Genomic DNA, 144,179 nt, shown 5'->3' on the forward strand with positions numbered 1-144,179 from the left:
CCTACAGTGTCATCGTTTTTGCAAATTGTAATTATGGGATTATTCTTTTCTAAACTCGTTACAGGAGAACCTTCCATCCTAATATTCAAATTATTAATAAGATATTGTTCCATTTCCCTCTTAATAAAAATACCTGCAAAATCTTGTGTAATGTCTAAGTCTAAAAGGAAGTAATACTCTGTTTGTAATTGTTCTAAAATTTGTGGTAAGCGACTCAACAATTTTTGTACTGGTACATCGGCTAATTCTACTTTATATGGGATAACAATTGGGTCTTTATACTTTTTGGTTATGTCTCCCATATATTTTTCCACAATTTGTTTTACACCTTTAGATCGTTCAGTAGAAGAATTTAAAAGGAAAGGTAATTTAGCCTTAACAACATGTAAAGCTAAAGAGAATTCAGAAAAGTTAGATCGTATAAATGTGTTAAAGGAACTACAGGCATCTTTTTTAATTAGAAACTTATTGTTAATCCTTTTACCCTCACAACATAATTCCCAACTAGAAATTTTAACAAGCATAATATTATCGCAAAATGGTGGTGTAATTGGTTGTAAAGTATCTAATCTTGGTTCTCCTTCTGCATAAATAATATTTCCAATGTTGGTTAATAAATTATTGTTGTGTAAATTTTCTAATAGAAGCCATTGGTTAAGTCTCTCTGCTGTGGTTTTATCTTTACCTAATAATTCTCTAACAGAATAAATTGTATTTTCAGCGGCCATTTATTAAATAAAAAACGAAAAAATATTATACACTTTAGAACACGACTATTGTAAATTGAGCGGATAATATTAAAGTTTGTAAGATGTAAATTATTGGTGTTCTGTATCGAAGTCGTATGTAAGTTGTATGCTTGCTTGTAAGATGTAAATGTGTAATGTGTAAGTTATTCTGTATGTGTAAATCTATAGTTGTCCTGTAATGGTAGATCTATAGTTTGTTCTGTAATGGTAGATTATATAATTACCGCCGAAACTGAGTCAGCGGAAACTGAGTCAGCGGAAACTTTTTTCGTACCTATTTGAGTGTTACGAGTTACAAAGCTTTAAAGCTAACACAAGAACATTTAATAATTTGAATGAAGCTAACAAAGATATTGAGTTTGATTTCGATGTGGGGGATGGCTTTATACATCCGCACAAAGCAGATTGTCATATGACTTTTGAAGTTGTTGGTGCATCAGTCGGAGGAACATTTGGTGCAAATGATACTATAAAACTTGTAGATAACTTCTTACCATTCTTCTTTTATCAAATTGAGGTTAGAAAGCATGGTGTTGTTATAGACAAGATTGAGCTACCAGGAATAACATCTACAGCTATCGGAACATTAAAGATTTATAAACCAGAAGTTGAATATCTAAAACAAGAAGGATTTGAAACAGATGATAAACTTGGTCTAAGAAAGGACTTTAGTGTTTTATATCCATTAAGATTAATTCCTGGATTTTTAAGTGATTATAAAGAGGTTATGTGGAAAGGTGGATTGAGAATAACATTTACAAAAGCTAACAACAATAACGATGTCTTGTATAAATGGACTGGATCTGGAGCAGGTGCAGCAGCTCCTCATGATGGAAAAATGACAATAAAAAGTATGGAGATAAGAATGCCTATTGTTGAATATGTGACAGCTTGGACTCATCGTCACAATATTTTCTGTCAATTTCAATTTTTGTATCTGAACTTTTGAGGTACCCTGTTGTTTGGACTCTAAAACCAACGGGCATTATTGGATTTAAGAAATACGTTCTGCTATGGGTGTGATATGGACTATTTTTATGCGAACATAATACAAAAATAAAGAACTTTCTGTCTTTCTTTTTTTAAAAAAAAAAGAAAAAGAAATAAAAGAATAAAGAAGAGACATTAATTGTGAAGAAAAACTGAAAAGAAATCACTTTGAAGAGTAATAGAGATGTTTTGTATAGAGTTTTATGTATTTATACGTCAATAGTCAACTTTGTACCATTGCGCTCTTCCTCGTGGCTGGTGCCTTGCTTTCCTCGCGCCAGAAGCTAGGAAGAATTGAACGTTGCCTGAGGTGCTATCTCGCAGCACCGAAGGAATCCCAACCGTGCTTTCTGTACTGCCACGTCAACGAGTTGCTGTATGCATGTTTGAGTGGGTGTGTTTGAAATCTAAGAGGGACTTATTCTAATTGAATTCATTGCTGTTTTTGTGGTTTTTGCTTTTACATCGCTTGTTACTGTTATCGAAATCTTTGGACTTTTTGAATCATTTTGATTATTCATCGTTTGGATTTATTTCCGATTGAGAAAGATTGTTTGCTGTAATTTCTATTGAGAAGAAAGGTAAAGAAAGCCCAGCAGTTAACGTAATTGCGGTAAGTGAAGAAATATTATTTTTGTATTTCTTTCTCTCTGTTTTTCTTTTGGGTTGTTAAGTTCTCTGCTTTTAAGGAGTGGATTTTTCATAGTTTGTGTTCAATATTCTGTTTGAGGTACTATTGACTTTGGTTTAGTTAGTTGAGTTAATTTAGCGTCTTCATTTAGTAGCTTCAATTACTGTTATTTTTGGTTAATTGGTTTAAAGATTGAGTTAATTTAGCGTCTTCATTTAGTTGCTTCAATTACTGTTATTTTTGGTTATTTGGTTTAAGATTGATTTAAGTTAGCGTCCCCATTGAGCAGTTACAATTACTGTTATTTTTGGTTAATTGGTTTAAGATTGATTTAAGTTAGCGTCCCCATTGAGCAGTTACAATTACTGTTATTTTTGGTTAATTGGTTTAAGATTGATTTAATTTAGCGTCACCATTGAGTTGCTATTTTTTGCTTAATTGGTCTGAAAGTTAATTTAATTTAGCGTTCCCATTGAATTGCTTCAATTTCTAGTATTCATGGTTAATTGGTCTCAAGGTTGATTTAATTTAGCATCCCCATTTAGTTGCTTCAATTTTGACTATTTTTGTATAATTAATTGGGAGGTTAGTAGTTCTAGTTTCTCGTCTCATTTGTTTCAGTTTCAGGGTCTCTGTAATTAATTAGGTTTGAAGTTCGGTTAGTTTACTTTAGTGTCACAAATAATTCTTTTCGATTTTGAGTAATCTTCCGTTAATAGTCAATTCTGTAAAAGTCTTTTTTTATATTTAGCGTCCTTTTTAGTTCTTTCCGTTTTGAGTAATTTTGTCGTAGTAATTTAGTTTGTGGATAGTTTCTTTATTTAGTGTCCCATTCGAATTTTAGTTGCTAGTACTTTTGCGACGTCAGCCTTATTGTTTGAAGGTTTCTTTCATAGTTGGTACATTGGATTATTATTAAAGTTTGGTACTCTTGGTTTAATTGATCTAGTTGAATGAAGTTAGCTTTCAAATTAAAATTACGAAGGAGTAAATTCGATTCAGTGCTTTAACGACATTTCTTGTTGTTAGGGTTTATTTCGTATTCAATTTGGTTTTATTTAATTGTTAAATCAACCGTCTGAATTGGTTCATTAAAAATTGTTTGTTACAATTTTTGGTCCTAATTTATATTCTTTGAACTTATAATTTATCGTTTGTTTGCAATTAATTTTCCGATTGGCGTTAGAGTAGCAAATTTTATTCCCAGTTCACGTGAGTTGTTTGATTCGAAGTTTAGCTTAGTTCAGTGAAATCTTCGGCCAGATCTAATAGTTTTCTTGGATTATCATTGCTCTCTGAAACTATTTATTGGTACTTAGCTCAGTTCTGATATTGTCGGATTCTTTTTTCCTGGAGTTTTTTTTAAACTTAAATATATTGCTTTAGGTTCTGTTTAAGGTCTTTCGCATATTATTGTTTGATTAATCTGTTATTGATAACGTTTCTTCTGAAAGTTCTCGATTTAGAAATAGCGTCCCAAACTAAATATTTAGGTTTGAACACCACTCACTAAAAAAAAAAAAAAAAAAAAAATCGTTGATTAACTGTAACAATCTAGTCTCCGAATTATAGCAATTAATTATTTGATTCAAATCTGTTCGGTTCATTTAATTAACTTTTGTTGAGCTTTAAAAAAAAAAAAATTATATTTATAATCTAATTTGGTCGGTTGACTATTGGCTTACCTATAAACCATTCTATAAATTTATAATTTGATTAGTTGTAGAAGTCTGTGATTGACGGTGTGACCAAATTAAATCATTCTATTTAATATAAGAATTTATAATAGAGTTGTGAACTTTCAATATTTATTAATTTTTGGAACTGTTGTTATACTACGGATTGTATGAGATCTGAATCATATATAGGGTGATTAAAAAGTAATATTTGCTGTAATATTTTCTTCTGGTTTTAATGCAAACTGTTAAAGAAAATAAATTGTTAAATTGAATTACGTTGATTTTTGAATTAATATATTTGCTAGTGTAATTACTTAAGATCTTAATTCTTTAATTGTTAATTCTTGACTTTAGGTAATTTACTTAAGGGATATATATTTATATATATACAGAGACTGACAATTTTTTCAGGAGCACGGCTGCGATTCTTAAAGCACCCCACTGTATTGTGATTTGCCGAATCGTCCTTTCTTGTAATTCTTATTACCGAAATTTTTTTGTGGGATCGTTGGACGAACTAGATGGTCTTTCACTTTTAAGCGCGGGAGCGTTACAAAGATTCTTCCTAGCTTCTCACCATATTATTTTGTCTAGCATCTCATTATTTGTCTTGCTTCTCACCATATTATTTTTGATTAGCATCTCACTATTTTTGTCTTGCATCTCACCATATTATATTTGTCTTGCACCTCGCCATATTTGGTATTGGAATTGAGGTTGGATTGGTTCAGTTAGTTTCTCATTCTATTGTTAGGTAATTGTTTATGTATATGAATATTGAGAATTGTTTCTATTTTGCTGACCACATCCATTTAAGATAGTCTGTTAAAAAAAAATAATAATAAATAAATAAATAAATTATATTTGGATGAAATGAAGTTTGAATGCATATAAAGTAGTATATTTCTGAAAGCAGCTTATAGTTGAGGGTAGATCTATTTCTTCTTTAGTATTATTAGTAGTAAGTGTAGTGAGTAGTAGCCTGTGTATTAAATACTGATGTCATTTATGTGTTATTTGATTTTTGATTATTGAATTGATTTTTTGTCAATAATTATTAACTTTTTATAACATTTGATCAAATTTTGTCTTGAATTAAAATTGAAAATGTTTTCGCGAGAAGAGTTAGCTCGTATTGATAATTCAGAAGATGATCTACGATTGGTTACTATAGATCAGACTGGGCACTTGACAAATATGTCAAATGATAGTTTAGGTAGGGCTACAATGAGTCTGACACCCCCTCGAAGTCAATTTTTCCAGTTATATGATCGTGACAGAGATAATTCAAGAATTTATAGTTTAGAGGAACCTTTTCCTCGGAACTTTAGTTGTCTTGCTCAACCTCCTACACCAATGCCTGCGGAGACTAATCAAGTTACAAGAGAGAACTTAGGTTTTCCTACAGGTGTTAGTCAAAATTCATCATTTAGTCCTGTTATGCCTAGGCAAGTGGGGTTTCAATTTTCTGAGAACAGTACAGAGTTGCCAAATCGTGATAGACCAACTAACAATTATCAGCGTCTTTCTGATTACTATAAGAGGGTGTCCTTAATTAAAAATTCGACTCCTATAGGCATGTTTCGGACGGGTAGGACAATGCCTCATGATCATAGATGTTCTGATAGATTGCCGAATAATTTTTCTAATTATGATAATCATGTTCAGAGTAATAATGCAGTTGTTAGTACCACTACGCATTACATAAATAAATATTCCTTTCAGAAATCTATTGAATGTTTTGAATCGAAAATAAAAGGGTTTAAAGTTATTGATGGTAGAAATAGTTTTATAGTTTTTGATATATTACTGGTAGTTGAAAAAATATTGGAGCAATTTTCTTGCCCAATGACAGTGATCTATAGTGCTTTGTTAACACGTAGTGAAGGAGATTTTCAAGTGGAAGTACAACATGCCATAAATAATAACTCTTCATGGGAGTTATTTAAATGTAAAATACTTGATAGATTTGTGTCAAATACTGTAAAACATTCTTTAGTATCTGAAAGATTATTCAGAAAACAAAAGTTAAATGAAGCGGTAGATCAGTTTGTGGAAGATGTTTATTACGCATCTCTTGTTTTGAGATTTAATTGTAGTGAATCCCAATTGATTAGTATATTGTTAGATGGAATGAACCCATCAGTTCGATATAGAATGCTTCAGAGGCATGTGCCAAAATCACTGTCTGAATTAAGAGAAATTTGTAGTGATTATTCTAAGCAATTTAGAGAACAACTTGAATATATGAAAAAGATGGGTGCTAAATCGGGGGCATCAGTAGCAGCTGTTAATAAAGGTCAGCTTTCTTTTAGAAATAATTCGGAAAGAAACATTAGTAAATCTAAATTTAATCAAAAGAATTTGGTCGGAAATAATGTCTTGGCTTCTAAACGAATTTCGTCTACGGGTCCTGAACATCGTTTTGAGTATCGGGCTATTCCCTCGCAGTCTGATGAATTGATTGCTTCTTTTGTTGATGCAATTATTAATAATGTTAAAACTCGGGTTTGTGTGGACAGTGGCTCTTCGTATAATTTAACAACGGAAAATTTTGTTAAGAAGTGTTCTCTGGAGAACTATTTGGTAGAGACTGAGCCTGAAAATATTAGAGCTCCTTTGGGAACTGAATATTTAAGCAATATGGAGATTAGTTTAACATTGAACTTATCCGGGTGGTTCGAAAATGTGAAATTCAGAGTGGTGCCAGAACTTCCTTGTGATTGCTTGGTTGGTATACCCTTCTTGCGAACAACATCGTCAGTAGTTGATTATTCAAAAAATAAATTAATATTACGTAATAATAGAAAAACATTAGTTTTGCATTATGGATTGGAAGAGGCCTCGTTAACTGATACTTCTGGTCAAGTGCAATCTCGGGTCAGGTTTGGAACTCGTTCTGACCAATGTTTGAATTTTCCGAATACTGAAGGAAGGAAAAATAAGAGAATGTCTTCGTTGTTTTTTAGGATGGTTACAACTCCAGTACTTCGTAACGATTGTGGAGTGCAGTGCGATATTGATCTATTCACTATAGAAAAACAGTTACTAGAAATAACGGTTCCTACTGATAAACAATTAAATCAGCTTCGAGAAATATTTGATCAAACTCATTCCAGTTCCGGGATAGTTAATGATGCAGAACGAATTGAATATGACGGGAAAGTTATTTCTATTGACCGAGGTTTGCAGGTGTGTGTCGATTCTGATCCCATGTTGTCATCTTTTGTTGAAAGTAAACCTATCGATCTTGGAGATGTACCAAATTTACCGAGCTCTTGTCGAGTGGATCTAGGACGGATTTGTAGTGAAGTGTTTGATGGTTGCCGTACGGAAGATATTAAATTGGAGGGAGATTGTTTGGATGGAAGTACCTGCATCAAACCTAGGCGGAAGAAGAATAGAAGGAAAAAGAATAAATCAGGATTTTCTACATATCGGGATAGTCTTTGTAAGTTTGGAAATGTGAACGCAGTCCAAGCTGGAGGAGCGGCTAAAGATATCTTGTGTTCTTCTGAGAATAGTGTAAACAAGAAGAGGCACTGCAAATCTGAAAGAGGGAAGGCAGTCCATCCAGCAGGAGTAACTACAGATGATATCTTGTTTCTTTCCGATAATATGAAGAACAAGAAGAATAACATTGAAAGTGACTCAGAAGTTTCAGACTTAGACGTTGAACAATCTAACAAATTTTATGAACTCGTTAGGAAAAATAGCAAACTTTTCCCCCAAAATTGCCAACATAATAGTGGAGATTTGAAACCTAATTTAATCCCTTCAGCGTGTGAAAAATTTTCGGATGAAAATCGATACGCGGATAATGGCGTTCCGGAATTTGTGGACGGGCTTCGTGAGGAATTTCAAGATGTTATTTCTAATGAAATTGGGTGTTTAAAAAATTTTGAAGGAAAATTATACTTGAAAGAAATTAAACCTTTTAAAGAAAATCCGTTTCCCATACCCAAGGGTAAGGAAAAAATATTTGATAATTGTATTGATGAATTGGTTTCTCAAGGGATACTTGTAGAAGTGGACCACTCGAATTTTGGTAGTAGCTGCTTTTTGGTTAAAAATAAAAACAATACGTATAGAATAGTCGGAAATTTCTGTAAAGCAAACAACTTAATTATTGATGACGTTTATCCGTCTCCTAATTTAGAGGAGTGTCTTACCAGTCTAGCTGGTAAGCGTGTGTTTAGTTCTTTAGACTGGAAAAAGGCTTATAACCAAATTCTTTTACACAAAGACTCCCGAGAAATTACGACTATTGTCACTCCTAAAGGCAGCTACCAATATACGAGGGTCCCAGTGGGAATTAAGACTGGAAGTTGTCTTTTGGCACGAGCCATGGAGAAAATTCTGGGGGATATGAAAAATCAAGGTGTAAGAGTATATTTTGATGACGTTTTAGTGGCGTCAGACAATGTTGAGGACCATAAGAAAACTTTAAAATTAGTACTTGAGAGACTTAGGGAAAATGGTGTTACTATCTCGCCAGATAAAAGTTTGTTTTTTTTGTAAGAAAATCAAATACCTTGGCTTTGTGGCTGATGGCAACACCATAGAAATCGATCCTTCCAGAATAGCTGCTATTCAGAATATACCCCCTCCTAGGAATAGAAGGGGAGTAATGAAGATTTGTGGACTATTTAATTATTTTTCCAAATTTGTTAGTGGTATGCAAGAATTAATGGCTCCCATTAGTGAATTACGTTCCATTCGGAAACCTTTCGAATGGACAGTAGAGCATCAAAAAACTTTGAATAATTTGAAGAAAATGTTGATAGATAATGTGGTTTTAAAAACTCCTGATTTGAATAAGAAATTTTTTGTGCACTGCGACGGGTCAGGGAAATCCATTGGAGCCTGTATTTCTCAGTATGACGACAATAATCGTCTTCTCCCAGTTGCCTTTTTTTCCAAAAAATTAACAGAAGCTGACAGGCATCGTAGTATCTACGAGATAGAATTTATAAGTCTCGTAAAAGCTATCAATAGGTTCAGGCACTATCTAGTCAATGAGTTTGAAGTCTTTACTGATAACAAATCATTGACTTGGATATTAGGGAATTCAAAACGTCTATTAAAATACGGACCATTGGTAGAAACATTGTGTCAGTTCTCATTTACTGTTAAGCATATAAGATCCCAAGACAATTTGGTTGCAGATTTCTTAACTCGTATGTATGACCCTTTTGAGTTTATTCAAGTGGATGGTCCTGTTGGACTCGCGATAATGAAAAAGAATTTGCGAGTTGCTAATTCATGGTCTCTTCCACTTGTTAAAGAGCCCATAGATATTTTACAACGACAAGACCAAGAATTAAGAAACCTTATCGAAAGATTAGAGTATGGAGAATGTATCAGAAACTTTGTTCTGAATAACGGGATCTTAATGAAGAAGAGTAAGGCATTTAATTATCCTTACAAAATTATGATTCCCAAAGACCTACAAAAAGTAATAATCGAATATTTTCACGATCATGCTTTGTCCGGTGGTCATACAGGGGCTTATAGAACATTATCTAAAATAATGAAAAGATATACGTGGGACACTATCGTAGAAGATGTTAAAAATTATGTGAGAACTTGTCCACTTTGTCAGAGGATAAAGGATAATAACAAAAAGAAAATGGGTCTATTGTCATCGAAATATTCGACCAGAGTTGGAGAAAATTATATGATAGACGTTGTTGGACCTATTCCTGTTTCTAACGGGTTTAAGTTCATTCTTATAGGTGTCGACAATGCTTCTAGGTTTGTCTTTTTAGAGAAAATGAGAACCTTAAACTCAGGGGTAATCTGTAATAAATTATTGGAAACATTCAGTAGAATTGGCTTTCCGGAAACAATTTCTACTGATAATGCTTCCGTCTTTATTTCTCAGCAATTTAAGTCTTTTCTGTTTTCCCATGGAATACAACATATTAAAATAGCTCCTTATCATGCTGAAGCTAACATTTCTGAAAGATTCATTAAAACCCTTAAGTATTCCTTAAGAGCATATTGCTCCAGCAAACAAACAGAATGGGCTCAATTGATTCCGGAGATTCAATTTTCTTTAAATATATGTGAACATTCTGGGCTTAAATCTGTTCCTGCGGAATTGTTTTATGGACGTCCTGTATCAACTCCTTTAGAAATTCGTTGGAAGATTAATAGTCCTGATTTCACTATTTTTAATAAATCTAAAACCTGGGATTACGCCCTTCAAAATATGGAGAAGGCTTGGAATCGAAGGAAAAAATTGCTATCTAAAATCAGAGGACCTGTAGTGGTTAAGGTTGGAGATCAAATATTGATTAGAACTCATATTAAATCCTCTCTGGCTGATAAAATTTCGAAGTCTCTAAGTGAAAAGTGGGAAGGTCCGTTTGTTATTAGACGATTTTTGACCCCAAATACAGTACTAATTTCGAACCTGGATGATGGTAAAGATTCTTATAAACGAGTGCACGTATCAGAAGTTAAAAAGTATTTTCCACGTAGAAATGTTGATTAAAAAAAAATCTTCAACAAAGAAATCTAAATGTAATTATACAAACTTCCGTAATTCTTAGAAATTTTAGTAATACTTTAAGTTTCTTGTTATAATTGGAAACTGTAATAATTAGAAATTTTTGAGAATGTTACAGTTCGAAAGAAATATTTGTTTTGTGATATAAATTTTAAAATTGTAAGGTGAGGTAGCAAGACAATTCAAAGTAAGTTTTTAAGTAATTTTTCAAGTTGATAAATTTTAAGGTGTTTCTTAGGTTTTATTGTTACAAATATTGAGAATTCTTCAATTACTATGTTGAAATTAAGTTAAATGAAAAGATTGTATATTGGCTAGCCAAAGAAATATTCCACGTGGTTATTATTTGTCTCATGTGAATAATTTATATAAAATATCATATTTTAATACATTTTTATTTTATATTTTTGTTGTGAGTTTTTCAGAGAAACTGTATTTGGATCCTAGTACAAGAAAAATTCTATTCGAATTTTTCTTTAATTCGGCCAGGGAGAATTGTGACAGCTTGGACTCATCGTCACAATATTTTCTGTCAATTTCAATTTTTGTATCTGAACTTTTGAGGTACCCTGTTGTTTGGACTCTAAAACCAACGGGCATTATTGGATTTAAGAAATACGTTCTGCTATGGGTGTGATATGGACTATTTTTATGCGAAAATAATACAAAAATAAAGAACTTTCTGTCTTTCTTTTTTTAAAAAAAAAAGAAAAAGAAATAAAAGAATAAAGAAGAGACATTAATTGTGAAGAAAAACTGAAAAGAAATCACTTTGAAGAGTAATAGAGATGTTTTGTATAGAGTTTTATGTATTTATACGTCAATAGTCAACTTTGTACCATTGCGCTCTTCCTCGTGGCTGGTGCCTTGCTTTCCTCGCGCCAGAAGCTAGGAAGAATTGAACGTTGCCTGAGGTGCTATCTCGCAGCACCGAAGGAATCCCAACCGTGCTTTCTGTACTGCCACGTCAACGAGTTGCTGTATGCATGTTTGAGTGGGTGTGTTTGAAATCTAAGAGGGACTTATTCTAATTGAATTCATTGCTGTTTTTGTGGTTTTTGCTTTTACATCGCTTGTTACTGTTATCGAAATCTTTGGACTTTTTGAATCATTTTGATTATTCATCGTTTGGATTTATTTCCGATTGAGAAAGATTGTTTGCTGTAATTTCTATTGAGAAGAAAGGTAAAGAAAGCCCAGCAGTTAACGTAATTGCGGTAAGTGAAGAAATATTATTTTTGTATTTCTTTCTCTCTGTTTTTCTTTTGGGTTGTTAAGTTCTCTGCTTTTAAGGAGTGGATTTTTCATAGTTTGTGTTCAATATTCTGTTTGAGGTACTATTGACTTTGGTTTAGTTAGTTGAGTTAATTTAGCGTCTTCATTTAGTAGCTTCAATTACTGTTATTTTTGGTTAATTGGTTTAAAGATTGAGTTAATTTAGCGTCTTCATTTAGTTGCTTCAATTACTGTTATTTTTGGTTATTTGGTTTAAGATTGATTTAAGTTAGCGTCCCCATTGAGCAGTTACAATTACTGTTATTTTTGGTTAATTGGTTTAAGATTGATTTAAGTTAGCGTCCCCATTGAGCAGTTACAATTACTGTTATTTTTGGTTAATTGGTTTAAGATTGATTTAATTTAGCGTCACCATTGAGTTGCTATTTTTTGCTTAATTGGTCTGAAAGTTAATTTAATTTAGCGTTCCCATTGAATTGCTTCAATTTCTAGTATTCATGGTTAATTGGTCTCAAGGTTGATTTAATTTAGCATCCCCATTTAGTTGCTTCAATTTCGACTATTTTTGTATAATTAATTGGGAGGTTAGTAGTTCTAGTTTCTCGTCTCATTTGTTTCAGTTTCAGGGTCTCTGTAATTAATTAGGTTTGAAGTTCGGTTAGTTTACTTTAGTGTCACAAATAATTCTTTTCGATTTTGAGTAATCTTCCGTTAATAGTCAATTCTGTAAAAGTCTTTTTTTATATTTAGCGTCCTTTTTAGTTCTTTCCGTTTTGAGTAATTTTGTCGTAGTAATTTAGTTTGTGGATAGTTTCTTTATTTAGTGTCCCATTCGAATTTTAGTTGCTAGTACTTTTGCGACGTCAGCCTTATTGTTTGAAGGTTTCTTTCATAGTTGGTACATTGGATTATTATTAAAGTTTGGTACTCTTGGTTTAATTGATCTAGTTGAATGAAGTTAGCTTTCAAATTAAAATTACGAAGGAGTAAATTCGATTCAGTGCTTTAACGACATTTCTTGTTGTTAGGGTTTATTTCGTATTCAATTTGGTTTTATTTAATTGTTAAATCAACCGTCTGAATTGGTTCATTAAAAATTGTTTGTTACAATTTTTGGTCCTAATTTATATTCTTTGAACTTATAATTTATCGTTTGTTTGCAATTAATTTTCCGATTGGCGTTAGAGTAGCAAATTTTATTCCCAGTTCACGTGAGTTGTTTGATTCGAAGTTTAGCTTAGTTCAGTGAAATCTTCGGCCAGATCTAATAGTTTTCTTGGATTATCATTGCTCTCTGAAACTATTTATTGGTAGTTAGCTCAGTTCTGATATTGTCGGATTCTTTTTTCCTGGAGTTTTTTTTAAACTTAAATATATTGCTTTAGGTTCTGTTTAAGGTCTTTCGCATATTATTGTTTGATTAATCTGTTATTGATAACGTTTCTTCTGAAAGTTCTCGATTTAGAAATAGCGTCCCAAACTAAATATTTAGGTTTGAACACCACTCACTAAAAAAAAAAAAAAAAAAAAAAAAAATCGTTGATTAACTGTAACAATCTAGTCTCCGAATTATAGCAATTAATTATTTGATTCAAATCTGTTCGGTTCATTTAATTAACTTTTGTTGAGCTTTAAAAAAAAAAAAAATTATATTTATAATCTAATTTGGTCGGTTGACTATTGGCTTACCTATAAACCATTCTATAAATTTATAATTTGATTAGTTGTAGAAGTCTGTGATTGACGGTGTGACCAAATTAAATCATTCTATTTAATATAAGAATTTATAATAGAGTTGTGAACTTTCAATATTTATTAATTTTTGGAACTGTTGTTATACTACGGATTGTATGAGATCTGAATCATATATAGGGTGATTAAAAAGTAATATTTGCTGTAATATTTTCTTCTGGTTTTAATGCAAACTGTTAAAGAAAATAAATTGTTAAATTGAATTACGTTGATTTTTGAATTAATATATTTGCTAGTGTAATTACTTAAGATCTTAATTCTTTAATTGTTAATTCTTGACTTTAGGTAATTTACTTAAGGGATATATATTTATATATATACAGAGACTGACAATTTTTTCAGGAGCACGGCTGCGATTCTTAAAGCACCCCACTGTATTGTGATTTGCCGAATCGTCCTTTCTTGTAATTCTTATTACCGAAATTTTTTTGTGGGATCGTTGGACGAACTAGATGGTCTTTCACTTTTAAGCGCGGGAGCGTTACAAATACGAATCTAATTATGAAAACAAGCTAAAGTTGAATATTCTTAAAGAACCTAAAATCATGTTTTCATTCCATACTTATCAATGTGTTCAAAAGACTGTTGTAGGTTCTTTCTTGGAGTTTGATGTTACTACTCAATTTAATTCTAGACAATTTGATATGCCTGATTTTGTAGTTGTAATGTTCCAAACTGATATATGTGGCAAACAAACAGCAGATGCAAGTAAGTTTGATCATTGTAAGGTAAAGAATATCTATCTTAAGAATGGAAGGAATGAGGTATTTCCAAAAGAATCAAGAAACTTAGATATTGCTAACAAGGATTATTTTAAGATGTACGAAGATTATACTACATTTAAGAGAATAACATGTGGCGATATCGAAATGTACTATGATCCTAAAGAGTTTATAGATAACAGACCAATGTATGTGATTAATTGTAGTAAGAGGAAAAATGTATCGGTAAATGAGAGAACAAACATAAAGATTGTAGTAGATTTTGCAGAAGCTGTGGCTGTTAATACTATATGTTATGAGATTTTAATTGGACAAAAGAACTTTACATATGACCCTAAGAATGAGAAAGTAGTAGAAGAGTTTTAGATAGTTAAATGTATGTTTTATTAAAGTTTTTCCATAAACAAAATTGATGAAAATGATTAAATATTTTTTGTGAAGATAAAAGTTGAAGAGAGTTCGTTGATTTTCTATATAATAAATACGATGTCAAGTCATATTGAGCTTTTAAATAAACTTGGAAGTCTTGAACAAAAACAAGTTATTGGATTAAGAGAATTAGAATTAAATACAGAATATAAGATTGTGAAAATGAAAAAGATTAAAACTAAGTTTGGAAAGAGCATATTAGTTGAGTGAGGAGTTCAAGGTTTTTCTTCCACCTAGATTTACAAAACACTTAACAGATAAAATGATTGATGAGATCGTTAAAGATGGAATAAAAATCAAATACACTGGTTTAAAAGATAATTATCCAACTGTTGAGTTCTGTATGTAATTTTTTTATGTAAATTTTTTCTGTATGTAAATGAGGACTGGTTTTATGAATTTCTCATAAAACGAGCATTTTCCTTATAATAAATAAACTATGGCTAATTATTTGAATAAAAAAATGATGTTAAAGCATTGAGATTCCTTCGCATAGATGAGTTAGAAAAAGGTAAAGCGTACGAGATAACATTATGGAAATTGATTCAAACACAGCGTTATGGTCAAAGAGATTTAGTACATTTAGATGAGAAATATAAGACGTTATTACCACAAAGATATAATGATGAAACTGAGCAAGTATTAAAATATTTGAAAAAGTATAAGCTGTTTGTTAAGTATGAGGGTTTGAAAGATTTAGATAATGGTTACAAAATACATCAGTTTTACTTTAGAAATGAATCCAAAAAATAAAACTTGTAATTTTAAGTGTATAAGTGTTTTTATGATTTCATTATCAATATCCGAACTTGTAATTTTAAGTGTATACGTGTTTTTATAGTATCAGACTATAAAAAACTAAGACCTTTGGATATATAGAACACAATGTCATTTGAATTTTAAAGATACATATATAAGTAAGGGATTTATTTATGTTTTTTGTAATTATATCCTTAGAGTTATGCAATTTATAAGACATTCAATAGATAGGAAATTTATTTGTCCATCGATTACCGTTTGAATTTTGAAAATCGGTTAATATTTGACGTTTTTATAGCAAGTTCAAAATGTCGGGAATTTTTTACGGGTTTATTTTTGAGTTTTCGGGAAAATGTTATTCTTTAAGGAAGTCTTAAAATATTATTTGACTTATGGGAGTATCTTTGTTTTTTCGATTTGTTGAAATTTTGTGGAGATATTGAAAAAGGGAAAAGTATCCTTTGGGTTATGCAACCATCTATGCATTTTAAAAATTGGCTATGTTATTAGTATTCATCTACCGTTTGAATTTTTGAAATCGCTTAATTAGGGGCCGAGGTATTAAATAATAACGTTATTTGGGGGTGGGACTGCAAGTGTTGCCAACTCACTTTTAACAATTATCATATTTATTAGTTATGGGGTGAATTCATCCCGATATGTTTTAAAGCGATATCTTCAAAAATTAAAATCCTGGAACGTTCCGAAAAATATATTGAGTTGGAGACACTGATTTTTTCTTTTTTGAACATTGATGTTTTAAAAAATTTCCCGGTTTATTGCCTTATCTACATTAAGTCAGCTTGGTCTTATAATAATAATTTTGTCTATAGGATTCCCTGTATTAGCTTTTTTAATTTATTGACACACACCTTATTTAAGACACTACTTTTTATGTGTAGCAGCAGTTATTCATGGTGTGGGAGGCACACAAGATATTCGTGGAATAGGGGGCGCTTGTGAGTCAAATACCTCTTATTTTGTCTTGTTTGAATGTAGCTGACTTGGCGCTATGTGGAATATCATTTTTAGCTGGATTTTCTTCTAAGGACTTAATTTTGGAAATTTCTTCCTTGTCTTTGATTAATTAAATTTCTTCCTTGTCTTTGTCTTTCTTATTTTTTTTCTACGGGACTGACTGTATGTTATTCAGTACCTTTAAAATTCTATTTAACGGGTAAGGGCTTTGGGGTTACTAATATTCATTCTATTAGTGATAATGAAGGTTGGATTATATGTAAGGGAATGTTGGGACTAGTAGTAATAGCAATTTTAGGAGGCGCAATATTGAGTTGATTGATTTTTCCTAGCGTTAATTGCGTTGTTTTACCATTACACCTAAAAATAGATGCTCTGCTTGCAAGTGCAGTGGGCCTGTGAGTTGGCATTTTATTATCAAGTTATTCTATTGGACAGTCTTTAATGTGTGTGAAGTTTTACCTTAGCTCTACAATAATAAGAAGTATATGATTTTTGCCTTCTTTATGAACAAATTATATTATTAAATTGCCTTCATTATATAGGGGGAGTATATTATAATAATATTGATCAAGGGTGAAGAGAATGTCTTGGTGCTCAGGGGATGTATAATAGTTTTAAGGATGGTTCGATATTAATTCAGCAATCACAGGACAATTTATTTAAAATGTATTTCTTATTTTTTTTTATTTTTTACAATTTTCTATTGTTTCTTTATATTTGTGTATTTAGGTAGCTTATACTGAAAGCATAGTATTGAAGATACTAAGAAGAGGCAATACTCCCTAAATATACTCCCTGAGAACAGCACTCTCTTTTTTACCTCGAAAAGGTAACTTAATAATTATACTAAGGGGGTTATAGTCACTTGTGTTAAGAGATGTTAACGGTCTAATCCACTAAAGATAGAAGTTAGCAGCTTCTTCTTGACTATTCACATGTCCTCAGTTGGGGTAAAATTCCCAATAGTATCATTAACAGGAAAATGCCTCTTTTTGGCTTCAACTAAGTAAGTAGGGATCGAGAGAACCAGAAGTTCAGGTCGAAACTGAGTGCACTTTTTTATTCCTACTTGTGAGATAAGTTGACAAGAACACATTTTGGATGCAACCCAAATATTATATTTAACTATTACACCATTTTATTGTTGAGTCGGCTCATGTTAGAGATCCTTGGTTTCATTCACGATAAAGGCCTACTAGAAGGATTACTAAGAATGTTAGTCTGGCGATAGATCAAGATAGTTTATTGGTGTTATTAATGGTGACTGTTGTTGGGAGTAGAAGGGCAATTTCTACGTCGAAGATGAGGAAAATTACTGCGATGAGAAAGAATCGTAGAGAAAAGAGAATTCGGGCAGATGACTTTGGATCAAATCCGCACTCAAAGGGGGAGCTCTTTTCTCGATCATTAATGACTTTCTTGGAAAGAAGAGTTGAAATAGCTATAACGATTAAGCAAATAATGATAGTTAATAGACCAATTGTTAAAATTGTATTAATTGCCTATTTCATTAAAATGATCTTTTTGATTGGAAGTAAAATATACTATATATATTCAATAGGCTAGCCTCCTCATCAATAAATAAAAATATACAGGAATAACTATACTACATCTACAAAGTGTCAATATCAAGCGGCAGCTTCAAATTCAAAGTGGCGAGTGGGAGAGAAGAATGATACAAGGTGACGTAATAAACAACTGGCTAGAAATGTAGAACCAATAATAACGTGAAGGCCATGAAAGTCTGTTGCTATAAAGAATGTTGAACCATAAACGGCATCTGCGATGGTGAATGGGGCTTCATAATATTCATATGCTTGTAAGGCAGTCAAGTTTAGACCTAGAAGGATTGGGAGTAATAGGCCTTGTGTAGCTTGAGTGTGGTTACCTTCTATTAATCTGTGATGGTCTCATGATACAGTGACTCCTGAGGCTAATAAAATTGCAGTATTGAGAAGGGGGATGTGTATTGGATTAAATGGCACAATACATGCTGAAGGCTAGAAAGATACAATTTCTACGGTTGGCTCTAGTCTACAATGGAAGAAGGCTAAAAAAATTGAAACGAAAAAGAATACTTCAGAAATAATAAATAAAATTTTACCTCACCGAAGACCTAATGTGACTTGTATGGTGTGCAGCCCTTGATACGTTCCCTCTCGACTTACGTCTCGCCATCACTGAATTACGGTTAGTAATGTGATTAGTATACCAAGGAAGAATAGAGAGTGATCATATTTGTGGAACCACTTAGTGAGACCTGTAGTTGTAATTAATCCCCTAGGGCCCCATCTGCCACCTTAGAAATTTGTTAGTGTGGGAAGTTCTCCGTAACTATGTTCTGCAGGTGGTAGGTTCTGAAATCATTCTAAGGATGTTCTTTGTTGATCTCAGAAGATTACTGCTCGAACTCTTGCAAAGGCTTCTCATATAATAATTGCAAGTACTAGGACGGCGACGAAGGAGAGGAATGAGCCAATACTTGACACTATATTTAATGTAGTGTAAGCGTCTGGATAATCTGAATACCGACGAGGTATTCCTCTTGGAACTAAGAAATGTTGAGGAAAGAATGTAATATTTACTTCTATAAATATTACTAAAAATTGAATTTTCAGTCATGTAGGATTTATTGTTGTTCCTCTAAATAGATAATACATAATGGAAATGTGCTACTACATAATAACTGTCGTGTAGAACAATATCTAAAGATAAATTTGGTAATAGACTCCTTTGAGGCCTCCTACAGTAAATAAAAAAATGAAGCCTAAATTTCATAAGATTGAGGGTGAATAAGTTATGTGTGCTCCATGAAGTGTGGCAATTCATCTCAATACCTTAATTTCTGTTGGAACGGTAATGATTATTGTGGCTGCAGTAAAGTAAGCACGTGTATCAACGTCTATGCCAACAGTGAATATATGGTGGGCCCAGACCATAAATCCTAGGAATCCAATTGCTAGTATTCCGTAAATTATTCCTAAGACACCAAAAGTTTTCTTTTTACCACTTTCTTGGGTTACAATATGTGCAATTAAACTAAATGCTGGGAGAATTAAAATGTAAACTTCATGAATCAGAATAGATGTTGATATAAGATCGGGTCTCATCCTCCCGAAGGATCAAAGTTGGAGGTATTAAGGTTTCGGTCAGTTAAAAGTATTGTAATAGCTCCGGCTAGTACAGGAAGAGATAGGAGAAGTAATACATCAGTGATTACTACAGATCAAACAAATAGTGGCATTAGTTCTAAATTTATTCCAGGAGTTCGTATATTAATTAAGAGTTGTAACAAAATGTACTGCCCCAAGAATTGAAGACACGCCAGCTAAGTGAAGGGAGAAAATAGAAAGATCAACAGAGGCACCGGCGTGGGCAATGGCTCTGCAGAGAGGAGGATATACAGTACACCCAGTTCCGGCACCACTTTCTACAATTCCTCCCGTTAATAGTAGAGTTAATGAGGGCGGTAGTAATCAGAATCTTATGTTATTTAGACGGGGGATGTTATATAAACGGCATCTGCGATGGTGAATGGGGCTTCATAATATTCATATGCTTGTAAGGCAGTCAAGTATAGACCTAAAAGGATTGGGAGTAATAGGAATTGTGTAGCTTGAGTGTGGTTACCTTCTATTAATCTGTGATGGTCTCATGATACAGTGACTCCTGAGGCTAATAAAATTGCAGTATTGAGAAGGGGGATGTGTATTGGATTAAATGGCACAATTCATGCTGGAGGCCAGAAAGATACAATTTCTACGATTGGCTCTAGTCTACTATGGAAGAAGGCTAAAAAAATTGAAACGAAAAAGAATACTTCAGAAATAATAAATAAAATTTTACCTCACCGAAGACCTAATGTGACTTGTATGGTGTGCAGCCCTTGATACGTTCCCTCTCGACTTACGTCTCGCCATCACTGAATTACGGTTAGTAATGTGATTAGTATACCAAAGAAGCATAGAGAGTGATCATATTGGTGGAACCACTTAGTGAGACCTGTAGTTGTAATTAAGTGCCCAGTAAGTGGCAAGGTACTTTGATCAACAAGATGGTAGGGATGATTTGTGCTGCTGACATAAGTAATTTCTCTTGAATATAGTGTAACTTGGACTGCAAATACGTAGTATTGAAGTACTGCGACGGCAGATTCTAATATTAAAAGGGTAATTTGTCCAATTAATAGTAATGAGAGCATAGACAGGGATAAAGAAGGGCGTCTATTACCTAATAAAGTTAAGAGGAGATGACCTGCAATTATATTTGCTACTAGTTGACCAGCTAAGATTCCGGGACGGATAATGTTAGTAATTATTTCAATGCACACTATGAATGGTATAAGGATAGCAGGGGTTCCGGAAGGAACGAGATGGGCAAATATATGTTGAGTGTGTCTAATTCAACCATAGATTATAAAACTTATTCAGAGGGGAAGAGCCAGGGTTAATATAAAGGTTAAACGACTAGAGCTGGTGAATACGTAAGGGAATAGGCCCATAAAGTTATTGAATAAGATGAAGGAAAATAGGGAAATAAATAGAAATGTTCTTCATTGGTGGCTGGTAGGGCCGAGAATGTTTTTGAATTCCTTGTGAAGAGTTACAGTAATATTGTTTCATAAAATGTTTGACCGTCCGGGTAGAAATCAGAATGGGATTGGAATAATTAGAAGTCCAATTACTGTTCTAAGACAGTTGAATGATATATTTATAGTTGAAATAGAGGGATCAAAGGTTTAAGAAAATTTGTTATCACTTTCAATTTATAGTTGTTTTTTTTAATGTTAGTGCTGTCTAAAGTAGGATGAGGTGTATTTGAGTTAAAATATATGATGGATGCAAATAACAGGTAGCATAAGGAAAATATAATAAATAATATGAGTCATTTTAAGGGAGATATTTGTGGAATAGAAAAATACTATTGATTAGTAATTTCAGCTTGACATGCTTATGTTATAATTTAACTATTTTTTCTCGTTGGAAGTAATTGTTATTTTACTAACTTTTGGTTTAAGAGACCATTGCTTACTTTCAGCCATCCAATGAAAGTTCTTATTATATTTTTGTTATTCAGGTAATAAATACTGAATGGGGGCAGGCTTCAACAAGAATCGATAAAAAACTGTGATTTGCTCCACCGATTTCCGAGCACTGACCGAAGAATAAGCCTGTACGTGTAATGTTAGCTGCTACATGATTTAAACATCCTGGAGTAGCATCTGCTTTAATACCAAATGCAAGTATGACCCATGAGTGGAGAACATCGGCAGCAGTATTTAGGATACGAATATCAATGTTAGTAGGTAATACAATACGATTGTCTACATCTAGTAAACGAAATGAATTAGGATTTATTTCATTGATAGGAATTATATAGGAATCAAATTCTGTTAGAGAGAAGTCAGAATATTCATAACTTCAGTATCTTTGATGTCCAATTGTTTTGAGAGTGATTGCTGGTTGATGGATTTCCACTAGTAAGTATAGGAGTCTTAGGGATGGAAGGGCGATAACGATTAGTGTGATAGCAGGCAGAATTGTTCAAATGCTTTCTAGAGTATGCCCTTCTAATAAATTACGATTAATATATGTGTTAAGGTTTCGGTCAGTTAAAAGTATTGTAGTAGCTCCGGCTAGTACAGGAAGAGATAGGAGAAGTAATACATCAGTGATTTCTACTGATCAAACAAATAGTGACATTCCTTCTAAAGTTATTCCAGGAGTTCGTATATTTATTACAGTTGTAACAAAATGTGTTGCCCCAAGAATTGAAGACACGCCAGCTAAGTGAAGGGAGAAAATAGAAAGATCAACAGAGGCTCCGGCGTGGGCAATGGCCCTGCAGAGAGGAGGATATACAGTTCATCCGGTTCCTGCACCACTTTCTACAATTCTTCCCGTTAATAGTAGAGTTAATGAGGGCGGTAGTAATCAGAATCTTATGTTATTTAGACGGGGGAATACCATGTCGGGTGCCAATAGTATTAAAGGTACAAATCAATTACCAAAGCCTCCAATTATGATTGGGATAACCATGAAGTAAATTATAATAAGAGCATGAGCAGTAACAATTACGTTTAAAATTTGGTCATCACCAATTAAGCTACCGGGGCGACCAAGTTCTGCTCGAATAAGGAGACTTAGTGATGTTCCTGCTATTTCTGCTGAAGCCCCAAAGATCAAATATATTGTACCAATGTCTTTATGATTTTTTTAGAAAATAATCATCGTTGCAAGTAAACTAAGTAGGGTGGCCGAAGTATCAGGTGATAGATTGTAAATCTATTTATGGTTAGTAAACCTCCTATTAGGTTTTATAGTCAATATTTATGATATCGGACTGCAATTCCGGAGTAGTAGTTAATATACTAAGACCTAAAAGATTGGCTTTTATTTATAGCTTTGAAGGCTATTATTTTTTTTAACTTAAAGTCTTTATTTAAAGGATGTTGACAGTTAAAGGTAAAATGATTATGCCTCTTAATGAAATAATAATGAATGTTGATCTAATTGATGTTTCTTGATTTTGTTTCACTAAGGATGTTCATTATTGGTTCTAATAGTTGATGATGAAAGCAGCATAAGCAATTCGCATATAGTAGAAAAGAGTAATTAGCGCTGTTATTACTATTAAGGTGAAAATGATAAATGATATTTGTTCAGCGGTTTTTATGATGAGAATTAATTTAGGCAAAAACCCTAAGAATGGTGGCAGACCACCTAAGGATAAAAGACTGGTAAAAATAGCTAATTTTGTTATGATAATTTTATTAAAAAAAATTTGACTAATATGAAATATTTTGTTTATTGCGAAGAGAGCAACTGCTATTGTTGAAAGTAAGGCATAAAATAAGAAGTAGAGGGATCACTTAACAATAGGCCCATAAGTATTCAATCAGTGTGATTAATAGATGAGAAAGCTATAATTTTACGCAGTGATGTTTGATTTAAACCTTCAATTAAGCTTACGGCTAAAGATAAAATTAACGTTAAGTAGATTAAATTTGTAGGCTGTAAGGAAGTAGACCAAGGGGCGCTAGTTTTTGTCATGTTATTAAAATAATGCAGTCCGTTCAGAGTATGGCCTCTATTACTTCTGGTTTTCAGAAGTGAAGGGGAGCTGCTCCTATTTTAAAAACTATGGAGATGGCGATTAGATAATATATAGTTTGCAGTCCTATGTAGAGTAAAATAATTGCTATTAAAAGCAAGGATCTTGCAATGGCTTGTACTGGAAAGTATTTTAGAGCAGATTATGTATGACGTTGATTGTTGGTCTTAGAAATCAGGGGGATAAATGATAGGAGATTAATTTAAAGACCAATTCAAGTACCAAGTCATGATGAGGAAGTTAAAGAAATAAGGGTCACGATAATCCATTAATTAGGCATCTTATTATTTAACAATTATTTATAGTGGAATATAATAATTTAAATGGATAAGTATTGTGTTATAATAATTAAATTTAGAAATATTATATGTTAATAATAATTAAAGCATGAAAATCTATTAGATCCTCTTAACTAGCCTGAAATACCGGCTAAAGGTATATTAATAGGCTTAACGTATCCATTATATGCTAGTTTTTACAGCATATGTGTGAGGAGAGAATAAATATAATTGTATAGGATACAATTTTGTTTGAGGGGGGGAAACAAAATTGTATCCTAGACAAGGGGGAAACAGGGTTTATTTAATACTAATTTCTATCAATTAAAGTTAATGATGTAATTAATTATTATTTATTTAATATTATAAGTTAATAGTAAAGTATTATCCTGGCTTTTCTTCCCTTATTTATCTAGTTGTACATGTAACCTTTTGGATAAAAGGTAATTATTGTTGATCTTGAAGGTAAATAATGAGATATAATTGTTCGCAGTACTTGTTTTTGTTTATTAATTAGTGTTTGAAGCAGATAAAGTTTAGGCGAGACCCGGCGAAATTCGAGCCAGCTGCCGTGGTGAGACGAGGGGGTCGGAGGGAAGAACGAAAATGGTAAGGTGTAGTTATAAATTTAAATTAGAGGGCTTTGTCCTTTTATTTTTAGGTGAAAATACTGAGTTCTATGTATGAGGCTATGAAATTATTTGTTAAACTAGGATTAGATACCCTATTATTTTTAATGTAAAATAAAATACTTGGGTAATAATAGTTATGTTCTTGAAACTCAAAGGATTTGACGGTATTTTAGGCTGTTCAGAGGAATCTGTCCCGTAATCAACAATCCACGATATATTTTACTTGCTGTTGTACCACAGTTTGTATACCGCCAAAGTTGAGGGTATTAAGGAGAGATTAGAGACCTCCATTATCTTTATTGAGAAGGACTTCAGGTCAAAGTGCAGCTTATCAGTAAGAGGAGATGGATTACAATATAATGTTTATACGGATTTTATTATGAAATTATTTAAGTGAAGGTGGATTTGAATGTAATGTTAGTTATATTGCTAGCATGAGTGGGGCTCTAAGATATGTACACATCGCCCGTTACTCTCATTTGTTTAGATGAGATAAGTCGTAACATAGTGGGTGTACCGGAGGGTGTACCTAGATTGAATTAATATTAAAATAGAGCTTGTTAGTTGAGCTATTCGTTTACATCGAGGAGGTTTCTGTGCAATTCAGATTATTTGAATTGGAGGATGCACTTATATTATTTTTATTGTTTATATTAGCATTAAGTGAATCAACTTTAATTGATTTTATTGTATAGGGTATAGAATTAATTTGTTGATATTATAGTTAATTAGTACCGTAAGGGAATGTTTAAATAAGTGATTTTTTTAGGAAGAAAACATGGGGTGTTGTACCTTTTGTATCAGGGGACACAAAATAATATTGTTATATAATTATTTCCCGAAATGGAAAGAACTAAAATATTATGGTATTATAGGTGACATATTATTTATAAATTTTATTTTAGTGATGAGATGCCTTTCGGTTTCCCTTATATCTGGTTGTACAAGAATTGAATTTAATTCAGCTGCGGTTAAGGCTTGTTGAGGATTTGGCTTTCTACAATTCTGCCGTGAGTAATAGTAAGGAGGATTTGCTCTTTAGTTTTATTTATTTATAATGTGATTTTATATTAAATGAAAGATGTGGGCTTAGAAGTAGCTACAATTTGTAATTTTGTTATAATTTATTTGAGTTATCAAATTTTATTACATTTAATTTATTATTGTACTTTTATCTTGAGATAATTTATAATGGTGTTATTAGTATATTGGAGAGAATGATTAAAGGAATTCGGCAAAATTTTCCTCTGCCTGTTTATCAAAAACATGTCCTTTTGTTAAAATAGAAGATTTGACCTGCCCAGTGAGGTTTTAAATGGCCGCGGTATCTTGAGCGTGCGAAGGTAGCATAATCATTAGTATTTTAATTGTGGACTTGTATGAAAGGTTGGACGAGTGGAAGACTGTCTTTATTTGTAATGTTGAATTTTACTTTTGAGTGAAAAGGCTTAAATGACTTAAGAGGACGATAAGACCCTGTAGATCTTTATATTTAAGTAGTAATTTTTTGTAGTTGGTAAGGAATGAATTTGCTATGTAATTGTTCCGTTGGGGCGATGAGAAGATAAAATAAACTCTTTTTGGAATAATTAATTTTAAGTATTTTTATAATCCTTTATTAACGATTATTAGACTAAGTTACCTCAGGGATAATAGCGTAATTTTTTTGAGAGTTCATATCGGCAAGAGAGATTGCGAAGGTGCAGAAGCTTAGTGTATAGGTCTTCGACCTTTAAAATCTTACATGATCCGAGTTCAGATCGGCGTGAGCCAGATCGGTTTCTATCCTTTATTTAGGAATAGTACCTTAGTACGAGAGGACCAATTACTAGTAATATTTATTGTTAGAGAATAAAAATAATTAATAATTACTTTGGAAGATAAGTGCATTAGATTTAGGATCTAGTAATGGATGAAGTGAGTCCAGGTAATAGTGTATTATGATTATGTTATAGGTGTGGTTTCTTATTTAGTTTTGAATATTTGTGTTCATTGGAGCTGCATTTTAAACTTTATTAGGTTAGTTTAGCTTTAATTCTGTTGTCTTTTGTGTTTTTAGCTGAGAGATATAGATTGTTGAATTTTGGTCATTATCAGTAAGAATTATGATTTTTCTGAATTACGTTTCCTTTAGCATTAGTTTGGTTTGCTTCTTGTTTAGCAGAAACTAATCGTACTCCTTTTAATTTTACAGAGGGCGAGTCAGAACTTGTTTCTGGTTTTAATATTGAGTATAGAGCAGGGGGATTTGCTCTTATTTTTATAGCTGAATATGCTAGTATTTTGTTTATAAGAACTTTGTTTAGTGTTTTGTTTTTAGGTCATGATATTTTATCTGTTTTGTTTTTAGATCCTGTTTGGGATCTAAAAGTGCCGCACCCCCTCATAAAGAAAAATTTTAGAAAATACTGTGAGACGTTATGTTCATTTCCAAAAGAGAGTTAATATACTGAATTTCAGCTCCGTAAGACTAACGGCCTGTGACATACTCAATTTGTTTTTCGCAAAACGTCGGTATTAAGATATTATTATAATGAAAGTGATATGATAACATACCAGTTTGGATTTAGGCCTAACTATATACCTAAAGTCATGTCATTTGACTTTGGAATTTCTCGATGATGATTAGTCATACATAGTTACATCCATTTAAAAAAAATTATTCAGACATGTTTTGATGGCAATGAATTTTCTTTTGCTCTAGATTGGCTATATCTGATGCTGTTTTATTTTTTACTTTTTCTGCAGTTTTTTTGACTCTCAAAACCATGTTGTTTCTTTTGTGAGCATTTTATTTGATACATGATGGCTAGGGCCCCTATCTCCCCTACTAGTATTCCTGACATTTTTTCCGCGGCTCCCGGGGAAGACGCAGAATTATTTCTTTCAAAATTTGATAGACTCGCAGCCATTAATGGGTGGAATGAAGCAAAGAAAAAATCAATTTTTGAACATTGCTTAGCGGTCCCTCCTTCTCCTTGGTTTCAAACTCACAGCACAGCTCTTGCGACGCTCACTTGTGATAACATCAAAGATCAGTTTCTGAAGCAGTTTGGGCCACAATTAGCTAGACTCTCTGCCATAGAAATTTATCGAAATAGGTTGCAGCACCCGGACGAACCCATTACCCAGTATTTATATGAAAAACCCACCTTGCATACAATAACTGGCGCTGAATTCGTTTATAAGGATTTTTTTGGCTGATGCATTTGCAGGACTTTTGCCCTCTTTTATAGTTGATTTTCCCCATAAAACTTTTGTTAATTTTGATGACCTCATATCATTTGCAACTCTTCGTGAAAAAGCTGATTTTTTAGTATCACGACGCAATCAGGGACTCAATCCAACTCCTGCTGTAACTCCTTCATCCAATACTGACGATCTTGCAAGTATTATTAACAAATTAGAGAACCTCCAAATTCAACTCAATACGCTCTCTAATGCTCAAACACCGCCATCCCAAGTTTCGTTCGTTACATATGACCGACCCAGGTCGTATAAGCCTTCCTTTAGTGAACGCTCCTAACGTCACAGTGGTGCGCGAGACCACTCATACGATAGGTCATACCGCGATCACTCTAAAAATAAATACACCCCTAGCAAAAAAAAAAGTGACCCCTCTCGCGAGCGTTACCCAACACCCGATCGGAGACATTCTCGAAGTATTTTCCCCCGGGACCGATCCCGTGACGACGAGCACTATCAGTATCGTTCCTCAGCGCGGGGCCGCTCTGCTGATCGTCACCATCGCAGTTTCAATAGGGACAGGTCCCATACGAGACCTCCCAATGGGAACCATTCTCCCGTTCACGCCTCTCCGGTTCGCAACCTTCCATCATCTTGCAGCCAGCACAACTGTTGCACATCTCATGGATGCACTCCGGTGACTTATAAGTGTGACCATCACTACGCCCATCATACTTCTCCATGTGATACTACAGCCGAATCCCACCGCCGTGATTCCCGAGGCTCCACTCCTAAAAACAAATCCTATCCCACCAAGCACCCAGTTCTGGCAAATCATGTGCAAATACCGCCTTTTCCTTTTCCATACCCATGGTCCTATCCCCAGGTGCTCCCTCCCACAACCCACAACCGCCATCAAAAGAAATTTCGTTCAAAAAACGCTGCAAGCAAGCGGGCCACGCAGTGATGGCTCCGCAGGCTCCTACACCAGTCCACATACCCATCTGATACAAAAGGCAACTGGCCTTTATTTATGGCGATATAGATGGTTTTAAACATCAATTTTGTCTGGATAGCGGGGCAGAATCGTCTCTGATTCCCCTTTCACGTCTTCCTCCATATGCAAAACCATTTGCGTTACGGACCATCGTTCATGGCCTCAGTAACACACCTCTTGCACTTACGCAGGCTGTGTCACTTACTGTCAACTTACAAGGCATGAAATTCAAGATTCTCTTTCGGGTAATCCCCTTGCAGAATTTTCCAACCCTGATCGGTAATGAATTTCTCAGAGCACATTTTTGTCAAATTGATTATTTTCATAACGTTTTGACCTTGCATCATTTTGACGAGAACCAAACCACACCAGGGCGTCCAGGGCCGACACAAGTTTCTCTCACTAACCTGATCCTTACTAGCAGCATCGCGAGCGATAAGTACACTTTTGTCACTAAGTCTAGGGTGGCGCTGCCTCCCAAGCAAATAACATTGGTGAGTCTTACTCTACCATTGGACTCCCCACACCCAGAATACATATTAGGCATACCATTGCTAACTCGCCTTAGGGGATGTATCCCTCTGGATGTACTTAATAACAGCTCCAATCCTGCTGTCCTTTTGGTCAACCCGACCAACCGGTGGCAAACATTACGTAAAAACACACCTGTTGTTTTAGGGACACCCTATCTCCACGATGATAAGACACTTCGAATTAACACAGTCCGAAAGCTATATGAACCATCCATTAAGGATGCTCAACAGTTTGTTAGTGAGAGGTTAACTCAAATCAAACATTTAATTGATCCTCAAAAATTTAACATTAACAGCCAGCTTCCAACTGCTCAACAGGACGGCCTTCGAGGCATCCTAACCAAAAACGCCGCTTCTTTTAATTGGAGTCCTACAGATTTTTTAAAAATCCATACTTTTGAAGCTTCTCTTAATCTCCGAGATAGGCGCCCGTTTGTTTCACCCCATGTTTTCAATTCCGTACCGTCTACGCCCTGAGGTGAAGCAAGAACTCTTGAAACTCATACAGCAAAAAGTTATCGGGCCGTCCGAATCAAGTTATAGGAACAATATTTTAGCGGTTCCCAAACCGCATTCCGAGGTCCCGAGATTGGTATATGACCTGCGTCAGCTCAATCAACACTGTGATGCTATTTCAGAACCAATTCAGCCATTAACGGACGTTTTAGAAGCCTTAGCAGATTCCAAGTACTATATATCCATGGACCTTCTCTCGAGCTTCCACCAGCTCCCTTTGGTTAAGGAGGATAGAGAAGCAACGGCATTTTCCGTTAGGGATTTAGATTTACCAGCCACACAGTTTCAGCTGACATCTCTCCCCATAGGGTTCATTAATAGTTCAATTTCCTTGCAGAAGGTGCTCAGAGAAATTTTTAAAGATATACCACCATCACGTTTCATAACATACATCGACGATTGCTATATCCACGCCCCAACTTTCGATGAACTGCTTGATACGCTCCAGCATGTGCTTCACACTTCACAGAAACATGGCCATTTATTTAATCTTAAGAAATCTCATTTTGGCTTAACTGCAGTTAAATGTCTCGGTTTCATTATTTCTGATGGTACAGTCACGCCAGACCCCGAAAAAACTAACGTTATAACTAAATTTCCGCGGCCAACTACTTTGCGTGAACTAAAATCATGGCTGGCCAGTGTTAATTTTTACCGCAACTTTTTCCCTAACATTTCTTCCCGCTTAGCACCTTTGTATCAAGCTCTGGCTGGCAAACCCAAGAAATTAGTCTGGACATCTGAAATGGAGAACGCCTTCGACGAGATGAAGCGTCTGCTCACTACTCCTCCGGTCTTAACACTTTTCTCTACCACTAACACTGAGAACGTCTTGATGATTGATGGGTCCAATCAAGGCGTGGGAGCATGTCCCTTGCAGCGTAAACGTGGCCCTGACACTCTCCATCCTGTAATTTACTTATCCAGTAGGCTTCCGAAACGCATTTCACCCATGCCCGTGTACGAAATAGAATTATTTAGTCTTTATTTTTCTCTAAGAAAAATTGTCAAAGTATTTAATTGGCTCCCATTTTACAGTTCTAACCGATTCTAAAGCGTTAGTTTCCATCTCTAGTACCGCTAAGTTTACAGCGAAACTCGCGCGATGGGTTTCATATATCAATTCATTTACATTTACCATTAAACACATACGGGGCGTCAATAACTATATAGCTGACTTATTGTCACGCTACCCCCAGCCTGTTACCCAGGAGACCATAGACATGTTAGAGGAGGATGATCATCAATTTCAGCTCTTAACTTTGGATGCTACCGTCGACATTTCACGGTTGCAACGAGAGGACCCGTTTTTTGGAGAAATTATCCGCACACTCCAAGCACGAGACCTCAACCACCCTAGATATCACCAGTGGGAAAAGTATTATATGTTTATTAATGGAGTCTTGTATCGGAAAGTACCTCCCCGTTCAGCACCGCGCCAATTGTTGTGTATTCCTATCTCACTAAGAGATTAAATTTTTCACGAGCTGCACACACAATGCTTGACACACCCAGGCTATACAAAATTATTTTATCTCATCCGGCAGCGTTATTACATTCCAGGGCTGTCCAAGTGGTTATACAATCGTATACAGTCATGTGTTGAGTGCGCCATGTTCAAACGCGCATACTTTCCTAATAATGACCCAGTACAGCGCCATCCTCCGGCCACGCTCTTTTCCCATATTTCTATTGACTTATTAGGAAAGTATGCGCGTCTCAATTGACTTCCCATATTTCTATTGACGTAGTGTCAAACCAATAGGCTGCTGACCCCTTTAAAAGCGAACCCAGAATCCATTTTTTCTTTACGTCTGTCCAATTATTTACCTGAGCCAATACTTCAAATTTATCGATATAGCGAACAATATCATCGCCCATACGTCCAAAAAATGGTTCTGGCCGAAGGATATGACTCAAAATGCCAATATTATCCTGATTTCCCCCAACAGCCATGTCTACAGTAAACTCAAACCTGTCAGAATCTAATGAAGAAACAGTGTCAATACTCGAAAGCGAATGCGTAAACTGTAATTGCTTTTTAATTTTATCAAAACATTGTCGCGTAAAATGTATGCGACCCGGAGATGATGTAATAATCGGCTCAAAAAATTCAGTAGCATCTAAATCATCACAAAAATCAGATAAAAACACATTATCCTCAGCAAAGTAACGCAACATATAAAAATAATCTCCAAATAAATGTAGTCAGAACAAAAAAGTGAAAACGCCAATTTTTTTTTAACCCAGCTGCACAGGTACTACAGAGATCAAACCTAAAGCATCTCCATCATGAAACATGACTAAATAGTAGTTATGTTTAGCTTGATTTCATCTATCCCTTTGGTCATTGTGTGACCGATAGATGACTAGATTTTGGGGTATCTTCTCCACCACCAGCAACTAGCGCTGGAATATAAAAATATATCTCATCTGAAAGATAATTCTATAACTAAAGCATGTGGGAAATGTAGCTCATGGTATTTAGAAATCATAACTCATACTCAAATTTGCTTTTAAAAGTGCAGCAGATAGGGTAAGGACAATTAAGTATAAGAGTAATTGTCTGGCGTTGTCACTTATTGTTTCGACGAAATAAACAGTACCTTCTTCAAAGTTAGTAACTCCATTCTTCTCCTCCCTCTCTCGCTGGCTCGTTGCTGTTCTACCAACTCCAAACGAAGTGCCCCGAGAAACACTCACCATCCAGTTTTGTTTCCCGGACTGAGGCCTCAAACCACACCTCCTGATTTCCTCAATACCAAATATGGTCACTCCATAACTCACCTTCTCCTAACACCGTGTTCGTGACGTCACATGAGCCAAAACGTTCGAGAGTCGAAGACCTCACACGCTGGGGAATTCACCTCCAAATCCTGAATTGTATTTTCTGAGAAATTTCAAGTACAAAGCTAAACCTCAGCAAAAGTAGAAAATACAAAATACACACTTAATAATCGTTGACGTAGTTACCAGACAATAACTTTTAGTTGAGGAAATCGAATGAGTCAGCTAGAGAAAAGCTAACTGGGCGCTCGAAATATGTACAAATAAGTTGTATGTGAGCAATGTTCTCAAACGCAGACTAGTGACACTGCCAAGAAATGGAAACGTAGCCAGACACAAGTAGAAAGTTGATAAGTTGCACAAAGGTAGGAAAACAAACAAGGGTAGTGACTTTATATGAGGTTAAAGGAATCTGCTATTGCACTTATCTTTTAATAAAACACAAAGGTATACAAATATGGTTCTAGGAAGCTTGAGACTACATAATTGAACTTTCCGAGGAAAGAAAAAAAATAAAAATAATCCAGCGAAGTAGATGACGTAAATCCAAAAGTCTGTCGTTGGAATCGAACCAGGGACCTCCGATGTATAGTATCGTAACATGCCCTCCCCGCAAACAAGATGATTGAGTCTAAGAGCTGAATACATGGAAGATCTAGAACAATCATCGGCATCTAAAAGAAACTTAAAAACACATGTAAGTATACATTCATATTTTTCTCAATATTCAAAATTAACAATAAAAAAAAACTTAAATCATACTTAGTTAGGACCTCGAAGTTAAGATTAAAAAACACTAGATGGCATAGGCAGTATCGGACGACGAATCCAGGCAGACGACAAGTTGTCATATAAGCGATTGTGGCGACATCTCTCATACAGCAGCGAAAACAAAAAACAAAGGAAAGTTACAAAAAATTGGGAGAGAAAAATAAAATAATTTAAGGTAAGTCCTACAAATATACAACAACAACAAAAAAAACAATATTACACTATAAATATATGTATAGTCTTGAAGTAGGAAAAAAAATGATATGGATGGAATAATAAATAAGCCAAAGTAAACGGAAACAAACCCGGTATAAAAATGTGTAAAGCACAAGCAAACTTAAAAAGAAAAATAATGATAATATTTCTATTATGTTTGACTTTCCTTACTTAAACGAAAGTTAATAATAGTATACAGCAAACAAAGGGCAGTAATAATAAAATAAAAAAAATTAATAAATTGAAATCCAATCAGCCTTGCACTAAAGTTTTTTTTTTATTTTTTATTTTTAATATGGGATGAAATAAATAATCCACAATGTAAAGTCTCTAATGTAGATCTCACTCTAATGGAAGACAAAGCTTAATAATTTACGCATAACTAGGTAATTACCCATAGAATAGCACAGAATGTTGGTGGAACAAAACCGGGGGGCAAAGAGTGATCCTATTAATCTTTAGAAAACTGAACCATGAAGGATTTAATCTTCACGGTGTCCGTAGAAATGGACTTATCGCGGTCCATATTCGGACTTGCCGACAAGAAAAATAGGACACGACAGACCACCACCAAACTACTCCTAACCTAACGCGGCCTATAAGTGAAGATGTCCAGGTGAAATATCCAAGGTGAAACCACTGCTCAGGGCGACGTAACAAATACTGCTCGGGGCGACGTAACAACAACCAGTCGGCAGGATCGAAGATCACAATAAGTCAAATCCACTAGGCGAGAAACTTCCATGTCCAATAAGAAGGCTGAGGCGTAGATTTCTCAATTTTAATCCATATCAGAAAGGCAAAATAAGTCCAGACGAAGCATTGAAAGTGAAAAGTATGTTCGTAGTCAGAGGTAGAAGTTTAAACACTAATAAAATCACAGTCTATAATGTAAATAAAATACGATCTGTCGTAGCATACAAATTATGTAGTATTATTATTAATAAATATCTTTGTTTCTTCTAATCACATTAAATTCAAAGTCTATACAAAATATGCATATACACTAAAGATGATACTACTCCACGTCTACATTTTTCTTCTCTTTCCAGAAATACTACTTAAAACCAGCAATGGGACGTAGGCTTCAATGCACCCAAGGATTTCCAAAAGGTAACTATAATCTCAATATCCTTCAAATAATATAATCAAAATACTGATGCATCATATGCCACTACGAATTCTTAAAATATATATGTCGCAATACAACTGTACAATGTTAATACAAAGTTATCATATCAACGCCTATAAATATCTGTAATAATAATAGTACCTAATCCCAAGTTGCAGTAAGTTCCAATAAATATCAATAATATGTTATATAGTCATGTAAATAAGAAACTGAAGGCGAAGGATGAACATTAGTTTTATTGCTTTCACTAGTAGTTGGTGGAGGGGGTGGAGACAGGCTAGCCCTTCTAAAAACTTTAGGATTTCGACGTAACATGGGGCGTCGCTTATAAATTTTAAATAACATAAAAACTGCTAACAACAGTAATAAAATTTCCACAATATGAACAATGATCCACCACACATCTTGATCCAAAGACATAGATTCTGCTCTAGCGCCTTTCATACAAAGAGTACACAAGAAAAAAACCTTGTTTATATAATAAGTAACCTATGGCTAATGTCAAAATAATATTCCAAACCACGAGAAAAATAGGAATAAAATTGTCTCTATAATAAATTGGAGTATAGGGAACCACAGTAGCGACAGAATAGCTAGAAAGATTTAGATGAGGTACAGAATAGTGCCAATTGAGATTTAATAAATTAGAGGAATTGAAAACTTCATGAGTTTTAAATTTCTGATTAAGGTGAACAAAACTATTGGCAGACAAGAAAGCCGGAAATAAATGCACTACAGTAGGCGTAACTAATTCCGTTTGAAAACAAGGAAAGACGGCTTTCGCAAATAAATGGCTATTAACTCTTAATGTCGTACCACAAGGAAATTTAATCATAATCGAACCATACTTAGCTTTATCTGTAATGTCTATAAGTTTAGTGTTAGTACCAGTCACTAATTGAACCGTAGCAGGCGGATGAGTTAACACATAAGTATGTGGTTGTAATTCCAGCAATTGGCTTTGAGAATTCTCATGACAAATATAAGAGCAAGATGAAATTATATCATGGACAGTTATACCAAAATATCCTTTATATAAACATTGCGCTAAATGAGAGGACACAGAAACATGCGATGGAATTTTACATAAGGGTGAAACTTGCAAATTACATGACAAAAGGTCTGATCCAGTAATAGGTAGGGCTAAAATATGACCCTGAAAGATAACATAACTGGGTGAAATACTAATTGAACATGTTTGGTTATGATAACCAAATGGAATGGCCTTAACTGAAAATAATTTAAATTGCACATCTTGTTCTCTAAGTGGCACTTTAAAATGCACAAAAATGTAATTATCAGTAATAGTGCACGAAAGTAATTTCAAAGTATAGTATATATCAATATCTTCAGCAGGAATAGCCAAAATCATACGTTGTTTAGTTATAGATTCCTGTAAAATGTGAAGCTGAGCTTGCAAAACTTCAAAGGCACCAACACGGGATCTAACTTCCCTGCTCGACAGCTTTAAATGGACGTTTGATAACGCTGAAATTCTAATACTTTCAAAATGTGCATCGATAACTGATATAATTCACCCAAAATCGCAAAAACTTCCAATTTGTCCTTATTTGATAAATTTTCTAAGGTCCTGGCCAAAAATTTCGATTGATCCAACAATGTCTTAGAAAAAACTTCCATCTTTTGAAAATTTTTACCCAATTTCGCCTGGAAATTTGTTAATTCAACGGACGCATTCTGAATATACACAGAATTCCTCAGTAACTGCTGTCTTAGTTCGATAACTGTAGATTCTAATTTATCTTGTTTCTTCTGAAAAGACGATAACTGTCCTTGGGTAGCCACGTTACAGCAAAATGAAAAAAAGTTCCCTAAAATAGCAATACCTCTCTTAGAACACGAATGTTCTCGGTATCTATAAGGTTCATTAATTTTCAAAAAATTATTCGCTATATGTGAATGTAAAGCGTCAAGACTCTTAGCTAAAGAGCATGTCTGAATAGAATACGAAGAATTATCGGCACAGTGCAATGATTTGAACAAAGAAGACGCAGGCAGGGATTGCGGAAATGTGAAACTTACGTTAAACATGATGGGAATTGCATATTGGTATAATATGTGGCCATGTAACTCATTAAAAAAAATCCACTTGAAATCGACACATCAAAATTGGCAGAAGTACCAAAGGCAATGGATAAAACCAGGATCATCTGTAAAAAATACAGACGAACACACATATAACACCCAAAATAAATAAATAAAATTAAACTCAGAACAAAACTCAAATAAAATTCAAGTGCGTTAACGTATGCAATGCATGTATATATGTATCTTAACTACCGTAGTGTAACTTGATTCATTAAATAATGAAACAAATATATGCATTCAAACAAAATAACTCAGCTTAGTACCATTAAATTAAACTGCTATACTTCTCATAAAATGTTGAAATTACTTAAAACCCATAACGTAGCAGTCATAAAGACATAATTGTAATAAAAATAACACTAAAATCGATAGTCAAACAGGTATATATTGTAATTAGTAACACAACTAACCAAAACTTATATCATAGAATGCGCATATAGACTAAATTAGGATTTAAAAAAAAATACGTCATAATCAGGAAATTAATATCAAGATAGAGAAAACTAACGTCAAAAATAGGAAAACTGCAGTTTAAAGTCTTAATTCAGTGAAATTCAAACGTCACAGACCAGGGTAAAATACACAATTAGGTAAACATGTAATATATATATATATAGATCATGATCTTCGCAATTATACTCGAGTAAAGTAGTCAAAATGAAAATTGCAAAATAAATAAATAAATAAATAAATAAATAAAATAAGTACTAGACCAGCTAGTATAAAAATGTCATAATTAGTATTTTTTTAGCTTATAATCTGAATAGAAAATAAACTAATGTCAAATCAAAGTATAATAAATATCCAAGTTAAGTTTCTCTTTTCCTTTGCAGGTAAGTGAAAGGAAAACTCCTCGTCCAGGATGTATATAACCGAAGACTAGTGATCAGTGAGAGTGTGTGCGTGATACAGTGCCGTGCGTGCGTGATACACTAATATGTGAAACATTAGTGATTTTTTTTTACTTTTAACTCATTAGTAATACATGTAGGTAAGAATAGCTGTAAGAACTCTACTAACCTTCATATATGCGCTACTAACCACTGACTTTTTTTTTAAATCCGCACTGGGAAATAAAAAACATATTATTTTCATATAATTTCCGGTTCTCTTTATCAAAAATACATAGCACAATACGATCGAAATCTTAATCGTAAATTAAAAGCCGAAGAGATCTTAGCTTCACCAGGTTTTAACGAACCTAGCTTTTTACAAACTACAGCTAGTTCCTTCCCTGCCCCTCTGTGAATTGCTCCGTCGACTCCAGACAAGGGAGTAAGGGTCTCATTCGCTGCATTAACCACGATGTCACACTTCAGATCCGCAATATTACCATAATATACACTCACTTTCCTGTTAATGTCTTCATTATAACTATATAATGGCTTCTTGTATGCGAATTTCTGAGACACATCCATTAAAGTTGGAAGCTCCAACACATCCACAACTCGCTGAATTTCCACGGGATCACTGAGCGCAGTGGTGAATGTTAGCTGGTTAAACTCTATATTATGTCCAGAACAATCTTTGGCAACATTAATCACTTGCATGTCACGTATTTCTTCTCCTTCTTCCTCGCCTGTCATCGGTTCTGGGGTTACATCCGGGTAATACGGTTTAAGTCTAGTGATGGCAATCGACTCAATTTTTTCTCTTCCCTTTGAAGTTTTGTACTTCACAAAATAAGCATTTTCATAATCTTTTCGTACTATAACAGCAGGTCCAAAAAATAACCCTGAAAATGCTTTGGCATCACCTCTCCGTCTTGAAGGGTCAAAGATCCATACACGTTGTCCTTCCGTGAACTGTACAGATCTATGATGTTTATTGTAAGACCTCTCTGAAGTACGAAATCGATTAAAAAGTTTATCCTGAGCCTGTTCTCTAATATCAACAAGAGTGGCTAGACGCTCTTGATTCACACTGTGTACACACGGTCCATTAATGATAGCCTGGTGTTCTAAATAAGGATCCACTCCGTGTAACAGTTTAAATGGGCTAAATGACGTGGAATGGTTCAGAGTGATATTATGGGCAAAAGTGACGGCTGGCACGTGATCCACCCAACTACCATGATTGTTAGGATCCACTTTCCTTTTCAATAGTGCTTCAATATGGCGGACAGAAGTCTCAACAAGACCATTGGTCTGGTGAAAGTAAGGATTAACAAAGTTCATTCTAATATCTAAAATATTACATAGTTCTTGAAACAAAGAACTCATAAACGCCGTAGATCTATCTAAAATCACTTCTTTGAACAGACCAAAGCGTAAAATTACATGATTGTACAAAAAATCTGCCAAAGCAGCGGATGTCTGTTCACCCAACGTAGCCGTTACTACGTAACGAGTATTGTAGTCTATTGCGATTGCTAAATATTTGTGCCGCAGAATATTGGCATCAGAATACCTCCCAGCTACATCAATACCAATACGAAAGAAAGGAGGCACGCTAGGCATAGTTTGTAAAACACCAGGAGGCGAACCCGGTACCTTTTTGAAACGTTGGCACACCTGGCAGCTTTTGCATCGCTCGATGACGAACTTTTTCATGTAAGGAAAATATACTGAATTTAACAACAAATTATATGTTTTTGTAAATCCCGAATGTGAACTACCCAAAGAAGAACTATGAGCTGACTGAAACACTTTCTCTCGTAAGGAAGCAGGAATAGCTACCAACAACTGTGTACCAGTTGGACGTCTATGTTTTCGGTACAACAAACCATCCTTCATCTCATATCGCAGTGCCTGTCGTTCAATATCGTAATTTTGCGGTATTTTCCCTTCTAAAAAGAGAATGATATCTTTGTAACAGGAATCCTTCCGCTGTTCTTCCTTTAACTTATCATCTTCTTCTATAGTAAAGACCCGGGGATCTTCTAAATTCTTCTGTTCATCCTCTTCGTCTCTTGTGCAATCAACATGGCGACTAATACGGTCTACAAGACCATTGGAAGCACCCGAAATATGAGAAATAGTGTAATTATAGGTCTCCAACTCCGCAAGAATTCGAGAATATTTAGCCACATTCTTAGTTTGACGTAAATAAACCAACAATCTACAATCGGTACGCAAATAAAAGTGACGTCCTAATAAAAAATATCTAAAGCGTCTTAGTGTAAAAATCAAAGCTGCTAATTCTAAATTAAATGGGTGATATGATCTCTCGTGTGGCCCTACAGCACGAGAACAGTAAGCTATTGGAACCAAAGGAGCATCTTTTTCATCACTTTCAGGTTGCAGGACTGCCCCAGCTAAACCGCGTTGTGAGGCGTCCGTGACGACGTACACGTCTCTTTCTGGATGAAATTTCATAAGAGTAGGCGCAGACAAGATCACTTCTTTGAGCTTTTCAAAAGCTTGTTGTTGTTCACTCGTCCATTTGTATGGAACATTTTTTTTCAATAGACGCTGTAACGGCTCCGCTATAGACGAAAAGTTGGCAACATGGTTTCTAACAAATGAACACAACACTAAGAAACTTTTCAATTGTTTTTGTGTTCTTGGACGTCTATAATTTTGAATCGATTCAGTAATACGTTCAGAAATAGAAATACCACGCTTAGAGACGAGGTGACCCAATATTTCCAATGAAAAATGGCCTAATTTGGTTTTTTCAGGAGATATTTTCAAACCTCTACGTCTTAATCGTTCAAATAGTTCACGTGTTGTATTAATAATGCCATCTATCGTATCGTCCGACCACAAAATATCATCGAGATAATAAAATACTTTATTTTCATCTAATCCTTCTAGTGTTAGTTTCACTAAATCATTTAACGCCGCTGGAGAAGTAACTCCTCCCATAGGAATGGAAGTGAAACAGTACTGCTTAAGTCCAGGAACTGAAAAAGCAGTTACTAATTGGCTTTTTTCAGACAAAGGCACTTGAAAGAAACCTTGCGAGAGATCTGTCGAACAAATCAGGTTTTTACCACTAGAACGCACTAATATGTCCTGAATTGGTGGTACAGGAAAATTAATAGGCCTTATTTTAGCATTCGTAAATCTCATATCTGCCACGAACCTTCCAGATCCATTTTTTTCTTAACTAATATGATGGGATTATTGTAACTACTATGACAAGGACGAATGACGTTCTGTTTAAGTAACTGTTCAACTTGCTCATGAACAGCATCCCGAAGATGGAACGGGATGGGAAACTGGCGGATGTATACTGGGTCTTCATCCTTTAACTGTAATTCGTGAACATAGTCCCGTGCCTTTGAAAAATCGTCCGGGGACCAACTAAACACATCTCTATACTCCGTAACTAAATCATAAAATCGTTGTCTGTCATGTTCAGAGAGTTCAGGGTTCACATCCACCCTGGTACAATCAAATTTATCAGATTGACTCTTTTGAAGACCAGTATCTTCTGTAACATTACTACAAAAATGTTCTTCCCTATTCAGAACAGCATGCCCTAAAACTTTATTCTTCCATAGCAAAAATTGCTTGTCAGTAGGATTCGAAACCCAAATATGTGAATTTACGCTGTCAACCGCAGTATCTCTTAATAAAACATGTACAGCACCCACTACGAACTTATTAGGTACCAAATAATCTCTATTTCCCAATAAATCAAAACATTTCTTCACTTTAACACATGTTCGCGAACGTGGGGCAACCAAACAGACGAAAAAACCTTATACACAGGAGATACGAGCGTTGCAAATTCGTTAGACACAGAATTAACTGTACTATCGGTGGGCAGAGTAAATTTAGGAATCCTACCAAACCGCGTAACTTCCAAGCATAAATCATGTAAATTTAAATTTGCCTTATGTGCTAATAAAAAATCCTGCCCCAATAGGGGTGGGTGGGAATACGCTGGGATAACCCGAAAAGGGTGACAAAAGACTTGAGATCCAAGCTTGAATCGAACCAAAGCTATCTTGTTAACAGATAAAGTATTCCCTGTCACGCCTTTCAAAAAACTATGCGTTGCTTGAACTTTAGCAAAACGCGGGACCATAGCCTGACCAATACAAGACACCTGTGACCCAGAATCCAATAATAAAGGACTCTCTTTCCCATTGATAGTAACATTAACATGAGGAAGTGCACGATCAATCTGAATAGGGACTTTAAGACGTAGAAGAGCTGATGGCCCTGCGTCATCAACTCTATTGATCAGTTTAAATTACTTCTACAGTGGGTGGCAATATGGTTTTCTTTTCCACATTTATGACAAATAATAGGACCCCTCTGCTGTGTCCTATTCCCTCCATTGTTATTCTGACCACCCCGGGAACGATTTTGCTGAAACCGTTGGCCATTGCCCCGTCTATTATAATTACGTCCATAATTGTTATTACTATTGTTATTATTAGTATTACGTCTCGAAAACGAACGTTGATCATCTGTTCTCTTATTTTCTGCTTGCAAAGACAATTGCGTTAATTGCTTTTGTATAGCAGCCAGCTGATCTTTAACCTGATCAGTTTCCTGTGTATTCGTAGCTTGAGAGGGCAAAGTCCGTACTACAGCCTGGGAAAGCTGACTTTGCGGAACAGAAGCCGATTGAACTTGAGTATTCTCAGGTGGATTACATTGCATTAACTGAGAATTAGCTAACGGATTTTTCTTAATCAGCTTTTCAATTGCTTTTCTTTCCAACAACACGCGGGCCTTCTCCTCGTCCAACAAATCTTGCACTAAAGCTTCAACAGTAACATATTGTTTTTTTATTGCCAATCTCATATACTCCGGAGATAATCCATCGATTATTAACTGCACTTGCTTAGCTACTGGCGCGTATTTATCGTTACGTAAAATTAAATTACGGTTGGCGTAAACGTATGATAGAATACTCTCTCCCTCATTTTGTTCTCGCATCCGCATTTCCTGTTCTGTAAGTTGAGGCAAAAGCACGTCCTTGAAAGCAGCTATTAACTTCTGTTTAAACTGCTCGTATGACAACTCCGGAAAATCTGCTTGTTTTGACGTAGTGTCAAACCAATAGGCTGCTGACCCCTTTAAAAGCGAACCCAGAGTCCATTTTTTCTTTACGTCTGTCCAATTATTTACCTGAGCCAATACTTCAAATTGATCGATATAGCGAACAATATCATCGCCCATAAGTCCAAAAAATGGTTCTGGCCGAAGGATATGACTCAAAATGCCAATATTATCCTGATTTCCCCCAACAGCCATGTCTACAGTAAACTCAAACCTGTCAGAATCTAATGAAGAAACAGTGTCAATACTCGAAAGCGAATGCGTAAACTGTAATTGCTTTTTAATTTTATCAAAACATTGTCGCGTAAAATGTATGCGACCCGGAGATGATGTAATAATCGGCTCAAAAAATTCAGTAGCATCTAAATCATCACAAAAATCAGATAAAAACACATTATCCTCAGCAAAGTAACGCAACATATAAAAATAATCTCCAAATAAATGTAGTCAGAACAAAAAAGGGAAAACGCCAATTTTTTTTTTAACCCAGCTGCACAGGTACTACAGAGATCAAACCTAAAGCATCTCCATCATGAAACATGACTAAATAGTAGTTATGTTTAGCTTGATTTCATCTATCCCTTTGGTCATTGTGTGACCGATAGATGACTAGATTTTGGGGTATCTTCTCCACCACCAGCAACTAGCGCTGGAATATAAAAATATATCTCATCTGAAAGATAATTCTATAACTAAAGCATGTGGGAAATGTAGCTCATGGTATTTAGAAATCATAACTCATACTCAAATTTGCTTTTAAAAGTGCAGCAGATAGGGTAAGGACAATTAAGTATAAGAGTAATTGTCTGGCGTTGTCACTTATTGTTTCGACGAAATAAACAGTACCTTCTTCAAAGTTAGTAACTCCATTCTTCTCCTCCCTCTCTCGCTGGCTCGTTGCTGTTCTACCAACTCCAAACGAAGTGCCCCGAGAAACACTCACCATCCAGTTTTGTTTCCCGGACTGAGGCCTCAAACCACACCTCCTGATTTCCTCAATACCAAATATGGTCACTCCATAACTCACCTTCTCCTAACACCGTGTTCGTGACGTCACATGAGCCAAAACGTTCGAGAGTCGAAGACCTCACACGCTGGGGAATTCACCTCCAAATCCTGAATTGTATTTTCTGAGAAATTTCAAGTACAAAGCTAAACCTCAGCAAAAGTAGAAAATACAAAATACACACTTAATAATCGTTGACGTAGTTACCAGACAATAACTTTTAGTTGAGGAAATCGAATGAGTCAGCTAGAGAAAAGCTAACTGGGCGCTCGAAATATGTACAAATAAGTTGTATGTGAGCAATGTTCTCAAACGCAGACTAGTGACACTGCCAAGAAATGGAAACGTAGCCAGACACAAGTAGAAAGTTGATAAGTTGCACAAAGGTAGGAAAACAAACAAGGGTAGTGACTTTATATGAGGTTAAAGGAATCTGCTACTGCACTTATCTTTTAATAAAACACAAAGGTATACAAATATGGTTCTAGGAAGCTTGAGACTACATAATTGAACTTTCCGAGGAAAGAAAAAAATAAAAATAATCCAGCGAAGTAGATGACGTAAATCCAAAAGTCTGTCGTTGGAATCGAACCAGGGACCTCCGACGTATAGTATCGTAACACCTTATTTATCTAGTTGTACATGTAACCTTTTGGATAAAAGGTAATTATTGTTGATCTTGAAGGTAAATAATGAGATATAATTGTTCGCAGTACTTGTTTTTGTTTATTAATTAATGTTTGAAGCAGATAAAGTTTAGGCGAGACCCGGCGAAATTCGAGCCAGCTGCCGTGGTGAGACGAGGGGGTCGGAGGGAAGAATGAAAATGGTAAGGTGTAGTTATAAATTTAAATTAGAGGGCTTTGTCCTTTTATTTTTAGGTGAAAATACTGAGTTCTATGTATGAGGCTATGAAATTATTTGTTAATCTAGGATTAGATACCCTATTATTTTTAATGTAAAATAAAATACTTGGGTAATAATAGTTATGTTCTTGAAACTCAAAGGATTTGACGGTATTTTAGGCTGTTCAGAGGAATCTGTCCCGTAATCAACAATCCACGATATATTTTACTTGCTGTTGTACCACAGTTTGTATACCGCCAAAGTTGAGGGTATTAAGGAGAGATTAGAGACCTCCATTATCTTTATTGAGAAGGACTTCAGGTCAAAGTGCAGCTTATCAGTAAGAGGAGATGGATTACAATATAATGTTTATATGGATTTTATTATGAAATTATTTAAGTGAAGGTGGATTTGAATGTAATGTTAGTTATATTGCTAGCATGAGTGGGGCTCTAAGATATGTACACATCGCCCGTTACTCTCATTTGTTTAGATGGGATAAGTCGTAACATAGTGGGTGTACCGGAGGGTGTACCTAGATTGAATTAATATTAAAATAGAGCTTGTTAGTTGAGCTATTCGTTTACATCGAGGAGGTTTCTGTGCAATTCAGATTATTTGAATTGGAGGATGTACTTATATTATTTTTATAGTTTATATTAGCATTAAGTGAATCAACTTTAATTGATGTTATTGTATAGGGTATAGAATTAATTTGTTGATATTATAGTTAATTAGTACCGTAAGGGAATGTTTAAATAAGTGATTTTTTTAGGAAGAAAACATGAGGTGTTGTACCTTTTGTATCAGGGGACACAAAATAATATTGTTATATAATTATTTCCCGAAATGGAAAGAACTAAAATATTATGGTATTATAGGTGACATATTATTTATAAATTTTATTTTAGTGATGAGATGCCTTTCGGTTTCCCTTATATCTGGTTGTACAAGAATTGAATTTAATTCAGCTGCGGTTAAGGCTTGTTGAGGATTTGGCTTTCTACAATTCTGCCGTGAGTAATAGTAAGGAGGATTTGCTCTTTAGTTTTATTTATTTATAATGTGATTTTATATTAAATGAAAGATGTGGGCTTAGAAGTAGCTACAATTTGTAATTTTGTTATAATTTATTTGAGTTATCAAATTTTATTACATTTAATTTATTATTGTACTTTTATCTTGAGATAATTTGTAATGGTGTTATTAGTATATTGGAGAGAATGATTAAAGGAATTCGGCAAAATTTTCCTCTGCCTGTTTATCAAAAACATGTCCTTTTGTTAAAATAGAAGATTTGACCTGCCCAGTGAGGTTTTAAATGGCCGCGGTATCTTGAGCGTGCGAAGGTAGCATAATCATTAGTATTTTAATTGTGGACTTGTATGAAAGGTTGGACGAGTGGAAGACTGTCTTTATTTGTAATGTTGAATTTTACTTTTGAGTGAAAAGGCTTAAATGATTTAAGAGGACGATAAGACCCTGTAGATCTTTATATTTAAGTAGTAATTTTTTGTAGTTGGTAAGGAATGAATTTGCTATGTAATTGTTCCGTTGGGGCGATGAGAAGATAAAATAAACTCTTTTTGGAATAATTAATTTTAAGTATTTTTATAATCCTTTATTAACGATTATTAGACTAAGTTACCTCAGGGATAATAGCGTAATTTTTTGAGAGTTCATATCGGCAAGAGAGATTGCGACCTCGATGTTGGATTAAGATTTTATCTAGGTGCAGAAGCTTAGTGTATAGGTCTTCGACCTTTAAAATCTTACATGATCCGAGTTCAGATCGGCGTGAGCCAGATCGGTTTCTATCCTTTATTTAGGAATAGTACCTTAGTACGAGAGGACCAACTACTAGTAATATTTATTGTTAGAGAATAAAAATAATTAATAATTACTTTGGAAGATAAGTGCATTAGATTTAGGATCTAGTAATGGATGAAGTGAGTCCAGGTAATAGTGTATTATGATTATGTTATAGGTGTGGTTTCTTATTTAGTTTTGAATATTTGTGTTCATTGGAGCTGCATTTTAAACTTTATTAGGTTAGTTTAGCTTTAATTCTGTTGTCTTTTGTGTTTTTAGCTGAGAGATATAGATTGTTGAATTTTGGTCATTATCAGTAAGAATTATGATTTTTCTGAATTACGTTTCCTTTAGCATTAGTTTGGTTTGCTTCTTGTTTAGCAGAAACTAATCGTACTCCTTTTAATTTTACAGAGGGCGAGTCAGAACTTGTTTCTGGTTTTAATATTGAGTATAGAGCAGGGGGATTTGCTCTTATTTTTATAGTTGAATATGCTAGTATTTTGTTTATAAGAACTTTGTTTAGTGTTCTGTTTTTAGGTCATGATATTTTATCTGTTTTGTTTTTAGATCCTGTTTGGGATCTAAAAGTGCCGCACCCCCTCATAAAGAAAAATTTTAGAAAATACTGTGAGACGTTATGTTCATTTCCAAAAGAGAGTTAATATACTGAATTTCAGCTCCGTAAGTCTAACGGCCTGTGACATACTCAATTTGTTTTTCGCAAAACGTCGGTATTAAGATATTATTATAATGAAAGTGATATGATAACATACCAGTTTGGATTTAGGCCTAACTATATACCTAAAGTCATGTCATTTGACTTTGGAATTTCTCGATGATGATTAGTCATACATAGTTACATCCATTTAAAAAAAAATATTCAGACATGTTTTGATGGCAATGAATTTTCTTTTGCTCTAGATTGGCTATATCTGATGCTGTTTTATTTTTTTACTTTTTCTGCAGTTTTTTTGACTCTCAAAACCATGTTGTTTCTTTTGTGAGCATTTTATTTGATACATGATGGCTAGGGCCCCTATCTCCCCTACTAGTATTCCTGACATTTTTTCCGCGGCTCCCGGGGAAGACGCAGAATTATTTCTTTCAAAATTTGATAGACTCGCAGCCATTAATGGGTGGAATGAAGCAAAGAAAAAATCAATTTTTGAACATTGCTTAGCGGTCCCTCCTTCTCATTGATTTCAAACTCACAGCACAGCTCTTGCGACGCTCACTTGTGATAACCTCAAAGATCAGTTTCTGAAGCAGTTTGGGCCACAATTAGCTAGACTCTCTGCCATAGAAATTTATCGAAATAGGTTGCAGCACCCGGACGAACACATTACCCAGTATTTATATGAAAAACCCACCTTGCATACAATAACTGGCGCTGAATTCGTTTATAAGGATTTTTTGGCTGATGCATTTGCAGGACTTTTGCCCTCTTTTATAGTTGATTTTCCCCATAAAACTTTTGTTAATTTTGATGACCTCATATCATTTGCAACTCTTCGTGAAAAAGCTGATTTTTTAGTATCACGACGCAATCAGGGACTCAATCCAACTCCTGCTGTAACTCCTTCATCCAATACTGACGATCTTGCAAGTATTATTAACAAATTAGAGAACCTCCAAATTCAACTCAATACGCTCTCTAATGCTCAAACACCGCCACCCCAAGTTTCGTTCGTTACATATGACCGACCCAGGTCGTATAAGCCTTCCTTTAGTGAACGCTCCTAACGACACAGTGGTGCGCGAAACCACTCATACGATAGGTCATACCGCGATCACTCTAAAAATAGGTACACCCCTAGCAAAAAACGTGACCCCTCTCGCGAGCGTTACCCAACACCCGATCGGAGACATTCTCGAAGTATTTTCCCCCGGGACCGATCCCGTGACGACGAGCACTACCAGCATCGTTCCTCAGCGCGGGGCCGCTCTACTGATCGTCACCATCACAGTTTCAATAGGGACAGGTCCCATTCGAGACCTCCCAATGGGAACCATTCTCCCGTTCACGCCTCTCCGGTTCGCAACCTTCCATCATCTTGCAGCCAGCACAACTGTTGCACATCTCATGGATGCACTCCGGTGACTTATAAGTGTGACCATCACTACGCCCATCATACTTCTCCATGTGATACTACAGCCGAATCCCACCGCCGTGATTCCCGAGGCTCCACTCCTAAAAACAAATCCTATCCCACCAAGCACCCAGTTCTGGCAAATCATGTGCAAATACCGCCTTTTCCTTTTCCATACCCATGGTCCTATCCCCAGGTGCTCCCTCCCACAACCCACAACCGCCGTCAAAAGAAATTTCGTTCAAAAAACGCTGCAAGCAAGCGGGCCACGCAGTGATGGCTCCGCAGGCTCCTACACCAGTCCACATACCCATCTGATACAAAAGGCAACTGGCCTTTATTTATGGCGATATAGATGGTTTTAAACATCAATTTTGTCTGGATAGCGGGGCAGAATCGTCTCTGATTCCCCTTTCACGTCTTCCTCCATATGCAAAACCATTTGCGTTACGGACCATCGTTCATGGCCTCAGTAACACACCTCTTGCACTTACGCAGGCTGTGTCACTTACTGTCAACTTACAAGGCATGAAATTCAAGATTCTCTTTCGGGTAATCCCCTTGCAGAATTTTCCAACCCTGATCGGTAATGAATTTCTCAGAGCACATTTTTGTCAAATTGATTATTTTCATAACGTTTTGACCTTGCATCATTTTGACGAGAACCAAACCACACCAGGGCGTCCAGGGCCGACACAAGTTTCTCTCACTAACCTGATCCTTACTAGCAGCATCGCGAGCGATAAGTACACTTTTGTCACTAAGTCTAGGGTGGCGCTGCCTCCCAAGCAAATAACATTGGTGAGTCTTACTCTACCATTGGACTCCCCACACCCAGAATACATATTAGGCATACCATTGCTAACTCGCCTTAGGGGATGTATCCCTCTGGATGTACTTAATAACAGCTCCAATCCTGCTGTCCTTTTGGTCAACCCGACCAACCGGTGGCAAACATTACGTAAAAACACACCTGTTGTTTTAGGGACACCCTATCGCCACGATGATAAGACACTTCGAATTAACACAGTCCGAAAGCTATATGAACCATCCATTAAGGATGCTCAACAGTTTGTTAGTGAGAGGTTAACTCAAATCAAACATTTAATTGATCCTCAAAAATTTAACATTAACAGCCAGCTTCCAACTGCTCAACAGGACGGCCTTCGAGGCATCCTAACCAAAAACGCCGCTTCTTTTAATTGGAGTCCTACAGATTTTTCAAAAATCCATACTTTTGAAGCTTCTCTTAATCTCCGAGATAGGCGCCCGTTTGTTTCACCCCATGTTTTCAATTCCGTACCGTCTCTGCCCTGAGGTGAAGCAAGAACTCTTGAAACTCATACAGCAAAAAGTTATCGGGCCGTCCGAATCAAGTTATAGGAACAATATTTTAGCGGTTCCCAAACCGCATTCCGAGGTCCCGAGATTGGTATATGACCTGCGTCAGCTCAATCAACACTGTGATGCTATTTCAGAACCAATTCAGCCATTAACGGACGTTTTAGAAGCCTTAGCAGATTCCAAGTACTATATATCCATGGACCTTCTCTCGAGCTTCCACCAGCTCCCTTTGGTTAAGGAGGATAGAGAAGCAACGGCATTTTCCGTTAGGGATTTAGATTTACCAGCCACACAGTTTCAGCTGACATCTCTCCCCATAGGGTTCATTAATAGTTCAATTTCCTTGCAGAAGGTGCTCAGAGAAATTTTTAAAGATATACCACCATCACGTTTCATAACATACATCGACGATTGCTATATCCACGCCCCAACTTTCGATGAACTGCTTGATACGCTCCAGCATGTGCTTCACACTTCACAGAAACATGGCCATTTATTTAATCTTAAGAAATCTCATTTTGGCTTAACTGCAGTTAAATGTCTCGGTTTCATTATTTCTGATGGTACAGTCACGCCAGACCCCGAAAAAACTAACGCCATAACTAAATTTCCGCGGCCAACTACTTTGCGTGAACTAAAATCATGGCTGGCCAGTGTTAATTTTTACCGCAACTTTTTCCCTAACATTTCTTCCCGCTTAGCACCTTTGTATCAAGCTCTGGCTGGCAAACCCAAGAAATTAGTCTGGACATCTGAAATGGAGAACGCCTTCGACGAGATGAAGCGTCTGCTCACTACTCCTCCGGTCTTAACACTTTTCTCTACCACTAACACTGAGAACGTCTTGATGATTGATGGGTCCAATCAAGGCGTGGGAGCATGTCCCTTGCAGCGTAAACGTGGCCCTGACACTCTCCATCCTGTAATTTACTTATCCAGTAGGCTTCCGAAACGCATTTCACCCATGCCCGTGTACGAAATAGAATTATTTAGTCTTTATTTTTCTCTAAGAAAAATTGTCAAAGTATTTAATTGGCTCCCATTTTACAGTTCTAACCGATTCTAAAGCGTTAGTTTCCATCTCTAGTACCGCTAAGTTTACAGCGAAACTCGCGCGATGGGTTTCATATATCAATTCATTTACATTTACCATTAAACACATACGGGGCGTCAATAACTATATAGCTGACTTATTGTCACGCTACCCCCAGCCTGTTACCCAGGAGACCATAGACATGTTAGAGGAGGATGATCATCAATTTCAGCTCTTAACTTTGGATGCTACCGTCGACATTTCACGGTTGCAACGAGAGGACCCGTTTTTTGGAGAAATTATCCGCACACTCCAAGCACGAGACCTCAACCACCCTAGATATCACCAGTGGGAAAAGTATTATATGTTTATTAATGGAGTCTTGTATCGGAAAGTACCTCCCCGTTCAGCACCGCGCCAATTGTTGTGTATTCCTATCTCACTAAGAGATTAAATTTTTCACGAGCTGCACACACAATGCTTGACACACCCAGGCTATACAAAATTATTTTATCTCATCCGGCAGCGTTATTACATTCCAGGGCTGTCCAAGTGGTTATACAATCGTATACAGTCATGTGTTGAGTGCGCCATGTTCAAACGCGCATACTTTCCTAATAATGACCCAGTACAGCGCCATCCTCCGGCCACGCTCTTTTCCCATATTTCTATTGACTTATGTGGAAAATTGATGCCATCAGAAGGCGATGGATTTTGTTGGTTTTATGTTGCAACAGACCACCTGAGCAGTTACGTCATAGCCCACCCCATTAAATCTCCCACTTCCGAAGAATTTATATCCTTCTTTATGGATCAAATTGTTCTTCCCCTTGGCACTCCTACTAAGGTATTTTTAGACGCCCAAAGCTCTCATACATCACAAAAAAGTAAAGCTTTTTTACAGAGTCTGGGAATTCAAGTATCTTACGCTTTGCCACAAAATCACAAAACTTTAGGCCATGTTGAATCAAGGATTGGGAATTTACAGGTCGTGCTTAAGATTTTATCACGCTATAATCATAGTCACTGGCCACGTTTTTTGCAAGAAGCTGTCGCTTCTCTAAATTTCACTCCTCTCTTTCATGGCTTTCCACCGCACCAAATTTTATACGGCGAATCACCACTGTTACCTCTTGGTCAGATATTTCGTACCCCGAGAGATCACTCTGACCTACATACACGGCTCGCCGCTACAATAGAAATGTGTCAGCTTGTAGAACTTAAACGACAGGAAGTATTTTCCAATCTCAAACGGAAACAAGAGTCCAGACACCCACCCACCTTTTTCCCCCAGGCGCTGACGTCATGGTCTCCAACTTATACGCTAAGCCTGGTCAGTGCCGTCCGTTGATGCCAGCCTATAATGGGCCATTTAAGATCATTTGTCGACTTGATGACAACACGTACATTGTAGACATCCAAAACAAGCCTACGCACATAGCACAATCGCGTCTCAAGTTATACATACCTGACACTCATACTGACGTCATGTTTCGTACCAAATACAAACGCTACATACAGAATCACAAATCATGATGTAACCATACTCCAAGGAGCAAGCTGGTTCCCCTTCCCCTCCTATCTCTTTGATCCCGCCCATAATTTTTCCCTTCAATTTTCCCTTTTCCCTTTGTGCCTTACACACACACAAAAAAAGGTCTAGCTTCCATCCCATTTACATATCCTTTTTCCCATGTTCTTTCGACGTTGTCTTTCGAACATGCTTGTATATTTCATTACATATTTTAGTCATAATAATAATAATAATAATAATAATAATAATAATAATAATAATAATAATAATAATAATAATAGGCAACTAGTTTCTTTTCTGGGCAACTTTCGTGTTCCAATAATACGTCCTGGTGTTCTTTGTGATTCTTTAAGTCATTTCGAACAACGATCACACGATTCGTTGACTCGAATCGATCGTTTTGTGTTGTCGATTGTCTGCTTATGAGTCAATACTTTCACTTTCACAATATATGCGTTACATGGACTTTTTTTCTCTTTCGGTAACACTTTCTTCATTTACCTTTATTTTATTTTATATATTTTTTTTGACAGGTACACCCTTTCTCTCCTTTTTACAAATATTCCGCATGCCTATCTTCATGAACCAATGGCCTCCGAGATAACTGTGGGAATCGAATTCCAAGAACTGGAGAATGCAATTCCATACACGGAGATTGCTTTCCTCTCTTACTCCCATGAACTTCCCATGGTTGACTCAACCAACATTGCTCTCGAATGTGACGAGGCTAATAATACTATTTTGTGTTCACAATTTAAAACCTTAATGCACAATATTAATAACTTAACATCTGACATTTTTTCTGCATCCGTTTTCGCCAAATTAGGTAAACAAAATTCTCCCCCTTCTATCACTCGTACTACTAGAGCGCTGTTTGCACCTTTAGGTAATCTTCTTCCCTACATTTCAGGTGTAACTACAAAGGATCAAATTAAACATTTAACGCTCAACTCTCCCCAGTTAAAGGAACATTTGCAGTCCCTTGAAAAAGATCAGGTTTCAGTCCACACTGCCCTGTTTAACATTTCTCGTTCCGTTAATAGATTGGCTTCTGAATCTCGTAGCGTCTTTCAAGACATCCAAACCACCATGACTTCCATTCTCTCCGAAGAAATCTATCTACGAAACTCTCTGTTATCGGAATCGAAATCCCTCATCCGGTTCATTAACCTGTTATTGAATTTGGACAACGTTATAGTTAACGCACAACATCAGACTCTTCATTCTTATCTCTTCTCTGACATTTACGATAAATGTCAACTAAATTTATTACCATCGGCTTTAGTTCCATTCGATATGTTAGCTGAAGATCTTTCCAACTTGCGCATGCGTCTTGCACGCAAAAATCTCATTATTTCTCCGCAGATAACTTTGCCTTTGTTGTATTCTTTTCCCCTCACATCATGCCATTTCTCTGGCACTCACACCATTCTCCACACCCAAATACCAGTAATCCCTTCTGGCAATAGTTTTTTCTTGCACCGCGTGATCCCCTTTCCCGTTGCCTTCCCTACTGAAACTTGCATCATGTCGCTACCTACCACGCTTGTTTTATTCAACCATTCCACTGCCATTCCACTTGTAGATCATCACCTTTCAAATTGTGTTGTCCATCGAAAACCCTTTTTGTGCAAGGTTCCGTTTTTTCTACCCAATAATGTTTCCTCCTGCCTTCAGAAAGCGCGTTTTTCTTCAGTAAGCGGGATTTTGCAGAACGCTTGCAATTACACCTGCTCCAGTACAAACAACTTCGCCATTACGCAGCTATCCTCTACCGACTTTGTTCTCACAAATTACCCCCGACATTTGTACCTGACCAGTAACGACCTTCCTTCAGTGATACAAACAGACAACGTTCTTACCGTTCGCCTGACTGTTCCGTGTGATTAATCCGTCACTTCAGACACGGGTGTTTTAATTCCCTAGCCCAGCATCTGCATATCAAACCAGACTATATTTCGTCACACATTGTTACACATGTTGCCCTTCTTACCCACACCCTACTTGAACTTCCTCACGACCGGCGGTTTTCATATCAGCGCAAATTTTCTAACATACCGCTTAATTTTAGCGCACGTATCTCTGACACCCCTGTTCTCGCTACTAATTATACCGCGCTTACCTGGTCTGATTTCATTCCTGATCATTATGTGCTCCCAGTGCAGGGCACGTTTTTCAGTGTTCAGTTTTTGCTATCCATTGCCAATTCCGTCTGCATTTACTATCTCTACCGAAAGCTAAACACCTCGCCATTATCCTACATTTCACCTGAATCTATCCCATTAACTAATCTTCGGTCTTAATTTCTCTTTACAGCCCTTGGTGCTTTATTACCTCTCTTCCGTTTCTCCCACCAGTTTCAGCCTTAAATCTAACCAACATATTCACTATTGCTTTGATACCCTTGACAGCACTCATTCTCATAATTACATTCATTTTACTTTGTAGACTGTATATTTTACGAAAAACCATTTCTCGCCGGACACACACTACATATGGTTCCCCGCAGCTTCTTGCTCCTTCTATTACTCATACAGAGTCTTTAACTTCTCCGATCTTACTTCCGCCACTTCCTCTTCAGGCCCAGTATGCAAACTTTTAGATCCACCTATTTTTAGTTACAATTTTATGTATATTTTGTATATATTTTATATATATATATATATATATATATATATATATATATATATATATATATATATATATATATCGGTGTCGGTTGTATCCTTTTTTCCATTTAAAAACACGACCATGTTTTTTTAAATCTACCATTTATGTTATTTCCTTTCTTTTCTTTTCTTTTGTTTTGCTTACACCTGTAGCGTATTTATATATAGACATAAGTATCTGCCTTTTGAGAGTCACATAAAATTGCTGAATTTTTTTCATCACTAAAGCATTAGAGTTGCCTAATCGGAGCAAGGCTGAATATCCTCTTGTTAATCCCAGATACTCCTACACCTTCTAGTAACCTTCCTTCCCGGCAACCTGGCACCTCGACGACATCTGCAGCACCGCTTCCGATGACATGGTGCTCATCATCGCAGTTTCTCGACTCTAGAGAGGATGGTTTCAGAAGCAGGTTCCTGCACTCCCGAACTCAGTTATTCGGGTATGGACAACAGATGCCCAGCGCTGTTTGTTTTTTTCCCCGACTTCAAACTATTCAGCTTCCAGTGTTTCAACGCCATAATTAACAATGTGTCTGGCAGTGTAGCATGTGAACTCTCTCCTAGGCGGCTTCTCAGTTATTGATCCCACGGTTTGTCATGGCGATCACACATGCTAAGTTTTATGGACCAGCCTCAGTGTAGGATAATCAATAGTGCATTATGTTCCACTATAGGGAGGTAATCTTCTATGTTAAGTGCAACGGCTCATTTTCGTCGTCTCTTTGGACATTAGAGACCGAAAGAAACAAGCTTTGGAGACACATGTCGTAGCTTTTTGAAGACATGCCATATTCTTTTTTTCTTAATTTTTTAAACATACAGGTGGCAAGACCATTAATCTCTTTGGAGGTTATGCTACATATATATATATATATATATATATATATATATATATATATATTTTAACGCAGGTGAAGGAGAACAAAAACTTTTTTTTAAAAAAAGTAGGGTGCACGTATATGTCCCGCAAGTAATGTAGACATTAATGGGTAAAAGACTTGCACTCTTCCGAGTACTACAGTTTTTTTCTTTTGACAATATTTTTTCTTGTTTTGTAAGTCACAAGATACTTTATACCCACAATGGCTGTTAAACTTGCGTTCCACACTCCATACATAAAGTTTTTATTATTATTTTTTTTGATGCGGACATTTTCAGTAGCCGCTCAATAAACCCCAGAGGGGAATTGTCATATAATACTCGGCACCTGGAAATGCATAAGTTTTTTTTAAATGGAATTATATTTTAGTGTACATTTTCGTAAACAGTAATTAGAAAGTGACAACATGGTCAAGGTTGTGTGAATAGGGAAACAAACTTTCTCATCGAAGACAACAACAGCCAGGTGACCTTTACATAAGCTTCTCGGCCCGTTACTTTTTCCAAAACAAACATCTCGTGACGTGATGGACTTTCCTAGAGAAAAATAGGAACAAAAATACTTACGGAAAACAATTTTTGGATTTTTCACCATCATACGTCACGAGATTCAATAATATAAAAAAGCACGGGCAAGAGGCAGAAGGGAAGAAAATTGATCCATCCTTCGTTCCATACAGTTTGGGTCAGAACTCCAAGAAGCAGCCATGGAGCTTGGGACTTGTGCCTTGTAAGTATCCTTTCTTTACTACAATATCCCTTTCCACTTTGGAGAGGAGATTCAGCAAAAACTCTGCCATCTGGCATGTAACGAGTCATTTGTCATTGTGGGCGTAAGTCTCCTGAGTGGCACGCAACCCACTATGCTATACTTGCATATTTAAAGATTTTATTTTCTTCTATACATGCAAATTTAAAGATTTTATTTTCTTCTGTACAAATCAATAATAATAAATTGCATTTTTAAATGGGGCCACTCATTTTTATTTTAAAGCCCTGATATATCTTGCTTTAGCTTTTTTTTTTCAAAATTTTACTTCAGTGCACTTTCCACAAACATACTATCGACATTAGAAGCATATGTCAGGTGTTTTCTTCCTCTTCCTTTGTTTTTACATAATCGTGCTTGATATTTTTACACTTGTGTATGGAAGGAATTTCCTCATCTTCAGATTCACTATCACTCATCAGTGACATTGACCATCAACCCTTCGGTCAAACGTTAGAGATTCTATTGCCTACATATTTTCTCTCCTGTAACTTCTCTGTAAATTATCCAGGAAAGCAAACATGATAAATCAACCACGTTGAGATATACGTACATATTCGACCGTGTATACGCACAAGTCACTATGTGTTTCTTCACCACTAGATCCACGATATCTCCCAAAAGCTTCAACTTACTGTAATATGCTTTAGTTTCGAGTTGTTTTCCTTTGCTATAGCGGAAACTGACGTTGACGTGCGCAAGGACCTCAACACAATTTTGTTCCACTTACATATCTACACAGCTAATATATTACCACTCTGATCGCGGTAAACATCACAGTGAGAGGACATTGTCTTTTTGGAAGACACTAGCTTTAGGAAGCTCTCTTCTGGTTTACTTTATTGTCCCAACCAAAGTAGTATTTTAGGTATAAGAGATTCAGCTACTTTCCTTGTTTTGAAGAAGTCATTACATTAGCCACATTTATTCCTTTTCCAGCAAGCGGATTTATCAAACTAGACACTACAAATTCACCTAACTGTGTCTCTGCACAGGGTTCCAAATCTTTCCCCAGATATGGAAAGCCACTGGGGACATACTCCGATTGTACATCGATAGGGAACCAGAATTTGATGTCACATATGTCAGGTTTATTTGGCATATATTGCAAAAATTAACATCTGACTTTCGTAGGATAGAGTTGCTCGTCAATGTCACCTTGCCATATGGTATGTATGTAACCTTTTTGTACAGTTCTCAGTAGGTGCATCGTACAGTTCCGACGCTAGTGCGAATTTGTTCTTTTGAAATCCTACAGATCGTTTGCCGTTTCATCAATTCTCAGGTATCAAATACAGTTTTATTTCACAGAACCTACCCCACCTCATTGTTTTCCTATAAATTGGTGGCCCGGATATTCTTTTCAACAAAACTCTAATAGGCATTGCTGAAGCATCTCCGTAAATAATAAGACCCAAATAAGATTGTAGTTCTGAAAGAGTTAGAAGTTCATGTTGTTGACCACAGTTTCCTATGTGGTTCAACAACGGTGCACTTTAGGATATGCTTCAGCATTGATTCATCAAATACTAAACGAAAAACATTATTACATTCTTCCTCGGATATTCACCGCTTGGAGAAATTTGTCATTTCTGGAGCATCGCGAACAATATTCTGCTTAGATGTATGGTCAACGTCATGTTGTCCCAAATTCTATTTTGTCCACATTCATGCGCACTCATAAGATCATATCTTCACAATCATTGTCTTCCTCTTCTTCATCACTTGAATATGCAATGTTCTTTTCAGGTACACAATCACTTGTTTTCATCGTCTTCACTCGAATCCTGCAAATTGTCATTATTTTCTTCAGACTCATCTTCTGAGAGATCATGTAAAACTTGGTATTTCTTGAGATTCCATCGTAAAATGTTTATGTACACGGTTCATCTGAACCAACTACCTGTACACACTAACATGCAAATATTGACCGCATGTACTTGAACTAATCTGTTTGCCGACCATAAAACACTGCGAGATATCTCATAAAAAATAAAAAGTTGAAGTTATTGTTGAAACTAGATACCAAAATATAGCAATTTATAGAATAAATTATCTTAGTTTTTCTGTCTCAAATTACAATCAATAAAAGTTTCAATTTTTCTTTTGTCTAGAAACAAGAAGTATTTAATGCTGCCATCTGTAAATTACAAACAGAAACATTAATTTTCTATACTTTCTATAAGGCAGTCAAAATGACTGTGTCGTGCTTCTAGGTGTAACTGACACTAGCGCCCCTATAAAAAGGAACATAAACTTATTGTTAATACTGTTAACAAGTGGGCACAAAAATATTAAATGTCAACAAATTTCAGGGCGTTAGCGAAAACATTACAGATGTGATACGAATTGATATTTCTTGAAGCAGTCAAAATGCCTTTAAACGCAAAGATGGCGAAATATCTAAAGTCCTAACAACAGTATGTCAGAAGTGCCTAAAAGACATGATGAGTTGTAACAAAACATTGTGTAGGGACAATACGCAAAAATAAACTAATACTGTTTTTTTATTTTCTGTGAAAAAAACGGTTTTTAGTGGATAAAACCTCCACCCAATATTATGAAATTTACGCCAGAAAATGAAAACGTTTACAGAAGCGGAAGAAAATTGTTCACAGATATCCTAGACCCGAAATCAGGGAAAAAAACACATATCATACATATTACTACTAAACTAACTAACAAACTCTGTGGCCTATAGAAGCTTGAGGTCCAGTGCCGCGTTCACAGAAGCTCTCCACTGACTTCTATCCTTATTCCCAATTGGACCCAGTTTCTAATTTCTATTCCTTTCTCTGCGAGATCCAACTTAATAATGGATCTGCGAGTAGGTCCTCTCATCTGCGAGTAGTTCTTCCTAATGGTCGTTTTCCGATCGGTCTTCCGGTCCAGACTTCGAAAGCTACATGATCTGCCCACCTAAGCGTCCTAGACTTAACTACACTAACAATGTTGGGTAAATATCTATAAGTTATGTAGTTCTTCGTTATGAAGGTTTCACCATTCCAGATTTCCGTTTCCCTTGCGACCGAATATTTGTCTCAGGATCTTGATCTCAATTACTTTCAGTCTAAGTTCTTCCCTCTGAGTAAGCGACCATGTTTTGCAACCATACACAAGAGGCGTGATTATCGTTTTATGTACTTCAGGCTTGAAATTCCTCGATAGAATTCGTGACAACAAGAGATTTTGAACCGAATAGAAGCACAAATTCACTGTTATTAGTCGACATTTAATTTCTTCATGAACATGATTTTCTTCTGTTAATACTGATCCTAAATTTTTGAAAGTACCCACTTTATCAAAAGTATTATTTAATATTGTAACGCATCATAATTTGCCGTATTACACTCCTGACACACTTCCATGTATTCCACTTTCACTTCCTGACACACTTTTCTCTGCAATTACTTCTAAACCCTTGGAAGCGTTAAAAAAAATCTTTGCATTTCTTTATATTGTTCATCTTCCATCTCCTATTAAATTTACATCGTCAGCAAATGCCATAATGTGGTGAATAACGTTCAACTCTCGGCTTTGGTTGCTCTCTTTGGTTTTCCTTATAGCGCATTTCAGAACATAGTTACATAATAATGGCAACAACGCATCTCCTTGTTTCAGGCCATTTGCGAGTGAAAGCTCGTAGAGAAAAGTTTCCTTCCCGGACTTTACTTTGGGTTTCATTTAAAGAGATCTTAATTAATCTAATAGCTTTCTCGGAATTCCAAGTTCTGTAAGAATGTTGTATTTTTATCTCCAACCGAGACGTATGCCTTTGTAAAATCAACAAATTGTTGATTTACCGGGGTATTGTAATCCCACTTTTTTCCGAATATTTTGCGAATGGTAAAATTTGGTCGATAGTTGATCGATTTTGTCTAAATCCACACTCAGAGCTTCCAATGATTTCATCTGTGTGTTGGGTCAACCTTGCCAATAGAGTATTTGAAAGGATTTTACATGATGTTGACAGACAAGAAAAACCTCGATAAGTATTACAGTCAGTTTTGTCGCCTTTCTTGTGAATTTTAACAATGTTATATTATTTCCACTCTTGTGACAATTCTTCAATTTTGCAGATAAGGAGAATGAGTTTGTGTATCGTGTTCTACAATTTTTCTCCTCCAGTTAAAATTAGCTCAGCCGGAATTTCATCTACACCAGGAGATTTGTGTTTCTTTAATTTCTTTATAGCGGTTTCTACTTCTATTCGGTTGTTTTCTGGAGTATACATTATGTGGTGTGTATTTCCTTTTCTCCACGCTCATTAGTTTTTTGGTTACCTGATAAGAAAATTGACAGAGAAATCTTTCCATCTATTTAAGATGCCATCCGTATCAGTGAAAACTGTTCCATCAGATTTGTTTGGGTATAAGCATGAGGTTGATAGCCTTTCTTAAATTCGCTATATCTACATGTCCAATGTTTCTATTTTTACTCCTATCTTCAAGTTCCTTAATTGTAGGTTTCAAAAAATCGCCACCTGATATCTGCGAAATTTTGTGTAGTTATTTCATTCTAATTTTTATTCTCAGAGTACTTTTGCTTGTTTTCTCTTCTTTGCTAGCTTAATGCATTCGTGGTCGAACCATGGTTTGTTCCTACGTATTTTCGCTTGTCAAAAGTTTTGTTTTCCAGAAAATTTTAATGGTATCTCTAATTTAAATCCAAGTATCCTAAACACTAGTGCACTCTTCTAGAACCGATAATCTGTTCGAAACTTCAATCTGGTATTCCTATCTTACCTGGCTCTCTTCTAATTTCTTTAACTTAAATCTCTCCGTTTTCGGGTATTCAATATTTACTTTATCTATCCATATTCTCTAGCAAATTACTGCTGCTATCAGGTATTGATCAGTATCGCAATCAGTTTCTCTACACAAACGGACATCAATTATGCTATCCTTCCTTCTTCCTTCTTCTATCCACTAAAACATAGTCAATTTGATTATGGGTCTTCCCGTCTGGTGATGTCCAAGTGTATTTATGAATGTTGCGATGTGGGACTTTTGTACTCTTCACGATTTGGATTTTGGTTGTTGCAGAGATCACGAGTCTGACAGCGTTGTCAATACTTTATTTATGCAAACGTTAGATCCCTATAGTCGGTTTGAAAATATATTTTCGTCCTACCTTCGCATTAAAATCCCCTAATAGAATTTTCATATGGTATCGCGGGAGTTGATCAAATATCCGTTCCATTTCTTCGTAAAAACTGTCATTTATATCGTCATCCTTATCTCTGTTGGGCATGCGCAATTAAAACAATAATATCACACCACCGACCTTTAAGAGTAATAAAATAAAGCCTATCAGTAAAGAATTCAACCAGTTTAATTGTTGGTAGACGGGTAATTCTACCCGTTTGTGAACAAAAAACCCTGTTCCTTATTAGTGATTTTTATTTCCTTCCCCGTAAAAGAACGTAAAAGTTCCGGAATTCAAAGATACTTTCCATCTAACTTCCTGAATTCCTACTAGCTCCACCTTGTATTTCTCTAAATCACTCGTTTCGGATTTTAATATTCTGCCTGCCGTATAAAGACTTCTAATATTCCATGTTCCAAAGCTCATGTCCATTTTCTTTTCCTGAGGTCGTGCCTAGTTATCAATCCTTGTCCGAGGCATTTATGAATGTTTCTGAACAACTGCTTGTTTTACAGAATGATGTTGTTAGACTTAGCCAAACCCTCTAGCTGGAGTACCACTGCTAGTCGTCTGTCCACGACTGCTTATTCAGTAAATTCGCAGCTAATCTATACCCGCAACCTGGGGACGCGCCATGCCAAGGTGACAGGATCCCACGTTACACAGATATATTACTACAGGAATTCAAATTATACGTTCCTATACTAAACAAGTCACTAAACATCAGAACATCCTAGATCGGCTCTGGGGCTGAAAAAGGAAAGGGATGTTAGAGCTAGGTGCACCTTGTTTCAAAATTAACCCATTAGTTTTCAATTATAAACTATTGGTTTTTTACCGCAGAGGGAGATATCAAAACTATTAAAGAAGATCCTTTTCGGAGGAGAAAGGAACCTTTATGAAATTATTTAAGAAATTCTACATTGAATGCGCTATCAATTATGGAGCAAAATAGGAGTCGTTGTGAAAGTTTACTGTGATATAGTAAAACATAACTCAACTACTAAAAAAACTACATTTACCACAATGTTAAAAATCATATAAACTACATTCACAAAACGGTATCTTACAGGATACCGCAACCTAACTAAATTCCGGAGGGTGAAAGGAATATTCTGAACGATTTCAAGTCACTGAATTTTAGATTGGATATCACACAAAATCGGAAAACGAATGCACTTTATGCCTTTCCTTCAGATGAAACATCGTGATGCTTACTTGCAATTCCATATTTGATTCATTTTAGTCAATTTCGGATATGATTTCGATATTCTAGGACTCCACGGGCTTCCAAATTGTTTATTTAATAATTGCAACTATCGTTACCTGTTTATGTATTGGATTTTGTGTCCTTTTAATTAAATTTCACTGTATCAGTGAGGCCTGTGATTTGATCCGACGACTGCTTCCAGACAGACGACGAGGTAACGTTGCGTCACAGTATTGAGGTAGAATATAGTTCCCAATCATAGCAAGGTAATTTTCGTGGCGGAAATACAAAGCAATTGAAAAATGGTGGGAACTGGATCAATCAGATTTTAGCAGAATTTGGGTATCTCAGAGGGACGAACGAGTTCTAAAATATTATACCAAATATTAGGTTATTGGGCAAATTCTGAAAATTCTACACAATTACCAATCTATAATTTGTATCGAAATAAAAATATATAATTTCCATCATCGAAAAGAGGTGACAATATACAGAATTTTACAACGAAAAATAATAATCAAAAAATTTCCGGAAACCAAATTTTTCCTAATTATTCTGAAGTGTTTGGGTTACTTTTGCTTCCAGAAGAAAGAAACGGATTTAATACATAAACCCTAAGTTATATGGCAAAATCTAATAATACACAATACGATCAAAATTACTTAGACCTGAAAAAAATTTAATAGCCTAACTGTAACTGAAGGTTACAGTATCCACGAAACCCAGATAAGGAACCCAGTGATAATTCCAAGGTTTCCCAAAAGAACATTTGGAGGGTTTCTCAAAGTGTCTTATTGGTCTGAGGTCGAGCAACAGTATTTTTCATTAGAAGTTAAATTTAATAAATGTTATTATATCTAGATACTCATAAAATAGAAGCCACGACTGACTGATCAACACCCAGGACAAACCGGTAGAAAATTTATATGTGTACGGGACATAGGATTTGAGATATAAGATAAGAGATTTAAGGGAAGACTTTTGTAAATTCGACGGGAAATGGAGGAAGGAAAGAGTGGCAATTATCATCTTAAAATATCCGAATCTCAGAATCTCTGAAGGTTAGAGTCATGAAATATGGTACCTGGACTTCTCAATATAAATAGTTGAGCAGTTTTATGCAATAAAAGCGTAAGTGTCAAACAAAAAATTGGAGAAAAACGATTTTGAAAATTTAAGAAGTGTTTTTTTCTTATTTAAAACAATTAGTCCTGCAGCCACAGTGCAAGCCGGTAAAAAATTGCGGGTGCACTGATCTTTATTTTCCATCCTGATCTTCAACCTATCGTTGTCTACAGTTTCTAGGGTAGACATCTCAATTATGGTCGCTTATCTCCACAGACGAGATTTTCTAATATGGCTGCCAAAGAAGCAGCCAGCATGCATAACTAAGGTGCTAAGAACCTAGAAATGTTATTTCGGTGTCCAATGATGTGTTTTCGAGGTCACGGAATTCAAATGTTACCATGAAATAGCTGTATATTGAAGAATTTTCTATAGTACAGACAACAAATACACTATATGTATACAGTGTTTACCATTTTAATTCATTCACGGAAATATGTCGAAAACTACAAACCGGGTAAAGAAAAGCTTTCAATTATATTTGTTCGCCACAAAGAGAGGCATATTTTGGCGTACTCGTTAACACCACCAGATTAACAGTGTTGACAATCCAACACAAAGTTGTACTTTTCAAATATCACTACGTCAGGTTTATACAAATTTTATATCTACGTTCAAAATAAAACAGACAATACTACACTTATTGTTCAGTGTTGTCAACTAACGACGCTACAGTGTCAAAAATTAAAAATAACCAAACTTCGAAGACTTCTATAATAAAAACGCAAGTGAGTCGAACGGGACAAGTCATGCCGAATGCACATTAATGTCAAAAACCATAATAATAATCTGACATATTTGGGGTAGATGGGGAAAATTATAAGAAATTAAGAATTTGGCTTTTTGAAAAGGCTTTATTTTGAAAAGAAAGTTGGCATACAAAATGGCATAGTATGTAACAATATATGTTTACAATATATGTAAAAGCAATATATCAAATATTCTGCTATTAGTACCATTATGAATTAATATTTGTTAATGGTACAAAATATCATTAATGTAAAAAAATAAAGCATTAGAAAAGGTGCTGATGTGACTAAACAACTGAGTATTCTCATAATCCTTCTTACATATAAGGAACATTGTATGCAAGATTTTAGCAAGCACATTATTTAGTCTTTAATTTTACTTTGCTATTTTAATGTATGCTATTTTCATCTGTCAAAATATAAAATATCAACACGTCGATCCAAATGCTTGCATAAAGAGCACTGCTTTACCATTTTACAATCTAAGTATTTTTCTTACACAAAATATATTGTACCCCACATTTGAGCAACCTTATTATTTAAACGTCTTAAAATGTTTTATTTTTGCAAATATAGATCAAAAATTCGTTAATATGTATCCAGATTTAGAAGTCTAAAGTAAAATGCATGTGAGTTACAACTGAGAATTTTTACTGCGCTTCTGACAAAGACAGCACATTGAAATTTCTTAGACATACATTTCTTACGTTTACATTTGTTCGTATTGCAAGAACACACTCGCAGTTCAACATCTGGCGAAACTCAGAAACACATTTCGGGATGCAGGAAACCGTCTACTTCCTCCCACCCAAAATCTACGGGGCTTTCAGTAATGTGTTTCTTTTCTAATAGCAAAAGATATTCTCTCATGACAAACTACACTCGTTTAATGTGGCCTCGAATAGCTAATGAAGTGGATGCCAACTCATTGATCGGGTGACGAGAAATTAAAAATTGTTTCTTCCAATGTCAAATCTCTTTCTTTTGCAATATCGATTTTCTTCTGAATCTGAGGAAAATCCCTTGACTTGATGATGGTAGGTGTCACAGTTGTGTTGTTTGGGTTAAGAGTTTTGATTGTAGAGAGACAGACTTTTTTCACTTCTGTCCGTCCGTTTCCTTTCCTTAGTAATGAAACGCTCTTTCCTAAAACGTCCCGTAGCTACATCTTCCATCTACTAAAGATTTCCCCCTCATATTCTCAGGAACAATTTGTTATATTGTGGAAAATAGGATAATCGTCCAATTTTACTGGATTATTTTCTGCTATTATGAACTGAAACAAACATGTGGCATTAGAGTGAAACTATTTGTTTTGCTTCCCTATTAATTCATGATGAACTGTTTCTGTGTGATTCATTATCTGTGCACTTGTAAGGTTGTTCCAAATATTGACAACGGAGAGAACTTCGTCATAGATCAGTTACCATTCAGAGACATACTTGTTTTTAGGCGTTTTTCCAGTGATTCCTCTTGTACGTTTTTGAGCTCCTAAATTGTTTATTGCAGTTTTATATCTGGGTCGCTGCGTGGAATGGTGCTGGATTTTCATGCAGTTAAGGAAAACCTATTTCAAGGTGCTTCACTAATTCCAAGTGTCATGAACCATTACGTAATTAATTCAGGCATTTGAATTACTGAAATATAGGGTTAATGACTCCAGGTCTTAACATGTAAATTGCAGTCTTCCTCAGACATTAGACGATTAGTTCCAGAATATTGAGGAAATTGTTGAGGTAACTGCATGGTTATCATATCTCAGTACATTCGTTCACAAAATTTAAAACGCAATCACTTAGTTGTTGACTTAAAACTGACAGTTGAGTGTGGAGGAATTCTTTTTCTTTATCCAACATCCCGTTCAAAACAGATTTACCTATTTAAGAAAATTGTTGTGTGCTTCATTTTAGTTATTATCCAAGAAAGCACCTCGTCATTTTTACAGGTACTTCAGAGACAATTAAAATTTCTTGAAACGCCGGAACATAATGTTTTTCATTAAGTACAATCGTAACTAAATCCACGTCGTAGATCTATGTTTCCACAAGCGAGTAATCGACACAAACGAGGTACATCCCAGCTCATCCTAGAGCCATCTTTGTACAATGAAACATTCCAACCATTGGTAATATGTCATTAAATTCACCTGGGTTACTAAAAAACTATGTCCACTGCTATTGACCATCCAAGCAAGAAAAATTAATGCGCACATTTTATTAAATTCATGATTGACTTTTGGTGACAAACTTAGCAGTTGGCAACTATGCTCACACTCTTTCTGTACATGGCATCTCTTCGACGCCACAAACTGACTTTTCTTGTGAATGTGTGTGTGTGCAGAGCAATAGTTCTTTGTCTCGAAGACATTGAAACTTCCGGTTGTGTAGTTTCTAGAACATTCCAGAAACTGCTGGATCATTTCGTATTTCCGGTGATTTTCTAAAGCTAGTGATGATTGGACAACTTTTCAATTACTGACCAATCAGGAACTGCGTTAAGTCCCAAGTATACTCTTCTCACGTGCTTTGTGCAACCAAGAACTGCGCCAAGTTTTCAGGACCTAGAGGCTGACACATAAAACACGCGTCCTGAGTACGATTATTTTGAAAAAGTGAAAGTTACCCGATAGTCTGAGTTTAGTTAGTGCATAAAAGCAAGTTTAAAATGTAATGAATACACCAAAGCAGTAATTACAGTGTTGAACAAGAGAATTTTATCGAATAAGAAGTTTTATTAGGCACAAACCCAGCGTTCCAAGGAGGACAACGTGAGCAGCATACCACCACTAGGGACATGAAATTTGTAAGTAATTCAAAGTAATCTTCCCGATGGAATTATCAATCGACTAGAGCGAGCACTATCGAAAATTCGTCTGATACAGGAATTCATCAACCGATGAGTGTTAAAGTGATCATTTCCTTTTGATTCTGATTAATACGCCAAATACATCATCTTCAACTAACAGTGAGCATTCAATCAAAAATAATAATAATAATAATAATAATAATAATAATAATAATAATAATAATAATAATAAATGAATACGTAAAACTAGCAGGCCACACAATAGAGCGAGCTCGCATGCGTATAATTATTTTGTGTATATGATTTCATATTTACGAATAGTGTTTAGTTAGATAGGAAATTCCATAAAGAAAAGTCATCATTTGATATACGAGCTTTAATACGAATAATAAGAACGTTGTGTGTTTAATACGAATAATAAGAACGTTGTCTTGTGTTTCTAATATTTAATACTTGTTGTCCATTTTAGTTCATGTATACATAGATATGGAAGTTTTCATGTAACGACCAGTGCATGTAAGACTATCAATTTTACATTTTGTTAAATATGAATAGTTAATAACTAATTCCCGGCATTTCAATCTTTTTGTTTTCCTTTTATTTTGTTTGTTGTTATTGTTAGCATTGAATACCGACGCGAGAGCAGGTCGCGGAACGTACCCATCACTCCAACTATGTGTGTAGTGAACTATCCCTCGCGGAAAAACTTCAATTGATACGAGAAAGAAAAAATTGACATTTCTTTTTTTTTATTATTAATTCTAATTTTTATTCTTGGATAGTTCGAAGGCGACCAAACACGTTGTTACCAACCCTTCCACTTGAGTCGTTCCCAAGCTTAAGTGGAGGTTGGCAAAGCATGTATATGCTTCCGGGTGAGGGGGATGATTGGGAAGACTTTTAATTAAGAATCAATGTAAACAAAAGACGTAAGATAAGCTTGTGTGACCTCCTTCACCAAAGCGATAGCACCACAACTTTACAGAACACTCCTTCGATGCAGAGGAATGGAAGGCTTAGTTGACTTAATTGCTGTGTCACAGATTCAAAGTTATTAATGGCGGTATACACAGTAGCATATTCAGTAACTGGGGAAAGAATAACTGGCAGAAAAGCAACTTGTTTCATTGGTAGAACCTTGGATGAAATTAAAGAGTTGTACTGCTCCATGTTGGTGATAAAAACTTCGCGTAAAAACACACCACATGAGCAATAGAAATATCGTAACAAACTCAGTTTTTAGAGCACTTGTTGATGCCTCATCAGACGAATGAATTCCAACATCCTCAGCAAATTTAAAGTTTTTCGAAAGAGTAGGATTGGTTGTACTCTTTCTTCTATTTAGTATTCTTTGACACGATATCTGAAGTTCACAAATTCTCTTCATCAGGGTAGTTTGTGAAATTTCTTTCTGCGAATCTCTTCTGATGTCTTATGATGAAAAAGGACCATGGCAATATGATGACTTCCTAACTACTGAGAGCGATCATTTGCCCCCTAATTCCAAGTTGTCAAGAGCTAATATTGTAAAGTCCTTTAAGTTAAAATGACTTGGTATTGCTGTGTCAGCAACTCAGTACGCGTTTATAGCATATGCAGGAAGTAAATTTCTGTTTTTTATTAAATCTGAGCAGCCAATAGTAACAGCAACCCTATTTAAGGAACTTATTAAAATTTCACTTTTCCATCGATCACAAATTGTATGAGACATCATCATATGAAGTGGCATTCTTCATACTATACCATACCTGACAATACGTTATTTGGAATACAGGGAATAGTTGCAAAGGTTTGCGTTCTAGTGCATCATCTTCCAGTTCATTATCTTTATAAATGTTAAGACATCCTTGTCCCCTACCGCTTTCATGAGTAGCTATGATTTCTAATATTGAATAGAGGTAAAATGAATGATTACACAACATCAGGCATAGTCGTCGTCTTCCAGGATTCTAGAAGATCTGTTGAATCACATAATTTGTCACTTAAGTTAAAATGTACTTCTTTAACCTATACACTACGGGAATTTTGTTTTCAAAATACCCTGTATCTTGTCTTAACTACGGATATTCCGATTTCTAAATGGTAGTACAATAGCTTTTGTAACACGTTTTATTTCGTGTGTCTTTCATAAATAGGAGTGAAGAAATGGACTTCTTTGTAAACCCTTACGAAAACGCTTTAAATGTAGTTTAAAGGTCAATAGCATTAAGTAGAAAAATCTCTCCAGTCTTTACGGCATTGCGAGCTTTGGGCAAAAATTTCTGAATTCGGATCAAAAGAAAATACAAGCAAAGGTTTGTTTCGGTTTTTGTAATGAACGAAACTCCATTTGACCTTCATATTCCCTAACCAAAACTATATTTACTTATTTGTTATAAATTGGAGTAATGTAATCGAAATTGTACATGAGCTCCCTAATTTTAGAAAGCATGAAGCCATAAATGCTACTGAGCAAAAGGTCAATAATCTGTTTTGCTTGCTTGAATAAATGAATTTCTGTAACAATTTTGTATTTTTCGCCCATTAACATTTGATAGGTGATCATATTTTCTAAGGTGATATTTTATGCAATTTCTATAGGCTAGAGCAATGACTGCAAACAACTTGTGCTCAATATCTAAATCTTTGATACGACCTAGTACTTTCTTGAAAGAAATTTGCAGATGCCAGAAACCTGTTGGCTCTATTCTCTTCACACACACGAAACTTCTTCTTTACTCCGTGCACTGCATCTATTGTAGCTGTAATATTTAGGGAGACTATGCATGAAAGTTATCTTCGAATTCGTTCTGATAAGGAAATGGGCAGAAGTGTTTCATGACCAACGTCGTCGTGTTGTTTTATTGCTTTCCTTCGTGTTTGTGGACACTTCCGATGTTTTTGTTGCTTGGTGATTCGATTAAATTTGCAGTTTCGTTTCTACTACTGCATTCAAAGTTTTCTTTAAAATGTATTTTTACAGCATTCGTTTCTACATATTAGGAAAAATTGTCGGTATCTTGAAGAAGTTTGATTTGCTTTCTCACATTATCATCCGTTATTTTCTGCATCATCTCCGACATGTTTACAACAATTTTCTGTTGAAGATATAGGTGCATTCTTACCGTTTCTTTGGCATATTGTACATTTTCTTTCTGTGCATTGAAGCTGTCGCATTTAGCAGTAAGCCCTTAGTAGTATTGACAGTCACTTACTTGTAGTTCACAATTAAGCGAAGTTTGTTATCTGAGATTCTGAAAACAGTAAAAAAAGTTGTAATTTTGTTTAAAAAAATCTTAAATCGAATCTTGACAATAATTGTTAAAAGTAACCTCACACAATAGAGATTTGGCATGAAAAGGAGTAGAATTGTTATATTCTGTTTTGGGTAGAGGCAGAAAGTTGATTCAAGTAATAAGCCTAATGAATTCTATCTAACTATTTGTTTATAATCAATATAATGTATCTAATTTAAAATATGTATTGCAGAAATAAGTTATTTAAGTATTTACGTTTTATGGATAAACTTAGGAACGTACACAGAGGTTGGTTTCTGCCAACAAATTCCCGTCTTTTATGTAAATGTTGCATAATTTTAGGGGTATCCTTACAAATTTTAATACAATTTATCCTCATATTGAGCTTGGAACCACCGAAAAGCTTTCGCCCTCCTCCAAAATAAATTCCCCTGGCTATACTCTACACAAGACTTCAATATATGGCAACTGTAAAGTAATATATGCATTCTGTGACCTTGGAAACCTATAATTCGACACGAGCATGACTTCCCTAGGTGACTTAGCTCCTTAGTTATGTATGTTCATTGCTTATTTGATTGTCATGTAGGTAAATGACGTCTGTGGAGACTAGCAACCATAACTGCGATGTCTAACCAAGAAAAAAATAGAAATCGATTGTTCGAGGAACACGATGCGACAAAAAATTCCGTGCACCCACAAACTTTTATGGGACCCGGATATCTGTGGATCCCGGACTATGGACTGCGGAACCCGGACACAATTTAGGACTGTGCATCCCGGACTTAATGTAATACGCAGCATTTTATTCAAATATTGAATTGAAATGTTACCAGGAGGCTAAACAAGCATGGCAACAGCACAAATGCGTTTGATGGAAAAATGACGTTAAGTCATTTACGCCCTTATTACATTAAACTCCTCAATTGTATTCGTCTTTCAGATTAAAAAAGGACATAAAAAGGAATAAAGGCTCAGAAGGAAAAATGGATGGATTTATCAATATTATAATAAGATGAACATATCTCGGAATCTCTTATTATTAGAAACAAGATATTCGGTATTTGGATTTCTCATTTAAAATAATCATATACGTGTTTCTAATTTTTTGTATTTGATCTAGAAGGGAAAAATAAAGGGAGGAAAAAAAATAGAGTTACAATTATTATAATGAGGTGGTCATATGTCGAAATTCTTTCAGATTAAAAGGGTGGAAATGTGTATTTAGATTTTGCAGTTAAAGTAATGAAAGAGCTGATTCCGTGTTTTCGGTTGTCTTTTCCTTTTCCTTAGAAGGAGAGAGAAAGGACGGAAATGAGGAACGAACTGGGTTGCAACGATTGAAATAAAGTGGCCACGTTCCAAATTTAAAATAATTAGGGGCATGCTTAAGTGTTTTATAATGTTTCCCTTAGAAGCAAATCAAAAAGACAGGATGGAAAAGAGTAGGGGTAGCAAATTGTTTAAAGACGATGATCATTTATTGAAAATCTATTAAGATTGGAGACATGTTGATTAAAGACATGTTTGAGAATTTTTCTGGACTTAAGGACTTAACACACTGGACTGAACACATTTAGGACTTAAGAATAGATTACAAGTAGACAATAAATATATAGATATGTCAAAAGCTTTTGATTCCATAGAGCATGAACTTCTTATTGATAAATTAAGAAACATAGGTCTAACTCCATTGTACTTTCGATGGTTTGTAAGCTATCTAGCAAACAGAACGTTCAAAGTAAAAATTGGTCAAATAACCTCTAGTTATGGTTAAATAAAGAATACTTCAGGGATCTCCTCTGGGACCCCTTCTTTTTTCAATATTTAAAATGATTTGCCTGAGAAAATTATATACTGAAATATTTTGTTGTATGGTGTAACTCTCCTGTCCCTTTGGGCTAGAACCGGAGATAATTCGGAATAAAAATAAAATATAAATAAATTAATCCTGAGCTCTGCCCAGTAATTTCCAAGAAGACGGAACTATTGTTGAAGGATCTCAACGCTTCAATCTATTCAAGTAGGTTAATACTCATATGGAATCATCCAATACTTCTCTTAAGAAAAATAATATATATACATATTCAAATATATATGAAATAACGAGACAAATTTCAATCTTGAATAACAATTTATTACAAATACAGGGTAGTGTATATGTACCAAAGCCTTTGAATGATGCATATACACCTTATAGACCAACAACAATAAATAATTAATAATATATATATGAATATATCCGCGATCATTAAAGCAACTAACGCCGAAATCTAACTATAAATATATATGTACCTTATTTTCTATAAACATCCGAATAATGAATTTAATAGTTCAAATAAAGAACGATCCTTTTCTCTTTCAATATACACTAAGTTTTATTTTAAATAAAATTTCATTCGACTTTCAAACTATCAAAGTCCAAGCTCTGAGTCAAATTCTAATACAATTCTATATTTCTGCAATCACGAAATGATTTAATCAAATTTAGTTTAATAAACAATTAATTTCAATCTTAATAAGGTTCCAAGACTAATTCTGAAATTTTTTACTTTCATAAGGCTTCTCCAATCGAACAATTCTCAAGCCATGCAATAATCTGTGTATATCATTCGGACACCCTACATATAGTAATTCTCAAGAACTCATTGCATAATAACTCACAATTATTTCTATACTTTAATCGTTTCTCAATTTCTTACTATAATTTCTTAAAAATAAAGAGATTGCCAATGTATGTTTCAATTAAAACTGACGAACTCAATTCGGTCGAAATATATACACTTAATAATATAAACCATATAAATAAAAAAAATATAATGAAGAATACATCAAGAGAAGTTTTGGATTTGGGCTGTCGAGTTATTTCAAAAAGAAATCCATTCGGATTATCCAAAAAAATATATTGTAATGATAATGTGGGAGAAAAAATAAATTTTGATTGTACAAGGTCCGAATTCGAGAGAATAATGAGGATCGTAAAAAAATCCAAAGTAGGAATCCAATCAAAAAAATATCTATAGAATGAAAATGTGGGAGGAGAATAAGTCAACAAAAAGCAAATAGGTAAAAGTGTCGTAGTCAAAACAGAGCAGAACAACGATCCTATCCAACAACCTTTCACACCCACAAAGACGGACGCAACACTCACTATTAACTAGAACAAAAATGTTCACTCACCTTATCAAAAATTACTTATTTCCACCCTTTACCTCCTCTTTGCCGCTTAGCCACATCAGTAAGTTGTTGTCTGACTACATTCAACACTCACGCCAATCGAGAAAATTCAGTTTGAATGCCTTATAACAATTGTGTTTTATTTGGGGGGGGACTGCACAAGTAGCTCAAGAGCCCGAGAAGAATTTGCTCAAAAATTCCTGGCAATTTAGATGGCCAAAGGAACCACAAGATCATAAATGACCGACGTCTTATTTTTCAAATTATAATAACCTAAATTGGCTTTTAATAAAGCGCCAAAGCATGCAATCACTGAGCTACTGTGTGAACCTTCGGAAAACAATATTTAACGTTATCTACTGTAATCCAATCGGCCTCTGAACAAGTTTTTCAATGTTACATATCATACGTCTTTTGCAAGGAATGCTCCTTTCACCCACATTCGCATAACACCATTAAAAAAACTAGGAGAAGAGAAGAGGAGAAGAGAGAGGGAAATTTTTTGCCGATTATTCACAATTCTATTACTGTTTATAGATCACTTGATCATAGAGTTAGGCTCAGTTTACTTTCCTTACTAAACCAAGGATGTTACCACCAAACCACTACTGATTCGGGAACGTGAGCTATAATGTTCATAGGATAGCAGCAAAAATATCTACTGTCTCATTAAGTCAGATCTTATTGTCACAAATAAATCTTATGATTGTTCCTCTGAACAAAACAGGAACTAGCATGCTACTACTGCACTAGTCTTATTTTTTATTTGTCACCTTTAAAGGGAAATACCAGCAACACCTAGTCTAACTGGCCAACTACACATATTAAAAGGCACTATAACTCTGTTCTATTAGGCTTATAAGAAATAAGCATTCAATCATCAATTCACTAGTCGTACATTCTTGTACAATAAAATACTGGCTATAATTTAAATGCCCGTTACCAATAACTTGACTAATATAACGAGTTATTTTTTCCATTTGAGCTATAACCTCTTAGAACCTTCTTAGTTCTTTCTTTGGAAAAAGTTACGAAATTCGTGCCTTAAAAAATCCTTTAACAATGTTATCAAAAAGAGAAAAATATAATAACATAAGTTTCGGCATTCAAACTATTTTTGCTCGATACTCACTTGCTCCACGATAGTCATTCTCTACGACGAAGAAAAAGGCTGGACACAACAACTCCAACAGGCACACACAGAACGGAGAACCTTCTCACGTTAGGAACAAAACCTTAAGACAAAGCAACCAGCTGGCGTATCGAGGAGGAAGACTTGGAGGGGAGGGAACCGCGCTAATAGCAACTCACGTGAACTACCGAATCGACTCATACATTGGCACCCTTCATTTTTTATTCTTTTTTTACACCTCTTTAAAACGATATATATTAACCACATTTTTTTTAACAGAGCGACTAAAAGACTCTTTCAACTGTTCTTTCATTTACATATTATCCAATTATTGACAATCTTATTTTAGATTTCTTTCTCCTTTTTTATTTTTATCTCTTTATATTGTGAAGAAGCATCCGGGAATGGGAGTTACATCAACGACCGCAGGATGGTTTCTTTACAATGCCGATTATTGAAAATTATTTAGAATAGTAAATATTGAGTATGATAACTACTTACTACAGGAAGATTTAGATACTGTTAGTACATGGGGTTATGGTGTAAAAGTAACTTATTGAAAATAAATTGTGTCAAAACTAAATATACTAAAGAAACCCCATACTACGTGAGCAAATATGTAATTAATGGAGTAACATTGCATAAAGCCGAACAGATTAAAGATTTGGGTATAGTGTTTGACAGAAACATGAAATTTACCTATCATATAAATAATACAATCCAAGGGACTAGAGGAATAATAGGGTTTATTTTCAAACAATGGCCTGAGTTCAGAAATGCCAGCTCATATGTATATTTATACAACATGCTTGCAAGATCAAAATTAGAGTTCGGTGTAGTTATTTGGAATAGTATAGGTATAACGTTGGCAAACAAAATTGAATCAGTACAAAAATGTTTTATTAGGTTTCTCTTGCTATAAAATGAATAGAGATTACTACTCACGTAGTTATGAATACTGGTGTCAATTTTGGGGATTGCAGGCATTGAGCGACAGGAGAAAAGTTATTGAAAGATTTTTTATTAAGAAATTACTAGACAATAGCTATCATAGTGAATATTGCTTGCATAATATAGGTATAAGGGTACCAATGTATAATACAAGAAATATAACAACATTAGTTCCGTTGAATCCGAAATCTGTAATTTTAAGAAGACTGACCAATTCTTTTAATTTAGTTTAATTTTTTTTATCAGTATAAAAGCATGAATTTTAGAGCTTGACAAATATTATTTTTACTATTTATGACGACTATTTTGATACTAAAAGAATGGTGTTAATTTGACAAGGAATTATTAATCCTATATTATTTTACTTCATTTTATCATTATGTTTTATTGTTTCAGTATATAGCTTACATTGTATGTAATATGTGTTTATATTGTCTGATAAAGTGCTGTATTTTTGCCGTTAGGCTGTTCATGGCACAGAAATAAACATTATTATTATTATTATTATTATTATTATTATTATTATTTGATTATATGTGATAGTTCGAACACTAGGCTATATCAAATTTTTAATCGAATATTTCTGGTCACACCTATGGTTGTTATCCATGTGAAGAGTCATAAGATTTGTAATCCCTCAATTTTTTACCTGTTGTTAACATAAGACATATTATATTCCAATCTAGCTGAGTTGATGTCAGGGAAATGGTAGATCGACTTTTCCATAAAATTGCCTTCTTCTTAATTCCAATTCCTGATTATGACACAACTTTAAAAATTCAATTTATATCTTCTTACTTGCTGATACAATCAGCGACGACGCCAAGTTACTTTCTTGGGGTGGTGTAATGGAGAGGCAAAGCTTTTGTTGTAAACCAACATTAAAATACAAATGTCTTGGCGGGCGAGAACAAACAATGCTATTTGGTAAATTGCTGTTTTGATATTAAAATATCGCAGGCATGTACCACTTGGAATGGTTTAACATGAGTTTCACTTGAAGAAAAAATACATCATTTGGAGCGAATTTATTAAAGTAGCTCAAACTGCATCGGACAAGAAAACGAGTGCTCGAGCAGCTTCAAAAAGTGTAAGGAAGAATTCATTGATTTAGTTCCAAGAATGAAGAATCATTATGAAAAATTCAAAGCTGTTAAAAACTGCAAACCCAGACAAATGGTAAAAGTGTGTATCCGAAAATTGCTTCTGATGATTTTAACGTCAATGATGTGGTTAAGATGCAACTGAGAACTTAGAATTAATTTTGAATCAACAATATCTCTTTCATGATATTATAAACATTTAATTTCGCCCCTGTTCCTCACCTGACAAGGGACGTGACCCAATTGTCCATATCCGATTTCAATTATTATTATTATTATTATTATTATTATTATTATTATTTGCTGATAGAGGACATGTATTCATTATTTGTGATGAACGAAATTTTTGCCATGGTGCATGTTTGCTATTTTTTTAAAATAACTTTTAAGAGTTGTGAGGTGGTTATTAGAGATTACTGTAGAAGTCCCTTGCTACCCTTTTCAAAAGGAGCGTTAATGAAAGAACAACATTCTGGATAGATATAAGGCTTACGGGCAAGTAGTATGGTAGGTATGACCTTGACGGCAGTCATCTTGTAATCCGCCATTTTAAGTTAAGGTCAAATGAGAATAGTGGAATATGAAACATAATTTCTGGCTAGGATTTAAACAGGAAGACAATGGTGAAGTTAGTTTTAAGATACACCTATTTGGGGAAAAGTTATATTCATATTAATTGTTTATACTTACCGGTACTATGCGCGTAAGTCCCGTACCCCCTCTTCTAACTCGCGTATTATTGTTAATATGTGGATAAAAGCTTCGGTAATACATATCATTCTTAGAGGGAAGTGTACGGTAAGGCTATCCTTGACAGCAGCCAGCTTGAAATCCACCATTTTGAATTAAAGTGAAGTTTGTAAAATGAAAACCATAGTGAATGGCACCTTATTTTAATAGCAAATTTTCCCGAAAACCTATGGTATGCTTATTTTTGTTCTATAGTTAACCAATCTATATTTAGGACTGCTTCTAATGTGCGCTAAACGTCCATTATTTGATTTTTCAAATTGGCAACAGTCCTACTTTTCACCGCATGTTTTAAAATTCCAACTCGTACTTTGCAGTTATTGCGATGGCACATCTTTTGCAAATTAATTCCATTTTTTAAGAGTTGCGATTTTTAAATTTATCAATAGTGTTGGGATAAGCATCGAGCAATCTTTCTGAATTTTGAAACCTTGCCATGTAATTATTTAGTTCTATACCTGCCCTGAAAAAATCATTTAGTGACATGAATCATCGCAAAACGAAACAACTCCAACTTTGCATTGAGATAGTACCGATGACTACCTTGCATAGTATATGATACGAAGAATCAAATGAAAATTCACCTAAAAAGGAAAACGAAAAATGTTTGTTGTGTAAATCAAGAGTCTTTTGTTTTCTTTTATATTTATTTCTTTATTGCATTTATATTTATTTATTTTCTTTAAATTTTCTATGACAACCTCTTAGACAATCAGACAAAAAGTCATTCGTTTTCTAGAGATTGTTATCGATGATTAATGTTTAAAAGATTAATAATCAATATTGAATGGGAACTCAATTAAGTTGCACCTCTTTATAAACAAGTTACATGTTTTCATATTATGTTCATGGTATATACAAGCAATGTTTTGGAAACAGTCATATTATGACCCTTAGATATTTTCTATCATTGCTGCTGTTCCTTTAAAGTTGTATTTATTAAAAATATTTTCTTGTGTGTCGTTTGCGCAAGATGTAGGCTGCATTTCCTGATAATTATGTGTTCGTATAACGTCATTTGTTATAACTTCATTTGTATAAGCCAGATGGGTCCATAGGTTCTTCACGAACTCTCGTTTAAAATAAATAATTACATTGCAAAACTTCAAAATTCAGAAAGATTGCTGGATGCTTATCCCAACACTATTCACGAACTGAAAAATCGCAACTCTTAAAAAATGTAATAAATTTAGAAAACATGAGCCATCTCAAGAATTGCAAAGTGTCAGTTGTAATATAAACACTGCGGTGAAAATTAGGAGTGCTGCCAATTTGAAAGATCGAATAATGGACGTTTGGTGCACATTAGAAGCAGTCCTAAATTCGTACTGTTTAATTATAGAATAAAAATAATCATGTCATTGGCTTTTCGGGAAAAATTGCTATTAAAATAAGGTGTCACATTCTATGGTTTTCGTTTCTCAAATTTCACGTTAGTTCAAAATCGCTAGTTTCAAGGAGGCTACTGTCAAGGAATGGCATTTACCGCATCTCTTCCATCTAGGCATAATATGTATTACCAAAGCTGATATCCACTTATTATCATTAATACGCGAGTTAGAAACTGAGGTAAAGGGCTTCCGCGAGTAGTAAGTAAACGATGTCGTCTGTGTGTATGTATGCACCACGGTACAGAGCGAAATTGTCGGCCTTTTAACGTTAAACTTTGAGGGTAGAAGCACGGGATGTCGGAATTTTTTATATAGATTTTGATTGCGATTCGAAGTAAAATTTAAAAATTAGTAGTTCGGATCTCACTTTAAACAGAAGGCCTGTCTCATATAGCCTTGCTACTGATGCAAGAGTGTAATCCATGAAACTAAAACTAATTATATGCGTTTCGATCAAAGTTACAGGATAAATTTGACTCCATCTCAGATTTTATAAAATATTTTTATATATGGGATGTTCCGAACACAAGGAAGCCAAGTCCATTTTCAGTAAGGTTCAATTTTGCTAACCAAACGTAGTATCTTCGTAGCCAAGGGTACGAAATAAATAAAACAAAAAGCACGTGAAAGTGTGTGGACTAACGTTTCATAGGATAGCCGCTAAACCAGGGCGTTAATGGAATGGGGGAAGAGTTCTAATTTCGCTGTCCTTGCTCATAAATTTAAGACATCAACATAATATTGTCTAAGCTGCAAGTTAATGCATAGTGCATGATGCATAATTAGGTTAAATAAATGCAGGGCGTGTACAAAAGAATACACCGACTGAGTACGTCATATATTCACAACCCCGAATGCGAGATGAAAGAAAAACTAAATGACAAGATACAATCTACAATTTTATTTGATTGCAACTACAAAGGGACGTTCGCCTAAAAGTCAATTTGAAGTCGTTTGCTGTCTAGCGGTTACCATATCATACTGCCTTTCAAGTGATTTTAGTTGCATTTGTTTTGGACCCTTGACAACGAAGATTTTACATTTTAAAATAGAATTCATTTGCTGAGCAAAGCTGAACTTTATTGAAAATGGGTTTGGATCCAATGTGCTCTGGACGCCGCAAATATTACCTTTCACAAATAAATTATTGACCCAAAAAAACAACCAATTACATAGTCTTTCAGAAAATATTCTAAAGTTACCACAACATGAAGTGTGCTTCGAATATTACTTTTCGAAAATGTATTACTTTAAAATAGCTTTCTTAGTATCAACGTTCTGAAATAGTAATAAAATTTTGCAACAAAAATTTGACCCGTCTCCACGAAACGCGAGCTTAGCTTCTAAGGGCATCGCTAGAAAATTGCCAGAAGCGATAACTCCAAAACGACTTCCTTTAAGGCTAAAATAATCGCACAAGCGTATTTCTGGTAAAACGATTCCCTTTGCATTTGAAATTTCGAATACCAAGCAGAGTATTCCGCCATGATGCTTGATACCACCACCTCATATGTCAGAGACTATCAAGTTTCATCATTCTTCCTCAACCCGTTCTCAACACCCAAGGGGCAAGTACTTTTGTTTCACCATGTATATGGATATATTGTGTGAAGTCTACATAGTTGGTTGATTTTAAAATCTCCCTAAAAAGCTTATTACAACCAAGAAAGTACTTACGAGAGTCACTTGCAATACCATGTTATATAAGATGGTCATGATATGAAATAAGTTGAGGATTACTAATCTATACTGAAATATTCTGTACCTAACACAATGCAGTCTTAGCGAGAATACTTAATAAATATACTATTACACAATTTTTAAATGATTAAAATCATGATCTAAATTGTTAAAAGTGTCGAACACGTTTTCCATATTTTCAAGACATGTTTCGTTCTTTTTTTAAAAAAATGTATTTTTTTCCAGTCCTGCTATAACATCTACTTACATACATTGTTTTCAAACTTCATAATACCGTTTACAGCAATTTTACATTTTAAACCATTCTGGAGAGACGCCTATAACGATTATTGTTAAATTTGGCAATACTGCTTAAGACGGGGTTATTTCGAGAAAGTTTTAAAATGAGCTTTGCTTTTTCTCGTTTCTCTGACACTTGGTCAATAGCTTTTAGCAGTTGTGATGACTAATAAAACTTCTCGCTATTTCATGATTTTTTATCAGTATTGCCAACTTTAACATCATTTATCATATCTCCCTAACGATTAAAAATATAAAATTGCTGTAAATGACATTATGGTTTTAGCATATTTTGGAAAGAATCGATGTAATTAGATGTGATACTTATCTAAACACTTTTTCCAAATAATGAATTTCGAACAAAGACAAGTTCTGAATTTCCTGTAATTTTGATTTCGTTTACTAGATATAAGTCATATTCTCCGACGTGTATTGCTTCATTTGTTTAATTTGTATTGCTATTGTTGTATATGCCTCTAAAACTGGGACGGTTTTTGAAATGTGTTTTACTCTAGTATCCTTAGTTTGCAACACTCAACATTTAGTGCGATATTGTACGTTTACGCTTTTTATGGGGATTTGAAATTTATAATAAACTGAGGTTATGCTATTTTAATAAATATTTGAATAAATATTAGGGCAGCAACACTGTTAGTGTGGTAGCATTATATAATACGCCAAACCGTGTCCCCCTGCCGATATTTTTAGAGTGCAACAAGGACGTATTTATGACCTGTCTGTCTGTCTGTTATCTCTCTCTGTATATATATTTAAGGTCACCCACCCTAAGTTTAAGTTATACATCTTCTGTCCACACGTGCAAATTTCTAAGCTCCGTTAATGCAATTATTCAGGATGATGGCATGGTGGTAAAAATAGCAAACTTTGTTTCTGCTTTGAAACGGACAAATATTGTTACACTTATAGAACCGCAAACAGGATTTCGGGCCGCTTTCGCCTTCGGGAAGAGCTTTTCCGGTTTCCGTTGGTATTGATAACTTGTTTTCTCAAAAACCGAAAACCATCAATGTTACCAAAGCTCGTCAGCATTATCGGTTTCCATTGGTTCAATTTCGGGAAAAACAAAATATTGCGAAACCAATGTGAAATAACTATCCATAATAGAATCAAAGGTAAGCAGAAATTGTATTGGGCTCGTGGGAGCAGTACCTTCAAATCACCTTTGCAGTCAATCTGCTGAAAAGGAAAGTTTTTGACTAGTGAACTGTGGGGCCTATTTTAAACAATCGAAGGGGCGACAGTGAATATAAAGCTTTATGGAATAAATGCGGATTTGTTTAATTTATCCTAACAAATAAGATGCTCAGCACAATACGATTCTAATTTTAACAGAAAGAAAAACCTTTTACTTGATACCATTGAACAATTTGAGTACAATGTATAGGACTTTAATGTATATTGCTGGAATCTGAAACGAATTGAAACCATTACTTTAACCGTAAAATTTGAAGTGTGTTATTGAAATGTTATTTTTGTTTCTAAGATCTTCAGCAAAATAAGAAATTAATATGAATTTTTAATAAGACTGTACGTTTTATTAGATTCGGTGAACGAAATTTCTGGGGCACAGGTCTATTAGAAAATATTTTAAATAGCACACTATTTTTAGCTTAAGCACACTCAGGTTACCATTAGACTTTTAAACTGTGTTATGCATAAGTACCAGAAATCTTAGAGAAGGGCTTTGTCCGTCCCTCTCTAGACGAGTATCAGAGCAAAAGCGGTAAGATATATCAGGAACACGGTTTTTGCAATCGATTCAGCGTCCCAACAATAGCTTCTATCTAATCTGCAAACTCTCTATTCAACCATATATAGTGTGAATTAGTTATATTAGGTTACACGTTTATCACTATAGAAAGACAACTGTAAGAGATAACAAGAAGCTACTTTCACGTAAGCTTCAGCATTTCAAGATAACTATCCACAATATAACGTCTATACACAATAATCTACCAAAACCAAAAATAATTCAAATTTGCTATTAATTATGGTTTCAAGACATATTACAGCTATCAAAACAGGGCTTCCTCTCCTCTACTGAAGATCTATTCAAACCGAAAGCGGTTTAAACTAGCCATTTCTAGACTTTTATCTCCATATAACAAATACGATGGTAGATGGCGAATGTATATACTTAAAATATCAATCTGAAGACAAAATACCAAAAACATTCATAAGACTCTACTCAAATTAAAAGTAGTTCTACTTTACTATTGTTGCTGTCTTCAAGCGGTTTTTCGTAGGAAAAAAACTGTAAAGGGTATCAAGAAGCGATTTTTTCGTAATTGACTCGGTGACCCAAAAATAGTGACCCGAAAATGTCTGAAATTAGTCAGTTTCGGTTTCAACTTTTATTGCCATAGAAAAAGATCAGTACTGGATAATGTGTAACGGCCTGTGACATGAATTCGGTGTACGAGAAAGAGGTTCTATCTTTGGTGTTTTTGATCAACTAGAACTTATACATGACGCAGTATAATATCTTTGAGTATTGAGTTCGCATCGTATTAGAAGTCTTAGTTACACACTATGTAATAATATTCACATGTCTTTAGACTCTTCCCAACTAAGCTATTTATAACTATCAAGCCTTAGAGAGTAGCCTTGTCCGTACATCTGTCCACAAGTGTCAGAGTAAAGACGTGAAACATATCCAGAACCTGTTTTTTCAATCGATGCAGCGTACCAAGAATAGGTTTCATCTCCTCCACTAACTCTCTATTCAAACCGGAAGTGTTTCAAATTAGATATTACTAGTTTCAACGTTTATCGCTATACAATAAAAACGGTAACATGTAATGAGAAGTGATTTTCTGTAAAAGATTCAGATAATATTAAGTGGAAGACGACAAATGAAGACGACAATTGCAACATTTACTAGTTCTTAAGGTTTTAAGATGTTAACGTGGAAAAGAAAGTGTTGTTTTATTAAGGGGTACATCGTTGAAAGTAGGTGACGATTTTCTAAAATATGATTTTCATTTCGGATATGAATGATCTTTAATGCTTGCTGTGGAAGCACGAGCGTGGTCCCTGGCTTGAGATGGGTTCGTGAAGAGTGCACATGTGTAGGTGTCTTTCTATAGCCCACGTATGGCTCAGCATCCTCAAAAGTGGCACTCCCAGATTAACCCTGGCTTGGGAATGAGTCCCCGAAAAATGCCCTGTGTCGGGTTCTCGTATAGTCTCTGCATCGCTCAGGGTCCTCAAAATAATCCTTCCAGAAGACTTTTTAATCCCTTGTAATGACTTTTTATGTTTCGTTTCCATAGGAATCTTAGCATATTTCTCGTAACAGAACACTCAATGCGTGCGAATCAATAAATAGTTCCAAAAATATTAAAATGTGTGAACGTAATAATATTTTTCTTTTTTGCTTCGATACGAACAGTCTTCACTGAGTTTCCGGGTTGATTTTAGGAACTGTATAAAATATATTTGTTAAAGTGCTTGTAGAGGATGATATTGACAATGAGAATCGAACCCGGGAGTCCTATGGGAAAGACGTGCACAGTAAATATTTAACCATGAAGGAGAAAATGTGCTGGAACAGAACCCAATGATAATGAAACCATCAAGGAGTGGGATTACAAAATCTATGTGAAAGGCGTGCATATCTTTTTGCACGATGTAATTTTAGCGTCTTCTCTTTTTGGTTAAAAAGCTGTTAACAGGGAGTTTACAGCTTTAATGTGGAAGAAAACGGGAGAACACCGGAAAAACCAAAGAAAGAAAGTTATTGTATGGTATAAACATAGCTTCTTGAGAACTAACTTAGCATATACTTACGCTGTAATAATTTCTAATCTTTAAAACATCGATAGACTGAAGAAATTGGAAGTAAACGGGAGAACACCCAGAAAACCTTGTGGATAATCTAATTATTTAGTACAAACCTACTTTGCTGAGATGCATCTTAGCATAACCTTATGCTGTAATAAGTTATAACTTTTTAAAAATAGTAAATTGATAATGAGGTAGGAAATGGGAGAACCCCTAGGAAAGGTTGGGCACAAAGTTATTGTATGCTATAATCCCAGCTTGTTGAGAAGCACCTTACTGCAGGGAGTAATAAGCTATAATATTTGAAAAAAGATGGGACGGGAATGTGATAAAAATGAGAGAACTCCGGGAAAACCACAGGGACAAACACATTTTATTGTGAGAAGGTAGTTTGTTGAGAAGCAACATGGTGTGTATATTGTATTAATTATTTGATGGGAATGTGGAAGAAAATGGGAAAACCCCGAGAGCAACCGAAGGCACAAACATGTGAATTATCAACATAATGCCTATATATGCAATAATAAGTTAGAAAAATCGAGGAATGAAAGAAATGCTGAGCGGAAAAAGGCATGGGCCAAACTCATTGTATGGTACAAACCTAGGATACTGAGGACCGTGTTATTTTTATTATACCTTTTATAAAAGAAATTAACAGTTGAAACTTCCCTGAACATTATGAAAGCTAGTACTGTTTTTAGTAGTGGATAATTAATTATACAGAATCTCTGGTGGTGTTTTTCAAAATGTATATTTTACATTTGAGCTAGTTCTCTTGTTTTATAAGTTGAATGTTATATTCAGGAAATAAGAGTTGAATTATTGTTCAACACCACAGATGTATGAAACGTGGACCTACACTTTTTACCTACAAAATTTTCAATTGTTACATACTTTCTAAACATTGTTAAACTATAACAATAATAAGAAACTTGTGGGTGGAAGGAAAAATGGTGAACAATATTATTTTGATTTTAAGATTTGGAAATCTATGATCTGGGATTGAACTGAATCATATATTTTTTCTCTTTGAAGTTTGAACCAAGGTCATTTCACACTACAGGTTTGAATTAAATGACTTACCGCACGGGGAGGCTCTTTTGCGGTTTGAATCCATTTTTTAACTTTGAAGCCGTATCCTGCTTGCGGTACCGCGCTGGTGGTACCGGGTTTTGAACTTGGGTTTTTAATGCAAAGACAAGATGGATAAAAGCTTTTGCGCGGACTCGAACTCCGGTTTCCCACATTAGAAGCGCAAAGGTTACGCGGTATTTTCGGATAGTTTTGACGCTAAAAGCGCCCCCGCTAGGGAGCTATTTGTGAACTTTAACGTCATAGGTGCTTTTGCCGGGTTCAAGCTTAGATCTTTTACCGTGGATGACACAATGGATATTCACTTCTGCCGATCAGGGGCTTTTACCGCAGAAGATGCTTATATTAAACACTTTGTGTATTCTACGGATCGCTTTGATACGAAGCTTAGGATATTTCTTTTAACAGAACACTTAATAACTGTGGACCGATAAAACGTTTCGAAAATAGAAAAAAAATGTGCCCTCACGTATCCTTCGAGGAAAACGAAATAAAAGAATTATTTCTTTCGTAATACAATAATAAATTACTTGAACACTATGTGTCTTTTGCGAATCGCTTTTAATGAAATCATATAAGAGGAACCGGAATAAAAATTGTATCCCGTTCTTCCCGAATTGCGAGGAACGGAATAAAAATTTTGGTAGGTGAGGTCCAATTTTATAACTGAAGAAAGAAAATTCTATTAAAATTGTTTGCTTCCATTTTGCTGATTTAGTTCTAAAAATCATATACTAGAATTTGTATGCTATTAGAAGCAGAAAACATTAATTATGGTACGGCACCTTTGATTTTTGCATTCGTGTAATTGTTTTTAAATGTTCTTTTATTTACAAAAATTCTTAAAATGCTCATTAGGTACGATAAATTTATGTAATATAGAATAATTATCAGAATAACAGAATTTTACAGAATACAGAATCTTCGATCTCACCATGGAGATTACACGCACATACATCCGACCTGCACAACACTTCAAACTCAACTGAATAGTAGATAAAAAATTTGACACCAGGTGTCGCTATTAACGCCGTGTTGGAGGATCATCTGCTGCTTGCACAGAAAATATTGTTTTATTTACCATAGACGGTGATTGATAATAAAGTGAATAAGGCTGTGTTGAAATTTGTATTTAAACTGCACTAACTTACAAGTATCTTCACCACTTCTACAAATACACATAAAACTAACTTCTGCCCTTGAAAGAGTCACAAAATAGATATGCCACAACACTGGCGTATTAGCATTAATGTTAAAGTTTAATGTATCCTGATATGTATATTTAACACTTCTGTTTAATGAGTAAAAAGAAGCCCACGGAAGGAACAACATCAGGTAGTTCATGTTTGACTTGACCAACAACACTGCCATCTATCTGACAAACATAAGTTCTGCTATGACGTAAGCAAAAACAAAAGAAGATAATAATGCGATAAAAATGAAATATACAAACATTAAATGATTATCAAACATACTCCCCCCCTTTGGAATACAAAGTATCCAACCAAGCATGAATTATAAAAGAAAATTAACTGTTCACAGTGTCTTCATTCTAAAGAGGAACTAACTTTGATAATGACCTCTTATAAGTCCCAGTTTTATTACGAACTAATACTACAAGCACTAATCCATCCTTGCCTGGAAATATTTCTTCAACAATTCCTAACTTCCAAGAAAGTGGAGGTAAGTTGTCTTCTTTCAACAGGACGAGCGTTCCAGGTTTAATATTGGGTTGAACTGATGTTCATTTTTGACGCTGCTGTAGACTATGAAGATAATCTTCTGACCATTTCTTCCAAATATGCTGTTGGTACCTCTGGATTCTTTGCTAATGACTCAAGCGATTTTCAGCAGCACTAGTTAAATCTTGTTCAGGAAAAGTTCTAATAGGGCCATCAACTAAAAAATGGCCAGGAGTAAGATAACTGAAAGTCTCGTAGAATCTGGTAAAGCTATGAGAGGGTGAGAATTAAGACAAACTTCTATCTGACAGAGAAGCGTTAAGAATTCTTCGTATGTTAAAACGGCATTGCCAGCTACTCTTCGAAGATGGTACTTCATAGATTTGACGGCACTCTCCCATACTTCACCAAATGAAGGACTGCACGGAGGTGAAAACTCCCATTAGAAATTTTCCTCTGCTGCAAAAGCCTGAATCCTGTCGCTGAATCCCTTTCCTTGGAATAGAAGGTATAATTCCCTGAGCTCAGTTTTCGCTCCCTGAAATGTAGTGGCATTGTCACTGATGATTGTCACGCATTTTTCTCTTCTGGATTTGAATCGACGAAGTGCTGCTATGAAAGCCTCTGATGTGAGATCAGTAACTAATTGCAAGTGAATGGCTCTTGTAGACAAACATGTGAAAACTGCGACGTAGCATTTTCTTGTGTTCTTGCTTCTTGAAGAGCCCAATTTAATGTGGAAAGGACCAGCATAGTCAACTCCAATATGGGTAAATGCCTTACTCGGACGCACTCGTGTGAATGGTAATTGTCCCATTAATTGTGCTACTGAGACCTTAAAACTGTAGCATGTATTGCAATGATGTATTACATGCTTTATAGTTTGTCGGATTTTAGGAATCCAATATCTTTCTCGAATTGAAGACATAAGTAATTGAGGACCTGCGTGCATTAATCTTCTATGATCGTGTTAAATTAAAAGACGAGTGAAATGGCTTTTAGGATGTAAAATTATTTGATGCTTATTATTGAATTCAAGATCACTATTTTCTAATCTACCACTTACTCGAACAATATTTTCCTTCTCTAAAAAAGGATGCAATGTTCCTAACGAACTCTGCCTAGAAACTTGCTTCTCACGTTGAAGATCCTTGATATCTTGTGAAAAGTATGACTGTTGTGTCATCCTAACACAGGTCTGTGTAGCATCTTGAATATCAGACGCTAAGAGTGATCCACAGTGTTTGTTTTTTGTGATTTCTTGCGTTGTGAATAAATCTTTTACATAATGCTATGACTCTTAACAGTCAAGTGAGTTTCGAAATGAGATCTGCAGGATTATCTCGCGATAGAACATGTTTCCAATCGCTTAGGTGTGTAAGTTCCTGAATTTGTGATACACGGTTTGCTACAAACGGTTTCCAACGATGGGCTGGCAATGCTAGCCTAGCTAACACTATTTGAGAATCTGTCCACAGATGAATGCTAGATACTGTTGGTCTCAATGTCGCTAAAGTTTTGTTTATAAGTTTCGCAAGAAGAACTGCAGCACATAACTCTAATCTTGGCAAAGTAGTCCTTTTAATAGGTGCAACCTTTGACTTTGAACATAACAAATGACTGACAGTGGATCCGTTAGTATTAGTAGATCTAACATATACACAACAACCATAAGCCTTTTCTGAGGAATCTGCAAAACCATGGATTTGAATTTCTTTAACGTTTCCTGGCACTAATACAAATCTTGGAATTTGCACATCACTGAGCAATGGCAGTTGCAAATAAAGTTTGTTCCACTGATAAGTTAATTCCATGGGAAGAAGATCGTCCCATTCTATGTTTAGTAACCATAATTGCTGAAAAGTAATTTATACTTAATAACTACTGGAGACAACCATCCAGCAGGGTTAAATATTTTTGCAATTATACTGGCAACACTGCGTTTCGTAGTTCGTTGGGATGAAGGATTCTCACTCGTGTTAACTAAGCTAACATTAATGGAAAATGTGTCAAAGGTGGGATTCCATGAAATTCTTAACGTCTTGATACCTTCCGTGTGAAAGTGAATAAGTCTCTGAGTTTCTTTTAACGTTTCAGGAATGGAGTTTAACACGGTGACGTAATTGGCGCACCATTTCCTCAAAACGAATCCTCCTCTTTGTAGTAACCTTGTCACGTCACTATACATCTGAAGTGCACCTTGAACACTATCAGATCCCCCTACATAATCGTCAATATAGAAATCACGTTCTAGTGCTTTACGAGCACTGGGAAAGTTAACTGCTTCCTCTTGTGATAACTGCCGCAAGAACCTTGTAGCAAGAAACGAACTTGAAGATAATCCTTATGTTACTGTATCAAGACTGTAAACGAATATGGGATCATGATTAGATTTCCTCCATAAAATGGATTGAAGAGGTTGATCATTTGGATGCATAGCTACTGCCCGAAAGATTTTAGCAATATCAGCAACAAGAGCCACTTGATGAGTACGAAATCGAAGTACAATGGAAACCAAATCTTCTTGTACTGTAGGACCTACCATTTGTATGCTATTCAGTGATTCTCCACTTGTAGAGGGGCAAGATCCATCAAATACAACACGTAATTTAGTTGTGCTTGAATCCTTAAATACACAATGATGAGGTATGAAGTATCTAACTGCACTGTCCTTAGCCATTTCACTTAACGTACCAATATTATGTATATGTCCTAATTGTTCATACTCATCCATAAAAGCTATGTAGTCCTGTTTCAGTTGAGGTTCACGATTCAATTTGCGTTCAAGTTGACGAAACAGTGTGAGAGCTATCTGTAATGAATCACCAAGCGTGGCCTTGTCCTTCTTTAACGGGAGACGAACCACATAACGTCCGCTTAAGTCACGAGTAGTGTTATTCTTGAAATGCTGTTCACAAGCTACTTCTTCAGGGGATAATAACTTCGTATGGAATTCCTCCAATTCCCAAAAACGCTAAAGTTGTTGGCTGCGATTGTCTTCGGATCTGATGAAGAACGTTAACGCTGAGTTACTGGCTTGTGTACTGGGAATTTTCCCTGCTATCACAAATCCTAGTTCAGTGTTTTGAAGTACTGGATAAGAGTCAAGTCTAGTCCTTGTTTCTAGTTTTAGAATGTTAAAAATACATCACACCCTAACAAAATATCTATTTTTGAAGGTGTATTAAAGCTTGGGTCTTGCAATAAATCTTTTCCGTTGGCATCAAGTTAGTTATGTTTGGAAGAACCGAAAACGTAACTTGAATGGTGAAGTCATTTATTGTTGACTTCATTTGAATGTTGACACAAACCTTTGTTGCTGATGTTGAGTTATTTACTCCTTGAATTGGCACGTGATGTTTGATTTTCTTCAAACGATGACGCTGAACAAAATCTTCAGTAATAAAACTCGTTTGGGGAGCTGCATCTAAAAGTGCCCGACAGTCGACCCAATTTCCCGCACTGTCCTTCACCTTCACAATTGCCGTAGCAAGTAAAGTCTGTGACGAACTCTGTTGCTTGACCGAACAATACGATGCTTGAGGTGTACCCTAACTATTGCTAGGGGATGAAATTTCGGTAGCTGGAGACACCATACCACTGCTGGTAATTTTTAAATGCTGAGTATGTACTGACGCTTCGTCACCCTTCGATACAATTCTTTCTGTATGAAGCAAGGTGACATGTTTAGCATTGCACTGTCTACATGTTCCAGACTTGCACTGAGATTAATTATGATCTTCACTACGCAAACAGTTAAATTAAATGTTTTTTTACGCAAATATTTATACTTCTGATTAATTGGAGCACCTTTGAATAACCCACAAGTAAACAGAGGATGTTTTCCAGCTTCACAAAATTTACTATCAGTCTTAACGGTGGCTAAATAAGATTTGAACACAGATGAATGCTTGTCACTATGCTTTTTAACACTAACAGATAATTTGGTCTGTTTATTACTTTCATTTGGTAACGGTTTAGCTTTCTCGAGCGCTTGAAGCCTATGTTCTAGAAAATTAAATAACTCACTAACACCACTAAAATCTGAACCCTTGCACTGTAACTCAAATGCTCTCCTAGTTTCCTGATCAAGATTACCTAAGAAATATTGTACTAATATTACGTCACTCAGATTAACATTTTCAACAAATGCATTAAGCGCTGACACTGACGTCATAGCTGTATTCAAGAAATTACGCAACTCGTGAACATTTTCTTTCGTTACTGAACTAATGTGAAGAATTTCATTAACATGAAATGCAGCTAATAACCTTTTATTATCATACCTTTCATTTAATTGTTCCCAAGCTATAGAGTAATTAGCTTCAGTAATTGATAAGCTTTGGATAAGGTTTAATGCTTCATTACGAAGTGAAGCACGTAAGTATTGATATTTTTGAATAGCTGATATATCATAATTATTGTGAATCAATGAAAGAAAGGTGTCCCTAAATGGTATCCATTTTGTGTAATCACCGTGAAATACTGGTAAATCAATCGTCGGTAACTTTACACTGGATGTGATACGTGAACTACATTTCGGATCCTTAGGTTCGGTAGTATTATGTGCATTAATGATAGCTTGCATGCGAGATTTACATCGAAATAAGTTTCTTCAATAGCTGCACGCACATCTTCCTGTTCACTATCACCTGATAGTAACTCAATGTCATTAAAATAAATTCTAATTTAGACCACACAGTTTGCATCTGTTCTAGGCGAGTGTTAACTGTTTCAATACTATATTTCTCACTGTAAATTGATTGACAAACGAGCATATTCGTGTTAACTGACCTTTGTAAACTGCTCTTTGTTTTACAAGCTGAGACAATTCAGCCATGATGCCAACTACTTACAATTAAAATAAACAAAATAATAGAAGCAAATGAAACAAAATAAAGTTACACACACAGTAAATTTTAACTTGGAGTTGGCAATCCTGTTATTTTGCGATAACGAATGAAAGCATGACATTCATGCATGATATCAAAGTAAGATACCAACTGTCTGAGCTGATAACAACATATCTGACTTGTGACTTAAATTGAGCCTATAACACAGTTTTTCTTTCACTAAATTATCCCGGCCTGGTGGACCAATATATTGGAGGACCATCTGCTGCTTGCACAGAAAATATTGTTTTATTTACCATAGACGGTGATTGATAATAAAGTGAATAAGGCTGTGATGAAATTTGTATTTAAACTGCACTAACTTACAAGTATTTTCACCACTTCTACAAATACACATAAAACTAACTTCTGCCTTTGAAAGAGTCACAAAATAGATATAACACAACACTGGCGTATTACCATGAATGTTAAAGTTTAATGTATCTTGTAATGCATATTAAACACAAGGAACTACATCAGATAGTTCATGATTGACTTGACCAACAACACTGCCATCTATCTGACAAAAATAAGTTCTGCTATGACGTAAGCAAAAGCAAAAGAAGATAATAATGCTATAAAAATGAAATATACAAACATTAAATGATTTTCAAACACGCCGGTATCGGCCTTAATTATATATGTCCTGTCGGCATGTATAATACGAGGTAATATAATAGCATATTTATCCGGTTTTGGTATCACTTCCTTGTACGCCGTCATACGTAAAGGCTCAAATAAAAATTTCCTTTGCCAGTTGCCTTTAAGTATATATAGATATATATATATAATTTTAAAGGATATAAAATTTTTATTGAGATCAATTATTATCATATTACAGTGAGGTAATCTCTGCCGAAACATTAGTGGGACCAGCACTATTTAAAAAGAACGCTAATTTTTAAGGAGAGACAAAAATTTTACTTATTTTTGAGCGGCATGACTACTCACGTGGGCCCGTCATCTTTTTCTTTTACAAATTTAGGAGATAATAAGGGAGACTAGGAGGTGTGTATTTTAAATTTCTCATAGTTACTGATTTTTTTTAAAAAAAAGAAACCATACATATTCTAATGTTACTTGGCTTCTTTTCAACCGGTCTTATTGAACAGAGGGAGATTTTGTTTTCAAATTTTAATCATTTTTCATAAAGTAATTTCAACGTTCTCTTTATCTTTTATATTATTGGTATTTAACTTAAGCTTAAAAATAAGTGATTTATCCTTCGTTTTACACAATATTTAAATTCGCTTGAAAATAAGTGATTAGTCTATTTTTTCCAATAAAATTAAAAGTTAACTTCATAAATCAGATTCTCTGATAGTTTTTTTTTATCTAGTTTGTTTTAGATGAATTTCTTCTACGGAAGTGAAGACTTGAAACTTTTGAATGAATTCTATATTCAATAGCTGCTGTGCGGCCTGAGCAATTACCCGAGAGTTTTTATGGTCTGCAAAGGGAAAATGAAGATGCAAAGGCTTGGACAATGGTGATAGGAGAGGTGTGACGCGCTGCTTCGCGTACTTCGAGTTTTAAAGGATATGATATATCACTTGTGCAGCACTGTGTATCCAGTGGTGACATTTTAGATCTGTTTGTTCACGGATTTTTACGTACATATTGAAGTTATGATCAGACTCAGAAAAAGCTTACGTAATTATTATCTTGTTTGGAAGGTCAGGTAGACAGAGTAATATATACAGAATTGCCACTTTTTTTTTGGGAGACCGTTCGTACCGGAACAATGCTTCAATTCATGAAAATCCACCTTGGTCGTGGCCCCTCAGGAAAATCATAAATAAAGAAATAATTTAAATGAGTTAACTAATGAATATTTAGTATTTACGATGATTTAGTTGGGATTAGTAATCTCAATTCCGTTGAAGATGAAATGAGGAGATTGGTTAAAAATGTGGGCGACGCTGTGGCTGCACCCACGCAAGAGGTCCAAAGACAAAATCCTGTATAAAACCCCGTCCTCAGCATTGTGTACCGGATAATCATGGCTGTGCAAACCTATCTGAACCTCTGCCTGGTCCGTCATACATTCTGTTCCAACATTGTTTGGACATGGGAGCAATAATAGTAATAGTACAAGTGATACTAGTTGTAGTAGTTTTAGTAGTAGTAATAGAAGTAGCAGTAGTAGCAATAATAATAATGACGGGCAAATTTAGAGAAATAGTAACTTCGGATTGGTTAGAGAAAGCAAAAAATGGTTTAGTAAGTTTCATCTTACCTCCCTGAAATTACCTTCAGACCTGCGGGTAATAAGAGAAGTATTGATAACCCAGGGGCCTATATTGAAAGCTTAATGAGTTTTCGTTGGAACATGTGTTATCCAGCGCGAGAACCATGTATTATATCGCGCTATACATAAATAGCAGTAACGGTACAACCAACAACCTGTGTATATTCCATGGAGAAGAGGAGGCTATTTCTCTGCTGGAAACGTCCTTACCTCAATTGAACGTGTATTAAATTTAAATGAGGAGCTCCTTTTTGAGCATGAAGTACTTTTTCGGTTTCACTTTGCCGACAGCATGTACGGAAGGGGAAGAAGTAATAAAACGAATGCAGTTGAGAAATATTCAGAGTATCAAGATTTTATATTACATTTGTTTCAAAACACAGTACAAATGAATATCAGAAAAATAGTCCAACATATTTTACTAACCAACTAAAAATGGTATACGATTATCAAAATCTGATTGTCACGTAGTCTTAAGTGAAGTGCATATTCCATGAACATATTATGACGTTACCGAAAATTAAAATATTATATCTTACAAATTTTAATGTAACATGCAAAATGCAGAGATAATGAAAGGTAAAGTGGTTATTTGATATTATACAACCGTTCATAATGTCATAGATAAATTAAACACAGTATCAAGATTTGTAAAATTTAGTGCATCAAATATTGTACATGTAGAATGTGATGAACGTGTAGAATCTGTTACATTGGCACCTACATTAGCTTTACAATTAGGTTTTACTGAAAAACCGAATCTTGTGAAAGAACATCGCGGATTCAAACAACAATACGTAGATATTGGATACCTATATCTAATTTTTATTTATGCAACAAAGTATTTTTACAATGTTATTCTATACATTTTTAAAATACAATTATACAATATCAAATTTAGGTGATACAAAAGCAACATACTCTGATACTGAATACGGAAAAGTTCAAACAATTACCTTTGAAGATATTCATTATATACCAATGCAAAAGTTTGCATAACAAAATCGAAATACTATTAAAAGATCATGCGGGGCGAAATTTTCCGTTTCGAACTGGGACACTTACCATAAGACTAAATCGTGATTTCTTAAATTTGTGATATACAAAAAGAAAGCAAAAATCAACAGGAAGAAATAAAAAGGAAATATTCGAGGAAAAACCTGACTATGAAAAATTATCATAACATTTTTTTATTTAGAAAAGATTACTTTTCGTGTTTCATACAATCGGTCTTCAAAATTAGCTAAGAAACAGACAGGCAGGCAAAGCAGAACATATAAAAATTTAACGAAACTGCATACCAAGGTAGAAATGCACCGAGAAGAGCTTTACTATATCTATGAAATCGATTTGTCATTATGCTCTGATATGAACGCTTCACGTGTTGAAGAACGCCATACGAAGGTACAAACAGGATTGACAACGTGCAACATTAAGCTTTTTGCCTCCAAAACCCATCACTGCTACAGATCAGTGTTAGCGCTTCTTCTGCTTGTTTTTGTAAATCACCGAAAATGAAACTAAGATTCAGAAGAAGATATCTAACATGTAAAAGGACTAAGTAGGACTATTTTAGACATTGCTGGTTCCTTCAATATAGTCAGGAAATTCCCTCATGGCCCATAACATCATCTATTATTTTGGTAAGTTACGTTTTATTACCTCTTTCCAGTTACGAAAAACAAGCAAAAGAAAAAATATTGGTTTTTCAAAAATATTTAGTAGTCTGCCCCTTTAATTCGGACGACACTGTATTTCATAACGTGCCTTCGATAAATACCTAAGAAACGTTAGTTCATCTCAAACGACTAAACTATATGAAATATCAGTGCGCACCGCATTTACCGTATAATGAATTTATGTATAGCTTTGCGCATTGCCTCAATCCCGGGTTATCATAATTCAACTGTATGCCTTTATGGGCATAATATTCCTCGATGAATCTTTGTTTGTCTTCTTCTGTTTTACAAAAAGGCGGAAAACCAGGAGCTTCCTGCTTCATCTGAAGGAATTAATTCACATAAGCTCCGAACAAACCACCTGAATTCCTTTCTTCTGGAACCATGTGCTCGAGCTCCCATATTTCGTGCACCATTTTGAGGAGCAACTTGTAACTCTGAAGTACAAAATGTCCCTTTGAGAGCACACACAGCGTAAAAATGGATATAATCCTTAGTGTTTTTTCCTCCATATATGTACGGCAAAGAACGAAAAGTAATCAGCCTGCCGCGACGTACGGCACGGTCGGAAAATAAAGGTCTTTTGGAGGTAATATGTTGCGTTTCACTACACCGTGAATAGTTTGCAATTCTGGAAAGTCCGACCCGTATGTATCTTAGGTGAGTTAACCGGTATTGGTTTACAGACATAACCCAGAGATTAAGGCTCGTAATATCTAAATAATTTACGACATCATGACTCACAATTGAGGTAAGAATGAAACACTTCATTTTGTAACAATTCTTGGGAATAATGCTTGGGAATAATCTTCAGAACAATTCTTCCTTATCGTCATAATCTTGTTAACCCAGGAACACTCACATATTTCGTATAAGTTTATACCTATACTTTTCAGGTACTAACGACATTTCATTGTTTGCTCGTGCCTTTTTTCCATCGTTTCCTACAAGCCATGGGCATTCTACATCATGACGTCACTGTTAAAAGGAAAACACCTCTTGCAACAAACAGCGTTGAGTCCTTAGTGCCATCCATCGACCTTGTACGTACCAATAGACTTTTCCCAACCTCCCCTATTATGTTTTATTTCTATTCTTAATTGCTCTTCCGTATACATAAGCTATTGCATAGCTTTTGTAATATACTTTGTTTTACAATACAAACCCATCGCGCCTATTATGGAATAGTATGTTCAGGTAAGTACAAGGTACGATATGTACGCATTTCAAGACTTGCAATGTTGGATGCAGCAATGGAACATTCTAAACCATTCGTTTTCTCTTGAATAACGTCGCTAAATTTGATGATTTCTTCTGCTAGAATTCTAACGTCATTTTCACTATAAGAGATACTTTCCTTTTCGAGGCAAAACTGCTCGGCACTTAGTGCACGATCTTTGTGCCAGACTTATAATCGTCGTTTATATTCAGTTGAACTTGACTCCGGGTCGTAAAATTCAAGCGCGGGATGGGGACGAATATAATTTTTATTTTCTTTTACATCAAACAAATATGAGAAATCTCCAATCTATAAATTTTAACTAATGCCTAAAGTTTTGGGTAATTTTGATAGTTTCACACCAAGGTAAAGAAAAGAATATCTGAAGAAATACGACTGATAATGTTAATATTAACATTTTTCTGACCCTGGATAAGTGCATTAGGAATGATATATTACTATTCTATTAGATTTCTAAGGTTTATAGTCCATTGTAATTACTACTAATATAAACAATGGCTGTTATCTTGCTAAAGACGGGACGCTCTATTAGCACATGGTTAATAAATGCTGTCACTGTCTTAAGACAGAGCCAACGATTAACAACATTATCACCACATGTTTTACAAGGCTCATCCATATGTTTCCCTTTACAGTTGAGAGAGAGGTGTTGACAACACATGGGCACAAATTTGTGTTCCGTCTCACCTCACGCATTCGGTGCCTTCAACATAGTCTTTATAGTCTTTATGCTTTATGCTTTATGTACATAAACTTATTAGTATGTACAGGATTTCGTCTCCGAACTAAATATTTTCGAAGCCTGCTTTCAAAGGTGACATCGCAATCAATGCAGACCTTAACATTATCACAGATCTACTTCCTTTATTACGCTTCACATGATTCTCAAACTATACACAGTCAGGAAACTCTCCGTTGAATATATTGCATTTAATTTTCTTATCAGTATAATCACCTTCGTGAGTATGGTCGCAATAAGAACAGTGAGTTTCACACTTTTGTTTATGCGGCCTTCCAAACAATAATAACAAAAGTTCCGCTTATTGAGATAGCTTTTAATGTTCGAGTAGGATCAAAATGGCCAACACATCTTATTTTTTTCATGCTGAACTCGTTAACGAACTATATATTCCCGGTCATTTTTTCATGCAACTCATAAATTGCAATGTGATTCTGCCCTTTCAATATTGGAAAACATCAACATTTGTAAAATTACTGCGTTCCTTAGTTTTAACGTTAAATACCCCCATCTCGCAAACAACTTCTGCTCTAAGGACCCATGTATCCTGATCTCTTGTTCTTAAATTAAGGCTTCTGGGTTATCAATATTCCTCTCATTACCCACACGCCTGAAGGCAATTGCATGGACGTAAAATGAAACTCAAGAAACCTTTTTCTGCTTCGAAGTTAATATTTCTCAAATTTTGCCCGTCATTATTATTACTACTGTTACTGCTACTTGGAATAATACTACTACTAGTTTAATATGTACCATCACTGATATTGCTCTCATATTGTGCGGATATATTTTTTGTTCTTTTTGAATCATATTATTCGTACTCAGTCATTTCAAAAGTGTTTAAAATGTTTAACAAAAATTGAAAAATAATGATGATATCGATAATAAACATGTAAACAAAGTTTTGAAAAGGAAAACACATTTTTATTTTTATTATATATATTTACAATACGCTTTTTTGTTTTTAATATATACATTTTTATTATAAGTACAATTTTTATAAATTTACAATATTTTTTTATTACATACTTGAATTGTATTTTCAATTCTTAAGGAAAAGCATTACAATCTTGATAATGCATTAGTTAATGCTGTTGATCTTTCATATTTCCATCAATGATTCAACAGTTTGGCATTACGATATGCACATTCTGATTTTTTATAGTATTTGTGTGATAAGAACAATATCCATTAACTGTGTGTCCACACAATACATTTAATGAAGGACAATGTTTTGTTTCTAAATCAATAACATTATCTAATGCAAAAATTCTCTTAATCAAAACAGATTTCTGTAAAACTTTACACTAGAATTTTGAATTCTTTGCACATAATTGATATATATGGTTCCGTATAAATGATACAGTATATCCGGTTTTGCTATCCTACTTCAAAACGTGTAAATCTAATGATTACTAATCAATTTATTTTGGCAACCTAATAATAATAATTTCTATTCAAATGGAGCTTTTCCCAAGCAATGAAAATTTACTGTATAGTTACATGAGGTTACACAAAACGCACGAATAAATTCGTTAACAGACGTCTTAAACCTTAAATTTCAATAATATATTGATTTAAACTTGGTGAAAGTTCATTTGTACGCTGAATGAAAAACGGTATATTTTTCCAAAAATTCTGTATTTTTTAAAGATCACAAGATTACGAATAAATCAAATAAATGAGATTTCAGTATGTTCTCGTTTAAAGACTTCAAAATGTTCACTAAGGGTTTCATACTTGGCTGCAAATATTCGAGTATTCAAAAGATGTATACAATCGTGAATAATATTTAATTTGCATTCCATCTATACAAATTGGATTATTATTACGTATGTATACTTTTATATTTTTAATACATAATTCACATTATTTTCAGCAGTACATAACACACATGAAACACTAAAACTATTCAAATGTCCGATTTCCAACTCTCTTTTCGTAATAAAACGTCTAGTTATTGCAAGTGTTTACAGTAGTTATTACAGTGTATATCATTTAATAATTTCACATAATTTGCATAGAATTTTCCTCTTGTTAATATTCCAATATGTGTGTTGGCATAGAGGTAAAATCAGCTTCTTCTACATAGGATTTGCTATAATACTCCAGGTTTCCAATGACTTGGGGGCTAAACTCACACAATAATGAGCCTAACCATGATATAATTCTTTTCTATAACCATCGCATATTAATGTCTCGTTGAAATCTCATTTTTCAATAGCCTTCTTTATAAATTTACGATCCACTTTTTGACTAATATAAATACTGTCTCAACTCCAAAATCTCAATGTCCTTTATAATACAATTGGAGATGACGGTGGAGTTTCTGAAACTTTTAGCACTGGTGATTCTATTACGTCAGTATCAAATTCTTCATTTGATGATGACTCGTGTATTTCTAATTCAGAATCAGATGATGATGCTTTAATATTACAATTCAAATGATCCTTTTTCTCATAGCACTGCATGATGTATCTTTATATATTTTTCTCTTATAACCTGTATTTAAAGTATTTTCGCACTCAGAAGATAAACACGTGTTCACCCTTCGCACTTCAATCTTCTTTTCTATTAATTGTCTGTAGTAGCTGATGTTTACTCACTGCGGTTCTAAACTTCTATGCCCTCGGAATTTTGTAATATCACGTAGTACTAAGGTGAATATCTTACGCAACCAACTTTCACTTCCGTTCATCCATCCGTACAAAAGCCCCCGAAACCATCAGTTAGTCTCCTAACTTCAGCAGAGAACGACGTGCGAAGACATTGTTCTGTATATGTACCATCAACAAAAGGTTTCAACATGAAGCGAACAAATAAAAAAGTAACGAGTGAATCAAGTTTACTTCCTCCCAATTTTTGGGGATCACAATCAAATTTTAAAACGAGCTTCCAGAGGAATTTTATTATGATCACAGCATATCTGTTCTATTTGAATACATTATTACGAGATAATTATGAAAAGTTTTCATACAGAGACAGATACCACTTTAACAAAGAGTATTATTATAAATAATACGAGTTAAACAAAAACAAGGGTTACCTGTGGACATAGGAGCCATAAGTTTTAATATCATTATCAATTGTTATCTGGGACATAGGGTTACAGGGGAATTCTCTTTTTCCGTGGGCCTGGGTACTATTATTTCCAGGGGCTACAGGGACCAAAGGAATCAAGTTTAATCAACTAATTTTTATACAGTACCTACAAACTTGCCTGCAAAATCACTTGTCAGGAATCAACAAAATGCTTCTCAAACCAGGGTTCTTAATTATACGTCTACGTATTTAATAGAATAGTACCAGCAGTGCCCTCCGGAATACTAAGTGTGACCCACCAGGAACATTTTTTTCTGAAAGAACGACTGGCTATAACTCATTTTAAAAGCACATAGTTTCTAATGTACTCAAATTTCACTTCTTATCGATAGTATGAGATATTGTAAATATTTGTAATGTAAGTTTGCATAACTGTTCTCCAAGTGGATTTGTATAGAACGATAGGGAGTATTGTCAAGTTTAACAAAAATTTCAAAATAAACCTCTGAAAGCAGCTCTTATTTTTAAAAGAATACATAATGATCGCTTTTGGTTGTTGTAATGCTTAATAAAAATTCAGCGTAGCATAATTACAAAAGATGCTTTTCTTATGAAAATAAAAAGAAAAGTCTTTGTAAAGTGACTGTACCGGGTGCCGGTATAGTTACGGCTCTGGTTTCCGGTATTTTTAAAACTGTTTACACGTAAACATTTCGAAAGGAGTGCCACCAAAACGGAGTACCGAGTTTATTAGTGGTGTATGGCATGTTTTAACAATGAGAAAGCAAATAACTTTAATTAGTTGAAAAACAAATTAAGAAACAATTAGTAATTGAAAAACATAAATACAGTCTCAATTAATTAGAGAGCAGTAATAATTAGGAAGCAGCGGCATTAGAGAGAGAGAGAGAGAGAAAGAATGTATCATAAGTCTGGACATGGTGGATTAACACGAGAACTGAACTTCGGATCAAAAAATCAAAAGACACGTGTTTAGTAATATTAAAAACATCTGATGAAACCAAACTCGCACTCTAGACCCACCCCCTGGGGGATGGAGTGGGGTCAACTTTGAAATTTCAAATAGAAATTACAATTTTTGATTGCAGATTTGGATTCTACTTCTCAAACAATGTAAGGTTTCATGAAAACTTTTCCATCGATCCATTATATGGCGCAGCAAGCGGGGGAAATAAATAGCCCTAAATACTCCCATTTTGTTCATGTGGTTGATAGTATTTCAGACCTGTTCTCGTTCAGTTACACTGGTTCACGTCTCTGTTCCTTCTCATCAGTTGATAGAAGGACACTACACACAAGCAGAAAACAGGGAAAGGCACACCTTCTTCATTCGGGCTTCGGGCAGTATCACTGTTGCAGACCAGAAAATTCAAAAGCGGCGAGTAGAGGACAAAAAATAAAACAATTAAAACTAAAAGGAAAATTAAAGAAAAGTATAGGTATTGAAGCATCTGCTTACTGCACTATGGTATTTGTTGACTTCTGTGTCTGAGATGAAAGTGTATTGATATCACTGTTTTCTTATTGCTAAAAATATGACATTCATTAGGGTCGATTGTACCATTCTCTGATAAAGATAAATTATCGGAGTGATCCAACTTTGTCGCGGTAGTAGGTGTCATTTTACACAAAATAACACATGACAACTGCGATCTGTGTTATCTTATCCGACGATTAAAAGATATCAGGATAGTGTAGAATTGGCCCTAGAACGTGCAAATGTTCGAATGGTGTAAAACTATCAAAAATAGCCTATAACTGTCAAGGTAATTTATGTTTGAAATAACGGGTGAACCAAAAGTTTGGCCTGGGTAGAGTAACTGGAGAAATGTACTTCTGATAAAAAAAAATGCAAAAAAACGTACTTAACGTCTTTCAAGAAGCTATCCGATGATATCAAACGTAACACTCTACCTACACTTTCTGGAGAGGAGCGGGGGCATTGATTTTTCAAATTGAAACTACAATGTTATATTGAAAATTCGAAGACTACATTCCAAATAATGTAAGGTATAATCAAAACGTTTTCGTTGATGTGTGATATCGCACTGTAATCGGCGAAATTACCTGCTCCTCTCTTTCTTCAGGAGCTTGATATTCGCTCCGACCGTCTGTACATGCTTGAGTATTTTGAGAAATACTCGTCGGATCAACAAAGTTATTCAACGAAAACGATCCCGCAGGTGGGATTAGCCGAAACATTTGAAATGGAAGCTTTTATTTCTTATTGTAGAGTCGGATTCTGCGCACAAACCTCTATAATATTTAGTAGAAACATCGTTGCCTCTGTGTGACGTGGGGCTGTAATAGCGAAATCAGGAGAACTTCCTACATGATCTTTAATTAGCTTCAATGCTGTTGACATGGTGAAATAAGTATAAATGTGATCAAAAAGAAAAAAAAGAAAATGTGTGGCTATTGGGTTTGTTAGGGTGTTTATCGTTCCTCTTCCGCAGTGGGACGCGAGAGACGGGACCTACAGTTGAACGGCAGCTATGAGGGAGACTGACGACTTCGGCCCAGCAGTGGCCGACGTTGTCCCCCGAAGCGACGGCATCATGAAGATTTCCGTCATAGTTTCGCCTGACTTGTGCGAGACGAGACTCAAGACGAGACCTCAGTAAGTCTCGCGCGAGTAGTCTCACGAAACTACTCGTGGTCTCGCATAGTTTTAGATGGGTAAAATTATTGTGGAATTCTTTCTTTTTTCCTCTTTATTCTCTCCTCCTTATTCTTATTCTTATTATTATATTCTTCTTCTTATTATTATTATTATTATATTATATTATATTATTATCTGGTAACAGTAGTAGTAATAGGAATTGTAGCATTTGTTCTTGTAGTAGTAATAGTAGTAATACTACTACTAATAATAATAGCAATGGTAGGAGTATAGTAACTGTAGTATAGTACTACTAGTAGTTGTAGTAGTACTAGAACTAGTAGCAGTTGTAGTAGTAGTAGTAATTTTAACATTAAGAGTAGTAGTTGTTGTAGTAGTTGTAGTTGTAGTAGTAGTACTAATACCAGTAGTAGTGGTAGTAGTAGTAGTAGTATGTAAATGGTTGTAGTCAGTAGTAGCATTTTTCTTTTTCTTTTTAATCCATTCATCATTTAATTTTTAAGTGTTTATAATGTGTTATCAACAAATTGATCACATCGAACCCTAGACAAGATTTGACTCTCTCGTTCCAATATAATTTCAAACATAACGGAGTTACCACTAAAGAGCATTGTGTGAACAGATTCCACGTTTTAATAAGTATGTATAGTACCACTATATTTTCTTGGCATGGAGGCCTCTTAAGTACGTTGATCGAACTTTCGTTCGGGATAGACGTGACGAAGGTTATAGGCGTAACCTGTAATATCGGCATTATAGTGGAGCAAGAAGTAATACCTGTGTGTGAGTGTGTGCTATTCGTTTCATTATTGTTTTCTATTCTCACATGCAATGGAAATGTGAATTATAACACGTTTAGTGACACATGATATGGGATTGGAACATTGGGATGGGATTGCTCCTTGTTCATTCACATGTTAAAGCGAGGTCCACCTGAACGATCCGTTTATAAGTGGCACGTCTTTAACGGTGATAGATCTGTTGGTAACGATTCTCGGGCTAACAGCAAAATGTATTTCTTTTTCACCCCAAACAGTTAGTTTACTTTCACCGATTATAGCGCCATAATATGCATCGACGGAAAAGTGTTGATGAAACCTTGCATAGTTTGGGCGGTAGAATCCAAATCTGCAATCAAAAATTCGGGTTTCTATTTGATATTTGAAAGTTGACTCCACTCCAGCCCCCAGGGGGTGCGTTAGAGGGGCGAGTTTGGTTTCATCAGATATTTTTTTTAAATATTACTAAACACGTGTTTTTTGTTGTTGTTGTTGTTTTTCGATCTAACGTTGTTCTCTAGTTATTCCACCGTGTCCGGATTTTCATTCACTCTATATACTGTATATACATAATTTGCACTGGAAGTCACTGTATACTTAATTATATGGAAAACTTTACATCTTTTTTTCCCATTTACTTTGGTCCACTATATCTTCATTTGAGACTTTCAAATTTCATCCTATTTTCTACTGAAAAGTATCTGCAATTCAGCAAGGAAATAATTATATATGATAATTCAAATTCATCGTAACTTTACCCATGACAAACACTTTACCATTTAATATTGTAAAGGTCAGATCCAGCTTATTGTAACAGAGCGGTGCTTGAACGTAGGAATTCAAAGTCCGATTTATGATAATTTCACAGCATTGTTTAATTACAAGTGTAAACTAGTTTGTTAGTGGACAGAGTGCATCATGGGTTAAAGTTGATGACGATGGGTTTTGATGGTTAGTGGTCAGAGTGCGTGACGTTAGGTAGCGGGCCACTTTGGTTCACCGTCTGTCGAAGTGGGTCATGGTGGATAGTGGATCACAGTGGGTCGTGGCCACGATGTGTGGTGGGTCAATGGGTAGTGGGTCAATAATTCATTTACCCACACCATCTGAACAGTGATCAGAAATATCAAATTGCAGCAAGCATCACTGTTCAGACATTTTATCCTTTATATATTTTCCATGCAACAAATCAAACATGATAGTACAAACTAATACTTGAAGGCTCTGAAGATTACTCTAGGTTGTGCCATCATGTTTTCAAGCTTGACGTATTATAAGAAACGTAACAATGCAATGTGGTGCCTTTCTTTGCTAAACAAGCGCATGTTTAATTATATGCAAAACCGCGGTTTCGATTAATACGGATAAACAACACTAATGCATTTGCTGTCACTACTGGAAGTAAGATTTCTTTATATATTGTTTGATATTTATGGCCTCAAGTCTTTTACTTGCCTCCGGATGTGACACTCATCAATGAGCAGGTAAGATTGTAATTAAAAATGAGAATGAATTAAATTGTTCATTACAACAGCCTCAGCCTCAGCAACAGCCTCAAGGAAATTTGATTTAAAGTGGGTGATTATCATGAGGAAAAAAGTATATTTTGTTACCGAGGATGATAGGTAAATATAAAATTTCATAATAAAGCTATACGTATAGGGGTAAAATTTTAAGGGGATGACAATAGTTTCAAGAAGCAAAGAAATATGAAGTTTGTTTACAGGGTGTCCAAAAAGTCCCATATGATAGATGAAAGCACATTTGTTCAATGTGCCCTCTGTTGAATTCTACACATGTTTTGAAGCAGAATGGTAAACGATGAAAATACGGGGGACAATTTGGGCAAAATGCTTCCAATATATCCTGTATTTTCGTCTAAAGACGAGCCCCGTCGCGATTATATATGCTCCATTAGCACAGAGATTAACCGTACTCCCATAAGGCTAAGTTCATCGAACCCAAAGTAAGCCTCAGGCTCCTTGACGATCAATACAGTTTGCCTGAAATATAATGTTCAAGTAGTTTAGTATGGTGAAGACGTAGTTTGCTGGGGCACCAACTTGCATGAACTATGCTTTCTTTATATGTTCTAATGGTGTCGAATTAAGGTATTAACCATACTGCCATTGTCAAATAGATTTTCGCTGAAGATATGAAGATCAGAAGATTTTGAAAAACTGAAGACCCGTGTTTCCATGCATATAGTTCTCTGAGTCCTCTCCGTTATGTGCGATTCGTATCAATGACAGTGTTACCACTAAATTTATGGCCACCAGCTCCCTTTATTTTAGTCTCACTTGAAGATAATTGGGGAGTCTTTTAGACTAAAACCCCTGGCTTATTCTATATTTTCTAAATAACTTTTTACAACAAAATATTTTTCAATATAGGCCTCTAGGTTTGGTAATAATTGAATCGCCAGGTAAGATAAAATAAGTCCAAAAATCGAAATTTTGAGAAATTAAAAAGACTGTATTAGTTGTAGTATTTTCTTCAAAATGTACCAAATTGTACTTCAATCTCAGACCAAATTTGGGTATAGTATGGTACTTCAAAAACAACTTCTATTTTGTTGTACATAGTTCTAAATTGTACATAGTTTAACAAGTTCTAAATTGTACATAGTTTAAATAAGGTGGTGGATTTCTTTCCCTTTTAAAATTATGAAGAGTTTGCTGGGTATAAATAGCAAAATAAGTTTAACATGGAAAAGAAAATTATAGTATCATTTAGTTCAAAACTTGCAAGTAAAAAAAATATTTATAATACAAAATTTGAAAATAGTTGGCAGCTAAGGTATATTAGTTGATTCGCCCAGTTTGTGTGCTGTGTATCAATGTGCGTGCGTTGCTCACGATAACTGTCGACTGCTTGAACCATTTCTCATGAAACTTCCAAGTTAAGTTCGTTGGGGAAAAATTCAAACAAGGCGTGGGGATGAAAACGCACTCTAAAAGTGCAAGAATCTGGAGAAACAGGTATAAAACTGAATTCAATGCACTATTTTGTATTATACAAGCTTCATCAACATCTAAATATACTTCGAGGATTAGAATGATAGACTCCGGGCAGTTGTGCGGCGAAATCGGAAAAGAAATGAAAATATAATAAGAACGTTAAAATACGTACGGATTGGACGAAGATGGTTGTTTATTAGTTCAAAGTACAAACCAAGTCCTTAAGGGAAGAAAATGTGAGAAGGGCATAGCTTGAAAATAAAATGAACGAGAAGAACTATAAAATGAGTTGATAGGATTTGAATAAAACTTTCAGGGATTTATAGCGAGTTTGCAGAATCTCTATACTACTATGAAACTGATATAATTAAGTCATTTATCCACTGATTTACCATCTTTGTGGTAACAAGTTGCAAGCTAAATTATATATCGTAGAATGATTTCTTGTCATCTGGAACTAACGGAAAATTTTTATCGCAAGATTCAAGGTTTGTCATTGATTGGTACTTTGCCATTGTAAGCTTCATCCATCCGGAGTGTAACACAAGGTGGCACAACTTTTTGACTTTTGCAGCAGGTAACTTTTAATTTAACATGACGATCAATAAACTAGCAACCAGAAACGTAACCTATAGTTACTACAACAATCGTACCGTAAATGTTGGTATTTTGAAAAGATCTCTGTTTTATGAAATGATTTTTTGAATTTATTAAAATACTTGGATCACCAACATTTAAAGGAAAGGTGTTCTCAGAAAAAATATTTGCTACATAGGAATCATCATTTTTCACACTCATGATCATCTCATTCCGTTCGCAAGGCAAGTCCTATATTAAACATAAATGGTAGATTTTACTTGTCCTTTTTTCATTACTTTCGATTACAGAGAGAGCTATCACTTATAGAAAAGCTTATCAGGTTGGACAAGAAAACACTTGAGATATATTTTATCCTGAAACCTTACGATGACTTCAAGGTCCTCTATTGTCCTCTAGGGACACTTTTCTTATCTCTCAGGTATAGAATGAATCTTGAAGATAATGTTGAATACAAAAAATGATGTTGCATTTTTTCTAAAATTTCTTCTTAAACCTGACATTTCAATTATCCAGCAACGTCTAAAAGACAAGGTTCCTGTATCCTTGGATTAATGTCAACGTCAGGGCATAGAAATGTTAACTCTTTCAGTGATAGGGGAATTAGTTTACACCATGAAAAACATTTTTTTTCGAAACTGAAGTTTTACACAACAAAGAGCAACATTCCTATCCATATTCTTAAAGAAATGACAACATAATTCTATTTTGTTTTATCGAATGAAAAGGTTCTAGCTTAAATAGATGAAGTTTTCCTTTGGGACATCGTGAACGGCTGGGCGTCTTGTCTTATCCTACCGCCCTCCCTTCCTTTTCTAATATCGTATTTATGGGATCCTAAGACGCATTTCGTTAAAACGAAATCATCCCCAAAATCTTGGTGCGTCTCAGATACGAGTTATGCAAGTGTAGACCTACATTTTACACTGTAAATAAGACTCACGTTAGAGCAGAAAACGATTGAATTTTGCCGGAATCCCGTTAGTCACGATTGTGTAAAGAATATATACTAGTGATATCTACATTTTAAAAAAAAAACGGGAAATTGTTCTATCTGGAAACTGAAAAATAGGAAACTGAAAACGGAAGATGCAAAAGTTGCATTGCTTGTTTTCCCATGTTTATTTATCTTTTTTTTTTTTCATTCTTAAAAATTAATACAGTGCAGCATTTTCGTTTTCCCCTAGACCGCGTCTTACAGTTGAGGGCGTCTTAGATTCGTGTAAATACGGTATTTAGAAATATTTTGCTACCTGTTTTAATTGAAATCTACGTGTGAAACTGCTGAACTTTTACTTTCATAAAATTTTAGTTGACGTGCATACTTTACCATTTTTTTCAATGGTCCCAGACTTTGGCCCCCTCAAAACGATGGTGAAAATCTCAGAAGCACTTAAAATGTAAGGAATTGAACATAACGTTTCGAATTACAGATTCTGTTCGCATACATTTTCAACGCAAATTTCATTTTAGCCACTTCTTGTTTACTGCAGCACTTATGAAATATTCTGTAGATATATAAATTAAAGTTAACGCTATATATAGAAAGTAACGATTGAAGAAGGGGAAAAAACTAGCCATACATTTTACCTCAGCTGCATAATAATCCATTAAAATGAAAGTAAACGTTATCTATAGATGAGACTAAACCTTTTAACACAACTGAACATTACATTTGAAACTCACAGAATTGTTTTCAAACACCAGTTGCGTATTTCGCTTAATCCATTCCATAAATTTTGCAGAACATTTAAAGCAACATGTATGCAGTGTGTATAAGAGCACGAGTACAAGGCATTTTTCTTGGCTCGTACTCCACGTAAACACTTCAAACAACGAACAAGATGTGATGTCTTAAATATTTCTCTGCAAGACAGGCTGTCACAGCGAAACAAAGGAATGAAATTACGTGTTGCACATAGGTAAGGAGATTTGAAATACTTTCCCCGATATATATGGAAAAGAACTGAAATCCCACGTGAAACAGTTAGATGAGAGCTTAATGTCATTATCGCAGTAAGAATATCTGCAGCTAGTTTGACGTAACTGAATAACTAAATAACAATCACAGGTTCAAGAAGATAAATAAAGTGTTGTTACGATTTGTACTACGACCTCAGAACACTTGTGTCTACAAGTATATTGAGAACAACAACTTTCAATAAGGAACAAATTGCCAAATTCTATACAAATTAGTGCACACTGATGGAGGAATATTCATTTCCACCATCACGAATATTGAACGTAGATGAGACTGTTGTTTCGTGTGTTGATTTTAATCTAAAAATGGTATGTCCAAAAGGAAAACGATTTGTGGCATGTTGAGTTCGAAAGCGGTGAGAGTGCGAAAGAGGTCAGAGTACATTCATACTCTGCATGAATGCTACTGGTAGGGGATTGTACCGCACTTCTTCATACCCGTATTTCCGCGCCAGAGAATGGTTGAGAGACTGATGGTTGATGCTCCACCCGAGAGTATTGCTGTATCCGTCCTTCCCCTATGGTCAGTCATTCAGAACTTGCGGTTCACGTTATTTCTTTTACTTGTTATTTTTAGTTCGTTCATTTATAATATTGTTGAACAATTATTTCTGTAATGTGTTCCGAAAAGTGATTTCAATTAAAATGTTTAAATAAGTTAAGTAGCCCCTTAAGAAGCCCGGGAGAGTGGCAGTGATTTCATAAGTTTGAAATTTTAGTTTTATTGTAGCCCCCTTCTATGGATGTTTTACTGCAAGGATTTTATACTCAAATTTGTTTCGTGTGTAGTTTTACTTTCTACAGTGTTTTTCAGTTTTAAATAGATTCCGATTCAGAAATTTAAACTACGTACTCTTCTGCAATATCATTTCGTTTGTTGATACATGCAGGAGATATATACCGTAACGTTTGATACTGAATGTTGTAAAAAGTTTTAAACCAGAATACTATTTAATAAAGCATGTGCTATCTGGTGTTATTTTGGAATCATTGCGAACCAAAATTGTCATTCAGTAGTTGCAATTCAACAACTAATAAGACATAGATGCAAAACTGTATAATTTAAGGAAAATGTTTCCTATAAAAGTTGTTTCTTTTTCAATAGTACTTCCAAAGAAATCGAAATTGATATCACTCTCCATTTGAAATTTTGGAGTTGAATCCTCTTCGAAGTATTACCGGTACGCCACTAGATATATAAGCATTACCATTTGATTCAACACATACAATTTAGTGGTTCAACTTTTTGTTTAAAGTGTTTAAGCATTACGAACCGAGAAAACTGTCTGGGACAGGTGGTAAGTTAGCAGTAATTCAAGATGAAATAACACACGTCGATGCCAAGCAGTAAAATTTAACGAAAAGTGTTTTCTGTAAAAGTTGTTTCTTTTTCAATGACTCTTCCAAGAAAAACAAACGTGATACCACTTTCCACTTGAAATTTTGGAGTTGTCCCCGGTGGATGTATTCCAGCTGCGCCACTGGATATTAAAGGATCGCCATTTGATTCATCATATACAATTTGGTTATTCATTTCTTATTGCTGTGGTTTGGAGTGTTTACGTGCACTACGAGCCGAGAAAAAATGCTTGGGACAGGTGGTCTGATACACAGGTACGTAGCCAGGATTTCGTGAAGGGGGGGTCCGTGATATGAAATACTGTGGTCATCACAAAAGGGGCTCAATCACTCTAAACTATTTTATTGGAACATATATTGGTTCGTTTAACGGGGGGGGGGGAGGAGTGACATGAAATTCTGAAGGCTCTGGAGCTCGATCAATCTAAACTACTTTACTATCAACATATATTGGTTTGTTAGGAAAATAAAATGAGGATATGTTGGTAAATATTTTAATAACAAACTATGAAGAAATTTCGAGCAAAATAATAAAAAAAAGTATTGAAAAAGATTTTGCAATATATAGGGCTACGTCCTTCTCCTGTTTATTCAAATATAACAATTTTCCTTTCGTTATGACCTCAATTATTATAAAAAGTACATACTGAATACTGTCTTGTAAACTATCTTCTAATATAAATAAAATAAAGAGTTTGTTTGTGTTTGTCTGTCTGTGTGCGGCCTGGGGACCAGACGATTGGATCGAGAGTGACCAAATTTTGGTCAGGGGTGCCTTGGCCCAGACCCCAGATCAAGACGAAACGTTTTTTTTTTTTAATTTCGAAACAGTGGGGTCTCAGGGGGGCGTTTACCGGAACCGGCTTGGGGACCAGACAAATTGACCGAGAGTTACCAAATTTTAGTCACGAAGACCTTGGTCCAGGCTCCAGACCAGAGTTAAACGTTTTTGTCGAAATTCGAACCAGAGGGGTCTCAGGGGGCGTTTACCGGAACATGTAAAAGTAGTAGAAAATGACCGATATTTATTTATTTATTTATTTAACAATCACCAGATACAGCTCAGAGGCCATTTTACATTGAATATCCAACAACATTAACAATGGAAAGGATTTGGGAAGGTATCGGCCAGGGCCTGTTTAGTAGATGCCATTCCTGCATTTGCCTGGTAGGACTGAGGGAAACCCTGGAAAACCTCAGTCAGGATGGTAGGCAGCGGGATTCGAAGCCACGACCTCCCGAATCCGAAGACAACGCTCTACCACTTGAGCTATTCGTGTCGAATTCATATTTTCGCGGTCGCTGAAATCAATGGTGAAACTCCAGTTGCATTAACTTCCAAATTCACGCTATTCGGCTCCGGGCCGGGGGTCACCGGAGGGGGGTGAGATACCAAGACATATAAAAGTAATCTAAAATGACCGATATTAGTGTCAAATCCATAGTTTTCGCGGTCGCTGAAATCAATGGTGACACTTCCATTAGCGATGTCTTGCAAGTATGCGGGCCGGGAGTCAGCGGGGGGGGGGGGGGTGGATACCGAGACATATAAAAAAATAGCCCAAAATGACCGATATTAGTACCAAATCCATAGTTTTCGCGGTCGCTGAGATCAATGGTGACACTACCACAGGCGTTGACTTCCAAATACAGCCCCTGTGCGAAGCATGTGTATATTCAACTAGTTTTATAATATATGTGTTCCTTTCTCTGTTGAATCAAATGCTAACAGAACTTTCTTTCAACATAATTTTTGTTTTATTATTCCGTCAACTACTGTCGGTTCCAAATGACAGGTTAAAGGAGCAACAGAAAATTGTCCTTGAAATAACATGTTTGTTACTGCAAGGATGCGATGACGAAAAGTGATGATTAAAAATGTCCACGCTGTTACACAACGGTACTTATGCTTTCGAAAGCTTGAAATCTCCCTGAATAGTAGCAGGAATTCTTAGAATTCCATAACTTTTCTTGAAATTTCAAATTCCATGACTCTTCCAGAATACCTCGCTTACCTCGACACCATATTGCAAGTAATACAAATCTCCTCATAAGAAAGAGTAAGCAAAAGCTTCCTGTAGTTTTATTTTTAATTTTTAACGCTGATCCTTCTTTTTGTCATTTCATTTTGTTTTATCCTTCCTTAATTTTCTTCATTTCTGGTCTCGAAGGGGGGGGGGGGGGTCCGGACCCGCCGAACCCCCCCCCTTGGCTACGTGCCTGTGATACACCCTGTGTATATTAAAAAGCTGAACGAACAGCATAAAGAGCTTGTCGCTAAATCAGACCTATCCATACATATCTTTTTCGATACTTAGAGATGCGTGAAACATCTATACACCGATTTATCAGAAGTCAGATTCATTATAAGGCTAGTTGGATTCATTATAAGGCCCAAACAAGCGTTGGTAACTCTGCTTGAAAGGGAGCAAAAATTGCCCCGAGCTATACGGAAAAGGGCATCTATAGTGGACACCGAAGAGATGGCTGAGTGAAATGTCTCCAGAAGAACGTAAGTTGGGAACAGGTAGAAATACGATCATTTTGAGGAACAAAGTTGACTACGGTGTCATCCTCAATGTCTAGAGACGATATATTCAGGAAACAAATGTCTATTCTCCAGCCATTCTACCTGTTTCAAAGAGGATACGTTTCATGACCAGCTCCATTTTTGTATAGGGATTTAATATATATTATTGAAATAAAGAGAAAGAAAGTTTATGATATTGATTCCCTTTTTACTCCCTAATCCTGATTTTAATCTCAACTGATTTTAACTGATTTTTACTGATTAACTGACTTTAACTGATTTTAATCTCAACCCAATAATTATGTAAGTACTAGGTTAATAACAATGTTCTTGAAATCAAGCCAGTGTGATGCCGAATGTTATGAGTTGAGGTTTAGTGAGTATAATCTCGTAGAGGAATAACTGAACTAAAGGCAAGTGAGCGTTATGTCGATTGTCGAAATGATGCAGTGAGTTTGAAGTCGAGTGAGCACGAAAATACATTGGTCATTTGAACATAAGGTTGAATGAAGTTGATGTCGAATGCAAGATGTGTGTAAATGTAAGGTTAACTGAGCGTGATATTGAAAAGATGTGTGTGAAGTTGAGTAAGTGTGAATCCGATTCATGGTATGAGTCTAAGAGTGAGTGTAGTTAGGTCTAAATGGGAACTTTTGGCCATAAATACTTAATTTAAAGGGAGCTGGGTGAACTTCAGAGCTTCATTTTAAAGAGTGTTAAACGACAGAAAAATTTCAGCTTCCAAGGTATATCGAACTCAGAATTCGTAGTTGGCAGGTAAATACTTAGTGACTATGTTACAGCTGTGTCGTCACGTTCTGCCTAAAGGTCCTTCAGTGCTTTTGTACAAAATATTTTAAATTATCTCATCTTCAGGCAGAACGGGAATTCCTGTTCTCCCTAATTCCCATTCTGCATAATCTCTGTAGATGGCGAATTCTATGCAGAAGGAATTTCCTCTACGGAATTTCTCTGTAGTAATTGTAACAGTATCTACAAGAATAAATTTTTCTTCAAGTTCCGTCATAAATTTTACATCTTATTATACTTGATTTATTCGAAAAAAATGACTAGATACAGTTGTGTTATTAGCAGTGTTATTCCCATCTACTTTAGTAAAAATGAATGTGATTTTCTAAAAATACCTGCAGAGCAGTGGAAAATTGATTGACTCATTTGCAAGAAAGCAGTTTGATTTTGTAACTGAAACAAACCTAATTCGTTCTAATATCATAAGACGGCCCTTATCATCGAATATCTCATCTTTTGATTTGATGGAAACTCTAAATAACATATAAGTATTTAAATATGTGATATTGATATTTTGTATTGCTGCTATTTACATTGACAATATAAATATAAAAATAGAAGTATATGTGATACTATTGCATATAATATAGAATTATGTATGTAAGGTAAAGAAGCTGACATGGTGATGTCGAAGAAGGAGTTGTGATTTAGAAGGCTAAGACTCTTTGCGCATCCTCTTGCATTGTTTACCACAGTCCACCTTTTGAGAATTTCACAGGCCCCTTTTAAGGAATAGGCTATCTGTCTACCAAACTTCATCTTCCTACGATTAAGGGATATTGTTTCTTAGGTAAAGGAGAGTAGAAAATACCGCTATTTAATTTTTATTGGGTCAATAACCGAACACGTGGTCGCAGTAATTTTTGGCAATTTTTTAACCGAAAAACGGAACGACATAGACCACCGAAATTTATAGTGACATATATTAATTTCCTGTTTAATGATGCCAAATGTTTAAATTGAACTATTTCTAAAACTTAAGGGGTGGGCCAATATACTCTTTCCCAATCCTTTAAAGGGGGAATCAATATACCTAGGTCGTTTGATAGGAAATGGACCCCTATACAGGCCCATATAACAATATGAGGTAATAGAACCTCATGAAAGGGGATAAATTGGACCAAACACGTAGTACAATGTATTGCTCACGTTTATATTTTGACAATTGTTTACCCAAGGAACTTAACGAGGTGGATCATCCAATTTTATAGTGATATATATCACGGTACTATACTATTATACAAAATGTTTATATTAGACAATTTCCAAAATTTAAGAGGTTGGTAAAGGTACCCTCCCAAATTTTCAGGGGTGAACCAAGTAGCCATGTTTTATAAAAGGGAACAGATCCCTGTACACAAACATATACCTATATAAGGTAATAAGACTTCAGCGAAGATAATAAATTGGGTCGAAAACCTTCCTAATTTGAATTTTGGGCATTTTCTACACTTGAAAGGAAACGAGATGGACACCCAATACTGGCAGAGGAACATAACCTGTTCCAATTCTACTTTACCGAATAGAATTTGGTAATTTCCAAATTTTTAGGGTATCCTTTCCAAAATTTAGGGTGCGTGCGAAGGTCCACTGCCGAAGTCTAAAGGGGTGGTTCTAAGTAGCGCTAGGTCATTGATCCTGGGCCAGTTACCATGGGTTTTGAGGCAGTTACCAAGGGGCCAAAATTGTCATCATCTGTCTCCATTAGCACTCTGTAGGTGTTTCGACTCGACTTGAAGATATAATCATTGTTTGGGATTGCAATCCATCATGAATAAGGAGTGATATTGCATAAAATCCAACCATACTTTGTAACTTTGAAGGTAGATAGTACGTTTAAGATAATTTGCAATATAAATCACATAAAAATATTCGATTATGACGAAACTTAGTTTATAATTTATTTAGGGAATTCTGAGTGTCCCCACAGCTTTGAGTTTAAATCTGACTTCAATAAAGGGGTCAATTTAACGTTCCCCAATGTAAAACAACTTGCACGTTCCTTTCCTTTAAAAAATGTTCGATTTTGATATATCATACATTTCTTTGAGGTGTCATAATCATTCGCGCTGGTGTAGTTAAAATCTGTAACGAATATAGTAGTTGAATCCACGACATTTCTTTTAATACAGTTTATACTGTTATAGTCGTCATACATGTATGCGTATTCTGCGACCATCGGCAAAATAAATGGAGCCATAACTTACGCAAATTCCATTTGATTTTCATATAATATTATCTCTACTCCTTTTTTTTACTTTTTTGTGTAATTCCCGATGCTGGCGATAAAAATCAGTCAAGGTCTAATACTATTTTTAATTTATATAAACGATTTATGTAATTTAAAAATAAAATATGAAATGAAATCTTTGAGTTTTACGTCCCACGTTATGCCGGTTAGGCTAAAGGGGATGGTGATGATGAGTAATGAATGAAATGGTGGAATGAAGAAAGTGGGAGGAAACTGGAGAACCCCGAGGAAACCCACACACACGGTGTTTGTCCACCACGAAGTTCACTTGGCGGGGGCTGGTATCGAACCCAGGACACCAAGCACCAGAGGTGAACTTAAAAATGAACGAACATATACAATCATTTACATATATTTACGTTTAAAGCATGGATACACATTTTCACGAAAACTGAAACAGAAATGAACAACGTAAAACAATGGCTTTATAATCAACAGTTAGTATTAAATACTAAAAAAAAACATTTATATAACGCTTTCGCCAAGTTAAACAGAACAGCTGAATAACATGTAACTAAAATTGCATTATTGTCAAAATACTGAAAAATGTAATTGTTGTTCTCCTATTAGTGAGAAAAAGTAAAATACTTAAGTACAATTATTGATAAGCATCTAAAATGGTCTTCTCACATTCCACATATAGCCAAAATACTAAATAAATATGTAGTATATAAAATTCTTCAATTCCGGTGCCTTGTAAGCATAAAAATTATTTCGTACTGTATATTATGCTCTTGCAAACAATGTACTTACATGTGGTATATTACTTTGGGGCTGCTGCTTACCCAACTCATTTAAAACCTTCGATGGTGCAGCAAAATAAAATTGTAAGAATGTTTAAAAAAGGACTTGACAGTATACTAGATAGACCATATGATCAATTTTGAGTTACGACTTGAAAAATTATATTTGCAGAACGTATTAATATATGTTAAAAGGAATAGAAACAAATGGGACGAAATAAAATGTATGCACACAACAACAAATGTGGCAAACTACAATTTAGAAATTGAAGCAACGCGTAAATCTAGAACTCAATATCAAAAATATTGCAAACCACAGAAGATCTATAATGACCTTCCACTCTAAATCAAGTATCAAGGTTATTTCAAAGTATATAAATAGATAATTTTACGGTGATTAAAATAATCAAAGAATCAAGAAGTATTTAGAAAATTAGTATTAACTAAAAGTAAGATTTATAAGCCATATATGTTACGGAAGGAAAATAAATAAATAAAATACGACAATCAGACTTACACACAAACTTTTGCTTATGTGAGCCATTTTCTTTCTTTTCTTTATTTTCACATAAGAAATACAAACGTTTCGCAATATAGAAATAAGTACATTGAATTAATCTGCGCGACACAGGAAGATATACATGACTTGTGAAAGTCAAAAGTCTGTCATTTCTGAATACTAGGTACATTAAACTCTATTAATAAAGGGAATCTAGGAAATCCGATTTTCTTTGGAGAAGTAATAGCACTTGGAAGTAGGAAATTTGACTTGCTAATTTCTGTAGCAGTTACCTTTTCCATATTCTTTTATTTTATTACATTAATATTTTGTATATTGGTATTTTACTATTTAGTATATTTATGTATTTTTATGTAAATGCTTTAGTATATTGGATACACCAAATATACTAAATTTTCTGTTTTGACTAAATAAATAAAAAGTTGTCAACATACTTAAAGCTTTGGTATACATACAAGGGTCCTTCAAGGATGACTGGACCTTTATTTCTTCCGAGGAAACATATTGCACAAGCAGCACCAAACTATGTCAGCTTTTCAAAGTATTCTGCGTGTGCCATCGTTGGCATCGTTGTGGCAGCTCCCTGAGCCCTTTGGCGTTGAAAGAACTTGGTTGTTATCGTAGCCACTGGAGGACATCGTTCTGCAGTGCTTCAACTGTCCTGAATTTCTTTCTTCCCAGATTGTCTTTAAAGGGTGCAAACAAATGAAAATCACTGGGAGTTAAATCTGGACTGTAGGGTGTGGGCCAGAATTTCCCAGCGCATTTCGGCCAGAGTTTTTTTGTCACATTGGCAGTGTGAGGGCCTACATTGTCATGGAGAATAATGACATTTCCAGACAACATCCCAGGTCTTTGCTTGTGAATTTCTTTTTGTACAGCACCACTCAACCATGGCATTAATTGTGCTCCCTTTGTCCAGAAAATCCACATGGATAACACTTTATGTTCTAGAGGACCCTCCACTCCATGTGACAAGCTTCAGCCCATCGCGAAATTGTTGACACCATTCCTACACTCTTGTCCGTGACATCGTTTGCTCACCATACTATGCTTGCAATCTTCTGAAAATCTCAGATGGTTTAACTTTCTCCTTCACAAGAAATTAGATTACAAACCTCTACCCCACAGCCACAGATAACTGTTTTCCGGCATGTTCGCTGCAACTGTTGCGCATGCGGTAAATACATCATGCCGGTCATTAGTTACACGAGGAAGAATACATTATGTCGCCCGCAAATTTCATCATGATTCCGCTATTCATCGATTATTTACGTACGAAAATCCCGGGCAACCTTGAACAACCCTTGTATATGCATAATTGAGACATAAATAATAGTAATAATAAATCACACTGTTAATACAATGTACCGAGTCATGCGACCAAGAGTTCAAAGTATAACATAAGACTGTATACTTACGAACACATGCGTCTGAAAAACGCAAGAAAGTACATTCAAACTCAGCTGTGTTCAGTTTGCGGCACGAACTAATAACTAATAATGTTTATATATGAACATTGCACAAAATATTACCATCAATTCCTCACTCTTTATCAATAATTATGTACAATCAAAAATGATGCTTATTAACTAAAAACACCATATATATATATATATATATATATATATATATATATATATATATATATATATATATATTGTAGTATATATTTAATATATGAAGCATACAGGGAAAGTAAATGGAAGAACGAAATAAAGGAAATGCGGGAAATTTATTGAACCCAAAAAAAAAAAAAAAATAATAATTAATGTGAATGCATAGATACAAATCATATTTCTCCCAAACCAATTTCCTGTTTCCCAGACTTAGTAACGCTGGAAACATGGTGTGTATTAAAGAGTTTTATAAATCTGAAATTCGTATCTTCTACCAAGGTGAGTTCTTCCTCCTAGTCTCTCCCTTGTTGAAAGAGTGTTTTCTGGAAAACTATTAAATACCATATATCAAAGAAATACTAGGCAATCAGAGAGTGAGAGACTGCGGTTGTATGTCAGATGTTCAAGAGCGTTCTATTGAAAATCTGTAATGAATTAATTGATGACGTTTGATGAAGGGCTAGGTATATTTATTGAGAATACGTATTACATGTAGAAATAAGGTAATTCATTTCTTTAGAATTGTTAGACGATAATAATTTAACGTGTTTCAGCGTCAATACCTTCTCTTTAAGGCACGAATTAGAACAGAAGGATACAGTTCCGATCACAGAAGTAATTGTGCTCGCTTCAGTCGGAATACCGGGTGGCTACTTGGAAATATTTTAAATTTTCTTTTAAACTTTCTATCTCCAATAACGAATATTCAGAAAGACAAGCGACTGATTCTCGAAATAGAAGCTAAAATAAATAATTATGCTATTGAATATGATTATGGCTAAACATATGGAGAGGAAAATTCAATAAATCAAATATTTCTAAACGAACCTTTTTATTGTGAAAATTATCTATCGATCTGTCTAAGTATAACGAATACAACTCTAAATAGTTAAGGAATATACTTACTCTCCTTCAATCTCCACGGATACGATCATTGTTATATCCCTTATATTGGGTAATTTCGGGTTGCGATACCCCCCTCCCCCCGTAAACTCGCATTAGTGAAGTAGTAGCTCTCTCCGAGAACGTTAACCCGTGCCGACTTGACGACAAAATCATGAAATGGCGTTTCCACATTATAAAATAATTTAGAAATTTTAACCGTTATAACTGAGAAACTAAGAGAGACAGAGCAACGAAACATTGCATGTAGCAACTATTGAAAGGGAGACACCTGCCCGTTTATTGGCAATCCGCACCGGATGAACAGTGTTGCCAACCCAAGACAAAGTTGTCTTTTGTAAATGCAATGACCTAATTTTAGTATCAGCATTGGAATCAGAAATGAAAATAAAGACGGAAGAGATTGTAAAGGCAGATCAGTGTTGCAAACGTTTCGAGAAATAACGTGTAATATGTGTTGGCGCTCACATGGAGAGAAGTACTAACGTTTTGTACAGCTTTAATCAGATATTGACAAGAATTGTTTCCGTTTACTCTAAGTATAGAAGCATCTGCTGAATAGTGTTGACATCAACAGAAGGGAGAAATTGAGTTTGGAAGAGTCAGTGACAACTCGGTAAAAGTCACTAGTTCTGCATTCTTTACAACATATATATATATATATATATACACGAACAACTTAATTTTTATATTTTAAAATTCAAATGTGTCGATCAATAGTTCCAATGTGTGTACACAAGAAAAGAATTTTTGATTGGTTCAAATCATAATCTCTATCTAAGATTTACTTTTCATATGTTGTCGCACTCATTAGATATTGTATTTCTTAAGTATGTAACGCAACGCTACGTAGCCTATCGGACAGGGTGGGGGAAACGCCAGTCCAAAAATGGCCACAGAAGGGGCTTACACGAGGAAGAACCGGAATATGCAGTCATTTACTTTGCAGTCGGAAACCAGAGGTGAATACTACATACACAAAATGTTATTGATTCCAAACAATGACAACACAAATACTTTCGAGGAAAAATATGTATTACAATAAATTACAATCACTAATAGTTGTCCTATCCGCCAAATTAACACCGCATCCAATCATAAATTTATAGAATGTAATTTGCAGAAAACAAATATTCAAAATACATTTCCAATATCGAGGAATTACTCAGAAAATTGATAAAGTATTTCCTTTCGTTTACTTAATTACCAAATTCAACAGCTTCAGGCCAATCCAGGTCCTCTATTGTATGAATCCAATAATATTTTTAGCTCTCAAGAATATCGCAAATCCGTTAAATATCAGAGGAAACTTTGTTACATATTCCGAATCTAATTACCTTTCTTCAATAAATATCGGATTATAATTTACTCCGAAAATTATATTTATAAATTATAATTCATTGTCCAAATTTGATTGTCCAAAATTAATCAATCGACACTAAATCGAGCAGAATTTAACTTATGTAAGACTCAAAGTTAGCAATTTATAGGTGTATATTCGACTTGTAAATTATTCATTGCAGCTTTGGAAAATTCAAGATTGCTAATGAAACTCTGACCAAGGCAGTATATATATATATTAAAATTATATATTTGTGTTACAGTTTTGGCTACGTTGCACAGCATTAGCTTTATTAGCGGTCTGTATACGACTGATAAACATTAAAAAGTCAGGCTGAAACATCTACATCAACTTTTTACTTTTTAGAAGAAGAAGCTTTCTAAGATATCTGTAAACAATGGAAGTAACACATCTGACCGAATATTTAATATCGCTGGAACATTAAATCTGAAAAGAATACAAATACAATAATTTTTTAGGCTTCGTGTGTGGCTTTCAGGCTTTCAGGCAGCCCACCTTCTCTTCCCTGGATTTTCCAGTTGACTCGAACAAATTTTCTTAATATGGTTCAATAATATTAGCTAACAGGATTTTGACAGACGACCAATTCAAAAAATTAGTAACACAGATCGCACAAATTCTAAGGAAAGATTGAAAATAACCTCACAACTAATTTTCCGTCTTTGTTAAATTTAAATAGCGTCTTTCTCCTGGCCTCAAACATCTCATACTCATTCAGAAACAAGAATTACCTAATAAATAGTGATGATATATGTATATTTTGCCGCTTAAATATTCCCAATTTTAACAATAATTCACAGAAAAGAGGACAAGAAACCTTATTTGTTTCCACTTAAATATAGATTAAATAACACTAGTAACAAATTTTGGCACAGATTTGGCATATCTGATTTTATTGGAACTTTTCACGTAGAATTCGAATCTGTAATCAGTTTTTCTTCATCACCCTTAGTTTTCCCGTGACAGAGGGATTTTCGGGAAATTTATTCTCAAATTTCACTTTTTTAAATTTTTGTACGTGTAGCTCGGGTAGGCTTAGGTATATAAACAGGCAAATTATATTATATGTTAGCCTAATTTATACTTAGTATAAGCCCTCCAAGTTTCATAAGAATCGCATTATTGTTGCTAGAGAAATAAACATATTTATATAAAAATATGCAATGTGTACTGTTCATTTTACATACTCATTAGTGCAGATAAAATCGCATATAACTTTCACAAAAATTATAATATAGCGCGATTTATACTTCATTGGACTTCCAATAAAATATATTTTCAATGATGTGTACACCATGTCGTCATTTTTGTATGAGGGAATTTCTAGAGGAATTTTGTGAGAAATTCTCTCCAAAAAGTAGATTATAAGATTTTTCTCAACTTACTATTTGTATATAGTGATACAGAAACAGGAACTGCACTAAAACATAGTTTTACATCTAACTATTAAATAATGTTAATATCATGTGAATCGCATTATTCTGTCTAGAGATATAAACTATTAAGTCTATTTATAGGTAATAAATAATATACTATGCAAGACTTTTACCAAACACAGAAACCTAACGTTGACGTATTATTGTCGGCACGTAGATGGATACTTAAACACAAGCACAAAGCACATGCTTTTTGTGAGAAATAAGTAACTTTTTAATATTTTGATCTGGCAACAATGCATAAAAAATTGATGACTCACGTAGCCTGAAGACTGTCAGTAGCATAGAGTGACGGTCCAAACTGGATGCATTTTTAGATGTGGTCGCGTGTAAGTAGAAGTGTTTGTGCACTGTGGATTTCTAATAGATTGTGTTGTGTGGTGATGGACTGAGCTAGATTACGTTTGTGCTGATTCATGATTAATGGAGTGTCGATGCGTGTATGTATGTGTGTGTGATACCTTACAGGATACAAGATGCCGAGGAAGTGTGTAAATCACCTGGACAATTTCTGTTATGTATGTGGAAAGCTGACATTTATATCGCAACGTCGATATTTTACTCCACTTGTGAGGCAAGTATTATCAGTTATATTTTGGTTGCTGTGTAGGAGACCAAGATAAGAATTTGGCTCCTCACTACATTAGTTGTACTTGCGTTTGTACTTGGGGGGCAAATGATGAATGAAAAATTAACTTCGCAGTACTGATGATCTGGAGGGTACCAAAAGATCATTCTTCAGACTGCTACTTTTGTATGACACAAAAAAGGAATAACCAGTAAATCTAAGCACACAGTACAGTACCCTAATTTGCCATCAGCAATTAGGTCTGTTCCACACAATGCAGAATTACCTGTACCAGTAGCTCCCGCTCATCTTACGGTAAATGAATATTAAGTAGGTGTAGCAACTGCTGAAGTTCCAAATGAAGAAGATGATCCTACTTATGTAGGAAGTACATCTACATTGCATCCCCATCTGATAACTCAGGGTGAACTAACTGACCTCGTACGGGATTTAGAACTCTCCAAGATACAGACAAAACTTCTTGCTTTTTGGCTTAAAGGCTGGAATCTGCTCCATCGTGACACTAAAGTGTGTATTTTTAGAGAGTTTCAAAACTACTATTCTCAAAAAAATGAGATAGTGCATTGTAATAATGTCTATGCTGTGATGGATACAATCGGACATGCACATATAACTACAGAGTGGAGATTGTTTATTGACATTTCCGAAACCAGTTTGAAGGCTATCCTTTTGCAAAAAAAATTCCTTCAGTGCCTTTGGCTTATGCAACTAATATGAAGGAAACCTATGAAAACGTCAAAATAGGGTTAATAAGCATTCTGTATGAGAAATACAAGTGGACCGTTTGCTGTGATTTAAAAATTACTTCTTTATTACTGGGTTTGCAGCTTAGTTATACAAAATATCGTTGTTTCCTCTGCGAATGGGATAGCAGTAACAAAGTGGAACATTACATCAAGAAGGAATGTCCAAAGCGTTTATTAACTCCTGGACAGAAAAATTATGTTTATTCGTCACTGGTGAGCACTGATAAGATAATTCTACCTCCTCTTCACATAAAGTTGCGGCTCTTGAAAAACTTTCTTAAGGCAATGGACAAAAGTTATGCAGGATTTTGTTACCTCAAGGAAAACTTCCTGGGGTTAGTGACACTAAAATCAAGGAAGGGATTTTTGTAGGCCTCCAAACAAGATGTTTGATTCGTGATAAAAAGAATTGAGGATCTCTTATCTCCTGTTGAGATAGCAGCTTGGTGTTCGTTTAAATGTTTAACAGAGATTTTTTTGGGAAACCACAAAGCCCCAAATTACCGTGAAATTGTGAAAGATATTCTGGAATCATTCAAAGAAATGGGTTGCAACATGTCACTTAAAGTTCACTTTCTGGACTTCCAACTGAATTTCATCCCTGGAAACCTTGGGGCTGTTAGTGTTGAGCGTGGGGAACGTTTTTATCAGGACATTTTCTCTATGGATAAGATATACCAGGGACAGTGGAGTTCACAAATGCTAGCTGATTTCTGTTGGACACTCAAAACAGATGTTCCAGAAGCCAAACACAGAAGAAAGTCGACAACTAAAAGATATTAGTTAAGGTAAGTAAGTGTTCATTTATTAAGAAGATACCACTCTCTTCTTTTGTATTATTTATTAAGTAGATATAAAATTATGTCTTAGTGCAGTCCCTGTTTCTGTATCACTATATCCAAATAGCAAGTTAAGACAAAAAATCTTATAAACTACTTTTTGAGGGAATTTCCCAAAAAATCCCTATAGAAATTATCTCATACAAAAAATGGTGACATGGTGTATAAATAATTGAAAATATGTTTTATTTCAAATCCAATGAGGTATAAACCATTCTTATATTGTAATTTTCGTGGAAGTTATATGTGATTTTATCTGCACTAATGAATATGTTAAAATGAACAGTACACAGCAGATTTTTATATAAATATGTTTATTTCTCTAGAAAGAATAACGCAATTGTTATGAAACTTAGAGGACTTACAAAGTATAAATCAAGCTAACATACAATATAATTTGTGTGTATTTATAGCTAAGAGTACCCGAGCTACAGGTACAAACATTTTTAAAAAGAGAAATTTGAGGGGAAATTAACCGAAAATCCCTCTGTGACGGGAAATTTGAAGATGATGGAGAGAAACTGATTGCAGATTCGGATTCTAAGTGAAACGCTCTATTAGAATCATGTATTTTCTTCTGTGTGCCAGAGAAGTAGTATTTTTGTCAACTAGTGTAATTATACTGCACTTCATGTGATATAAAGCGATACAGATAAACTTTTTTTTACCGTATTAACTGTAATAGAGAGAACTGAGCCAAGTCTCCGTTCTATTCCTATTACCAAATTTCAATTATCAAAATAACTGGAAACGCTTGGAAAACAGTTACCACGCGAATTGTAGCACTAAACGAAATAATTAAATCCACCAAATCCTCCCCAAAACTGGTTATTCCTATTTGAGGGCAGATATTAAACAGACTCACACACTACAGCCAAAGACTTCAATTCAAAAGAAAGAAAAAGCGAAAAACATGGTCAATTTTGATATCTCGTCCATTTAAACAACTACATAAAAAGATGTTCCTATTTCCGGAAATTCTACCCAAGACAACTTCCTAAGACAAGCTGCTCGCTGTTCTAAACTTCAACCATGTGCAAACAAATTACAGGCGAATAAGAAAAACGACCCTTAGGCGCTTGAAGGAACGTAAAGGAATCTTCTTCTAATCAATCTTTCTGAAGTATATATATATATATATATATATATATATATATATATATATATATATATATATATATATATATATATATATATATATATATAAAGATAAATTCTTTTAAAGAAAGGCAAGCTATAATCGTTATTTTTTTCCTTTCCTAAATGCATAATTGCATACATAATTGATGCAATTTTATTTCCTGTCTATTTTCCCTTTTTCTTTTCCCAATGCAAGCAACAAGATCGTTACAACATTAGCTAAAATCCTGTGTTGTAGTTTCGTTTAGGAAAGAACGCATTAATATAATTTGCTTAAAGAAAATTTTAGAGGCTTTGCTTTTACTCATTATATAGAGAATTTACAATAACTAAACTGATAGTTATAATGTTGGTTAATAATTGTTGAAGCATGTGTATATATCAAGAACTCAACATTAATTATCTAATTTACGGTTAATATTTTGTATGTTTAGAAAATTAGGAGGACTGATAAATTTCATTTTCACACGAAATATTAAAAAAAAAATGTTTTTAGTTTTCATTCTTTCAGTCTACTTAATTATTCAAATTCAATTTTTAAGACGTTCAAAACGTCAATCATTACTTTAATTTAGTTCAGAAGAAAAATGTTCTTAGGAATGTGTTATAAATAATTATATGTTGTTATTATATATTGTATGCTGCTAAGTTCACTGGTCGTAGCGCGTTTGCAATATGTACGTGAATAGTAAGATCCAGATAGCGTGAAAATACTACGAATGGATAGTGAGTATAACTAATACGACAAATAATAGATGATCTACGTAAAATAGAATAGAAGATCACGATGATGGACGGGAAAGAAGTACATTCTATTTTAACGCCACTTTGTAAAATGGATAAATCAGGCTTTGGTAATGTGTATATATCATAGACGTAAAATCCTTAAAGAGAGCAACACGCTACATGCACACTAGACTTTGCTGTATTCGAACCATATAATTAAATCTCGCAATGTTGTTTCAAGTATATACACTTGAGGTGACTACAAGTATTGTGAATATCCTGTAAAGCATATACTATCATCTGTCAAGAAGCACTACCTATTCACATCTGTACATCAGTCATGTGAAACATACAGAATAAACGAGAGTAAGACGATTCAAGTAACTATTTACTTATATCTGGTTTTCAGATTTATTTTGCCTTCAGGAAAAATGAACAATTTAAATATACCGTAGTAAGAGTTCACAAAAAATAAATACGTATAGGTACGTATATGAGCAATTAATTAAACCAATCCTTGTAACACTATTGTGTATTTAATAAAGCATTGTTTTCATCTCTTCAATTGTTAGAAAGCACCCCAAAAAGTAATTGTGGAAGCAATTTAGTATATAATTATATTGATGTTTGTTTACTTTATATCCACAACTTTCTTCTACCTTTGCTTAAATATTTACAATCAAATTTTTCATTTCCAGCTACAAACAATCTTTGATTAAATTTATTATAGAATAGAATGAAAAAATATGATAAATTTGTTACATAAATTTAATAAATATTTAATTGGAATATTGTATTTGTATAATGTATCCTTACAGCCAAAAGTGACATTACTTCACCATGATATGTATGTGACCGGAAGGTACATCAATTAAATTTGAGGGATTCTTCTAAGAATGTGTAATTAATTTTGAAGAGCCTTACTTTGACTACGGATTAAACGTGTACATAGGGGGTAAGTAACACATTTGAAGCATTAATGCACTGTGACACCAGAAGAAAGTATTATTCTCAATTTTTGGAATTATTGTCCTATATATTAAGTTAAGTACCACAATATCTATCACTCATTACGTAGGTACTATATTTTTTTTCTAATTCGTCTAGGTAGTCGATTTTCAAAACATGCTATGGGAAGAAGAAAAGTAGATATATAGTAGATCTTTAAGATAAATGTGGCTCACTAAGTAGCTTCAGTAAGTATTAATTAAAGGACACGTAAGAGAGCGAAATAGAGATCTAGAAATCTGAGCTTTTAGAAACGTCATAGAGATGTTTAAAATAGTTAAAAATTACAAAAGGAATCCTGTAATTTAACTTTCTCTTTTATATTCTAAATATATTTTTCAGAATCCAAACACCTCTATCCACGATCACGAAATAAGCGAATAAAGAAACATTCCTGTTTGAAGAATTCGTTAAAAAAAATCTTGAACTACATTTGAACAATCCGAAAGTCAGAGCTCTACCGGATGCTAATAACTGCTTCGCTAATGGACTTACTTACACGAAAACTGGTTGATGAATAACTTCGTCGAAATAATTGTTGCATTTCACTACTGTAATAATAATAATAATAATAATAATAATAATAATAATAATAATAATAATAATAATAATAATAATAATAATAATAATAATAATAATAATAAATAAATAATAATAATAATAATATTTATTTTAGTGCCGCGAACAGCTTTATTATTATTATTATTATTATTATTATTATTATTATTATTATTATTATTATTATTATTATTATTACTATTATTATTATTAATAATAATAAAAATAATAATATAATTTAATAATAATAACTCGTTAAAAGTTTGTCTTATGGTGTAGGTCCCAATATGAGATTTCAATAAACATATAATAAATGTACGCATGGTTTATCCGGGCGTGCTTCTCCAACTCCAACTTAGCGCAATAATCCCGAAAGTATAGTAGCCTTGCATCGCCCAAATATAAAGAGGTTTTCGGTTGGACCTACGCATGTCCTAAAGGGAAGCAGAGGGTTTAAACAGGAAAAAGTGGTTTAGATATTATGAAAAGTAGAATATCTCACAACCTGAGGTGATATTGAATTTAGCGTCCACTGCAGATGCGAACCTATATAAGACGTATATCTACAACTTAACGTGGAAAATAAACCAAAATAGTCCCACCGATGATCGAAAACCTTATCACCTCCAGCGGTCGAATGGGGCACTTGTGAAAATAATGGAAGATGAAAGATATTAATGTCAAATACATAGTTTTTGGCTCACTGACATGAATTGTGATACTTCCGATATCGTTCACATCAATGGTTACTCATATAAGCATGGAGGTTTAAAGTCAGGGCTGAAGCTTTCGGGGTCACTGAAGTTAATAATGACAAACCCGATACTAGTAACGTCCCGTTGCTCTTTGTTAGCTGCAAGTTTGTTCATTTGCTTCTCGGTGGAAACGTATTATAACTATTTCATTTTGTTTTCAAAACATATTTAACCAGAAAAAAAAGGAGATCAAGTGTATCTTTAAAATATAAAACTTTAAGGCTCAAGGCCAAGCATTTCAGCTAGCAAATGAATAATTTAGGAAACAATATATTTATGAAAGTTCATTACATTTAAGTAAAATAAAAATATGAATTTTTGTTTATTATAGATGAAAAGTTAATTCATGATTTATATAGTAGAAAATGGTGCATCCAGGACCTATTCTGAAGTATTAGTTAGAACAGTATTATAAATATTTTATTAATCTACTCTCAAATATCGTGTGATAGAATGGAACACAGCAACGAATATTATTACATTAGTTTCATTAATTTACAATCAATAAGACTACCTAAAATTTCAAGAAATGTAAAACTATTTACCTCTACGAATCGCCACATTTTTTCGAAAGGTTCCCGATGTATACTTCAACATTGAAGAAAATTGTAACGAAATTGTTTTTAAGCAATTTTCGTTCATATGTTGTACTCATTGTTGAAAATGCATATGGTTTGGTACATTGTTTTACTTGTACTCACTAACATAAAAAATCTAAATATGTAATTACAACTTCAGTAGGATGTTCTTGACACACAACTTTTCATTTTATTCGTTGTTTATACTTTTATATCAAGTGTACTCATATAGGCGAAGCCCTTTCTGATATTTTCGTAACTAGATGTATTAATTATTGTCTCTTGAATTACGTAATTCACTTATTTCAATTAAGTTGAAAGAGTAAGATATTGTTTATATTTATAATATATATATATATTAACGTGAGACTCAACAGTTATGAGTCAAACAACTTAACACAGCTCTACACACCCTTTCCTAGTTATATGGTTTTCTTTTAACAGAAAAGCAGAAACTTCTCGACTCATATATTGACCCACGAGTTACATTGATTCCCATCTTCGGGAGATCTAGTTTGCGGTATGGATGCTCGTTGTGGAATGTCTTCACGGTGTTCACGGGCTCGATTCTTTGTGCGAGTGAATTGAACAAAATTTTAGTTCGAATTTAATTTTAGGTCCACGTATCATAAAAGCCTCGCAGTTAATAGAGGGACGATAAACTTCAATAATCTAATCTAAGTTCGAAAAATTTAATATTTAAAAACTACATGATCTTTGCGTTTAATTTCAATTACAGATTGCCCTCCATCTAAAGTTAATTTTTTGTATGAGTTTCTTCATAAAAGGATTAGAACCGTGGGTGTGAGGTATCGTACCTGTACTGAGGAGACACCAGGCTTCGATTTAAAGTGAAAAATCATGTGACTCAGATCACGTGTCATCTCTTTGATTGACGTTTGCATAGCTAGGAGGTATTAGGCGAATCTTGAATAGGCGAAACTAGAAGCCCCAGGAGTCACTTATTCTCTGTCCCTGGCTGTGTTGGCGAAAATATAGTTTGTTTTTAATGCTTTCATTATTTATCACTTCATCCGAGATCTACCATCATAAAATGATTATGAAGTATGTTAACACGAAACATATTTTTAGTTACAGATCTCGTGGTCGTTCGTAATTTTGATTGGTTTTACCTGACATTTCTTTCTTTCTTATTTGCATAAGACAATTACTGAGATTAACGGAAATTAATAAGTTAAGCATTACTTAATTGTTTCTTTTGGGTATATTGAGGAGTATATCTACATAGCGAAGGCATAGGTATTCCCTGGCCGTGTATACACAGCCGAGATTTAGTTTTGGAAGGGGGAGATCCTTCCTGAAATCTATAAAATTCTACTGAAATTATTGTCTCAATCACTAAGTTATTGAGGGTCATGATTTAGTAGGTGAGGAAAGGATAAAGTAGGTGAGGATATGTAGTAATGGATCCTATTTGGTGCAGTTTTCATTATTTCAATTAGGATAAACTGTGTGATTCAAAAGCATAACAAAGCTTAATCAATGTTAGATATATTCTAAGAGTTTTGTAGGGAAAATGCACAATTACACAAATCAGCAATCTAATCAAATGAAATCTTTGAGTTTCACGTCCCACGAATATGCCGGATGGGCTAAAAGAGACGGTGATGATGCGAAATGAATGAAATGGTCGAATGATAAACGTGGGAGGAAACGGGAAAACCACGAGAAAATCCACAAGCACAGTGTTTGTCCACCACGAAGTCCACACGGCAAGAGCGAGGATCGAAACAGGACCCCAAGCACCGGAGTATATGCTCTACCAGTGAGTCACATGTCCCCCTAGCAATCTAATAAATACTAGAAGTTACCTCCTTCGTTCTTCAATAATAATAATAATGTTAATAAAATCTAATATTTAGTATCAAAAGTGTACACAACAATGAGCGTTATTTGAATACGTTATATAAGAGAAAGTTGTATTCGATATTACTTGAATTTTACTTGAACCCTTTAATTGGCAGCATTGATAGCATGCCATTAAAATATTTAGTTTACTTTTATGGTTTTACCATGTGTTCCTGATCATAATTTCCTAATTTTTAAGGCTTTTTTGTACTTTGGTTACAAAATACACGGTGTTTAATACAAAGCAACATAAATTATGTCTTATGTGTAGCTAATGAAACTATTAACCAATTATGGTCAAATACAAGCATCATAAAAATAATCTCAGTAATTATCAACAGTTTCCTTGAAAAATTTTCCTACAGAGCAAGAAACCACAAATGGAAAATAAAAAAACGTTTCTAGGAACGTACCTGTTAAAACTTCTCCAATACTAAATTAGACTTTCCTCTCTTGACGAAGATTAGAACTGATATTGAATTTAGCGTCCACTGCAGATGCGAATTTATATAAGACGTGTATCTACAACTTAACATGGAAAACAAACCAAAATAGTCCCACCGATCATCGAAAACCTTATCACCTCCAGCGGTCGAATGGGGCACTTGTAAAAATAATGGAAGATGAAAGATATTAATGTCAAATTCATAGTTGTTGGCTCACTGACATGAATTGTGATACTTCCGATATCGTTCACATCAATGGTTGCTCATATAGGCATGGAGGTTTAAAGTCAGAGCTGAAGCTTTCGGGGTCACTGAAATTAATAATGACACACCTGATACCACTAACGTCCCGTTGCTCTTTGTTAGCTGCATGTTTTTTCATTTGCTTCTCGGTGGAAATTTATTATAACTATTTCGTTTTGTTTCCAATTTAACCAGAAAAAAAAGGAGATCAAGTTTTCTTTGAAATATAAAACTATCTTTAAGGCTCAAAGCCAAGTATTTCAGCTAGCGAATGAATAATTTAAGAAACAACATATTTAAGAAAGTATATTACATTTAAGTAAAATAAAAATATGAATTTTTGACTAATATAGACGAAAAGTTAATTCATGATTTTTACAGTAGAAAATGGTGCATCAAGGACCTATTCTGAAGTATTAGTTACAACAGTATTATAAATATTTTATTAATCTACTCTCAAATCTCGTGTGAAAGAATGAACCACAGCAACGAATATTATTACACTAGTTTCATTAATTTACAATCAGTGAGACTACCTAAAATTTCAAGAAATGTAATACTATTTACCTCTACGAATCGCCACATTTTTTCGAAGGGTTCCCGATGTATACTTCAACATTGAAGAAAATTGTAACGAAATTGATTGTAAGCGATTTTCGTTCATATGTTGTACTCATTGTTGAAAATGCATATGGTTTGGTACATCGTTTTACTTGTACTCACTAACATAAAAAATCTAAATATGTAATTACAACTTCAGTAGGATGTACTTGACACACAACTTTTCATTTTATTCGTTTATACTTTTATATCAAGTGTACACATATAGGCGAAGCCCTTTCTGATATTTTCGTAACTAGATGTATTAATTATTGTCTCTTAAATTACGTAATTCATTTATTTCAATTAAGTTGAAAGAGTAAAATATTGTTTATATTTATAATATATATATATATATATATATATATATATATATATATATATATATATATATATATATATATATATATATTCATCCTCACGGCATTGTCAAAGCTATATATTTGTATTTTACCTTTAAAGTTGCAACCGGGTGTCTCTGACTGCCGTATTCGGTAGCCCGATTATCACCCCTGTTCTTCGCGCGCAGAGTCATTGGAAAAACTGAAAACGTACTCTGTACACAAACAGTTTATGGTTTTGAACTCGGAAAGCCTGGTACTTCTGCTTGTCAAGGTCAAAAAGTGGGAGAAAAAATGATTTGTAGAATGTAAAGAGGGTGCAACAGTGTCTGATGCTTGTAAGGGAACATATTCATTTGTAGTTCGTGCACATTCCGCCTGTAGCGCTACTGTGGCACAACGTATATTGTAACTGTATAACTCTTGTACACCGCTAGTAGGTCTATTGGCGTTAGTGACGACCGAAACTATGTTGTCAGCTCTGACTGCGATAAGGCACTGCCGTGCTGCTTTTGCTTTTCTTTTTCCCCCTTTTTCATTTGTGAGACGCCAAACATGTTGTTTTTGCTTGTTGCACGCGCTGAACGGGTTCCTGCGAGCGAAGTATATAAGAAGTTGACTACATATTCTTGTTTGCGATAGTTTTAAATTAGTTAACTGTTGAAAAATATACGAAAATAAAGCTGTACTTGTTAAGGTATATTAGTCGACGACGTAGCTACTGACACTGTTGCTTACAGATTTTCTCGAGGAAGAATTTAATTACAGTAGAGGTGAAAAGGAGACGTCCATTTAGACAGCCCCCCCCCTTATCAGACTCAATCGGAAATGGTCTCAATCGTTTGTACACAAATGTGCAGGCGAAATTTTCGTTTGTACACAATTAGGGGCGCCGTCAGAACGAAAACAAAGTGGGGGCTGTCTAAATGGTAGCCCCCCCCACCATGTCCAATTCAATCACAAATTGTCGCAATCGTTTTGTACATCGTTTGTACAGAAATGTGCAAGAGAAATTTTCGTTTTACACAATTAGGGCGCCGCCAGGACGAAAACAAGTGGGGCTGTCTAAGTGGTAGTCCCCCACTATGTACAATTGAATCAGAAATTGTCGCAATCGTTTGTACATCGTTTGTACAGAAATCTGCAAGCAAAATTTTCGTTTTTAGACAATTAGGGGCGTCGCCAGAACGAAAAAAAAGTGGGGGACTGTCTAAATGTTAGACCCCCCAAAATGTCCAATTCAATCACAAATTATCGCAATCGTTTCTACACCTTTTGTACAGAAATGTGCAGGCAAAAGTTTTGTTTGTACACAATTAGGGGCGCCGCCAGAACGAAAACAAAGTGCGGGCTGTCTAAATGGTAGCCCCCCCCACCATGTCCAATTCAATCACAAATTGTCGCAATCGTTCCTACATCGTTTGTACAGAAATGTGCAGGCGAAATTTTTTTGTACACAATTAGGGGCGCCGCCAGAACGAAATCAAAGTGGGGTCTATCTACATGGTATTCCATTCCACCATGTCCAATTTAATCACAAATTGTCGTAATCGTCTCTACATCGTTTGTACAGAAATGTGCAGACCAAATTTTCGTTTGTACACAATTATTGGCGCCGCCAGAACGAAAACAAAGTGGGGGCTGTTTAAATGGTAGCACTTCACCATGTCAAATTCAAGCAAAAATTGTCGCAATCGTTTCTACATCATTTGTACAAAAATGTGCAGGCGAAATTTTTGCTTGTACATAAATGGGAGCGCCGTAAAAACTGAAACAAATTGGGGGCTGTCTAAGTGATAGCCCCCCCCCCAAATGTCCAATTCAATCACAAATTGTCGCAATCGTTTCCATATCGTTTCTACAGAAATGTGAAGGCTAAATTTTCGTTTGTACATAATTAAGGGCGCCGCCAGAACGAAAAAAAGTGGGGGTCTGTCTAAGAGATAGCCCCCCACCATGTCCAATTCAATCACAAATTGTCGCAATCGTTTCTACATCGTTTGTACAGAAATGTGCATGCGAAATTTTCGTTTGTACATAATTAGGGGCGCCGCCAGGGCGAAAACAAAGTGAGGGACTTTCTAAGTGATAGCCCAATCACCATGTTCAATTCAATCACAAATTGTCGCAATCGTTTGTACATCGTTTGTACAGAAATATGCAGGCAAAATTTTCATTTGTACGTAATTAGGGGGCGACGGCAGAACGAAAACAAAGTGGGGGACTGTCTAAATGGTAGCCCCCACCATGTGCAATTGAACCACAAATTGTCGCAATCGTTTAAATATAGTTATAGAGAAATGTACAGGCGAGATTTTCGTTTGTACCAGGGCCGGCGCTAGAAGTTTTGCCGCCCTGGGCGGTTCTTTCACATGCCGCCCTTTTATTGTTTTCTTTCTCAAATTTTCCCGCCCCTGTATTCTTTTCTTTTTTAAAATTTTGCCGCCCCGGGTGGTATAACGCTCGACCCCCCTCGCATCGGCCCTGGTTTGTACACAATTAGGGGCACCGCCAGAACGAAAACAAAGTGGGGGCTGTCTAAATGGTAGCCCTCCCACCATGTTCAATTCAACCACAAACTGTCGCACTTGTTTGTACGCCTTTGTACATAAATGTGCAGCTGAAATTTTCGTTTGCACATAAATGTGGCCCCGCCAAAACGATAACAAACTATGGGCTCTCTAATTGATAGCCCTCCAACCATGTCGAATTCAACCACAAACTGTCGCACTTGTTTATTACGGTTTTGTACAGAAATTTGCAGGCGAAATTTTCGTTTGTACACAATTGCGAGCGCGCCAAAACGATAACAAAGTATAGGCTGCCTAATTGGTAGCACCTCCCTACTCCGATTCAAAAGAAAATTATCTCAATTGTTTGTACATCGTTTGAGCAGTAATACGCAAGCGAAAGTTTTTTTTCTACGCTATCAGGTGCGTGGACAGAACGAAAAAAAGGGGAGTTGTCTAAGTGCTAGCCCCACCATGTTCGATTAAACCACAAATTGTCGCGATCATTTATACATCGTTTGTGCAGAAATGTGCAGGTAAAATTTTCGTTTGTACTAAATAATATACGGATGTGAGTATATTTAATATCTGCGATCAACGTTAACCGGTTTGAATAACGCTTGCTGAGTTTGAAAATGGTACCTATTACACTAGTCGAAAAAAAAATTCTTTTTTTCTGGCACACGGAAGAAAATACCTAATTCTAATAGAACTTTTCACGTAGAATTCGAATCTGCAATCCGTTTTTCCCTATCACCCCCAGTTTTTCCGTGACAGAGGTGTTTTCGGAAAATTTCCCCTCAAATTTCTTTTCTTTTTGTTTTTTCTTTTTTAAAAACCAATTTGATACTTGTAGCTTGGGTACGTTACGTATATAAACACACAAATTATATTGTATGTTAGCTTGATTTATACTTAGTAAGCCCTCTAAGTAGCATTATTCTATCTAGAGAAATAAACATATTTATATAAAAATATGCTATGTGTACTGTTCATTTTACAATATTCATTAATGCAGATAAAATCACATATAACTTCCATTACAATATAAGCACGGTTTATATCTTATTGGATTTGAAATAAAACATATTTTCAATGATGTATACACCGTGTCAGCATTTTATATCTACTTAATAAATAATACAATAGAAGTGAGTGGTATCTTCTTAATAAATGGACACTTACTTACCTCAACTAATATGTTTTAGTTGTCGACTTTCTTCTGTGTTTGGTTTCTAGAACATCTCTTTTAAGTGTCCGACAGTAATCAGCTAGCATTTTTGAACTTCACTTTCACTGGTATCTCTTCTCCATGGAGGAATTGTCCTGATGAAAATGTTCCCCATACTCATCACTAACAGCACCAAGGTTTTCAGGAAAGAAATGCAGGTGGGAGTCTAGAAAGTGAACTTTAAGTGACATGTTGCAACCCATTTCATTGAATGATTGCCGGAAATTATTCAAAATTTCACGGTAATTTGGGGCTTTCTTGTTTCCTAGAAAATTCACTGTTAAACATTTAAATGGACACCAAGCTACTTTCTCAACCAGAGTTAAGAGATCCTCAAATTTTTGGTCACGAATCAAACATATTATTTGGGGGTCTGCAAAACTCCCTAGCGTCACTAACCCGAGGAATTTTTTCCTTGAGGTAACAAGATCCTGCATTACTTTTGTCTTTAGCCCTAACAAAGTTTTTGAAGAGCCCCAACTTTATGTGAAGAGGAGGTAGAATTATCTAATCAGGGCTCACCAGTGAGGAATAAACAGCATTCTTCTGTTCAGGAGTTAATACATGCGTTGGCCATTCCTTCTTGATGTAATGTTCCGCTTTGTTCCTGCTGTCCCATTCGCAGAGGAAACAACATTTCGTATAACCAAGCTGCAAACCGATTAACAAAGAAATGACGTAAATCACAGCAAACGGTCCACTTGTATTTCTCATACTGAATGTTTTCTAACACTATTTCGATGTTTTCATAGGTTTCCTTCATATTAGTTGCATAAGCCAAAGGCACTGAAGGAAATTTGTTGCCATTGTGCAAAAGGACAGCCTTAAAACTAGTTTTCGAAGAGTCAATAAGCAATCTCCACTCTGTACTTATATGCATGTCCAAGTGTATCCATCACAGCACAGACATTATTTCAATACACTAAATCATTTTCTTGAGAATAATAGTTTTGAAACTCTGTATGAAGGTTTCGAAAAATACACACTTTACTGTCACGATGGAGCAGATTCCAGCCTTAAGTTTAGTATCATGAAGTTCTGTCTGTGTCTTGGAGAGTTTTAAATCCCGTACGAGGTCATTTAGTTCATCCGGAGTTATCAGATGGGGATCCAATGTAGATGTGCTTCCTACATAAGTAGGATCATCATCTTCATTTGGAACTTCAATAGTTGCCTCAAGTACGTAATCCTCATTTACCGTAAGATGAGGAAGAGGTACTGGTACAGGTAATTCTGCACTGTGTGGAACTGGCCTAATTGCTTATGGCAAATTAGGGTACTGTACTGTGTGGTTAGATTTACTGCTTATTTCTTTTATCTGTGTCATACAAAAGTAGCAGTCTGAAGAATGATCTTTTCGTTCCCTCCAGATCATCGGTACTGCGAAGTTCATGTTTCGTCCACCATTTGCCCACCCAGTCAGACGTTTAACGCAAGTACAACAAATGTAGTGAGGAACCCAGTTCTTATCTTGGTCTCCTACACAGCAACCAAAATATAACTGATAACACTTCCTCACAAGTGGAGTAAAACATCGACGTTGTGATTTAAATATCAGCTCCCCACATACATAACAGAAATTGTCCGGTTTATTACACACTTCCTCGACATCTTATATCCTGTAACGTATCACACACACACACACACACAGGAATCTACACTCCATCAAATTCCCACAAAACCCCTCTAGAAATTTCCTCATACAAAAATGGTGACATGGTGTACACATCATTGAAAATGTTTTATTGGAAGTCCAATGAGGTATAAACCGTGGTATATTGTAATTTTCGTGGAAATTATATGTGTTGAAGACCGATCCGACCCCACCCGTGACCCGAATTGACTGACCCGACCCGACAACCCTACCAGAGCTGACCCGATTGGCCCGACCCAAAGTGACCCGAGTGAACCAACCCGAAGTGACCTAACCCGACAACCGACCCGAGTGACCTGACCTTACAATCTAATCAGTTAGAGAGAGCTAGAACCTTACAAAACTGCCACCAGAAAAAAAAATGCTGACCAATTCTTATGCATAAACCATTGTTTCGGCTTTTTTATTTGTAGTATAATTATCCTCCTCCTCCTCCTCCTCAGTGTTCTGCCATTAATGACAGGCCAGTTTCCGTGAACTAGGTAAGAAGCTTCCATTTTTGAGATTTCCCGCTAATATCTGCCTCGCAACCCAACATAAAGTACCACCCTCCTTATTACAATCTATCAATTGCTACCTCCTTACACATTCTCGCTCTCCTGATATCACCCCCTTTACTACATCTCTCAGAATGCAATCCCTTAGCAAGATCGAAACTTGTGATCCGTCCATTTTTTCGCTTCCTTATACCGTCTAATATTGCTCTCGTATCTTGCATTTTTTCAGCATTTCTTAATTCGTTTTCCTCTCTACCCTGCTAACCTTCTTTATTTTACTCCACATCCAAATTTCCAAGGTTAAAATTTAGGCAATCAACTTCGAAAATCAAAATAAAATTTGACTGAGTTCTGAAGACAAGTTCTGAAGACTAAAAGAATAAAAGTTCTGAAGACAACATTATTTTCTAGTAAGGAATGTATATAGAACTTCTTTTAATATTTTTTGCTGTGTAACAAACAAAAATTTCATCACGTCAACATCCCGATTTTTCTATTTAAAAAAACAGCGTTGCTGTCTGATAGAATCATAAGGAACTAACTGCACTGAAATTTCATTCTGTAGGGAATTACCTTTTATTTTTTCTTGATTAATTTATCTAGAAGATATTTGCAACATTATATAAAATTAGCAAGTATTTTATTGCGGAGAAAGTCAAATCACTACCGCAGCAATAATAATAATAATAATAATAATAATAATAATAATAATAATAATAATAATGTGTCCTGCCCAAAGGCAGATGTTTGACCCGAAGATCCATGGGTATTGATTCCAGTTCGTACCAAATAAGTTTTCTGGTGGACAAACACCATGTGCATGGGTTTTCTCGGTGTTCTCCCATTTCTTCCCACTTTTTGCATTCAACCACTTCAATTATTTCTCATCATCGCTGTCTCTCTTAGCGTTGCTGCATAACGTTGGACGTTAACTAGATATTTCCTTTCAATTTCACTTAATGTGACATTCAACTTGACATAGAAACGCAGAAAGGAAAAAAGCCAGTAGTAATACTAATTACAATTACAATGCCAATTAGTTAATATAGGGTTAAATTAAAATTTTGTTACTATTTCACCTTCAATTAGCCACAATTATCATTCATTCACCAACTTCGAATTGAATTCTACAACAAAGCTCCTTATAGTATTCCGTACAGAAAATAAGTGAAGAATGTGACGACTCGACCCGAGTGACCCAACACGAGCTAACCCGACTGACCCAACCCGACTCGACCCAATCCGACCCGTAACCCGACCCGTTTGAGAGCACTATCAGTACAGGGGTACAATTTACAGTACAATTTATTTTGTATGGTTTAGCATACTTTAAGGCTACCATACTTTTTGAAAACAGAAAAAACGGGACATCTTACAAATAGTAGAAAATATTGCATTTTGTATTAATTTTATCTTTCCAATTTTACTACAGTATCGCACTAGTTATACAACTTAAAATAATGTATTAATATAGTCCACACTTAATCAACAGTGCTAAAAATTATTATAGAAGCTAGAAGCTGTTATACAATATAAACGCAATCAGTGAACATACAATATTTAGGCAAAAATTATATTTTCAATATTATTACACATGCCACCTTTACATGCTCTACATGTCTATAAAGAAAAAAAAATCCATAACATTATAGAAACATTATAGAAAAAAATGGATATGTTCTATGACTGCCATATTGGTGACGTTATTTCAGAGGTGAACGGATAATCTTACACGAGACGGTAACATGCTAATTCTATTTGACAGCATTTTTCTCTATATGAATCAGTCATAAAACTAAATTTGACAAAGAAGTTCAACCTAGACCCCACCTAGGCGTTCGTCTATATCGGCTTCCTTATTGAACGCAGGCGACACAATGTGAAATGTTTTAAGAGTATGACATACTCAGGTTGTGCTATTCATATTTTATTTTAGAAAAATGAAATATTGTTTGATGTAGAAGTTCTGTATAAATATTTTTTGAGCCTTTTTATATTGTTTACTTCTTTTATGTGTATCATATGCTGCGCCATTTAAGAATATGTGTAAAGTCTAGTAATAGTGTTGTAACTTGTCATCTTTTAAAATCCGTGTTTAAACAAAAATATTTACATGATGTGTTGTTTCTTATTGTTAGTTTCCCAAACAGTATTGAGTGTAAGATATTTAATATATTCATTGAGTATACTACTTATTAATTGTACATTTGTTTTGAATACTACATTCGTATTGAATGTTGTGAATTATGTTTGTGTTTACCAATTACGGAAGAATGGAAACACATTGGGAATGATTAAATAATGAACTTTATAATGATTTTAAAGAATTAGTTAAACCCAAAAGCAAGAAATAAATTTAAATGGGTATATCATCGTTATTTAGTGTTCACTTGTGAATCCACAAACTGCAATACTGCAATACTGTGAACTTGTAATAATTTTAACCCTTTGTAGGCCAATGCAAAATTTAACCTAACAGTGAACTTCAAAACATGATAATGACAAGGACATTGTAAAGTATCTCTACAAATGATTAGTAGAGAAAGTGCAAATTTACTAAAACTTTAACCAAGACGAAAACAAAGTACGGAATGCAACATTGCAGAATGGAGATCCAATTTAATTCGATCTATTTGTAAATGTTCCTATAAGGTATTGCAAGGAAAGGTTCCGTTAAATAGAAAAAAAGAAACATTTTAAAAATATAAAAAGGAACTTAGGTATTTGGTAAAGAAACGTGCCTCTTCAAAACAAAAGAAAAACAAATAATTGTACAAAAAGGTGCTTTTCTCACTGCATTGTTAGCACTTATTATAGGATATATAGTATCTAGTTTAATTAAATAATAATTATCGAGCATGAGCAAAGACTTGTTTCTATTTCGCCAGAAAACTTAAATCATGATTAAACTATTTAAATTAGATAATAAGGTGAAAAATATTTTCAATAATAAAAGTATGAACATTGAAGAAAAGGGGACAGATATGTGGAGGTATTACAAAATATATTGGTAAGAAACCTACCCCTACCACATCAACTAGTGTTGGTACTAAAGGGCTATTGGAGGACGGGGAGGACGAAATACAATCTACCATTGCCCGAAAATTGTCTGCGTAAAGGAAGGTTTTTATTAAATAATTTAAAACAATATTCCAACATTCAATGGTATGACAAAGGTAGTTAATATTTAGAATAAAGTAATTGCAGGTGCCAATATACTGTAGTATGTTAAATAGCAGATTTTGTTAGGAATCGTATGAAAAATATTCACCCGCTAGTTTGGAACTTTTTTCTCTACTTTTAGAAAATCCAATGTACCTTTAGAATATATAGGTAACCATCAATGTATAGAATATATCAGAAAGCTGTCAAATCCAGCAACTTATCCAAAAGAAGAGGAAGAGAAGTAGGAGGTGGAAGAACTACACGTGAGGGTAAAGTTATTAACAGATAGCGTGATTCTAAAATATTAAGAAGATGACATATTTTTTATAATCACCAGGCC

The 144,179-nt window shown here is 34.9% G+C and overlaps 1 protein-coding gene across 1 annotated transcript; it reads right to left on the reverse strand.

The window, feature by feature from the left end:
- Positions 1–89,314: 89,314 nt before the first annotated feature.
- On the reverse strand, positions 89,315–90,687 carry LOC145682863 (uncharacterized). The gene is made up of 2 exons (XM_081754229.1): positions 90,361–90,687; positions 89,315–89,863 (listed from the first exon to the last, which is right to left on the reverse strand). The coding sequence occupies exons 1-2, from the start codon at positions 90,685–90,687 to the stop codon at positions 89,315–89,317; spliced, it is 876 nt and encodes a 291-aa protein (XP_081610355.1).
- Positions 90,688–144,179: the final 53,492 nt, after the last annotated feature.

The sequence above is a fragment of the Thermobia domestica genome, chromosome 4 (assembly GCF_964235325.1).
Source record: "Thermobia domestica chromosome 4, izTheDome1.hap1.1, whole genome shotgun sequence".
In the NCBI taxonomy this organism is placed as follows: domain Eukaryota; kingdom Metazoa; phylum Arthropoda; class Insecta; order Zygentoma; family Lepismatidae; genus Thermobia; species Thermobia domestica.

Bases quoted from the DNA above. Each gene is read 5' to 3' on its own strand.
- LOC145682863 (XM_081754229.1), bottom strand. From the start codon at position 90,687: ATGGCTAAGGACAGTGCAGTTAGATACTTCATACCTCATCATTGTGTA. The intron at 89,864-90,360 runs GTAACATAAGGA...ATTACTTTTCAG, and splicing joins TCGTTTACAGTCTTGATACA to CAATTATGGTTACTAAACAT.